This window comes from Syzygium oleosum, unplaced genomic scaffold, assembly GCF_021117445.2.
Source record: "Syzygium oleosum isolate NSW1041296 unplaced genomic scaffold, Sole_v2.1 Sole_v2.09, whole genome shotgun sequence".
NCBI lineage: Eukaryota > Viridiplantae > Streptophyta > Magnoliopsida > Myrtales > Myrtaceae > Syzygium > Syzygium oleosum.
Window position 1 is genome coordinate 3740670 of NW_026607493.1, and position 127820 is coordinate 3868489.

At 40.8% G+C, this 127820-nt stretch overlaps 10 protein-coding genes across 17 annotated transcripts; 6 read left to right on the forward strand and 4 right to left on the reverse strand.

The window, feature by feature from the left end:
* The first annotated feature begins 14417 nt into the window (after positions 1-14417).
* On the forward strand, positions 14418-16584 carry LOC115673556 (uncharacterized). Its single transcript, XM_030595769.2, has 3 exons — positions 14418-15050; positions 15166-15419; positions 16114-16584. Exons 1-3 carry the CDS (start codon positions 14565-14567, stop codon positions 16367-16369), a joined length of 996 nt encoding a protein of 331 aa, XP_030451629.2. The 5' UTR covers positions 14418-14564; the 3' UTR covers positions 16370-16584.
* Positions 16585-23519: 6935 nt separating this feature from the next.
* LOC115673558 (uncharacterized) lies at positions 23520-36708 on the forward strand. Of its 2 annotated transcripts, XM_030595770.2 has the most exons (6): positions 23520-24044; positions 24305-24558; positions 25733-25940; positions 33894-34370; positions 35642-35883; positions 36239-36708. In XM_030595770.2, exons 1-6 carry the CDS (start codon positions 23559-23561, stop codon positions 36483-36485), a joined length of 1914 nt encoding a protein of 637 aa, XP_030451630.2. In that variant the 5' UTR covers positions 23520-23558; the 3' UTR covers positions 36486-36708. The 2 variants fall into 2 exon arrangements, with proteins under 2 accessions (XP_030451630.2, XP_056170858.1); XM_056314883.1 differs by lacking the exons at positions 23520-24044; positions 24305-24558; positions 25733-25940; positions 36239-36708 and having other exon boundaries at positions 33745-34370; positions 35624-35830.
* Positions 36709-38064: 1356 nt separating this feature from the next.
* Positions 38065-38969, forward strand: LOC130138974 (uncharacterized). Its single transcript, XM_056314794.1, has one exon. The coding sequence runs from the start codon at positions 38194-38196 to the stop codon at positions 38878-38880; it is 687 nt and encodes a 228-aa protein (XP_056170769.1). The 5' UTR covers positions 38065-38193; the 3' UTR covers positions 38881-38969.
* Positions 38970-38998: 29 nt separating this feature from the next.
* On the reverse strand, positions 38999-39706 carry LOC115673581 (protein SENESCENCE-ASSOCIATED GENE 21, mitochondrial-like). The gene is made up of 2 exons (XM_030595792.2): positions 39517-39706; positions 38999-39418 (listed from the first exon to the last, which is right to left on the reverse strand). Exons 1-2 carry the CDS (start codon positions 39588-39590, stop codon positions 39181-39183), a joined length of 312 nt encoding a protein of 103 aa, XP_030451652.1. The 5' UTR covers positions 39591-39706; the 3' UTR covers positions 38999-39180.
* A 4861-nt stretch (positions 39707-44567) lies between these two features.
* On the forward strand, positions 44568-48714 carry LOC115673545 (U1 small nuclear ribonucleoprotein A). The gene is made up of 5 exons (XM_030595753.2): positions 44568-44827; positions 44942-45114; positions 46872-46965; positions 47141-47229; positions 48178-48714. The coding sequence occupies exons 1-5, from the start codon at positions 44743-44745 to the stop codon at positions 48463-48465; spliced, it is 729 nt and encodes a 242-aa protein (XP_030451613.1). The 5' UTR covers positions 44568-44742; the 3' UTR covers positions 48466-48714.
* An 847-nt stretch (positions 48715-49561) lies between these two features.
* On the forward strand, positions 49562-55010 carry LOC115673540 (uncharacterized protein C57A7.06). Its single transcript, XM_030595745.2, has 11 exons — positions 49562-50010; positions 50367-50514; positions 50735-51216; positions 51894-52115; positions 52213-52539; positions 52842-53195; positions 53279-53359; positions 53447-53530; positions 53623-53994; positions 54211-54342; positions 54595-55010. The coding sequence occupies exons 1-11, from the start codon at positions 49654-49656 to the stop codon at positions 54748-54750; spliced, it is 2715 nt and encodes a 904-aa protein (XP_030451605.2). The 5' UTR covers positions 49562-49653; the 3' UTR covers positions 54751-55010.
* A 1229-nt stretch (positions 55011-56239) lies between these two features.
* LOC115673541 (gamma-tubulin complex component 4) lies at positions 56240-64283 on the forward strand. Of its 3 annotated transcripts, none has more exons than XR_008817165.1 (17): positions 56240-56591; positions 57077-57368; positions 57474-57610; positions 57978-58076; positions 58445-58565; positions 59059-59331; positions 59459-59539; positions 59608-59691; positions 59874-59960; positions 60055-60110; positions 60218-60397; positions 60531-60756; positions 61142-61230; positions 62643-62796; positions 63314-63436; positions 63518-63728; positions 63891-64283. XR_008817165.1 is itself a non-coding variant. In XM_030595747.2 (16 exons), exons 1-16 carry the CDS (start codon positions 56422-56424, stop codon positions 63584-63586), a joined length of 2241 nt encoding a protein of 746 aa, XP_030451607.1. In that variant the 5' UTR covers positions 56240-56421; the 3' UTR covers positions 63587-64283. The 3 variants fall into 3 exon arrangements, 1 of the variants encoding a protein (XP_030451607.1); XR_008817166.1 differs by having other exon boundaries at positions 63518-63693; XM_030595747.2 differs by having other exon boundaries at positions 63518-64283.
* On the reverse strand, positions 63366-72298 carry LOC115673543 (magnesium/proton exchanger). Of its 4 annotated transcripts, none has more exons than XR_008817168.1 (10): positions 71125-72298; positions 69644-69819; positions 69238-69356; positions 68952-69112; positions 68145-68245; positions 66553-66769; positions 66303-66432; positions 65318-65630; positions 65067-65183; positions 63366-63940 (listed from the first exon to the last, which is right to left on the reverse strand). XR_008817168.1 is itself a non-coding variant. In XM_056314396.1 (9 exons), exons 1-8 carry the CDS (start codon positions 71516-71518, stop codon positions 65333-65335), a joined length of 1596 nt encoding a protein of 531 aa, XP_056170371.1. In that variant the 5' UTR covers positions 71519-72298; the 3' UTR covers positions 64838-65183; positions 65318-65332. The 4 variants fall into 4 exon arrangements, 2 of the variants coding, with proteins under 2 accessions (XP_056170371.1, XP_030451610.2); XR_008817167.1 differs by having other exon boundaries at positions 65067-65201; XM_056314396.1 differs by lacking the exon at positions 63366-63940 and having other exon boundaries at positions 64838-65183.
* A 4349-nt stretch (positions 72299-76647) lies between these two features.
* LOC115673542 (pentatricopeptide repeat-containing protein At3g62890) lies at positions 76648-79178 on the reverse strand. 2 transcript variants are annotated; one of them, XM_030595749.2, is made up of 2 exons: positions 77074-79178; positions 76648-76887 (listed from the first exon to the last, which is right to left on the reverse strand). In XM_030595749.2, exon 1 carries the CDS (start codon positions 79068-79070, stop codon positions 77334-77336), a length of 1737 nt encoding a protein of 578 aa, XP_030451609.2. In that variant the 5' UTR covers positions 79071-79178; the 3' UTR covers positions 76648-76887; positions 77074-77333. The 2 variants fall into 2 exon arrangements, with proteins under 2 accessions (XP_030451609.2, XP_030451608.2); XM_030595748.2 differs by having other exon boundaries at positions 77055-79178.
* Positions 79179-80820: 1642 nt separating this feature from the next.
* Positions 80821-101012, reverse strand: LOC115673424 (DExH-box ATP-dependent RNA helicase DExH8-like). Its single transcript, XM_056314395.1, has 14 exons — positions 100705-101012; positions 99380-99557; positions 98149-98322; positions 97598-97745; positions 87847-88158; positions 86917-87054; positions 86665-86845; positions 85354-85631; positions 85137-85259; positions 84924-85065; positions 84540-84820; positions 84268-84462; positions 81674-82210; positions 80821-81330 (listed from the first exon to the last, which is right to left on the reverse strand). The coding sequence occupies exons 1-14, from the start codon at positions 100874-100876 to the stop codon at positions 81115-81117; spliced, it is 3075 nt and encodes a 1024-aa protein (XP_056170370.1). The 5' UTR covers positions 100877-101012; the 3' UTR covers positions 80821-81114.
* Positions 101013-127820: the final 26808 nt, after the last annotated feature.

Sequence of the window (127820 nt, forward strand, 5' to 3'; positions counted from 1 at the left end):
AAATAAAACAAGTAAAAGGCTAAAGACAAAATTCAATTATCATTTTTCACTAAATATTACTCTTAGTGAAATTCTTGAATATTAACCAAGAAGTAGGGGTATAAAAAAAGCCCGCCGGCCCAGCCCGACCAGCGTTGGCCCAGCCAGCCCTAAAATTTGGTGTATTTTAGGGTTGGGCCTTAGTCTTTTTCGAATAGGGCTTTTAGACGTGGGTTTTATTAGCGTTGGGGTTGGGTCGGGCCTGACCCACTGACACCTTGAGACTACCCACAAATCTCCCCCCCTCTATCTCCCCTTCTCTCTCCTCTCTCTCTGCGTGACCGAACCCTAGATCTAAGGTAACAGCAGCACCGTTCTTTAGCTGTCTGGAGCACAAGCGCCCCTTTTCTGGTGATGCCCATATTGTCCTCACGCTGCTTGCCCTGTTCCTGTTCCCTCCTCCGTCGCTGCTGCCGACTTCAACCTTTCTGTTCACCGGTCTTCTTCTTCTTCTTCTTCTTCTTCTTCTTCTCTCTCTCTCTCTCTCTCTCTCTCTCTCTCTCTCTCTCTCTCTCGTACCTCCTGACCTGCTCGTTACAACCAGAAGGGCAAATCCGTCAGAAAGTTCCAATCTCGCCTCCTCCGCCGGCTTGACGGCGTCGGCGGTGGCGCAATTGTACGAGGCAGGTGGTGTTTGGTGGATTCAACGACGATTACTATGCTAGCTTAGCTTTTTTTTTCTAGCTATCTTTCAATGCCCGAAATGCCCTCAAGAACCTCCTCCTCCTCCTCTTCTTTTTTGGTTTCCTTGTTGGATATGCTGTGGTGCGGTTATCGTGGCCGGTTACGATGTACTTACTCTTCCCCTCTCTCTCTCTCCTTCTTCTTTCGCTCCCCATCACCCAATCACCATTGCCAGAAAAGCAACCTCCCATCCCAGGAGCTTGCGATTGCCTCCACGCTTCCAAGGTGGTTCTTGTCCCCGGAGCTTTCGGGCCCGAGACCCTCGCCTTCAACCCAAGCGGCAGGGGCCCATACACCGATGTCGCCGACGGCCAAGTCCTGAAGTGGGAGGGCAACGATTGTGGGTGGGTCGACTTTGCTGATCAATTGAACTCAACAAGAGATATATCTTTCGGCTGAAAATGAAGAAGAGAGCGACGAAACCGAGAGAGACAAAGACAGCTCTCTCTCTCTCTCTCTCGCGCTGAAAAATAAAAGGGGAAATTTCAATTAAGAGGGGAAATTTCAATTAAGGACCTAAATGGGTCTCTTTTCTCAAAAAATGATTTCAAGTGGACAATGTCTCAATTAAGAACTCAAAGTGCCAAAATCAGTCTCAAATAAAGACCCCATGTCGCCCGCCGGCGAGCGTGAGACATTTCCAATGCCGGAATAGGGGCAATTTTGTCTTTTTTCTTTTCTTTTCCTTTCTTTTTTCTCTCTTTCTTCTTGTGGCCATCGCCGGCAACGTCTGCTGGCCTCATTCGAGGGCCGCCTTCGCCGGCGTCGGGCGAGACACTTCGCTTGGGCTGGCGAGGGCCGCCCTCGGCCTTGCCGGCGTCGGGCGAGTGTCGCCCTCGCCTAGGCGGGCAAGGGCGTTCCTCGCCAGATCCGACGAGGGCAAGGGTGGCTCTCGCCAGCCTAGGCGAAGGCGGCCGTCGCCCGACGCTGGCGAACGTCACCGGCGATGGCCACAAGAGGGAAGAGAGAAAAAGAAAAAAGGAAAAAAAGAAAGGAAGAGAAAAGAAAAAGACAAAATTGCCCCTATTCTGGCGCCAGAAATGTTTCACGCTCACCGACCGGCGAACATTTGGCTGGCCAGCGAGATGGGGTTCCTATTTGAGACTGGTTTGGACACTTTGGATTCTTAATTGAGACATTATCCACTTGGGATCCTTTTTTTTAGAAAAGAGACCCACTTTAGGTCCTTAATTGAAATTTTCCCAAAAATAAATAAAACCTGGCCCGACCTGACTCGACCCTCTCTTGGGGGTATATGCTGAACAGGGTCTCGGGGCGGGTCAAGCACAACCCTATAAATTTCTGGTCGAGTAGGATATCATGAAAGTTCGACCCGACCCGACCTTTAGTCATGGGGGAGGGTTTGAACTAGTCTCACCCTCCCCTCTCTCCCTCTTATTGATTTTGTTTGTGTTTTTTTGTTCTTTTCTTGTTTCTTCATTTCTCCCAATTTAGTTTAGATTTGAGAGTTTGAACTCTTCATATCTAATTCTATATTTGGGAGCTATCATCTCTCAATATGCTTTTAATTCTGAAAGTTATCCTCTCCCGATCTAAATCTGGGGCATTCATAAATACGTTTTCCAGTATTGGATGCCCCAGTGCTTTGTTCGTGTACAAGTATTCAGCCTCTAACTTCAATAGTGATCAAAGGAGCTTTGGTCTTGCTGAACCACAAAATTTTGCTCTCCGAAATGTTATATCTGCGTTCATTTAATCTGTTTTAGTTGTCTTCATGCGGTGATGGTGCAGAGGAAGTCTAATCTAGGTGCGCACCGCCATATGACAACGTTGTAGTTTCTGGAGAATGAATTTTCAGCATATATTCATCATTGACGAAGATATGAGATCCAGTGATCTTCCACCAACTATTTTACTTGACAGATCCATTTTTGTGGAACAAGCGATGCTATGTTATTCCTCCTTGTTTTCTAAATTTGTCTTTATTTTGTAGAATTTTGGACTTTGCTCTGCTTGGATTTATTTTGCTATGTGAGCAATTAATACAATTTTCTTTCGACCAAAAAAAATTCTATAATTGTCACAAAATCAACTTTATCCTTTCTCTATTTTTCCCTAAGTTTTGAATAAGTGTTTGTTTTTAGTTGTTGAAAGAAAAGGGAGATATTCATTGACTGTCTGCATTCTAGGAAAAAGTCCGTACATTGATTAAAATAATGTTAAATATTTTGCTTCTCCATACAATTAAAATCATTAATTCATCATGATGTTGCACGAAGAATGGAACATAGTCCCGCACGCACGCGTGTTGCTGCATGATAATTTGTTTTCATAGGACGATCTCAGAAATTCTTTCATTCTGCTAAAGTCTCACGTTTTCTTTTTTAAAATCCCACGTCATATGTACTCAACATTTGTTATGGAGACACAAACACATGCACATCGTTTTTGTAACGAGCATGACCTTATTTATATCCTAATCCTACCTCGACAAAATCATCAAGTTTTGAAGGGACAAACTAGCATTTTGATAGTATCGATGTAAAGTAATAAAAAATTTGAAGACAAAGTTTGGATGTTCACATGATTTTGTCTTCATGCCCCTAGGCATCAAGAATAATCACAGGTCGCATCTCCAATTAAATAATGAGTTGTGCACAGACTTCGGCCAAAAAGAAAATCAGTGCACTTCTTCCCAGAAAATTAAAATTTTGAAGACAAAGTTAATAGTTCGCATCGATTTCTGCCGATGGAAAACAAGTACGGAGATTCGTGGCCTCTCAGCTTAGTATAGTACTAGGATAATGCGATTCGCGGACTGGCTGAACACTTAAAAAATAACGTAATCATTGTTAGAGGTAATTAGGATATTTTCTTTAATTATCTAGTTTTGATACCAAGATAAGAGATAATGTAGATGAGGGAATTATGTAATTTCTGTATAAATCTATGTATCTGATAATTAAGAGTGCATATAGACTTTAATTAGAAGAGTTAACAGAATAATCCATTAGAATTAATCAATAAAAAATATGCATAATCACAATAGATATGGAGAATCTCCTAAATATATGCATAATCGTGAAAGTTATACAAAATTAAGGGAAGTATCGTAATAATCTTTAATAATGATCTTATTATTATCACAAAATATAGAAGAGAAAATGTAAGAATCATCTCAAAGGTAAAAAAAAAAAAAAGATGATAAATCACCAAAACTCATTATGTTTTTTTTAATTTTTTACTGTAACTATACCAAGATGGATCGTCCATCTACCTGTCATTGTCATTATTATTCCTATTATTAGTGCTGCGATAAAGTTGAATTTGTGTGTGAGAAAAAGAGAGTGAGCGCGATGGAAAAGAGGAAAAAGAAAAAAAAGAAAAAAGGGAATAAATTTGAGCCATTCAATGGGTGTTGACACCTAAATTTTGTCTATTCATTTAGGGTTTTATCGCATAAAAATTAGGGTTTAATTTTTTAACCCCTAAACCAAAAATATTTTCTTTAAATTGTATGGCATGTAGACATTAGGTGCATTTGCATTAATAGATTTAGTAAAACATATTTTCTCTTTATTTTACTTCTTTTTTATTTTTATTTATTTAAAAAAAATTAAAAAATTTAAAAAAATATTTTAAAAAAAAAAGAAAAAAAGAAAAGAGAGAGAAGACAAAGGGGAGCTCTTCCCTGTGACTCTCCCTCTGACACTGCGAAAAAGAAGAAAAAGGGGGAAGAGGACGAAAAAGAGGGGTTCTGCACAAACCAAAAAAGGAACGAGAATAGAGAAAAAAAAAAAAAGAAGCCAGAGGAGAACGAAGGGAGGAGGAAGGAAAAGATAAAAAGGAAGAGACAAGAGGGAGAGCTCTTCCAGGGACTGAGGGGCGCGCCTTTCTTACCATCTCTCTGCTCTCCGTCGACATTCACACGAAAAAGGAAAACCTGCAATCTGTACGCGCAGAGGAGAGCTTAAAGAGAGCGAGAGAACACAGAGGCATGGAGGGGGGAGAGTTCCGAGGGAGAGAGGGAGAGTTCCAGAGGGAGAAGAGGAGAAACGGGGAGGAAACAGAGAGGAGAAAGGAGGAAAAAGAGAGAGTTTGAAGAGAGAAAGAGGAGACCGTGAGCGAGCTGAGGGGAGTCGGGGAGACCCGAGTCTCGCCCGCTCGCCGGAGGGCCGCCTGAGCCGTTGCCGAACTCCCCCGGTCGTCGCGCCTTGCTCCGGTTGGCCTTGAACCAGGTGGGTCTCTCTTTTTCATCCCCCGTTTCGCTTCCCCCTCCCCTGCCTCTCGGGTGCCGGGCACACCGAGCCTATTCGGTGGTCGCCCAGCACCGCAAGACGAGGAAAATGCTTCTTTTCACCTTCAGGACGTGTTCTTGAGCGATTTCTATCAAGAAAAACCTTTGAATCCCGCTGAAATCCACTTAGAAACCCTTAGTTTTAGGCACATTCCACTTGTTCGATGAAATGCCCGAATGAAAACCTAAACCGCAGTCACCACGTTGACCCGTAAAAATCTTAGATTCACGTTTGTTTATTCTGATATTAGTGTTTGGTGATTGATTCTGTGTTGTTTTGTTGTGATGGCATATTGGTCGTGTGTCCGAGTGGGCCTTTGATGAAGCCTTTGCCAGAGTTGCCATTCTTGTCGCCGGATCCACGCATGCAGTTGGAGGCCGTCGTAGTTCTTTTCCCAACCTTGCATCATGTGTTTTATGTGAGTATATGTTTAGGGTTTTAGATCTGGTTGAGATGTGGAGTTATAAAAAAAATAGAAGTCGAGATCGGTGTTTGGTCGGCGGTGTCGTCTCGTGCTCGGTACTAGCTGTCGGTTCGGCGGATGTGGATGTCGGTGGTGAGAGTGGGAGCCCGGTGTCGGTCGTCGGCGTTCGCGACGCGCGTCGTCGGTCGGAGGCCGAGCGGCGTGCCCGGCGTGGTGTGTTGAAGAGCTCTCGGTGAAGAACAGGGGAGAAGTTCTGGAAAAGCACGTAGGGGATGAAGAATAGAAAAGAAATAATAGAAAAAGAAAAAGAAACAAAAAAAAGAGAAAAGAAAAGGAAAAGAGGGGAAAATAAATAAAAAATAGAAAGGAGCAGGGAATGGGGATCCCGGGTCATGTGTCGGGCGGATCGGGTCAGGGGACCCGGTCCGGAATTATTATATTAAAACATTAAAAAATACTAAATAATTCAAAAAAATATTAAAATATTAAAAATTCCAAAAAATTCGAAAATATTTAAAAATCCAAAAAAATATTAAAAGTCTGAAAAACATTAAAAAAATCAGAAAATTAAAAAATATTAAAAAATTCAGAAAAATTCAAAAAAAAATAAGAAAATTAGGAGATGTTCAGAAATCAGTTTGGGCTTAATTTCACTAGATTTTAGGTTAAAAACTCAAAACAAAAAAAATGAAAAGAATGAGAAAAAACCCTATAAAAAATTCCCAAAAATCGGATAAGCCATGAGGGCTTTACTTTAGGGCTTTTGATTGCCTTTTTCTTTTTTAGAGATGATCTTAGAGTCATTTGGTTGCTTGTTTTCCTTGTGATTATTTGGTTGCGCGTCTTTAAATTATTGGTTGGTATTTTCTATTTTTAGCATGGTTAGACGGAATTTTAGCTTTTTCGATAATGCCCCTAGTACGTTAATTTGCAAGTAATCAAGTTTAGGTACCGAAAGGGCACTAGTAGATCGCTAGTGTAATCAAGTCTCCGTACCCATTGAATCTCTGGTTCGTAGAAGTGAAGCATTCCTCCCGTGTTTCATTTGGGTGTCTAATCGGCCCACCAAAATCGATTAGTGGCGACTCCTAGATAAAATTGATTTGCATGTTAACAACTTAAACTTAAGTCGCGAATTGGTATGGGCTTGGGAGAGCTCGAGCTAGGTTTAACTTAGTAATCCATTAGCCAAACCACCTTAGGCGGCGGGGCCGGTTCGGGGAGGTCGCGACAGCTTGGCGACTCCGCTGGGGACTTGAGGACTTAGGCCTAGTATAGCTTGATTGCTTGTTAACTAATGTGGTCTTATGGCAGCGCATCGTGAAGGCTAAGATAAGTCCGCTAACAAAGTGTTAAATGGTTTTGTAGGTTGGGAGTTATAAGGGGTGGAGTAATTGTTGACTCTTTGTTTTGCAGGTTTGGAGTTTGGGAATGAATGTTTATTTTTTCAGATGCTTGAAGCATTGTTTGCTTATAAACTGTTGTGAATGCTTTAAATGTTTTAGCACTACACTGTTGCACACACAACCATGTTGCCGGACCTGGGCTGCACTAGGAATGGTTAGGATGGTATTGAGTTGGATACGACTTCGACCGCGAGGCCGCGTAGTAGAGGTTGCCCAACTCAATCCCGAAAACTTCTTTCTTGGTGTCAAGGATGCTTATTTTTGCTCGCGAGGCCGCGTCGCATTGGGGTATCATTCTTGACTGAGCCGGAGTTACGAGGACTTGGCTTAGTACGCGAGGCCACAACTAGTCATCCCACCCTCGTAACTCCAATTTGTTGAGCCATCTAGAGTAGAAATCGAGCCGCACGTTACATTCGCATGTTTATGTGATTAAAAGTTTGTCATCCAATGTAAGTATGGTTTCTCTCTTTACTTGTTCACTTTTGGTTCAAACTTTCATTCTTGAAATTTGTGGAAATCAATCGAATGCCCTAGGTGATCTAAGCTTATAATTGAAAATTTCAGGCAATCACTCTTGACAATGAACCTTGAGCATAAATCTCAAACACCTTTGATTTGGCCCTACCAAAACAGATGGTTTTGTCTAAACTTTCAGTTATAGGCTTAAAATCACATTTTTTGTTCAAAAATTCTTTCAAGTGAAGATTGTATTTTGGGGCATAAAATTGAAATCACATTTTCAATAAAATTCTTTCTTGTTCACATTTCGGAATCAAAATTCAAATCACTTTTTGTGTATTAATTTTTTAAAATAGGAATCACCTCATTTTTGCAAAAATGAAATCGCAAATCAGTCTTTCAAATTTGATATGCCGCATTTTGCGATGAAACTTTTGGAATAAAAAGGGCGCTTGATTGATAGCCGCAATTTGATCTTTTAATGATGTCTTTACTTACGATGAAATCTTGGTGAAATACTAAATGCCCACAAATAGGAACCATGGGGGCATGTATTGTTGCCTCGCTTTCGTCATAAGAGGCGGCATCAGCGAAAGACCACTTTTTCATTCGCATACTAACGTTGTCTTCCTTTCGCAGGTTATGCGTAACAGTCATCCCTTGGAATTCTCTTGCTTAATCATGCAAGGAAGTGTACTTTAGAGTTAGAACGAGAATTGTTTGTTTGCACTCCTCTATTCAAGAGTTTTTCAACTTTATCCTTATTTTTATTCTTATTGGGAACCAATGTTTTCTGATTTGGGTTTTAATTGTGAACCCAATCGATATTTTTGTAATCACGCAACTCACGTCTTTGAGTAATGAGGTTCTAATTTAGATCATTGTCCTTTGAAAGTAATTGCAGTATTTCCAATTGAGTCATCGAGTTAGGCTTTTATGCTTTACCTTCAAAATGTTTTGAAATTGAATTTCAAGAATGACTTGCATAAAATTGTATCTCTTCACCTGGCCAATTTTGCAGGTTGATTTGCAAAAGGACATCGTGAGATGGTAACTCTGTAATCGTTCCAATAAGAACTCTTTGTACAACAACTGACTTGTTCATTCATTTTTGTCAAAATAGGTAAAGGGGCGAAGGGTGAAGGCCGTTTGGGAACGAGTTGAAAACGTGCCACCGAGTCCCTCAAAATAGGGAGTCTCCACTTGTGTACTCACTTGTACAAAAGATGATTTACGAGGCATACGCAAATCGGAACAAAATAACGATGTCAGATGATCACCCACTTGACAAAAAGAACGATTCAAGAATAGCCGACTCTCAAATAAGAGTAAGAGGGGCACTGTTGTATCCGCGGAGGATGAAGATGAGGATCGCACAACAGACCCATTGGAGCACCAAGAGATGCGTAATCGAGAGACAAACTGGGGGCATGGAATGTCAAAGCCGTCCAATTCAATGAAAAAGGGTGTATTTTGTTCTCAAAGTTCATTTACTTTAATATAGAAATGATACTTCCTTTTCTTTTTTACCTAGGGTGGATTTGAATGAAAGACCCGACAAGAGCATGGCGAAGCAACGTACATTAAAATTATCTGACTAAAGCACGAAGTGCATGTGATCAAGAAGCCAACATCCCCACTAATGACGCACAGGAAAACATTTGATTCAGCATGGAGCGCGATGAACTCCCCCTCATCCCCGCCAAGGAAGCATTAGAGACAAAATTATCAACTTCGTCATGAAAGGGTGTATACCGTTCCTAAATTCAGCCCAATTGAGAATGAGAATAATATGTTTTATCTCATTTCCGCAGATGACGAATGAGGCAAGTTACCCAAGGAGTAATCATTGCCTATGAAGTATAATAAAATGGAGTCGACTGGTTCAACACAAAATAAAGAAATGTGTTTGACCATAGCAATAATGCTTCCAACTAGGAAGACATGACGAGGCCAAACCGTCCATCCCATTGTGACAAATGAAAGGTTGCGTCATGACGGGGCAAAATAGTGCATTTGAAGAACTTCTGTCCATCAAACTAGGGACATGCGAAAATTTGTCGGGGGCACGAGTAGTCAAGATGATCAAAGGTGGAAGACCCGAGCAAAGGACAATGAAAATTAAACAAGTGTCTGTAAGAAGGCATGAAGGAGTATTGAACATACTGAAGTCTCCGGAAGAGAAAGCATCTGACTGGGGCGAGTGTCATCCAGCTGGGGCAAGTAGCTTTAGTATAATCAGGCCTGTGAGTAAGTTCCTTCTCCTATAACAAGTGAATGGATGCAAAAGAGACATATGCCAGACAGATAAATGCAGGGCAGATCATGTTGTGGGCGGTGCCTCCAAACACTTAAGAGGGAATATCAAGCAACTTTGAGGAAGGAGTTGCAAAGGAAAAGCTCAAGCGATGAGATTGCACGAAGAGGACAACTTAGTCCAGAATTGAGCTATCCCCAAAACAAAAGGGTGTATATCGTTCCCGAATTATTCCAACTGAGAATGGAAACGACTCGCCCCATCTCTCATTTAGCAGACAAAACAATGTGTTTGATCAAGGTGACAACACCTTCTTCCAAGAAAGCACGATGAAGACAAATCATCCATTTTGCTACAATGAAAAGGGAAGGCACCCATGGGACAATGCCCTCAAACGTTGAAATAAGAAGTGCCAAAAAGTCAAAGGCGGACGAAAGCGGATGAAGGGTAATCTTGTATCGATTCCAATTTACCCTTTGTATTCTTTTCCTAACATGTTCCATTTTTATCCTTGATAGGAGTCGTCAAATACCCGGGAAGGAAAATTCAAATGAGAGCAAATGGTATCGTTTCCAATTGTCCATTTTAATACCATTTTTGACATGATTCTCTTTTCCTTTGATAGGAAGCATTAAAGACCTGAAGGACAAATGCAAACGAGGGGTAATGTTGTATCGTTTCCAATTTTCCAATCCCAAAAGGGTCTTTAACTAACACATTCTTTCTTATTCTTTACAGGGTTACCAGATCGCCATACCGCAGGTAAGTACCCTTCCTCCAAAATTCGAATGAAAATCAAATGAAAATTTTCTTCACGAAAAAATAGGGGAATTTCTGATGTATTTGAGAAAAGAGCACAAAAGTAGAACTGCGAAAGCAAACTTTTCACAAAATTTTTGAATATCATCTTTATCCAAAAATTGCCTTGGTGCTTGGCGGATCATTCATTTTGAATCAAAATTCCCTGTGGAGATTAATCAATCCATGATGATCTCAACAAAATGAAAGGGAGATGTTAATCATGCCAAGTGAGAAATACTTAGAATGAGGAAAGGCAAGCCATTCCCAAACACATCCCATAAAAACTTTGAGAGTTGAGCAGAATAGAAAACCCGTGTTGATTGATGATAGAGGATTCATTCGCGAGTAGTACATGGATCAAGGTGAAAAGAGGCATTTCTTTTATATATCTTATACATTACAGGTGACCATAGTCAAGCCCCTTTGAGCCTTTACATGTGGAGAATTTCTACAAAATACCCCTGTCAAGAACCACCCTACAATGGGGCAAATTTGGAGGTTTTGGTTGACGTTCTTTGGAGGAAAAGATGAGAAAGACTTCTTTGCCCTTACTTGTATTAATCTTTTTGTGATAACTTCAGGTGAGTCCTTATGGAAGCTTGAAACATCCCAAAATAAAGAGGAGCATTTCTTTCTCTATCCAAACACTCATACCCTTTGTTCGCCAAGTTGAGCCCGAATATTCATTTCTAAAGCCCGAATGGTGATTATCTCCCTACACCTTGGGGCAAAGCACGTGATTTATCAAGACAATTGGTACTCATGAGACAGTGTGAAAAACATCTCAAAAGTTTTAAAAGCTCAAAAAATGAAAAGAGCAAAAGTCAAATGAAAACTAGGGGGCATGAAAAAGCAGTGTGCCTGGTAAAAGCAAGGCCAATGCCCATTGTAAAAAAAAAAAGAGCAAAAAAACAAAAATAAGTTGCATCAAGAGAAAATTCTCATGAAAAAAAAAGGGGAATGTCAAAAGCAAAATGCTTGCAAAAAAAAATCATTGCAAATGCAAAAGTCATTAGAGAAAAGAGCAAAGCTCTTACATTAAAATGATTAGTCAATGGACTTTCGAGACAAGTTGGATTTCAAAAGTCGAGTGCCTTCAAAAAGATTGGATGATATGGTAATGATGCCATGATAATCACCAACTCCTAAATCCCATTTGAGAATTTTCGAGCCTTTCGAGACTTTCGCCGAACCAATATTACAACCATTTCCCAAAGTCTCTTCGATTGGGATGATTCAAGTGAAAATAAGGACTTTACAAAGAAGCTGTCGCTTGAAGAAGTGGAGGCAAGGTTGTCTTATCTTATCTAAAGGTTTCTTGACTTGTAAACCTGGCGACATTCACACGAAAAAGGAAAACCTGCAATCTGTACGCGCAGAGGAGAGCTTAAAGAGAGCGAGAGAACACAGAGGCATGGAGGGGGGAGAGTTCCGAGGGAGAGAGGGAGAGTTCCAGAGGGAGAAGAGGAGAAACGGGAGGAAACAGAGAGGAGAAAGGAGGAAAAAGAGAGAGTTTGAAGAGAGAAAGAGGAGACCGTGAGCGAGCCGAGGGAGTCGGGAGACCCGAGTCTCGCCCGCTCGCCGGAGGGCCGCCTGAGCCGTTGCCGAACTCCCCCGGTCGTCGCGCCTTGCTCCGGTTGGCCTTGAACCAGGTGGGTCTCTCTTTTTCATCCCCCGTTTCGCTTCCCCCTCCCCTGCCTCTCGGGTGCCGGGCACACCGAGCCTATTCGGTGGTCGCCCAGCACCGCAAGACGAGGAAAATGCTTCTTTTCACCTTCAGGACGTGTTCTTGAGCGATTTCTATCAAGAAAAACCTTTGAATCCCGCTGAAATCCACTTAGAAACCCTTAGTTTTAGGCACATTCCACTTGTTCGATGAAATGCCCGAATGAAAACCTAAACCGCAGTCACCACGTTGACCCGTAAAAATCTTAGATTCACGTTTGTTTATTCTGATATTAGTGTTTGGTGATTGATTCTGTGTTGTTTTGTTGTGATGGCATATTGGTCGTGTGTCCGAGTGGGCCTTTGATGAAGCCTTTGCCAGAGTTGCCATTCTTGTCGCCGGATCCACGCATGCAGTTGGAGGCCGTCGTAGTTCTTTTCCCAACCTTGCATCATGTGTTTTATGTGAGTATATGTTTAGGGTTTTAGATCTGGTTGAGATGTGGAGTTATAAAAAAAATAGAAGTCGAGATCGGTGTTTGGTCGGCGGTGTCGTCTCGTGCTCGGTACTAGCTGTCGGTTCGGCGGATGTGGATGTCGGTGGTGAGAGTGGGAGCCCGGTGTCGGTCGTCGGCGTTCGCGACGCGCGTCGTCGGTCGGAGGCCGAGCGGCGTGCCCGGCGTGGTGTGTTGAAGAGCTCTCGGTGAAGAACAGAGGAGAAGTTCTGGAAAAGCACGTAGGGGATGAAGAATAGAAAAGAAATAATAGAAAAAGAAAAAGAAACAAAAAAAAGAGAAAAGAAAAGGAAAAGAGGGGAAAATAAATAAAAAATAGAAAGGAGCAGGGAATGGGGATCCCGGGTCATGTGTCGGGCGGATCGGGTCAGGGGACCCGGTCCGGAATTATTATATTAAAACATTAAAAAATACTAAATAATTCAAAAAAATATTAAAATATTAAAAATTCCAAAAAATTCGAAAATATTTAAAAACCCAAAAAAATATTAAAAGTCTGAAAAACATTAAAAAATCAGAAAATTAAAAAATATTAAAAAATTCAGAAAAATTCAAAAAAAAATCAGAAAATTAGGAGATGTTCAGAAATCAGTTTGGGCTTAATTTCACTAGATTTTAGGTTAAAAACTCAAAACAAAAAAATGAAAAGAATGAGAAAAAACCCTATAAAAAATTCCCAAAAATCGGATAAGCCATGAGGGCTTTACTTTAGGGCTTTTGATTGCCTTTTCTTTTTTAGAGACGATGCTAGGTCACTGGTTGCTTGTTTTCCTTGTGATTATTTGGTTGCGCGTCTTTAAATTATTGGTTGGTATTTTCTATTTTTAGCATGGTTAGACGGAATTTTAGCTTTTTCGATAGGCTACCTAGTACGTTAATTTGCAAGTAATCAAGTTTAGGTACCGAAAGGGCACTAGTAGATCGCTAGTGTAATCAAGTCTCCGTACCCATTGAATCTCTGGTTCGTAGAAGTGAAGCATTCCTCCCGTGTTTCATTTGGGTGTCTAATCGGCCCACCAAAATCGATTAGTGGCGACTCCTAGATAAAATTGATTTGCATGTTAACAACTTAAACTTAAGTCGCGAATTGGTATGGGCTTGGGAGAGCTCGAGCTAGGTTTAACTTAGTAATCCATTAGCCAAACCACCTTAGGCGGCGGGGCCGGTTCGGGGAGGTCGCGACAATGGGCACAATGAATATTAACCTAAAAGGGTACATTTAAGACAGTAATTTGTTCCATAACCTCGCAAGATGGAAATCCTACACAAGTCATGTTTTTCTTCATTCCTTATTAATTTTTTTTTTATCGAGTTACAAACATGGACATCATCCGCTATTAAAGTGTGTTTGGGAGCAAAACTAGGAGCCGGAGAAAATTCAGGTAAAGATAATTGAAGTGAAGAAAAAGGAGTTACTCACTGTTTGGAGTGTTGAAAGTGAAGGTGAAAAAAAGATAAAGAATTGAAATTTAATTTGTTTGGAAATTGTGACCAAATTGAAATGAGAAAGTATTGGACGGTGAAAACAACATTCTTGTCCAGTGCAAACAACGTTCTTGTCCAGTGCAAACAAAGAATTGGCTTTTGGCCCACCCATTTCTTTCCATACCAATTCCTCATCCGAATTTTCCAAACAAAGACTTAATTTCAGTTAAACTTTCATGTGGGATATGTACATTACAGCCTACTAATTAGAGGCATGATTGGAGTAAAAAATTGCCCGTATGAAATACCATGTAGGCATGTACGTGACAGCCTTTGTACACTTCTGATTTATAAAGCGATGAGTTCTAAACATACGTTCCAACACATAATACAAATCCGTCAATTCCGATCTTGTACAGGTGAACGGCGACAAAAGGGAAAAAAATTGCCCTTTCTTAAGGAAAATATGACTTAATTCTCCTTGTTTTAGTAGGAAACGTCATTCTGTCTTCTTTCTCCAAACTCTCCATTGATTATATACTCTCGTTTCGTCTGTCCTTCTCCTTCGATACACTCACAAAACTCGTTCAGCAGAGAACTGAAACGAAACAGGAAAACGTCGAAAAAATGGAGAAGATCGAGCACGCAACTGTTCGAACCAACGGCATAAACATGCACGTGGCGTCCGTCGGCGACGGCCCCGACACGGTCCTCTTCATCCACGGCTTCCCGGAGCTGTGGTACTCGTGGCGCCACCAGATGGTGTCCCTTGCGGCCCTTGGCTACCGTGCCGTGGCGCCTGACCTCCGGGGCTACGGCGGCACCGACGCACCGCCGTGCGTGGGGTCCTACTCGGCGTTCCACGTGGTGGGGGACCTTGTGGGGATGCTGGATGCGCTGGGAATCGGGCAGGTGTTCGTGGTGGGGCACGACTGGGGGGCGCTCATCGCGTGGTACCTGTGCCTCTTCAGACCCGACCGAGTGAGGGCGCTGGTCAACACGAGCGTCCCGTGGTGCCCTGGCCGCATGTGGTTCCCAAGTGATCCGGAGAGGAAGCCCCTGGAGTCGGTGAGGGCGATGTACGGAGATGATTACTACGTTTGCAGGTTTCAGGTGAGGGTCAGCGTTGTAAAGTCGAGATCTGACTTGCCTTGAGCTTCATCTTTTAAAGATTTGGAACTTTATAGTTACCTTCCTGACTATGCATGTAATCTTTTATACTTGATAGGAACCTGGAGAGATGGAAGAAGACCTTGCAAAAGCTGATACTGCCAAAATCTTTCAGCTCTTCCTCACGAGCCGTAATCCAGGCCCACTGATCGTGCCTAAAGACCTAGGATTCTCAGGAATGACCAAACTATTCCAGGACCGCCCGGTTGACTTGCCCTCTTGGCTGACCGACGATGACATCAACTACTACGCCGCCGAATTCAGCCGGACTGGCTTCACCGGAGGATTAAACTATTATCGTTGTTTGGACCTGTACGTTTCTCTCTCTCTAAGCTCATGCTCTCTTACAGGTCGAATGTTGGAGATGGTACCAATAAATATTTGAATAACACTTCTCGGGGTTGTGTGATCTGGCTTGAGTCACGGTGAAAATTGATGGGGTAGAAATCTGAGTGATATACGAAAATGATCTGTCATGTATGGGTGGACAGCGCCAGTTCATGACATGTCAATACATTCTAACTAAGTTGGTGCCATCCAAAAATGCTTTTCAACGGGATTACAAAAGGCATTTATTACTCGTGAAAACCTGCTGATTGATGTTGGTTTCGAGCTAATTGCTCGAGTGTGACGGATTTTGATTTCTCTCGATAAATTCCTATCTTGTTCGAGTCGTGTTCCTCTGTTGTGCCTAAAATTGCCCCCTCCGGATACGTTGACATTCCCCCAATGTTCAAGCAGATGGAATTATGAGGAGGAAAACGCCAGAAGGTTAGGCTAAATAATTCTCAGACCACAGGAGCTATTTTATCTAATCTAATGTCTAAGATTGTATAATAAATGTGACTTAAATGTATTCAATTTAATTAAAACGATTGTTTTCTTTTCTGAATAAAAAGTAGCCTCTTAAATCTTCTCCTTCTTTTTCAATCTTTCTTTTGGCGTTGCAATCAAAATGATATCTCAAGTCCATTCCGACCGACAATAACCTCCTTTACGAACGCAGAAATTGGGAGCTATCGGCGCCGTGGACCGGAGCGCGAATCGAAGTGCCGGTGAAGTTCGTGGTGGGGGACCTGGACCTCATCTATCACATCCCCGGCGTGAAGGAGTACATCCACGGCGGCGGGTTCAAGCAGGTTGCGCCCAACTTGGAAGAAGTGGTGGTGATGGAGGGAGTGGCTCATTTCCTCCAGCAAGAGAAGCCTGAGGAGGTCACTGCACACATTCATGACTTCATCAAGAAATTCTCATCCCCATGATCTAGTGCTCTCTGCAAAACAATTAAGGATGAAGCTGCTCAATAATAAAGGACGAAACTATTGCCTTTCTTGAACTGTCTTCTTTTCATATTTTTCTGTCGTTTGGTATTTCAATGGTAACGATATATGAAGTGATCTAACACAATATGATTTAGTATTTAAACAGACAAATATTCGACACTTGATAAAAATCTGTATTACTGGTTTTACATCCATTTTGTGTACGAATTTCATTGACTTGGCATTTCTCTTTAGGATAATACAGTTGTCGCCTTTCAAGGTGTAACAGAAAAAGGTAATTTGTTTTTATCTTTGGGAGAATTATAGAAGACTCCTAACACTTGTGATGATAATGCTAAAACTTTTTACTTTATGCCTTTGAATCCTAAGACTTGTCACGCTAGTCCACGGTTATCATTCCGTCAACTCTGTCGGCTTTCCTTAGAAGGAACGTCAATGTGTCGTTTTTATTAAAGTTCCCTTTGCATTTTGCACAAGTGACATTGCTATGGCGCCAAATGTGCATCACATCATAAAAGACTGAAAATTTAAAAAAAAAAAAAGACCTAAAAAAAAGTATATAATAAAAAAAAATGGAGATTGGAGGGGTGAGGAACCATATAGAGGGTGGTGCCTTTGCCCCTTTTGTAATTAGAAAGTTTTGAAAATAGAATTTGAATTTTGGGCCTCCAACATGCCTATTGTCACTGCAATAGCATTCCGAAGTGAAGAAAAAGTCTCAGGTCATATATCTTGAATGTAGAATCCTTTGGGTAAGGAAAATGTTCGTCCAAAGGTTAACTAAGTATTTTGATTGAAATTTCAATCGAAGTTTTCTCTATCCTTTTTTCAATAATAAGAGAAGTTTAGGATCTAGATTTGACGTTGCCCGAGGTTGCGACCTTAAATCTCACGTCGCGAGCGTAAATTCTAGAGGGGAGAAAGAGAGAGAGGGTGGCTGGAAAAGAGGAAAAACGAAAAGAATAAGGGAATAAATCTGCGCCGTCCAATTGGGGATGGAAAAGAGCAAAAGAGAAAAAGGAAATAAATCTAAGCCACACGAGGACTAACCTAGGATACATTTAACATGTTAATTTACTCCACAACTTTACAGGATCGAAATAATAACTATAGAATAACTAGTCTTTTCTGTTTGTATCAAATGAGTCACATTTCCCTCCCTTCCTTATTAAGAAGCAATTTCCGTAAATTCATGCCTTCGATTGTTCTGACAAATATGGACATCATCCACTTTTGCATATGTTTGGAAGCAAAAAACAGGTAATGGAGAAAATGTAGGCAAAGAAAATTGAAGTGAAGAAGTAATATCTTCCCCAAATTAGCGAGATTTCTTCTCATCTTTAACGGCGACCAAATAGAATAATTAAACTTATGGAAAATTTAATTTTATTCTCTCTTTTTTTTTTAAAGGGGAATGTCTTTTTGTCTTCTTCTACTCCAGCATCTGCTTGTGGTGGTTCCACGGAAGAGACGAAACTCTCCGTTCATTATGAGGAAAATTTCAAATAAAAACTTATCTTAAATAAGAGCTTTGAAGGGGCAAGCAAGTCTCAAACAAGGTTTCGGCCACCCGAAGAAGGGGCATTTTTGTCCAAAAAATTCTAGGTAAAATTTTTTTCTCTTTTCTTTTTGGTATTACGATGATTTGGCTCTCCAAAGCAACACAAGCAAAACGAGGAAGAAATTTCTTGAATCCTCCCTCTCTAGTAGAATAGGCACAAGAGGAAGCCATCAATCATCACTGGCCTTTTCGCCACCGGCACACCGAAAATGTGGTCCCTAAATATGATAATCCTTTCAATTAAACAAAAATAATAATTATCTATGCTATTTGATGACGTGGTTTACTATATTTTGATTTGAGTTGAATATCTCGCGTGAAAAATCCATGTGCAACGTTTTTATTTTTTTTCCCACTGTTCAGACTTACTAAATTGGAAGCCAAACCAGCAAATCTCGTCATTTTCAATTAATGGAAGAATAACATTGGATGTTGACATATAGTTTAGAGATTAGATCGAACATTTACTAAAAATTTAGGAACTACATTGAACAAATAAAAAGTTCAGGGATGATATTGTAAATTGCGCTAAAGTTAATGGACTACATTAAATAAATTAAAAGTTTGTGATAATATTAGACATTAAACTAAAGTTCAAGAATGATTCTTGTAATTATCTTTTTTCTTTTCTAATAACACCACCATATGTACTGACCAATGATGGAGCGCATGCATATAATTTTGTAATGAGTTTGACCTTATCCAGATCCAACCTCGATAGAATCAACAAGTTCTAAGAGATAAACTAGCATTTTGATAATGATATAAAGTAATTAAAAATTCGACTTCAAAGCTTGGATGTTGATATGATTTTGTCTTTATACCTCTCGGTATAACGAATAATCACAGCTCGCATCCGATGATCAATAATGAATGGTGCATAGACGTCGGCCAAAGAGGAAAATAATGCACTAAGGAAAGGAAAAAAGGGATTGCATCGATTAGTTTACTCGATTTCTTGCAATTAAAAATTAGTGCAGAAATTCATGGCCCCTCAGCTTTTTATAATAATGCGATGCACATATAGATTGAACATTTAAAAATTGCATAACGATTTTTTTGACATTGCAAAAAATACAAAAGAAAGATCGTAAAAGTTATCTCGGCAATTAAAAAGAAGGACGACAAATCATCAAACCCCGTTACATCTTTCTATTGTTACTAAAACTTTATCATGATAGATGATCTATCTATCATCATCATTGTCATTGTTATTACTATGATAAAATTGGATTTATTTTCTACAATGTGATTGGAAAGAACTACATAATAATATGACATTTTTGTTCGCACCATAACTACTTCCTCCCCCGCGTTAACATAATTACAATAAACTGATGATATCTCTTATGTAAGTTTCAAATTGAAAAAAATTAAAAAAAAATCCATAATGCTAGGGAAACCACATCATCCAGACACCAATGCCTCACATCTCATTGCAATACCAATATATATAGATTTGTAAATTTTTTTGATATATCTCCAGATAATCATTTAAATACAGTAAAAAGTAATCATAATATAAATTGAGCAAAGCGTGAAATGTAAAACATAAACATTGAAAAATATGCAAGAAGACACATAACTTCGTAGTTATTAAGGGTGCGCATGGCAACGATTCTATGCACGAGAATTGATTCTGCTCATAAATAATTCTTTTTTATTCTGTACCCGAAAACAATTTCTAAGCATTTGAAAGCGTTTGGTAACTGCACAAAATTTCTATTCTTAAAATAAAAAAAGAACATAAATGCGTTTAGTAACTATACAAAATTTCTTTTTATTAATAATATTTTGAATTTTTTAATATTTCTTTCTCTTTTTTTCCTTTTTTTTCCTTCCCTTCCTTGGCTATGACCAGTCGTCGGCGTCGGCGACCGGCCACAGGCCAGGGCTAGCGAGGGAGTTGCGACCCTCGCCGCCGCCCTCACCATGGCTAGGCGAGGCCTCGCTGTCGCAGTCGCGAGTCACCCTCGCTGACGCTGGCGTGTGGCCGGCGGCAAACTGGGAAGAAGAAGAGGAACAAACCAAAAAGGAAGAAGAAAACCAAGAAAAATCATAAATGGAAAAATTGTTCCAGAATTAAGAGGCTACTTTTTTTTGCTTATTGATTTTGTTCCAAAACTGATTCTGGGAATAATTTTTTGCAAATTTATGTCCGGGCACAAAAATTTTAACAAATGGATTTCTGTTCCCAAACTGATTCTAAGAACAAAATAACAGAAATTTTCATTATTTGACAACTTGTCAAACGCCCCCTAAATGTCATTTTGTGGGATATATATCCATTTTCTTTTAATAATTGTTTTTTTTTTCAAAATGGTACTACTAAATTAGGCGAAAAAGTAAGAATAGTAATAGAATGAAGAGAGAGAGAGTAGAGAAAAAAATATAAAAAATATATGTAAAGATTATGCCGTAGTTATTTGTTTTCTGACCGTTGAGGTGTTAATTGTTAGGGGTGTCAATGGGTCGGGTCGAGTCGGGCTTTCTTGATACCCTATCCGACCGGAAACGTATAGGGTCGCGCTTGAACCGCCCCGCCCCTACCCAAGACCCTATTCAGCATTTACTTCAAGAGATGGGTCGGGTCGGGTAGGGTAGGATCGGGTCAGTGCCGGTGCCACAACGCCAAAATCTCACTAGAGGTGGATAAATCGTCCTCCTGCTCAGTCTTTCTCAAGCAAGAGACAGGAGCGCAGTGGCCATGGAGCGTGCGATTATTTGTAGAACCAAGAAAAAGAAAAATCACATCCAATTCAGACCAGTCAAAGAAAGCTAACGTGGGGGCGGGTAGCGATGAAGGAGAGACTTGCGATCTGGACTGCGAGCGCAGGCGAACCGAGACGAGAGCCTAAGCGACAGCAACAGCGACGGAGACGGAGACGGCGACGGCCACGGCCACGGCCACGGCAGTGGCCGTTAAGCCCCGCGCAGCGATGGATAGAAGAGACAAGGGCTTCGCGCACAACTCTAAATGGCTGAAGCGAGTCCCATGGCATTTGAAGAGGCCGTCGTCAGAGCTTCAATTGGGAGAAGGTGAAGAAGACTGGGAGTCCATTCTTATCCATAGAATTTGGCAGAGGAGCAACGGGAGATGCTAAAATATCTTTGCTGCTGTGGGTATTGGGTAAGTGGGTACTGGTGTCAAAAAAGCCCGACCCAGCCCAACTCTAACAATACCCACACTTAAAAACCCTATTCTAAAGAAGACTAAGCCCGACCCCAAAATATCCGAAATTTTAGGGTAGGGTCGGGCCGGGTCGGGTTGACGTGGGCTTTTTTGACACCCCTATCTGGCATATCCATGTTTAAAAAGGGAAAATGGCACAAACAGTTCCTGAATTTTGACTCGATTTGCAATATGATCCCTAAACTTTAATTCAATATGTAATATGATCCCTGAATGTTTTATTTGCTCAATATCGTCCATAAAATTTTGGTACAACTATATAAAAATGTTCAATGTAATCTTTCCATTAATTCAAGTTCAGGGACTACGTTGAACATATACCAAAAGTCTAGAGATTATAATGAACAAATTAAAAATTCGGGGATTATATTGAATATTAAGCTAAAGTTCATAGACTACATTGAATAAATTAAAAATTTAGAGATCACACTGCACATTGGATCGAAATTCAGGAACTGTTGGTATTATTATCCTGGCTATCCACAAGTGTAACGTCACCCTGTTGACCGGTCAAAGAAGGGCGGAGGTAACTATCGCATCGTCATGGGAGTAGTTGCCACTTGGTCGTACATTTGACAATTTATTGCCAGGTGTGTCTCCTTCCTCTCCAGCTGTTTGTGGTGGGTTCCACGAAAACGACCTAACTCACTCTCGATTAGGGGTGTCAAAAAAACCCGTCCAAACACGACCCGACCCGATCCAAACAGGAAATTTTCGTATTTGGTCTGGTTGGGTCTTAATTTGTTTGGGTAACAAGAAAAATAATTGGGTCATGTTTTGAATTTATTTGGTTCGGGTACCCAAGCCCAACCCAAACAAGAAAAACCCAAATAAGGAAACCCTAGATCTTGGGGTCTTTCGGCCAGATAGCGCTTCCGAACCATCCATGCCGGCCACTTCGTAGTTTCTTCGCCAATTTCGCGAAGAACAAAGGCTTCTCAGCTCTTCCGTCCTCTTTCTTGGTCTCCCCTGACAGCTTCAGATCATCCCACACGCCTACACATCGCTCATGCACAGGGATCTTTTACCGAACAGAAGCGGATCTTCTTCTCGGGTTTTGTCTGGGAGGGCCATGAATTGACAGAGCGCGATGGCGTTCGCGATCATCTCCACCGGGTCGGGTGTTGGGGTCGCGTCAGCTTCTTCTCTGCTTCCTCTCTGCCAAGCAGCCGTGGCGCAATGGGTACTCGAGTTGTTGCCGCGGCCTGTCGCCCACCGCAGAGCGGTCTTTACCAGATACAGAGCGAAACAGAGACCAACATTCGCCGCAGAAGCTGTAGGCGAACCAGTCGGCGATCGGTGAGTGGACCATCAGCGCATGCGCGACACCGTTCTCTGCTGCATCGAGCGAGCCCTCACTACTTGCTAGGTTCGCTCAACTCAGTCCAGTCAGAGTGGGACAGAGTCGCTCGTCGCCGTTGTCGAATGTCTCAAATCGCCATCCATTTCGTCGAGCTAAATGTGGTCAGCTTTCAACAAGAGTCGGATCGGATCATGCGGCAAGAAACTGCCCATCGAAGCTCCCTCATCTTCCAGACTAGCCTCGGAACTTACGGTGGGGGAGTAAAAACAGAGACAGCGGAGCATTCGGTCTATACCAGGTCTTCAGTGAGCTTCAAATTCTTCTCCGGAGAACCTCACGCGCCACCGTGTCTCCCAAGTCGTTTCTTTCCGGTCTGTAAAATTGGTTTTGATTCATTCTAGATTTGTCCACTGATTTCTGCTCTGTTTCGTTTTATTGTCGTGCATGGGGTCGCGGCATCAAGCCCTTTACGAGTCATCGCACCATACCCTCGGACTGGCGCCTAATTGTATTGGACTTCACGTCGCCGCCACGGTCGCGCACCTCGTGACCTCGCACCTCGCTTTTCTGTTTAGAATTGACTCCGCACCTCGCGGCTCCTCGGGAGGCTCAGGCTTCACCGGCGAGGCCGCGCCGGAAGGGGCATCTTCGGCGTGCTGCAACGGAGGAGACGGGGCGGCGCGGAAAGATAGAAACTCAGGAAGCAGAAGGGAGTGTTGGCATAGGCGCGAGTGGAGAGCGTGGAAATCAGAAATTCATTTTTGGGCGTGGAATGAATTTGGCAGGTTTTTGAGGTGATGAGAAAGCAAGAATAAAATCGTTTGGTTGAGTTTGAAACACGGAACCCGGCCCGACCCGACCCGAACCGACCCGTCCCGATCACTTGGTTATATCATGTTCGGGTCTTGTTTTGGGTCGGGCCGAGCACACATGTCCATTATTTCGGGTCGGGTCGGGTATCATGAAAATCCGGCCCGACCCGACCCATTGACACCCCTCCTCTCGATTCATTGCATACTGTCATTTCATCTCATCTTCCTCTTCTTTGCTACACTGGCAAAACTCGTTCAACAGAGAACGGAAGAAACACAGGAAAACATCGGAAAAAAAAATGGAGAAGATCGAGCACGCGACGGTCCGCACCAATGGCATAAACATGCACGTGGCGTCCGTCGGCGACGGCCCTGACACGATCCTCTTCCTCCACGGCTTCCCGGAGCTCTGGTACTCGTGGCGCCACCAGATGGTGTCCCTCTCGGCCCTTGGCTACCGTGCCGTCGCGCCCGACCTCCGGGGCTACGGCGGCACCGACGCACCGCCGTGCGTGGAGTCGTACACGGCGTTCCACGTGGTGGGGGACCTGGTGGGGATGCTGGACGCGCTGGGGATCGGGCGGGTGTTCGTGGTGGGGCACGACTGGGGAGCGATCATCGCGTGGTGCCTGTGCCTGTTCAGGCCCGACCGAGTTAGGGCTTTGGTCAACACGAGCGTCACGTGGTTCCAAAGGCTCATGTGGTTCCCGAGCGATCCGGAGGGGAAGCCCGTTGAGTCGACGAGGGCGATGTATGGAGATGATTACTACGTTTGCAGGTTTCAGGTGAGGACAGATGTTAAATAGTCGAGATCCGACTCGACTCAAGCTTGATTTCTTACAAATTTGGAACTTTCAGCCGTGGCGGCTAGCAGAATGTAGGTCACAGATCACGCCAACTTGAGTAGAATCGGAGTTTAACTGCTAATTCGATCTTAATTCTCGAGCAGCATCCTAGTAACTCGACTCGTTTATGCTCTTTAGCAGTCAACTGTTGTTGTCGATCTTAAGTTACTTTCCTGAGATGGTAATCTGTAACTTGGTAGAAACCTGGAGAGATGGAAGACGACTTTGCAAAAGTCGATAATGCCAAGCTCATGAAGCTAATCCTCACAAGCCGTGATCCAGGCCCACATCGCATGCCTAAAGATAAAGGATTCTCGGAATTGACCAAACAATTCGAGCAGCACCAGATTGAGTTGCCCTCTTGGCTGACCGAGGACGACATCAACTACTTCACCGCCGAATTCAGCCGGACCGGCTTCACCGGAGCTTTGAACTATTACCGTTGCTTGGACTTGTAAGTTTCTCTCTAATCTCGTGCTCTCTTATCGTTCGAACGCTGATAGAAAATTTGAATCACGTTGCCTACATGGTGCGATATAGCTTGAGTTGTGGTGAAAGTTCATAGGCTAGAAATATGAATGATATATAATGATGATAGTTGCATATGGTTACATGGTGTCGATACATCTTTACCAATCGTTGCTGCCATCACTAAATTGTTTTTCGATGGGATTACAAGGCATTTTTTTTTTTTGGTGAAAACTTGCCGAGTCATGTTGGTTTCATGCAATTACTGGGGTTTGCCCCAGTAGTCATCCTTCCTACTTGAAAAGGGGGAAGCGGGGAGTTCGAATCCTCACTTTCTGGGGAGATTAGGGATGGGGACGTGTAGTTTCGGATATGGGTTTCAACTCTCACACCTTGCAAGAGGCAAAGCAAAAGACTGAGAGTGAGGTGAGAGTTAGAGTAAGATGGACAAAAAAAAAATTTGTTGGTTTCACGCGTTCATTATGTAAGTTACTACGGATTTGGATTTCTCTGATAAGTTCATTTTAGTAGCGGGTCCGGGGAAAGAATACGTTGACATTTCTCCGATGTTCGAGCAGATGCATTGATGAGGAGGAAAATGCTAGAATAGTAGAATGTTTAGCGTAAACAGTGCTCGTAACAAAAGACGCTAGCTAATTCATCTCATCTATTATCTAATATATATTATAGTAAAAGTGACTTTCAAACATTAAATGCATTCGATTTTAAGATTTTTTATTGACAAGTAAAAGTTCAAAGAAAACCTCTTAAAAACTCAATCTGAACATAATTATAACAGTATGATCAGATAGCTTTCAAACAATATTAAATTTTCATATAAGATGTATGCGAAAAAGTAGAGAATGAGTTTTAGTAAACATAAATTTTTCAACAAATTCTGAAATATAGAATCCATTCGAAGCATGACAACCACACTAGCTAGTTTGTATTTGTGATGGCTTGTTTCTGTCACACCCTTTTCAACATCTAAGTAGCTGTGTTCTCAAAGTGATACAAACCAATGTTGTTCCGTCGGAACGAAGATGGGCGCAAAGTAAATTACATGTTGCTACTTCAATCTTTTCCTTTTCTGAGGCATTGCAATCGAAAGTGATATCTTGAATCAATTTCGATCATTAGGATCTTCTTTATGTACGCAGAAGCAGCGAGCTATCGGCGCCATGGGACGGAGTGCCGATCAACGTGCCGACGAAGTTCATAGTGGGGGACCTGGACCTCACCTATCACATCCCTGGCGTGAAGGAGCACATCCACGGCGGCGGGTTCAAGCGGGCGGTGCCCAACTTGGAAGAAGTGGTGGTGATGGAGGGAGTGGCTCATTTCCTCCAGCAAGAGAAGCCTCAGGAGGTCACCGCTCACATTCATGACTTCTTCAAGAAATTCTCATCCCCATGATCTATATTACTCTCTCTCCAAAAAATAAAGGAAGAAGCTGTTGTTTTTCCCCATTAATAAAGGAACAAGCTGTTACTTTTTTGAATTGTCTTGTTTTTAAAATTTTTCTGTCGTTGGGTATCACAATGGAACGATATATTAAGTGATCTAACATACTAAAACCTGAGTATTCAAACAAATAAAGGAAAAATTACCAAAACAGTCATAAATCTATTATTATCGCAATTGTGCCAATTGAGTCCTAAACATTTTATATTTGTGCCAATTCAGTCTATTCGCCCAGTTTTTGGCCGTTAGCATTGACATGGGTGCCGGCCGTCCTACGTGACGTGGCTGGCACTAATGCGGATAATTTTTAATAATTTTTCAAATTTTTATACTTATTTTTCCCTTTCTTTTGTTTTCCTCCCCTTATCTTGAACCTCTAGCTGGTCGCCGATAAGAAAATAAAAAAAATAATTCGAAAAACTATTAAAATTTTATTAAAAACTGTTCACTTTAGCGTCACTCGCACCACGTAGGATAGCTAGCATCTATATTAGCGCAAACCGGCCAAAATTGACCAGATTGACTAAATTGACACAAAAACAAAAACTTTATGACTCAATTGACACAAAAAAAGGATTACGGACTGAATTGACACAATTACAATATGTTTCAGACTGTTTTGGTAATTTTCCCAACAAATAAATATTTGACACTTGATGAAAATATGTTACATTACTAAATATGTTGATTTTGTATTCTAGTTTTGTTGACTTGCCATTCCTCTTTGGGCGCTCCTAATAACCATTTTGTTTCTCCATTTTCCTATTTTTCTTTTTTCGGGAACAGATTTAGAGCAGAAATCTATTTGGTAGCGCAATTTCATTTTTATATTTTTTGAACAAATTTTTAGTCCAGAAATAGATTTGGAACATAAATGAGAAGTAAAAATGTTATACTTTTCTATTTCTGGAGCAAAAGGAGAAAAAAATTCTTCTTATTGCTCGCCCTCGCCTTCTGTCGCACATAGCCGCCGCTCGCTGCCTTCCACCACCGGCCATTTGCTGGCCATCGTGGCCCACCACCCCTCGCCGGGCGCCGACCATCGATGAATGGAAAAGAGTATAAGAGGGAAAAATTTTGTGTCGTTATTAAATAAATTTCTATTCTAGAAAGAGAAATTTTGTGTCGTTATCAAATGCGTACTTCTATTTAGAAACTCGTCCAGGGAATAAATTTTTCTTTTTCTGGCCAAAAATCTATTCCAGTTGCCACAATAATCCTAAAACTGTTTGCTTTGTACTTTTAAATTCTAAGGCTTGTCATAGTCGATCACGATAGTTATTCTGTTAACTCTATCGCCTTTTCTTAGATCGAAAGTTTATAGCGCAACTTTTAGTATATTTCCCTTTACTATTTGCGCAGGTGGCCCTGATGTAGCGCTGAATGGGCGTCGCATCAATAAAAAGACAGAAAATTAGAAGGAAAAGAAAATCTAAGTAAAAGAAAGAGTAGAGTCAAAAAGTTTATGAAAAAGTTGGTGTTGCCAACGCAAGCTGCCCTCGCTGATGACAGCCGTCCTCTCTCTCTTTCTCTCTGTCAAGTGTAATCCCCCTTTTTTTTAAAGAAAAAATATATATTCTTTTGTAAATAGAAAATTATAAATAGTTTTGGCGTGAAAAAATAAAGAGAGAATTTTAATTTTGGGCTTCCAACGTGCCTATTGTCACTGCTGTAAGTTCAATGTTATGGCATTCCAAAGTAAAGAAAAAGTTTCAGGCTGTATATCTTGAGTCTAGAACCTTAGGTAAATATATTCCAGTTGACCAGTCATTGAAGGTAAAGTGAATGAAAGATAGGGAAAATGTTCGTCCAAAGGTTAACTAAGGATTTTGGTTGAAATTTTAATCGAAGTTTTCTTTATCATTTTTTCGGTGATAAGAGAATTGTGGGTCCTAGATTGGGCTTGCCCGAGGTGGTGACCTTAAATCTCACGTTGCGAGCCTAGATTCAAGAGAGAGGGAGTGTGCGTAGTGACCTGATTTGACGAGGATGAGAAGTGATCGCTGGGGCAAGAGAGTTAAGACAAATAGCGACCCTCTACAGACAATTAAGATGGCAAAGGGAGCAAAAATGAAACAAATTACCACTTAGCATGGAGAGAGTTTTCCTAAATTATGTGGAACTAAAATTAAATCACAAGATGTTCCTTTTGATGTAAGTACTTGAACTTCAATATCAAATGCGTGCGAGAGCATTACTGGGATGGGTAAAAATGCCTACCTATACATCGAAAGACATGGATAATACATTGAGTAAGCATTACCGGGGCATGGCAACCCCCGCTTGCCGCCCCCCCCCCCCCTCGCCAGCCCCTCTCGGCGATGGTGGGACGGCAGGGGGGGAGGGGGGGAGGTTAAGCCCTCCCTCCCTGCCTATCCTCCTCCTCCTTTTTTTTTAAACTTATTTTTAAATTTTAATTTAAATAAAATCAGTATTAAAATAATAACAAAAAACCATGCCATCGCTACATAGGATAGAAAAATATAATAAAAAGGGGGAGGTTAAGCCCTCTCTCCCCGCTTATCCTCCCCCTCCTTTTTTTAAACTTATTTTTAAATTTTAATTTAAATAAAATCAGTATTAAAATAATAACAAAAAAATCATGCCATCGCTACATAGGATAGAACAATATAATAAAAAGTCACGTTAGTATTTTTCGTTAGCCAAATTGGACAGTGTTAATTTTAGGACTCGATTGAACCAGTTCGATAAGTTTTAGGATTTGATTGTAATTTTTGTTAGTTTTAGGACTCAATTGCGTTTTTGTGACAAATTTTTGAACTTTTAATGAATATATCCAAAAAAAAAAGTTACAAATCTGAGCATTCAATGGGGGATGGAATTAGACAAAAAAAATGGGGATGGAAAAGATGAAAAGAAAAGAGAAAAAAGGAAAATCTAAGCCACAAGATGACAAATCTTAGATACATTTGAGATGCGTTTGTTTCAAGGGAAGTATTTTATAGGAATCCGTTTGCCGGACTTTCACCCGTCTGGTTCGCCGAAAATGATTAGTAAATTGAAAACACTTTTCAATCAAGAAAAATATTCATGTATAAAATTAGGAAAGTGAATTCTCTAATCTAAGAAGGTGAAAATAATTTCTGGAATTGCTTCCCTTTAATTTTTTAATTTTTTATTCTTTTCTTTCTTTTTTTCTTATTATTTTTTATTTTTAAAAATAAAAATATTTTAAAATGCGAATTTTTTTTTTTGCCTGAGATAAAATCATGGGATTAAAATTATTTTCTAAATGAGATCCAAATACCAGAAAATGTTTTCGATCACATATCACCAAACAAAAGAAAACTAACTATTTTCCTAGAAAATGATTTTCCGGAAAATATTTTCCAAAAACGTTATATTTTCCGTAAAACAAACACACCCTTCATATGCTAAACTTCATAACTTTGCGATCGAAATCCAAACTACAATAGCTAGTCTATTCTATTTGTATCAAATGTGTGACATTCCGAATTTTGGCCCATTTTTGGGATTTATAGAACGAGTATTTCGTCAGTGCGCTTATAGTAAAAATCTCACCCGGGAACTGATCACTCCCGGTTATTATTTTTAAATCTTGAGATTTCGCTAGAATCGCATTCGATCGAATTTGGCCGTTATTTAGACCCTGACCTTGGCAGTCGATTTTCGAGAGTTTCGGGACGAAATAAATTGGACGGTGTCAATATTATTGTGGCCAGCGTCGAGGTGATTAGGAATAGTGAGAAAGTGGATTTTTGGACCGGGTGCGAATTTGGACTGGTAGACCTCCCTCATAGTGAGTCTTGAGTTATTTTATTTTGGCCCGTTGTCTTATATTATTGTTTGGGATTTTTCGGGGACAGTTAGATCTTTTCCCGGATTTGAATCGCGATAATTAGAATAATATTTAGTTTGAACCGTGTCCGTTGATTCGCGCTCGAGGATAAATATTAACTTTTTCTCTCTCTTTCTCTCTCCTCTCTCCTCTGCCGCGCCGCCCGTCCCCTCCCCCGCGCACGTCTCTCTCTCTCTCTCTCTCTCTCTCTCTCTCTCCTTTCTTTTTCTTCTGGCCGCACGTCTCCTCTGCATGCGTCCCGTCCCGTCCACGCCCATTCCCCAAGCAGACCAACCCCTTTCCCCCCCTTCTGACACTCTCTCTCTCCTCTCTCCTCTTCCTTTCTCTTCTTCTTCTTCTTCTTCTTCTTCTTCTTCTTCGGGCCCGACTGTCTCCGTCCGTTCCGGTTCTGCTCGCCGAGCCGTCGCGTCGTGCCGCCCTGCCACCGTCGCCCGCAAGCTCCGCCGCCGTCGCGCCGTTCGCCAGCCGCCCCGATCGCCCCTCGCCGGCTTGCCCGCGGGGCGCGCGCAGCAGCGCAGCGAGCTTGCCGCCGCTACTCGTCACCCCCGGCGCCTGCCCAGCTCGCCGGCGCGTCGCCCAGCCACCGCCTCCGCCCCGTCGACGCCGCGAGACCAGCCGCCAACCCCCTTGCCTCTCCCCTCCCCCGGTCTCCTCCCTGTCCGGTTCTGCCCGAGCCGAGCCAGCTCGCTGCGCCGCGTCGCCAGCTCGCCGCCGCCGCTCCGCCGTGCAGCTAGCCGACCGTCGCCGCCGCCGCCGGTCCGCTGCCTCCCCCTCAGCCTCTGTCTCCCTCTCCTCCTCTTCCTTTCTCTCCCTCTCGTTCTCTGTCTCTCTTTCTCTCACCCGACTGGCCTCTCCTCCCAGCACGCTGCCGCCACGCCTGGCCGTCGCCACCACGTCACCGCCGCCGCTGGTCGCCGCCCCGACCAGCCAGCTAGCCCCGGCCGACCAGCTCGGACCGTGACCAAGCCGCGTGCCCACGCCCGCGCCCGTTGCCCACGCCCGCGCCCGCTGCCGCGCCCGCTGCCGCGCCCGTTGCCCGCGCCCGCGCCCGTGACCGAGCCCGTGACCGAGCCTTGTGCCCGTGGCCGAGGGCTGTGCCCATGGCCGAGCGCCATGGCCGAGCCCCGCGCCGAGTGAGACACTGTTCACTCGGGCCATTTTAGGCCCGAGCCGACTTTTTCCGGGCCAAAATCTAGTAAGTGGCTTCCTAAACCCTACCTAGTATTTTGGGTACTTTATTGACTTGTCTCGGGTTAGAACGGCTAGGGCGTGTTTTAATTTAATTATATTATGTTACAATTGCGCTATTTAAATTGGATTAAATGATATGCTTGACTCGGGTAATGGTGCGTGGCCGACTTGAACGTCGGGTTTGTAGACTAAGGTGGCGAATTGTGAATTGGACTGAGTTGTGAGTATGGGTTGTTTGATGCAATTGGCGTGAAATTGATTTAATTGATTGGCGTGTGCTTGCCTGTCGATTTTAAGCCCGGATTGATCGGAGGGCTACGGACTTGGGACGTGTTGACGGCGGTCCGTGTGAAGGCATGAATGGCCGATGTGCCAAATGGATTCGGGCTTGAGACGTGTTGACGGTGGCCCGTTAAAGGTGTGTTGGACCGGGACGTGTTTACGTCGGTCATTGGAATTTGAGCCCGGATTGATCGGAGGGCTACGGACTTGGGACGTGTTGACGGCGGTCCGTGAAAGGAAAGTGTGGCTTGGGACGTGTTGACGGCGGCCACTGGAATTGATTGAATGGTATGGCTTGGGACGTGTTGACGGCGGCCATTGGAATTGATCGAATTGTGAGGCTTGTGTGCCTCGTGAGAATGAATTTGAGGCGCAAGTGGCGCGAGTTGTGAGAAAGATGTTCGGACACGCATGTGATTTGAGTGTGATTGAATTGGTGGTTGAGCGTGTGATCGAATTGACCTGGTTGAGCGTGTGGACTGATTTGGGTTGGTTGAGCGTGTGATTTAATTGACCAGTTGAACGTGTGGTTGCTTGGCTGGGCTGGTTGAATGCGAGTGAGATTGCGTGTGCCGGGTGACCGTGATATGATGATGAACTATTCTTGCATTATCTTGTTTGGACTAATATGCAGGGTTGACTCGTGATTCGAGGGCAAGGTAAGTGTAATGATGTGAACTCTATATGTTATGGGGTAGTTTGCATGTACGACTTGTCTGGGTACGCATTGGCCTACGTGGGGTATAGGGGGTTGCTTATTGAGACTCGTTCTCACGGTTATTATATAACCATTTCAGATCCGCGACCGTGAGTGATGAGAGACGCTGCAAGGGTATCTCGGAGATCGAGGACGGGTCGAGTGTCCCGTATTTTGAGTTTCCCCTTTTGTAGAGGAGTTAAGTTCGTGAACCATTGTCCCTTTTGATGAGCATTGTATGTATTTGCTAAGTGTAGGAATTACAGTTATTGTTTTGTGCTATTGTTACCCCTTGTCATTATTAATTGTCCGGGTTGTTTCTATTTGCTTCCGCGCGTGCCTAATCTCTGATGTTTGGGTTGGGTCGGCGACGCGTCTTGGGACGTCGCGTTCAATGATCGACCATCGCGGGATAATCGCGCGCTCGTAGGGTGCGGGGCGTGACAAAATGAGTCATATTTTCCGTCATTCCTTATTGAAAAAGAAATTTCTTTATTATGTCTTTGGTTGTCGACTCATAAATATGGACTCCATCTACTTTTACAATGTGTTTGGAAGCAAAAATAGGAACCGGAGAAAATGCAGGCAAAGAAAATCGAAGTGAAGAAAGTGAAGGTGAAGTAAATTACAATGCAGCCAAATAAGTGTAATAATTTGTTCCCTAAATTCCCAGGTGATCCTAAGTGGATTGCATCATTTGCAGGTTTCAGGTGAGGACTAATGTTGAATAGTCGAGATCTGACTTGACTCGGGCTTTATCTTTTAAAATATTGGAACTTTAATTTGTCGCCCGCAGTAAAACTCATATCAAAGACCATGCTAGCTCGAGTTGAAGCTCGAAATTGAATTCTACGAGTCCAACGAAAATTTGAGAATAATACCGTATGAATGTTTTTGTAGAGACATAGTTTAGATGTAAGAAAATTTTCAATTATTAGGCTCATATTCCTTAGGTAACGTCAAGAGAAAGAACAAATATGATGATTTAAACCGATACGTTTAATTGCTGAATAAATGACACTATTGGAACAACTCATGGATTAGAACGTTTAGTTGTCAGTAAGATCATATTAATGTGTAACACAAGACATATAATTTATACGATTGAGAAAAATATTTTATCGAGTCAATAGCAATCAGTGAGTTGCGATCGCTCGTTTGATTTGCAAAACAACTAAGAATGGATAAAATCCCCACAATTCTCCAAATCTCATTATAGCAGTTAATTTCTTTCTAATTTTTTCCATTGTAGAAATAAAATTTCCTAATTTTCCTCTCCTCTTGTTCTTGCTATGTTCAACCCTTCAACTTTCTTTTTAGGTTTCAACCCCCACTCCCCAACCCAAAAAAAAAAAAAGGAAAAAAGAAAATATACTTCCTTTCCTTTGTGGGGCCGGCCGCCAACCCAAATACATAACTTTTTTCCATGTCATCATGCAAGACAATTAAGTCAATAAATCAAACAATTTTTTGAACACTTCACACAGCTTTCTATCGCCTAACTTTTTTTTTTTGGTCGAATTCTATTGCCTAACTTCAATCGTGAGAAAAGAGTTTAATTTCCTTCGGCGGCTTTTGAAGAATTCAATCCCGTGTAGTGTTTGCGAACGACTGACTGAACTTACGAGTAAAAAGCTTCTCTGTTGCTATTCGCTCGTTCCCAGCAACGGGACAAAGCGAAACGACAACTTTTCTTGTTCCGCCGTCTTCTTCCTTCCTTCCTCCTCCTTCTGATAAAGACTGAAAAATTTTGTTTCGGTAGATTGATCAATCCAACGACGACCCTCCATTTTCTGGCTCGAACCCAAGCTCGCTCAGGCGGAGAAGGACGCAAGGGCACCACCAGAACTCCGTGGAGATGGAGAAGATAGAGCACGCGACGGTCCGCACCAACGGCATCGACATGCACGTCGCGTCGGTCGGCGACGGCCCCGTGGTCCTGTTCCTCCACGGCTTCCCCGACCTCTGGTACACGTGGCGCCACCAGATGCTGTCCCTCGCCTCCCTCGGGTACCGGGCCGTCGCCCCCGACCTCCGCGGCTACGGCGACACCGACGCGCCACCGTCCGCGGCGTCGTACACGGCGTTCCACATCGTGGGCGACCTGGTGGGGCTCCTGGACGCGCTCGGCGTCGAGCGCGTGTTCCTGGTGGGGCACGACTGGGGGGCGGCCATGGCGTGGTACTTTTGCCTGCTCAGGCCCGACAGGGTGAAGGCGCTGGTGAACACGAGCATCGTGTTTCACCCGAGGAATCCGGAGAGGAAGCCTATCGATTCGTTCAGGGCGTTGTTTGGCGATGATTACTACATCTGTCGGTTTCAGGTGAGTGAAAATTGGATTTGTGGTTGTGGGTTGGTTCTGTTTTGTTGACTTGATTGATTGATTGTGTTTATGTGGTGATTTTTGTGGGTTTTGGAATGTTTTAGCGATTCTGTTCTTTGCCTAATTGAGGCTGTGGATCAATGAAGCTGACTATCTTTGAACAGTGACCTGATAGCGAGGGAGTTGATGGCTCTGCTGTTTGTGGCTTCTGATAAATCTGGGATAGACAACTTTTCCTGTTATTGGAAGTGGTTGTCTTAAGAACAGAATTTTCTCTTAAATGGGGTCACCTTGAGTTTGCTGCGGCACCATTTGAGTTGATTTATAGGTGATACTACAAGAAATCCTTTCATTTGTTGTTTCTGCGTTTATAGTAAGTGGATCCTTCATAATACTGGCTAAAGCTGCTCTGTTGCTTTGATCTTATTTGTTACTGCTTTGATGTTTTGATTTTACTTCTTGTTTCTGGTTTAGATGCTTTGAATTTAATGTCCTGCCCATGAATCAGACATGAGAGATTTCCCTTTCTATCAGCTTAACCAACTGTGTTTTATGTGTTAAGTGCACGTGTGAGATGTGAATGCAGAGAACAATTTCGCATAAGATGCTTGGAGTGAAAAGGAGCAATATGATGCTCCCAGTTTAAGCTTTTTGACCTTCTTGGAACTCCCCATTATCCAAGTGTTGGACTTCGCTTACCCCAGGATGAGCACTCCGGCCATAAAACTTGAGTTTTTCACCAATTTACAGTTATAGAACCAGAGCAAACATTGTTCTGAGCAAGTGATGTTGACTTCTGTTTTCGCTATTTAGTAACTTAAATTGAGTTTTGGATAGAACGCTGGAAGAAAGTGATCCGGCTGACGAAGTTGGATGTCCTCAGAACTCCTAGCAATGTAACTTACTAGACTATCCTGGGCTAAAAGGATCTGTGTTCTAGAACTGTACATGCAGTTAAGTGCTCCTTGGAAACTTTGCTTAGTGCAGAGAGAGGACATGGAATATCATTTTTAATAAGATCCTTCCCAGATCTTCTGTGGCGAGAAGGGTCTCCACTACAATACAAGTACACATCTTGAGCATGTTTTGCAAGTATCATATTCATGTTCTAACCGAACAACCTTAACTGTTGATTCGATTAGATTTTACATTTTACCTTTTTATTGCCCAAGTGCCACTTTAATCCTTTCAGGTGCTTCCTTAATCTCTCCCTTTATATGATTTGACCATTATATTTTCCATGCTCCTGAAAGGACTTACGATCTGTCTAGGAACCTGGAGAAGCTGAAGAAGACTTTGCACGAGCTGACATCACAAAACTTATGAAGCTATTTCTCACAAGCCGTAATCCAAAACCGCCTTGTGTTCCAAAAGAAATAGGGTTTTCAGGTTTGGCCAGCTCTCGAGATAAATTGCCCCCCTGGTTGTCAGAGGAAGACATCAATTATTATGCCAGCAAATTCAGTCAGAAAGGCTTCACGGGAGGATTGAACTATTATCGAGCATTGAACTTGTAAGTTTCACCCTATTCAATTGGATTGGAGGCAGTTGTCTGTCAGATTGATAATCGCAATATTATGAAAGAAGGGTAAGTATCTTCCCGACTTGGGCTAGAAGGTTTGCCTGATAGATAGTATAATTTATAAAGGCAGGGCTGAAGTCTAGTTTTAACCCTTAATCAACAGTCCTGTTGAACACTGTCCTCTCTTTTGCGTAATTTGGATCCAACGTTGCATTGTTCTCTTTGGAGCCTCTTCACGAGTTGAGATATATCATCCTATGTGGTTTGCTGTAGAACTTGAGTTTAGACCTAGTGAAAAGTGATTTGCTAGGTAACTAGCGAAGAGATGATACCTTTCTTGTTGCAGAACCTGGGAGCTGGCCGCGCCATGGACTGGAGTGCAAATTAAAGTGCCAGTTAAATTTATTGTTGGGGACCTCGACGCTACCTATCATATACCCGGTGTTAAAGAGTACATTCACAATGGCGGGCTCAAGAAACTTGTGCCGTTCTTGCAAGAAGTAGTCGTGATGGAAGGAGTGGCTCATTTTCTCCAGCAAGAAAAGCCAGAGGAAGTTAGCAATCACATTTATGACTTCATCAAGAAATTTTGAGTTTTACGCCTTGGAGAGTTTTCTTTGAGGAAGGAGAAGTGAATAGTTTCATCTCAGTCTCCACAAAATAACTAGAACGTTTGCTGAGGATGGGCGTTGGTGTTTCAGTTGCTGCTTATTTTAGCCTGGTTCAGAGTTAATGTATTTTTCTCACTTGTATAATGTCGTTCTTGTTACGAGGACAAGAGAAGTGAAATGATAGGATCTGCACTTTGTCAAGCTACTTATTATGAACACCCCGTAAGTAGAGATGGTCAAGAATTAAACTCCTTGATTCCATACACGAACTCACACGGTTTCATCTTTTCATGCTTCGCACTAAATGCACGCCCCGATCACATTAAGTTGGGCATAAGGATATTACTAGAGTCCAGTGCTATAATTTTCTTGAGCGCCATAACATTTTTTTTTTCGATCACTTGAGGTCCATTAATTTTAGAAAATGTTCACCACAAATGCTATGCCATGTCAGATTGGTGGCATTTCATGTCGCACAAGTAATCGAAAAAAATTTATCGCACTAAAATGAATGTTTTTTAGAAGCCATGGTATTAAAATGATTGAAAAAAAAAATTATGACACTTAAGGTGAGCTCCGTACAAAAGTTACGATACTTGTGTAATGTCTTTTTCCCCCGTTAAGTTGCTAGGACAGTGGGAGGTGGTGTTATTTTGAGGCATGATGGTCCCTTGATTCTTATTTTGTGGTTCGAGGCAGCCTTTGTTGTATATTAACTTCATATGTTAGGGGCAAATGAGCAGCTTTCCAAAATATTCAGGAAGCAAACCGATGTTAAAACAAAGAGGTGTGGAATCTGTCTCCGTGTAATAAGTTAATTGGGAGTTGTTCTTGTAAATTTTGTCTCCTCAATTTTTCAGACCGATTGTGATTGTTAGTAGAATGGCATGTGCTCGCTGGACGACGAAGATTTGGTAGGGTATATTATGAGATAAAGTTGCTCGCTTCATGGCCTTATACGAGATAAGATCTACCCTAGGCGCTTTCTTAAGAAAACAGTCTAACCTGTATGTTTTTTCTGGCCATCTTATCCTTTTTTTTTTCCTCATTCTTCTCTTCTATGTACATGTGTGTGCAGTACTGACAGGGATCGAACTCCAGACTTGGTATTCTCCGGTCCCGCCCCCTAATCCCTTTACTAGTAGGGCCGCATGCTTGTTGGCAGCCATCTTGTCCCCGAATGAACCTCTAATGATCGATGTTTAAAGTCAAGAGTGCGTCTGAGAAAGAAAGGTCATTCCAACGTGCGCGTATATGTAGGGGGAATGAGGTGGGCTTCTTCATTGGGCCTCAAGCTGCGAGCAATCTAGCAAAGCCGGTCGGTGAGCCTTGGACCTTAAGTCTGCATTTTGGGCTTTCTATTGGACATTGCGAGGCCCCTTTATAATAGAGATTAATTACGTCTCCGTATATGGCAAGTGTTAGTATACGACATCTATCTACTCAAGATCAAGAAGATGACATGAACCCTCATGTTCATGCATTCCTCTGGCAACTGGCAAGAATAGGTGGATAATCGCCGCATGCAAGTGTCAAAGCGATCTCAGACGTGGCACGAGCATGTGTGCTCTGAGGAAATTTTGCCAAAAAACGAATCTGCGACTCGACTGCTCTGCCTCAGATCATACTGTCCAAAACGATCAAGAGTACTGTGATGCAGTCGATGACAATTGTGTGATCCGTGAAGCGAATGAAACGAAAATCTCCACGCCCTCTCCATCGCATTTCCCGGTCATCGAACTTCCATAAGCCTTCCTCGTCGATTCTTTCCAAGCCAAGAATCGTCAATCTTCGGCCATCGGAATGCATGTCTCGGACCGAGTCTCTTTGCGCGACCTTCTTCTTCTTTTTCTGGGTTGCCATCCTCTCGGCACCGGTCGCCTCCTCCAATGGCAAGGAGCGTTCGCCGTCAGCGTACGAGGTGCTCCAGTCGTACGGGTTCCCGGTCGGCCTCCTCCCGAAGGGCATAACGGGGTACGAGCTGGACAAGGCCACGGGCGAGTTCACGGCGAGCCTGAACGGCACGTGCAGCTTCACGCTCGAGAACTCGTACCAGCTCAAGTACGAGCGGACGATCGAGGGGGTGATCGAGAGGGAGATGCTGAGAGGGCTGAAGGGGGTGAGCGTGAAGGTGACGGTGGTGTGGCTGAGCATCGTGGAGGTGGTGCGGCAGGGGGGCAAGCTGGAGTTCTCCATCGGGGTTGCGTCGGCGGGATTCCCGGTGGAGAACTTCGCCGAGTGCCCGCGGTGTGGGTGCGGGCTGGCCTGTGATGCCACGGCGAGTTCCGGGCTTCCTCTTCTTCTTCTTTGTCGTCTTCGTAGGTGTGTTCGTGGTTTGAGTCTGGAAGCAAACGATGGATGCACGTGCCGTCGTTGAAGTCTCTCTTGTAATTTCGTTGCATCAACTTGTACGGTTTTGTGATATGTGCGCTGTGACTGAACGAGCTAATGGTGCGTATTCAGAGAAGTAGCATTTGAAGCCCATAAACAGAGGATTTCTAGTAATATAACCATTAATCAATTGAATCATGGCGTACGTCCGATGTTCTGTATTACTCTAGGAAGGATCGAACAAAAATTCATCGCCAACAACTAGTGAGCGCGACTCTTTCTTCATGCGAACGAAACGATAACGGAGCCTCATTCACACATATCTGCCAAACCCCACTCGTAAAAATCATTCCTTCTGCCTCAAGAGCTCTGCTCGCAGCTCAGCCACGTCGATCTCCTCGATGCTGTTCTCGGGTCTGTAATGCCCTGTTCTCGGGTCGGGTGCCCAGGAAACCTGCCCGTCCGACCTCGCCATCTTCTCCTCCTCCCCTGTGTTCTTCACCGCCGCAGCACCGCTCCTCGTGGCGCCACCGGCTTTTGCCACTTGGGCCGTCGCACCTCGTGCCGCCGCCGAATACCCGCGCCTGTAATTTCGAGAACATTAAGCACGGATCGGGTCAGTGACTGGAATGGGGTTTGTTCGGGAGATGGAAGGGGGACGCATGGGAAGCGCGCGGTTTACCTGGCAACGGTGTTCGAGATTGCGTCGGCGGCGAAAGCGGAGAGAAGCTTGGCGCTCGAGAAAGATCGAGCCATGACAGGGCAAAGATTCTGAAAATCCTAAAGAAACCTTCGCTTATTCGATGAAAATCTTTCCTCTCTCGATCCCTTCTTCTTCTTCTTCTTCTTCTTCTTTCTGTGACGATGACAAAAGGACGTGCGTGGGAGATTTTTTTATAGAGCCGAGACAGACGAGAGAAACGAATCTGCTGCTTCTTCTTCGTCCACGAGGATTGATGGAGATCAAAAGGGACCAGGTCAAAAGCAGGCCTTTGCGGCGAACCATCTGTGTCTACAAAACAAAGCTCATCGTGCGTTTATGCGTCAACGACGCTCTTCCGGAGCATTTGTTCTTGGCTGGTCAAGCGACTTTCTTCCCAGGGTCTCTCGGACAGAGGATCAGTCATATGGGCAAATCCATGAATGATTACGATCTAATTCGAAACTGAATTGCTCCCGGCATATGAACTAACTAACCTTTGATTACTTCCAAAAAAGGTATTTGTGTTTTCAATATACAATCATAAGGATTTTGTAGTACCTACAACATTTATATCTAACATTTTACGGACTACCCACTTATAGTGAGTTTGGTAATCATTTTGTTTCCGAAAACAATTTCTGCTCAGAAATGATTGTTTTTTATTTTGTTCCCGAAAATAATTTCTAAGCATTTGAAGGCGTTTGGTAACGGCCCAAAATTCCCATTCTTGGATAGAAAAAGAACATAAATGCGCCGCATAAAATTTCTTTTTATTAATAATATTTTAATAATTTTAATATTTCTTTCTTTTTTCTTTTTTTCTTCTTCTCCTTCTTGGCCATGGCCGGTGAGGGCGTCGTGGCCCTAGCCTGTCGTTGACTAGGAAAGAAGAAGAACGGAAAAGAAGAAAAAGAAAAAAAAATCTCTTATATTTCTGATTCTTGTTCCCAGAATTAAGTATCAACTTTTTTTTATTCTTGATTCTATTTCAAAACTGATTTTGGAAACAAATTTGTGTCTGGGAACAAAAAATTTACCAAACAGATTTCTATTCTTTTTTTGCTCCCGGGAACAAAATAGAATCAGTCAATATACCAAACACACCCTTAGTGACCCTTCCCCAAGAATTCAGCTAGAAGCAATTCTAATTTAAGCCACACCACATAGGGATGTCAAGAACCGAACCAAAACCCGAACCGAAACCAAAACCGAAAATTCTGAATTTTTCGGTTCAACTTTATTTCAGTTCAGGTTATGGGAAAATAAACTGTTTTTTTTTTCGAGTCAATTCAGATCGGATTGATTCGGTTCAGGTAACCAATATAAATTTGGTTTTTTATAATGTCTGTCTCTCTTCTTCCTCATCTCCAATTCTAGCTTTTGTCTCTTTTAGGCTCATCTCTTGTCTTCCTTTTCCCTTGGTTTTTGTTTCCAGAGTTCAAGTTTGTCCCGAGACATTCCTTTGAGCAATTATGCCTGAAGCAGTGCCTAGAGGATGAAGCAGGATAGCGACCTTGAACTCAGGAACATAGCCTCCATGACCCATCGAGCATCCAGATCTGGAGGCGACTCCACCAAATCGAAGGAGATGACGACATGTCGAGGTCTTGTGTAGCGGGCGGCCGAGAGGTGGTGCTATTGTGGCGTTGAGTTTTCGTGTGTTGTGGGTGGCTGAGAGAGGGGACTCCGTTGTTGTGGTGGCGGCGGGAGCAAGAGTGGCGTGGCGGAGCTCAACAGTGAGACGATTGCCGGAGGTGATGGGTCAAATTTGTCTGTAGTGGTGGTGGTGGTCAGGACTCAGGAGAGGATTGCTTGACGCCTCCATGATTCCGTCAATGGGGACGAAGGGGAAGCAGTCGAAGGAAAAACCCTATTTCGTCCCGCTCGCCAAAAAAGAGAGAGAAAACCGAAATCTGATCTGATTTGAGCCGAATCGAACCGAACCGAACCAAACTGAATTTTTTGGTTCGACCATATTCGGTTTGCAACTCGGTTCGGATCAAAATATAAACACATTCTGAACTGCGGTGTTCGGTTCGGATTTTCAGAAAATCCGAACCGAACCGAACCAATTCTAATTTAAGCCACACCACACCCCCCGGAAATGTTTAGTTCGGTGGAAGTTTATGATTCTGACATGGTCTGGTGATCTAAACTTTTTGAGTACCGATAGAGTTACAATGAACACAACCGCAAATGATTTGAAAACTTCAAAAATCACAAGATCAAGCGTTTAAATCAAAAGCGATCAAGCGTTTATCTTAAAAAGAGCCGAACGTTTCTCCAAGTACAAAAATTTTCAGCTCAAGTATCAGGTAAAAAAAAAATAAAGTTCCTTGGAGGGATTCTAGATAATTATGATATGCATTCAAAGTATAATTTTCCTATCTTTTCTCCAGACACCAACGAAATGTATTTTAATACGAATGAGTTCCTCCGTACCTTTCATTTTGGCGTGCCTTGGGATTCTATATCGCCTCATCTCTGTCCCTCAAGCTAGTGAGCTAGTCTCCCTGACTCTAGGATGGATTTATATAAAAAAAAATCATTGATAACTAATTGAGAGTAAATTTAATAAAGTGATGTGAAAATAATTTTGATTTTGAATTTCGAAAAATTAAACTTTTTTAGGCTGTCTTTGCTAATTCGGAATTGAGTCTAGATAAGATAACAAATTATCATATATGATATTTGGCGTCATCCTCCGGATTGTACAAACAAGAATATGCTTGGATAAAATGCTTGGTAAGAAATTCGGAAAGATGGTGAGATAAATCCAAATTGGATAAAAAAAATTAAGAGAACTTAACACTACTATCTTCCCATGATAGAGCAATGGAGTAATGCATTTCGATATTGTTTCGCCAACCATTGCACGAGAACCACTACCACGACAGCCGATCGTCGTTACTTTTGACCACCACCCGATTGTCGTCACCTTCGTTCGTGTTTTGGTGACGAAGGGTGAAAAGGTGTCCGCACCAGAATCGAAAACCGTGCATGCATAGTGGACTTGTTGGGTAGATTTGGATCCCTTGTCGAAGCCTTTCAGTTTATATCTTATAGATTCAATGCCTTTTAGGGGTGATACACTAGTCTAGCGTACAGTTCTTTGAGCTTGCCGATGGTCTAGCGTACAATTCTTTGAGCTTGCCGAGTTCACGGCAATGTTGAACTTGCAAAGCAAGTTGCTGCTTATATTTTGCTATCAAATATGTATGCCTCGGCAGGTCTATGATAAGTGTAGCAGCAATCAGAAAGAAGATGAAACTGAAAAATCTTACGAAAGAAATTGGTTGTAGCAAGATTCCAAGTGAAAAATATAGTTCATAAGCTCAATGTGGGTGACATTTCACTCCCAAAGGCACCAAAGATCCATGACGAACTGAACCAATTGGCTCGGCGAACAAAGGAACTGGTGTATGTTCTAAATACTGAATTTGTTCTTTAGGATGCGGAGGAGGTACAAAAGGAAAAATGTTTGCTTAAGTTACCGTTATTTCTAGCCTTACAGCACCTCCATTCTGACATTTATTAAAATTTGACCAACGACATAGACAAGGGATCCACATGAGGTTTCCCTAGACAATAGCGACCATGAGAAAGTCAATTGAGAGGGTAATGGATAGGACATCAAACTCAGGGCACTACGGGAAGTATTGGATGTGGCGGGTGGTGGCCGAAGCAGTAAGGAATTTCTAATCCTACCTTATCTTACTGTATCCCAATCTGAATTCGGATTTGGTACATTAGATATAAATCTGGATAGGATAATTTATATTATATCCGGTGTTTGGGGGAACACACAAATCGGATATACCTGGATAAAAAAATCTAATCTAGAGGGTGGAATATACCTAGATAAGATAAGAATTCAACGTAGAGAAAATCATGTACAAGTTTTCACCTCGAAGACTATCGAAAACCAGTGCACAACCTCAAATCTGAGGTTACCGGCCTCAGGGGACTAGATTTAGGATCACCTGAGGCTGGCCCTTGACCTTGATGTCGGTTGCGGCCTCTATTGTCATGGCCAACGTTGAAGGACATGATCGCAAGCTCACATTGTATCCTTCAAAATTGGGGTTGCCAATGGGGACTAATAGCTGCGAGCTGGCATGAGATCCTTTTATTTGGGTGATTGGCGAATGACCATTCCCGGTCCAAGCTTATGGCAAACTGGGCAACGCGAGGTTATGATTCATGGCCATGTTTGTTGGGTGTTGGTCCGGTGAGAGAGAGATTGATGAATGACGGTATAAGAAGATGAAGGTAGATGAGGATGGAGGTGCGCGTGACTTTATGGGCTGTTTGGTGTTGAGTTGACAAACCTTGGCATTGTCGATAAAGATCAGTAAGAAAAGTGGGTGAAAGGGAATCTGATGGCGTTGTAATGATGACAAGAAGATAAGGCTCACTGGAATTTGAAGTTGCAGGACATACGACAATGGTAGATTGAGGGAGAAAAACCGAGCCACCCTCCCTTGTATGATCCCTTTTTGATTTTCTTTTTCGTTTTTTCCTCTCACGTATGCATATTGAAGTCCTTGGAGAACTTTCGAGAAACTTGTGAGGCCCCCGATTTGGATGATGCCGTCATTGTGCGGCATGAAGAAGATGGTGTAGTTGACAGTGGTTAAAAGCGACAAATTTTTTCGAGGCAGTTCTTTCAGTATTCATATTGTATTCGGACATTTATCAAGCACTGAACATCATATTATAAATCCCATCGGTATCCTATTCGAACTTTATCCTGTCCTACCTTATTCTATTCGAAAAAAAATAAAATCCTAATGATCAAACGTAGTCTAAAGGTCTGGGGTGGGACCACCCGGACAAGAAAATACCAGTAATTTACCAAAGACGGTCTTTTGATTGGACGGGCTTCTCATTTGGGCAATGAACTGGGTTCTAAATTAGCGAAGGCCCATTGGACGAGGGCTGGGGGGGGTTCGAGGCCCATATCTACGGCCCAAATCGAAACCTCTGGTTTCGTCTCGTCGACATCGCTCCTCAGACCAATACCCACCGGGCGAGAACCATAAACCCTCGACAATTCTGAAGGTCAGGTCAGTGTGGCTTCCCACTGCTGTGACTGATCTCTCTCTTCGCTCCTCGGTCCGAGCTCGAAAATCCGACACAGGTTCGCCTCCGACATCCCTCTCCGCCAGAGTTCGGAACCGGAGCCAGCGAGGGAAGAGCACGATGGCGGAGGCCAACAGCAACAGCGAAGTCTCTCCCAACATGACCATTTACATCAACAACCTCAACGAGAAAATCAAAATCGACGGTACGTGCGGGCGAACGCAAGCCCTGGGAGGGGCTAGCTCGCGCCCTTTGTTTATTCGGCATCCCGCTGTGTTGAATTTGAGCGATCTTGTCTCTTCGTGGGTTCTTTTTGCAGAGCTGAAGAAGTCGCTGAGGGCGGTGTTCTCGCAATTCGGGGAGATATTGGAGGTTCTGGCGTTCAAGACCCTGAAGCACAAGGGTCAAGCTTGGGTTATCTTCAAGGAAGTCCAATCCGCCACCAGTGCCCTAAGGCAAATGCAGGACTTCCCCTTTTATGATAAGCCCATGGTAAGCCTTTGCCCTTTGCTTTTGAGGAGAGGCTCTTCACGAAGATCTGATCCTCTTGTTTTATGGCGCGATATGCTGTTTTATTTTTGTGCTTGCTGCTACTATGAGGAGTAGCAAATTTGTTTTGATTTGCGGGGGAAACATATTATACAATTGCTTCTTTGATCTTTGCTTGATCGAATCAGAATCTCTGAGGGCTTATTTGAATCCGGGACGTTGTCGCCAAAGATGATGGGTATGTCAATGCTGAGAAAGTAGTGGGATCGGCATCGTCTCTTTGGTTTGATATCCTACTCATGTTTTGTCATCCAAAGGAACTCCATGTCTCTGTCTAGAAATCCTACTAAGTAACTCTGGATGAGTCTAATTCCCTTTTTCCCTGACAAAGAAGTTACACACTGGAACATGTTCAGCGGCAGAGGCAGTTGCTATTGGTCATAATCACAAACACTCATGGGAGCTTATTGTTTTGCTGCTTGCATGCATGAAACAGGCAACTAAACTACAACATGAGGGCTATCTGACATGATATTGGATAAATAGACACATAGGGCCTAATTGCGATTATTTAGTTGCAATTCTCTGAACTGTCTTGCCCCATGGATGGATCAGATGACAGTTGCAAATCCTAAATGCTGGTTTTCCTTTGAAATTTGGTGTGATTTTCAACAGTCAGTTTTGCTGTTTATCCCCTTTGTTGCAGTTGCTGCACTAGTAGCAACTTGCTGTCTATGCTTCTTCGTTTACAAGGACATCCAAGTCTTTTACCGGTGGATTCCGTTTTACTTATCTTATAGAAAATATAAACAAGAAGAAAAAGTTGGCTTTATGTGCAGAAGTTATTACTAGCTGCCATTGCAGAACTCTAATTTGCCGCTGTAACTTTCATATGGTGCTGTTCTTATGGCATGTGAACCTTATTGAATTTCAAGAATGCTGAAATATGATTGATGACTAGTACTATGCCATCTTCTCTCTTATACTTTTCTGCGATAGTGCAACTGTAGCTTCATACTATAATTAAGCACAACAGGGGAGAGGAAAAAAGCAAACTTCATTTCTTGATCAGATACAAAAACTGATAGCTTTGACCCTTTAATTTGGCTATTGATTATATTTTCACCCAGAGAGATTTTACATGTATCTTCAGTTTTTTAGAGAGCCATCTAGTTATTTAAGGGCGTGGTTAGATAGGCTTATATTTTTACCATTTGCTTAATCTAAATCTTGCGGCGGACACAGTTTAACTTTATCTTGGCTCAAAGCTTGAAACTTTTGCAATATACAAATGCTGACACATACATTTATTTATAATTGTTTATAATTTCTTTAAAATTTGTGTAGTATTTACATTTTTGCTTGAAAATGAAAAGTTGCTACTTACTTTTAAAAAAACATAAACAAATAGGCCCTAAGTCTAAAGATCATTCTTTCCAGTGATTATTGTTATTAATGAGCTATATACTTATCCCTTTTCATATACTATCCGGTTTCTTTGTGCAAATATTTTTATTTCTTCCCCCCTTTTGGACATTACTGGCAATCATTATGATGCTAATCATGTTGCTCTTGTGGAAAACCACTGACAGTGGTCACTGTTTGGTTTTCTGGTTTCCTATCATTCTGTTCCGGTCCTGTACTTTCAGTTTTGAGTTTGTCGAGATTAGTTGCCTGTTTGATATTGAAGTTGTCTTTATATTTGGGACTTCTATGTGCTTGTTTAAGTCTACAGTGATAGATATATTTTAATTGAACAGAGAATACAATATGCAAAGACGAAATCAGACATAATTGCAAAGGCTGATGGTACTTTTGTTCCTCGTGAAAAACGAAAGAGACACGAGGAGAAAGGTACGCAACTTTTTCATGCATGCATGATGTGATTATTTGAAGGTAGCCTTTGGCAATTAAGATTTCGGAGTCCAGCTTACCGTGCCTTTTTGTTGCTACCTGTATGGTGCATGCTAAATTTTATGTTTGTAATTTGATTTCTTTCTTGTGACCTGAAACTTCGGTTTTGATACAGGTAAAAAACGAAAGGATCAACATGATGCTAATCAAGCTGGAGTTGGTGTGAATCCTGCTTATCCTGGTGCTTATGGTGCTATGCCTCCTGTAAGCATTTTTTCTATTTCATGAGGATCTTATGCTGCTTTTTCTGTGAAATTTGTTTGAGTAAGATGATTAACACTGTGAAGTGCCCAGCTTTTTTCCCTGTTCATTGTACATAAATTTTAAAACCAGAACAGGATGAGCTATAGGAGGAAGTTGGGAATTCTGCTGCTTGTCTAACCTCTAGCCAGCTGAGATGATGTTGGCCCTCTTTTAGTTGATTTTGTTCTAGTTGATCATCATAAGTGCATATCCAATTTAACTTTTTGGAAAATCAGTGAAAACCTTTTGCTTCTGCTTAATCCTCTATTATAGGAAACTCTAATGGTCGCACTATCCTTAATTTCTCAAGCTCTGTGTACATGTTTTCCTTTATAAATTTCTCAATTGCAGACATGAAATGAAAATCTAGTTTAGAAATTATCACATGCATCTTCCACTCAGTGGGTGTGACATCCTTCCCCTTCAAGTTCTGTACTATCCAATTGAGCTCATGGTTCTACTTGTAGTCTTTATGCTAATTTTTGGATTATGCTTTGTTTATGGCTGTAATACTTCTCCGGGATGACTGAAGAGTATTTGAGCCCTGTTCGGCACATTACTTTGGCTCAAAATGCTTTCTTAAAGCTATTTTCTTTACCGTGCATGAACAACTAAATGGCCAGTCATCATAAACCTGCCGAGTAGTGGCAGGACAATAGCAATTTTTTATTTTCTTTTTATTGGTAAAATGCTGAACCTTTGGAAGCAAAATCCCACTTCCTTAATTATTTAGAAATGAGCTAAAAGTCAACTTTAATTAGATTTGTTAATATTTCAGCTGTTTGGATTTTCATTTAGTGATCAATTTTAATTAATGGAACTTGTCTTGAAAGCTAAATACAGTTACCTACCATTCAGTTGCTTATCCTCCAGTTCGTAACCGACAATTCTATCTCTTGAATGATGCAGCTATCACAAGTACCGTATCCAGGAGGTGCAAAAGTTCCAGAAGCTCCAGCTCCGCCAAATAACATACTTTTTGTTCAGAATCTTCCTCATGAGACGACTCCAATGATGTTGCAAATGCTCTTTCTTCAATACCCTGGTTTTAAGGAAGTAAGGATGGTGGAAACGAAGCCGGGGATCGCATTTGTTGAGTACGGTGACGAGATGCAATCGACGGTCGCAATGCAGGCGCTTCAAGGTTTCAAGTTAACCTCGCAAAACCCAATGTTGATCACTTATGCAAAGAAATAGAGGGCCGACTTCTCACTGCTTCTTTCTGCGATAATGCATCTTGTAAGAAGAACTCTTAATGTAGTTCGGCTAATCTATCTTTAGGGTTTGTGAAATACTGTCTGATAGGATGTCTAGCATTCTTGTATTACTGTAGATTTTCTCTTTCTGATGTTCTCTTCATTTATGCAATATCATTTTGAGGGAACTGATTCAAGTTATTCGGATCAATGGTTTTGAGCTATCAACCGTCTAGGAACTCTTATACAATGGACCTGCTCTTATTTATCTAGATTGCATTTGCAGTATATCAAGTTGCCATGCTACCTTTCTTTGTCTTCGTGGAAGATCAAGAAGGCATTTTGTGCACCAGAAAAGATCATAGGCAGGTCACCTTCGTCTGCCAAAGCCTTTTTTTGTGCTTCATGTTCCTAAATGTAAGAGCCCCACGAGCATTTAGACACATGAAACGGTACATGTATTCAGGGTCTGGGCTGATTGCACAACTTCACCGGGACGAGAAAAATTGTGGAAGGCTCGTGATTTTGGGCGCTTCTACAGTGCAAGTTGATCTTTGGGATGCGCCCGCAGTTGCCCTTTCTCGATTCTCCCCTGCTGTCGGGATTTAGGAATTTTGCGCACATGCCTAGGACGGAAAAATATGGATAACTGCTTAAATTTGAGGATTGCGGTGTGCGACTGAGTGAGGGTTCCAACTGGGCGCGAAGATGATTATTATATGTGATGTCGCGTGATGTTGATTGTGCTATACTGCTATGTGACTAATTCGTAATGGGGATATGCATTACCTAATGTTCTTGCTAGAAAGAAACTCAGTGAGAAAAAAGCACAATCTTGTTAACGAGTATTTTAGGTGTTAATTTTTTTAAAATTGAAAAGAGATGGTTAATCTAACTAACTTATAATTAGTCCATTGAAAATCAAATCATTTTCTATAGCACCCTTTTATTAATTGCGAATTGCTATTAGGTTCCCTAAACAAGAGTCCTCTATGTGGAGGCCCGGCCCGAGCAATTCAGGCTCGACCGGTTCAACTCGCTCGCCTCGAGTCGGTCCGAAGCATAATTAAACCGACCCACCGGTCCAGTAAATCTGTATTCTGTAAGGGAGGGAGACGCCAATTCGCCGCCAAATCACTCGCACAGAGCAGGGCCGCCCCCCTTTCCGCCGCTCCGAAGCCTCTCCATCATGGTGGAGAAGAAGATGAAGAGCCGCGGCTCGGAGAGACCGAACAAGAAGCGCAAGCAGCAATCCATGTCCAAAACCCTGCCTAAGGACAAGAACCACAAGAAGAAGCAGCACATGGACAATAGGAAGAGGACCGGACCTCGCTTGCCGAACGCACTGAGGAAGGAGCTCGAGCGGCTGAACCCTAGCCGTCCGTCGGACAGCGAAGGCGAGGAGATCGATTCCGACGAGGCGGAGTTGGGCAACGGCCGCGACGTGTACGAGTACGAGGAGGAGGCGCCCCAGGAAGAGTCCGGGAGGAACCGCAGGTTCGATCCGGTGGACAATCTGGAGTACGAGTTGCCTGACGAGTTCGAGGTGATTGAAATTTGTTCGCTCTCGGTTTTCTTAGGAAGGAAGCGAATTGGCCATCCTTGAGTTGATGCAGTTCCTGCTTAGCTTTGTTGGTGCTGGGGTCAACTTGTTCTCCGTGATATGAACTGTTAGGGGTTCTGTTAGTTTGGAAATAAATTGGTCGTTCCTTTTGCTTTTTGTTGGTTTAGAAGCGAATTTAGTTGGCAATGCTTGGACCTTTGAGGAGTTTAGGGTTTACCTGAGGTTTTGGTTTGCTCTAGAACGTGATTTATTTGAGAGCTGACGTTGAAACTGTGCCGTCAGGTGTTTTGGTCATTGCTAAAGTAGGATTTCTCTCTTCAAACTTTTTCCTCCTGCAGGACGAGAATATTTCATCTGATGATGACGAGGATGTTGGCCGCAGTGATGGGGCAGATCCGTCCAATGCCGAGGCTGAAGATGAAGATGAAGGAAGGCACATCAGAATGTTGCAGGAGATCACTGGAATGCCAAGTGAGACATTTCAGGGTAATGGCTTTCCCTCTTCCTCTTACTTATTGGCAGTGAAGTGGATCTCCCATGACTGAAAATTTAAACGTCCATGGCCACGTGATTAGATGGTTACAATTATGGCATTTTCATGGCTTAGTCAATATGCTTGTACATTGTATACTCTTCAGTGTTGGATCTTCATTACTTAAAAGTTTAGCGACAATGGAGTTGATGTGCGGTGAATGTTATTTCTCAGGCAAGAAGAGGAAAAAGGGTGATCTTGTTGTGTCAGAGGCATATCCGGAGTCCGAGTTCAATCCTAGCCATGATGTGGGGGATGGTGATGGCCGCATTACCATTCAAGATCTTCTTGACCCTCTTCATGGAAAAGCTGGTTATAGCAAGCTTAGAAAGAGGACATCTCAGATGGAAAAAAAACCCATGTCTATTCAAGCTCCACTTCCCAAGCCATATAGAGAGAAGTTAGAGAGGAAGGTTGCATACGAACAGTCAAAGAAAGACATAACAAAGTGGGAACCTTTGGTAAAGAGGAACAGGGAGGCACCCACTGTATATTTTGATCAGGACGTAGACTTGGGGTTTTCAACTGTTGGGGCAATAGCTTCTGAATTTGAACCAAGAACTGAGTTTGAGAAAAAAATCGCTTCATTAGTTCATGACGACAAGGTTAAAGAAGCACACGAAAAAGATGGTGCCAGGCTTCTTGAATTAAACAAGGTATTGTTTTTATTAAGGTTTCCTATTTTGTTGTAATCTTGATTTTTAATTACTTTTGTCCCGCAGTTTGATTCCTGCAGTCCTTCCTATGATACATAATTTTCCACTGTATTTACAAGTCTTGGACTTGTGTGTTTTCTTCCAGAATGGCTGTTTGTTTGGCAAGTTGATGCCATCAAGGATCATTATGTAGTCTTCCGAAGGAGGCTTCTTGGGTAGCTAATCCCAATTTTTAATAAATGTAGACATTATTGGTAAATACTAGTTTTCTCCCAAACTAAGCTCCTAAAGAAACCATCATTAGATTCAGGAGAAAGGGGTGATAAGTTGTGGAAAGTTTCTGTATGCACTGTTCATTAGTAAACAATTCGGTTGTTAAAATGTTGTGGTGGTGGCGTTCCCCTCACCTAGAACTGAATAGATTGCTTCTATAACAGACTTATTTTTAGATGTAATTTTCCAGTCAGTAGGATGTCTGTGATTTGGTTTATGTATGTGCTTTCATATACCAATGGTCATGCTTGTAGGTATGCAGTTGCAGGATATGACAAACTCTCTATGCTTTCGATCTTTTACTTCTTAGATTGACTTTATTAGTTGCTTTCAAGTAGTGATTTATTCATTTGGTAAACATTGCATTGAATTGAAATTCTCTCTCCCAAAATATTGTTTTCCAGACATCAATTGAAGATGAAAAGGAACGAAGGGATCGTATCGCTAAAATGCGCAGCCTTCTTTTTCGCCATGAGATAAAGCAAAAGCATATAAAGAAGATTAAATCGAAAACTTATCATCGATTAATGAAGAAGGATAGACTGAAAGCTACTTCTTCACAAATTGAAATGGATCCAGAAGCTGCTAAAGAGCAGGCAATGAAGCAAGAGTTCAAACGGGCAGAGGTAATTTAATCACAAAACAAGCACAAAGAGATTCTTCCAAGTAAATTACAGAACTATCTGACTCATATGAGCTGCGACATCTGCTAATTTGGTACAGGAACGTATGACTTTAAAGCACAAAAACAGCTCAAAGTGGGCAAAGCGCATTTTGCAGCGTGGTTTGACTACCCAAGACGACGGTACTCGTGCAGCAATTGCAGAACAGCTTCACCAACATGCCTTGTTGACCAGGAAAATGAACTCCATGAAGGACAGTAGCAGTAGTGAGGAGAGTAGTGATGAGGACGATGATGATGAAAATTCTGCGGGCTCAGACCAAGATAAAGACTCCAATTTGTTGGCCAAAGCAAAGGAGAAGACACTCAAAGTATTCGAGGAAGATGACGAAATTCCCAACACTGGAGTCCTTTCTTTACCTTTTATGGTAATATCTTTGATTCAATCTTTTTTCTATTTGAAGAATAAGAAGCATGAACCTTTTCAGTTGCATGCAGAGAAGAGAAATCTAATAAATAGGTTATTTTTCTTAATGTCTCTTGAAGCGTGCAATTGTTATTAGCTTTCCATGCTAATACAAGATGCTGAGAGGAGTCTGATGCCCCTTTACATTATGGTTTCATGGTTTCAATGTGGAAATAGTTTTTCCCCAAATACCCAAGAGTGAAGCTCTTTGGATGTATGTTCTTGAGAGTAGTCTGATGCTCTTGAATAATCTTCATTGTTTAGGCACGCGGACTGAAGAAAAAAAGAGATGCAGCTGTAGAAGAAGCTAGACTTGCTCTTCAAGAGTATGAATCATCATCAAAGCAGATGGAGGATTCACAGGGAGTAGAAGATACTAAAGCAAATTCTGTGAAAGGTAGAATGGTATTTGGTGCAGTTAAGCAGCAGGCCCCCGGAGCAAACAAGGTTAGCAAATCAGAAAGAACTTATGATGATGGTGATAGCGAAGACGACATGGAGACCAGAGAACATATTGACGGTGGGAGCCACTCTGGGAATGACATGCAGAACGAAGTTCAAAATGGTTCTACTGTACTTCACCCTGATTCCGATACACATGATCATTCTGTCTTCAAGGTGGATTTGAACTTCTTTTTTTCTGCTTAAAGGTGCTCCTCTTTTCTGTATATCTGATGTGCTCCACAAATTCATATTTTCAGAGCTTTGATGATATTGTAAAGAACCCTGGTGCCAAGACAACATATGAAGTTGCTATATTTGCATCAGATGGATGGAGAAAGGTTATGTAGTAGTTGAAAAAATTTCAGTGAGCTATTCTTTGGAGTGGACCAAATTTCATGCTAACCCTTTTGGCGTGATACGTGCAGATGAAAGGCAGCAATAAAGTAGACTCTGCTATGGAAAAGAAGCAAGATTTATTGGAACCTGCTTCACAGAAGAAAGATTTGGAGGTTTGTGGAAGGGCCCTCACCCCCTCTCTACCTGCTCTCTCTCTCTCTCTCTCTCAAGACTAATGAATGAGCTTATGTAACTCTCTGTACAGGAAGCGAGTGGGGATAGTGATACTGAGAGTGAAGGACAGATGGTAGATGGAATATTATCTTCTGGCCCAACGCAATCGTATGAACTTCCTTCACAAGCGGAGCTTATTCGCCGTGCTTTTGCCGGGGATGATGTGGAAGAAGATTTTGAGAAAGACAAAATGGAGATTCTGAACGAGGAAAATCCTGAACCCGAGAAACCCATTTTACTTCCAGGTTGGGGCCAGTGGACCCATATCCAGCAAAAGAAAGGGTTGCCTTCTTGGATGTTGAGAGAACATGAAAATGCCAAGAAGAAGAGGGAAGATGCCCTTAAAAAGAGAAAGGATGCACATCTCAAGAACGTTATTATATCTGAAAAAGTAGATAAAAAGGTTAGTTTCTTTAGTGTTTGCCTCGTACTCATTTGTTTACTTCCAGATCATTTTCTTGTTTGCTATTACAACCAGCAGGCAGCAGCAGAATATGTGGCTTCATGTCAGAGGCATAGAATCTAACGGATGTATATAGTGTTATTATCTGGTTTTGAAATTCAGGGGTGCTTCATGTCAGACTCATGTAAGCGGATGTGTTCTTTGCTTGTTTGGCAGGCTGAGAAGCTACACACAAAATCATTGCCTTTTCCTTTCACCTCTAAGGACGTTTTTGAACAGAGTATTCGCATGCCCATCGGCCCTGAATTTAACCCAGCAACAACAATTGGAGCTCTGAATCGCCCTGAGGTATGTGTCCAGCTACCCCTCCCATACAGTTTATTTTCTTCGGAGAACTTTTCCTCTCTGTAACTGAGCAGTCGAGTTTAAGCCGAGTGAAAAGAGGACCGAATTTAATACGTAGTGTCGCAAGAAGGTTGACGTGCTCATTTAGTGGAATGGACTGGTTTCTCCTTATTTCCCACTGTGAACACACGCATGTAATGGGAACGTGCTTTTTTCTTTCCCTCTCACACAGTCAGTCGTTGACTGCATGTGCAGGTGGTGAAGAAATCAGGGACAATCATAAAGCCCATCAAGTTTGAGGAGGTGAATCCTCATGAAAAGGCAGAGTATGGGAATGAACAGAGGCATTCGAGCAAGAGGAAAAAAGCTGGCAAGAGCAATAACAAGAACATAGCTAAGGCAAAAAATTGATAGGAAATGCAGTTTAGTTTCTTCCTTAATGATTTTGATGATTATTTATTCACCCATTCTTGATGTAATTCCAGTTTTGAAAGCAGGAGAGGCTCAATGAAGCCTTTCCCAAGGGAAAGCTAAGTTTAGTTTTCCACTGAGAAGCGATAGTGACATTTTTTTTTATAGCCCTTGGGCATCCCCGTTTGTTCTGTATCTTATGATTTCTTACGTGGGCATAACGGCGAGCATCTTTTAAATTCTGCACTTCTATTTCGTTAGCAGGTATCTTCTAAAAGTGTCGCCATTAAATCCACTGTCCTCATGAGTAGAGATTGCGAGGTGTGGATGAAATTCATTTTTTAGCCAATTTTAATTAGACAAAGCAAAGAATAAATTCGGCAATAGAAAAAGAAAAGGCGCATATTGCTGGGGTCGGCAGAGGGAGGCTATCGCGATGGTGGTTGCTGCTGTTGGCGAGCCCTCTCCTCTCTAACTCCTTGTGATCTGTAGTTCTCCCTTCTTCGCTTTCTCTCTCTCTATGACCGTCTTGTGGTGGTCGTGGTCCTCTACACTCTAGCAAAGGTACAGCGACCATCTCTACACGGTCGGAGTGGCCGCAACCGCTAGTTAGTCCTCGACTAGCTTGGCATATCTTCACATTCCATTCTTACATCTGTTTACCCTTACGTTTTGTAAGTCTACAATTAACATCCCAACTTTGCATTTAACATTCTGTACCATTTAGGAATTTACTCAACTCCTCCTTTCTCGGCACCACATGTCGTGCCGTGGCCATAGTTGAGCTGCGGCCTATCGAGCTCTGCTGGCGTTGAACTCGAATTAGATCAATCAAGTTTGACCCAAAACTAAGTTGAGCTCCCTCAGTGTCAAAGCTGAACTCCAATCTATCGAGTTCAACTCTAAATCTGAGTCAATCTCAACTCGACGCAAACGGAGCTCGATCAAAATTTGGTGCCGGCCATAGTTAAGAAGAGAGAGACGCATACAACATAGTGAGAGAGAGACGTGCACAATGGGGCTCGGTCGGGATCGGTGGCGGCAATACGTTGGCTGGGATTGGTGGAGGGAGCCCGAGAGAGAGAGAGAGGGGAGAGAAAAAGAGAGCAAGGCGAGAGAGAGAGAGAGAGAGGGGGAAAAAGGTGGGAATGATTTGGGGTATGGACGGATTTAAAGATGGATTGGTTTTCTTGAATTTGTGGGTTTTGTTTTGAGATGTAAATTGTAGGTTTTTAAATTTCAGGATACAAATTGATATCGGAATTCGGGACACAAGTTGATATTGAGATAAAAAGTGGAAATAGTTTTTTGAAATTTTTTTTCATTTTTCTTTACGCAGTTTTCTTAATTCAGATTATCTTTTTTACAGTCAATCATCTAAAATCGGCGAGCGGGGCAATTTTTCCCCACTCGCCCTACTCTGCTCTTTGGTTGGGCTTCATGCATTCAAAAACACTGGGCTTCGTCTTCTTCTTCCTTCTGTCTTTTCCTCTCTGTCACTCTCTCTCTCTACACTCTCTCTTGATTCTGGACCGTGAGAAGGGAGCTTCGACGCCATGAGCTTCCGCAATTCTCTCTCATCAGGCAGCTTTCATCAGGCCATCGCTTCCCTCCTTCAACGCTCGCGGTCTCGCGCCGATCGCCGCTGAAGAAGAGAGGCGCGAGTAAACGATGTTGCACGAGCTCCTGCTCGCGCTCCTCGGCTGCACCGGAGATCTCATCGTCGACGAGCGAGAGCACCGGCGGTCCCTCGGGCTCCCTCTCTCTCCAGATGCTCCCATTTCGGACGAGCGCGCCTTCAAGCTCGCGCCCGATGTCTCCTTCATCGAGCCTAGCGAGAGGTACTTTGGCTCTGCTGTCCGTTTTTTGCTTTGAAGGAGCGGGACTGTGTTAGGGCATGCGATTTCTGAACACGAACCTCGCGATGTCTGTTGTGCTCCGCCTTTTAGGTTTCTTGTCTCGGTTTCTATGCGATCGCGTGTTGATTTCGCGGTAATAAGGTGCGAGTTCCTGCTGATGTCTCGCATGGAAAATTTAGGAAATGCTATGGTTTAGTGTGCCCGCGCATGAAAATGTCGTTGTTCAATGGCTATAGCGTTAAGGAATGTGGTCGCGAGTGGAGATTTTAGATTATGTCCCGAGCTGAGAAGGGAAGGTTACGGTGATGTAGACGGAAGGAGAATTTGTGTGATTCTGAAATGCTGCTTATGTACTTGATTTACTTCATGCGTGTCTGTGCTGATTTACTTAATGGAGCTTTGATCTTCATCAGTCCTCGCTAAGAACTGTTATGTCTGTCTTGGCGGCAAAAATTGTGATGTTGCAGGGATCTCATCGAGAGGCTCATCACACTAGGGTTCTATTATCGAGAGTTGGATAGGTTTGCCACGAAATCTCGAAATTTAAGCTGGATAAGGTCTCCAAACTTGTCTCCCTTGGAGAGAATTTCTGAGTTGTCAAAGAAGAAAGAAGAAAAACCGAGCGTTTACCGTAGGGCCATTGCTAATGGCATTGTTGAGATACTGTCAGTCTACAGGTCTGCTGTTCTGCACATTGAGCAGAAGTTATTGTCGGAATCTTTGCCCATTTTGGCCACTGTCACTCAAGGCCTCAACAAGGTTATATTGCTTGCTGAGCTTTGGGTCCGTGATATTAGTTTGTGTGATGCTTAAATCAACAAGAAAACTCTTAAACGTTTTCTGTATAATGGTTTCTCTTCCCAGTTTTATGTTCTCTTGCCACCCCTATACGAGCTCATACTTGAGATTGAACGGAATGATATTCGTGGAGGACAACTTCTAAACCTTTTACATAAGCGATGCCACTGTGGGGTACCTGAACTGCAGACATGCATTCAGAGGTACGTTTTCTGATGACTATGCGATGCATGATTTCTACTTGATATGTTTCTTGGTTGCATTTATATACAGCTTAGTGGATGGCCTTGCGACATTGCTGTAGATTTTTTGAAGGATGATGTGTTCCTTCCATTCTTGGGGAATTATTTGGATAAAAGTATTTGATAGTGGATTTGGTTCAAGGCTTGTAAACTTAATTTAGATATTCCTTAGGAATGCCGATAATGGTTAGGTGCTTGTTATATGACATACTCTATTTGCAATGTAGCAATCTCACCATCTAGTCGCATGGCCTCGTCCGCCGTTAATGAACTAAAGCTAATGGTGGCCTAAAAAGAAACTAAAGCTAATTGGCGCCTTTTGTTACAGGCTTCTGTGGCACGGACACCAAGTCATGTACAACCAACTTGCATCTTGGATGGTCTATGGCATCCTTCAAGACCAGTATGGAGAATTTTTTATCAGAAGGTACATACATGTACTGACTATTAACCGAGTTGCTTGGAAATGAACTTTTTTAGGTGGCCACCATTGTTAATGTTAAAGTTAATGGAAAACAATACTGGCTCAGATGGCCGATGGTTAAAGTGGATTTTTCTTTATATTGCTACCATGTCGTTTTGCCTGACTGACCTATCTAAACTGAATTGTGAGGTTTCGTATTATCATCACAATTTAACCAAGTTTCTGAGGGTACTCTGTTAGGGAAGACGATGTTGACAACTCAAGCGTAACTTGTGGAAGTATGACATAATTGTGCTCGGATATCCATTATGATGTGGAGCTTGTCTTTCATGGAATTCTAATTTATTTATTTATTTTATGTTGAATCACAGGCAGGAAGAGAGGGATGTAGATCATGGCTCAAGCCATGCAAATCTGTCCAGAAGATTGTCTCGTTTGTCAACTGATGATACTTCTTTGACGGATTGGCACCTGGGATTTCATATTTGTTTGGTATAGCATAATGATATTTTAGATGTTTGTATTGGTTGTTGTGGTTTTTATTCCTCATTCTGCTCAATGTAGAGTTTTTGATTTTCTTGAATATTCCTACCCCTTGGTGCTCATCAGTGAATCTCATATTCAAAAAGGGAAAAAAGAATAGAAATTAATATAGCTTTCTTTACTGAAGCGAGGCTTGCAAACTTGGATTGCTTTTTGGCAGATTGTTGTTGCTTTGAAGTTTGACATATGAGAAGCACAATTTTTCATATATAGCATCATGATTGGATTTTTTTCCTGTTAATTTCTAGTATCATCAATATTGTTTACTATTCTGGAGACTTGTTTCTTTCATTTATGCTTGCTTGCATTTTCTTTCCTCAGAGTCTTTGAAGTCGTCTTGCGATTCTCTTACTTTTGCTGTAATGTGACATAAGTTTTATGATTCCAACTTTTGGAACTTTCTGGCTCTGTTTCCTTTAATTTCTTTTATGTTATTTTGTAGGATATGCTTCCTGAGTATATCCATATGCGTGTCGCAGAATCAGTGTTATTTGCTGGTAAAGCAATCAGGGTTCTCCGTAATCCGAGTACATCCTTTCGGTTTCACGATGCTACAAGTCATCAACAAATGCAGAGAGGCCCTCAAAAAATTCAAGGGTCCGTTGGACGATTTCCCTTTCTGAAGGAGCCCCTTGTGGACTCAAAGCTCAGTGGAGAGGAATTATTTCCTCAGTCTGAGGCTGATAAGATTGAAACATTGCTTGGAGACCTAAAGGTCTGTACTGCCCATATTCTTTGTTGCCAAGACTCAAGAACAGCATTGGACTCCATGTTCTCTTATTGTTTAAATACAACTGTAGTATCTAAGCTACATTTACTTTTACTTGGATTGATGTTTATAGGAGTCATCTGAGTTTCACAAGAGATCATTTGAATGTGCCGTTGACTCCATTCGAGCAATTGCTGCCAGTCATCTTTGGCAGGTGATGGATGCTTATATCTTTACCCTGTATTTTTTCAAATTTCATTTCTCATTCTTCTTTTTCTTCAGCTCGTGGTCATTCGTGCTGACTTGAACGGCCATCTTAAGGCTTTAAAAGACTATTTTCTTTTAGCAAAGGGAGATTTCTTCCAGGTATGGAATAGGGGTAACTTATATATTTGTGGATATTTTCTCTGATGTTGAACTGAATCTATATGTTTGTTCTGTGGAGTCATTTGTAGTTAAGTTAAACTTGCAGTTATACTTTTCTTACACTGTGTGGAGTCCTTTGGCCATTGAGTTGTTTGATTAAGTAGCTGATAACTTTTTTCCAGTGTTTTCTTGAGGAAAGTCGGCAACTGATGCGCTTGCCACCACGTCAGTCAACTGCTGAAGCTGATCTTATGGTTCCCTTCCAGCTGGTAAGCTGTAGCTTTCACATATTCTGAATTTATGTCATTTTGTAATAGAATTTTTAGGCACGACAGTTTATTTGTCTCCAATTTCCTCCTTCAGGCTGCGCTAAAGACGATCGGTGAGGAAGACAAGTACTACTCTAGAGTGACCTTGCGGTTGGTGCTTATGTTGACTTTCTGCATGGTTACATTTGAGACTGAATCTGTAAATTTACCTTTTAAGGCATGTTGGTAATGGCACACTAAATTTTGTGATGTGTTAGGATGCCTTCATTTGGGATTCCAGTCAAATCTTCCCAAGTAGATTTAATGAAGGGAAAACTTAATGCTGCTCCTCCAAATGTGTCCTCAGAGATGTCCCTTGATGGATGGGATGGTATTTACCTTGATTATTCTGTTGATTGGCCCCTCGAATTGTTCTTTACTCAAGAAGTTCTCTCTAAGTAAGATTCCTTTCCAGTAGTTCTTTATGTTGATTTACTGGGAGAAGGGCACTCTGAACAAGAGTAGCACCTTTTTGGAAAGGAATTAGCATGCTAAACAATTGACTGTGTTTTGACATCAAGAATTTTCCAGGTACTGCAAGGTCTTCCAGTATTTGCTACGGCTAAAGCGAACGCAAATGGAGTTGGATAAATCATGGGCATCTATGATGCATCAAGATCATGTAGAATTTTCCAAACATGCTAATGATAGTGTAAACAGCTCAATGCCTCAGAAACGACGTCAATACCTCAAACCTGCCTGGCGGGTTAGAGAGCACATGGCATTCTTGACCAGGAATCTTCAGTTTTATATCCAGGTTTGTAAGTTTCCTACCATATTCTATTGGAAGAAAAGCAGCACGGAGTGCTGTGTCCACTGAAAGAAAGATGGAAGAAAATAGGGGGGGAAATCATGAAAAGATAGGGCAGCTTAAGTAAGGGAGAAGAAGAAACAATGGGGGAAGTTTTGTAAAAGTTGGGCTATTGAAGGTCTAAAGCATGGATTGGACCTATTTATTAATTGCATTCAGTAATCAGTATAAGCTTCGGAAGGTTGGAGTATAGACTTTAAAGTAATCTCCGTAGTTTCATCCGAACATGTGTATCTTTACCATATCTTTCTGTACTGTAGAAGTCAACAGATCTTTTTACTTGTCTTCATCCGTAAAGTACGCTACTCTTAACGTATGAATCTCCTTGCAGGTGGATGTGATAGAATCTCAGTGGAATGTCTTACAAGCACGCATCCAAAATTCTAATGACTTCACTGAACTTGTAGGGTACCATCAAGAGTAAGTAAAATAATTTTATTGGCTTATGATTTATTGATTGCTTAAAGATAATACGCAAAACATGAGTTGAATGATTTTTGGATTATAAAAGTTTTAATAGCATAATGGTAGCATGTATAACATCAACAACTATATGGAAAATTTGTGATTGAATTATATGTTGTTTCGATACATATGCGAACAAAATATTATCTCCAGGATGCACCATCTGGTATCTTCAAAGTCAAGGCACGAGACGAAAAATGAAATTACCTGTCATTTTGATATATAAACTTGCATAACGAGTGTGGAGAAATGCAATATCCAACGAACTCCCCCTTTCTGGGGAGCCAACTTTGTGGATGGATTATAGAGATGGCTGTGGAAGAATATAATGGCGGTGTCCATTCTTGGGATCTTTTATTGATGGCAGAAATTATCTTATGAGGGCTACCAGAATAAACTATTTCACCACAGGATACGCTCTTTCACTAGTGATCTGCGGTTCCAAATGCATATTCCAGTCATATGTTCTTTCACATGATATATTCTTCATGTTATATTTTGTAGTAGAAAATCTTCTTAAACACAAGTAAATTTGTTTTGACATGCTACTTTGTGTCTTGGCTATGTTTTAAGCATAATGAACTATCTACCTAATCTCAAATGATCATGTCTTATTGGTACTGCATGCTCGAAAGAATCTTCCTCTATCCTACCACATTTTGATAGGGGAAGTTTCTCGTTTCCCCTTTTGTTCCACATACCGAAGCTTACCACGCTCGATGTACTGAAATGTTCTGGGGATAATGTTTTGCTGTGGTATGACCAGTTTCAATTATGGGGAAAGTATGTGATTAGGGAAGCTTTATTTTTACTTGTCTTGTTAGATGCTGATCTGTATGAATGTTCAACTTAAGAAAAGCATAAAAAAGAGTAAACTCATTTTGATATGAAGTAAACTCTCTCCGACATTAAATATAAGCGGGCTCCATTTCTGATTCTTAAAAACCATGGATTAATTTTTTATGCAATTCATCTCATACAACTGCCTTTCTTCTGAAGTTTGGTGGGAGGATTCCTGTGGAATAACTATTTTCTCCGAGCATCATCTCATCATTTGACATTTATAGCTAATCTTTCCTTGATGCATTCCTTTTCGGAGTAGCTTGGATTGGCTTCATTCAATTCATTCCACACAATTGCCTCTCTGCTTAGTTCAAGTTTCTAGTTGGACAATTATGGTTCCTAACCATCAATGTTGCACTTCAGACGTTCATGTTGTTGCGCTGCAGACATTCTTGTCTTTGCGCACTTCCTTGTCAGATCGCACTCCCTTAGCCCTTAGTTCTCATGTTTTGTAGTGGATCATTGTTGCTCTGATTGTTTATGCTTGCATCATGAGGCTTACATCTCCGTTCCATCACACGCAGGTACTTATCAGCCTTGATTTCTCAGTCTTTCTTAGATATTGGTTCAGTGTCAAGGATACTGGATAGCATAATGAAACTTTGCCTACAGTTTTGCTGGACCGTCGAGAATCAAGAGGGTTTTGCAAATACAGCCGAACTGGAACAAATTACAGAGGTATTTTATAAGTTCATTTTCATTAGTTAGGTCCGTGTTTGTCCACGATCTAGATGATGGACTTTTTTTTTTTTTGGTCAGAAAGATGATTGACTTACAGCTTCACAATCGAGTGACAAAATGATCAATAGTCCAACCTTTGACTGCTCTGTCAAAGATCTGTTTCATGCATTGAGAATCGTTACTTGTTAAAGCCATAATGTATTATAACAGAAATAGATCGGGGCCTTGATATAACTTTATTCTCATCTTGGCAGAGGAGACTGAACCTTAATGGCGACAATATTAGGAGTAGCACATCAATGAAGAAAATACTGCATGTTGAGTCTAGCATTCTATTGTCGTTCTTTTCGTCAGCAACGTGTGAAAGTTCTAGCCTTGCTATGCTTTCCTCTGGACTAGCTGTGTAACATGTATTGGCCAATATACCTTTTAACAAGCATAAAAAATATCATTGTGGCTGGTCTCTTTAAGCACTCATCCTCTATTATAACCTCACCTCTTTTATGTGTTCCAGGAATTTAACAAGAAATCCAACTCCTTGTATACTATATTGCGTAGCAGTAGGCTTGCTGGAAGTCAACGGGCTCCATTTCTCAGGCGTTTTCTTTTACGGCTGAATTTCAATTCCTTCTTTGAGGTAATATTTTCATGAGAAACACCCAATAGTTTTGGGCCTAGGATGTTCACAGGAGCTATAACTACTTCCCTTCATTGACAGGCGACTGCAAAAGGTGTGCTGAATATAGTCAGATCGCATCCCGCCCTTCCTGTTCTGAACCAACCGTAGATCTCGGTTGGCTTTAAGCTCAGGCTTCTACTCCGGTTATCCTCCAGCCTTGATTTTGTTTTTCCCGAGACGTTTTGCTTCATATTATCTCAAGTGATGCTGAGGCAGTGAGTGAATTCCAGTCGCTGCTCTCTCAACTCAAGTACGAACTGGATGCCTTAGTTTGCTAACTGGACAACGCTTGTTGGATGGGGAATGCCCGATATGTCCCACGAGCAATCCCAGTTAAATGTGGCATTTGTAGATTGGCTGGAGATCATGAAATGTCTGCAACTACTGACGGCCTTGGATCATCCTTTTACAGGTCAATCTGGAGTCGCTTCTTTCTTTCTCTGTGGGTGCACAAACTCACAGCTGCACGGATGAATGCGCTTCATGGTTAAGTCTGGTTGTTGACTCGAATCTGCTTTTCACCCTATCATCGCCGCTAAATGATTCAGAGCATGGGCAATGAGATCGACAGGGTTTTTCGAGGTCACTTGGATCTGTAATGCTCTGTTTCTAGGTAATGAAATAGTGGTTTTGCCTGTAATTTATTTGCATATCTGGGTTTGTGAAGCTTGGATTTATGGTGTGTAAAGTAATGTAGGGGAATTTTTTGAAGGATGCTTTGCGATGAGTTCAAAAGGGTCTTATAGTTTCTCGGAAACATGATATGATAAATCTGTGGCCTGAGCGATTTTGGCTTTGTCCATTTTTTCTTGTGTATATATTACAAATTTTGTGTGCATGATGTGGCTTTGTGATTAGACTTGTCAAAATGGGTCATAAACTCATTTCTTAATCCATATTTGCCATATTTGACAGGCTGAGTCGTTATATGAGTTAATTATATTCAGTAAATGGGTTTAAAATGATAAAATCTAAAATAATATGGATTTTAAATAAATTCATAACTTACTTAAACACAACCTATCTCTATGACTTTTTCTTTACTTTCTCGTTCTTACTTGATTTCGCACTTGTTCACTCCACACTCTCACCTCAATTTTAGTGCAAGTTTTCCTATATTTGGTTAAATATAAAATTATTATGGTAATATAAGTTAGGTTGGGTATGAGTTATTAGATTTGTATTACATAAAAATGAATCAAAACGAGTTAATTAGGTTAAAGTGGGTTGAACCATTTTCAACTCGACCTAAATCACAAAGAAAGTGCGCGTGTTTAAATGTGCAAGTGTTATACCATTAATCTCACAATATACATTTTTTTTTTAGGCTAGGAGCAATTAAAAAGTATGCTGATGACATTATGTACTCAAGACTTTGTATTCAACGAGCATTGGATTCTCTCGATACATGAAATTTCGGAAAAAAAAGAAGAAAAAGTTGAATGTGTCTGTGCTCTTAATGCTCGGTCATGTAAAGATATTTCTAATAAATCTATCAGCATATGCTTCTTCTCCATCAAATGTAGCTCACTCCATGCCTATTCGGTACATCTCTATATAAGAAATCTGACTTGAGCACCGAGAGTACCTGCGATAGGAGAAGGCTTTTGAGGATCTGCCTCAACAATGGAAGCGTCCATGTCCGAGGCCCGGGGCAAACCACCTGATGGTAAGGGGTTATGAGGGCCAGAATGAAATCCAAGGTCTATGCTCCAACAAATACCTTCCAAAGTGGGTATATGAAGTTGTCCAAAAAAAAAAAAGAGGGTATAAGAAGCAAAAAAAAAGAATAAAGAAGGAAAAAAAAAACAAAGAGTGATGATAATATAGGAAACCAACCGGAATAAATCCTTCCTATATGATGCCAGAAACTTTGAGAGAGGAAAGCACCACAAAGATGACCCAGAGCAACATGAAGTAAATACTGGTTAGCCAAGCCCAAGGCTTTGGCCCTCCCAATTCCGCACCCAACGTGAGACGCCGAAGCACGAGAACTGATATACACCCCACAGACGTACAAAAGAACACGAGCAATGAGAAGCTAAGTCCGGCTGCATTCTGGATTCTCAAAGGTTCCCGATACACGATGAAGTTGTATGCGGTGTCAATTAGCCATGGGACGCCTATGCCCACATATATGTTCACTGAATTACTACAAAACACAGCAAGAAAAAGAAAATGGTCAGTTCAAAGTTTTCAGTAAACTCGTGGTAGTGCTGTATCATTTCTTTTAAAAAACCAGATGAACTACGTGGATATGGTGCTGCAAGCTCAATAAAGAAGCCACAAAACATGGCCTTAACACATCAGACAAGGCTGACACCAGATGAAGAGTATTAATTGTTCAGTGCTCCTTGTTGAATAATCTTTCATTTCATGAGTAGCTATGAGAGAGACAGTCAAAGAAAGTGTAACTAAACTTGTTTGCATATTTCCAAGTAAAATTTTCACATGGAAACTAGAGAAAAGAAGTAAGGACTAAGGAAAGAAGTGCCCCTGTATTTAAAGGAAATGTTTTGTTAGCAATGATATTATGGATTTAATAATCAGATCAGGTGAGTTTCTTCCAATCAGCAGAATTGCAGCTTCTACACGCAGCACTGTCTCACAAATACCCCAAAATTACTGGTTGCTAACCATACGAAATGAATATTTCAGTTGCGATTGGCTACAGGAAATTTTCCAAATCCCAATCTCACAGGCGGCAGAGGGACGGCTTTCAGATAAAAGTCAAACTGACAACTATATGGTTCGAGAAAAACAACATTTATAATCGTGCACACGGGTGAATGCGAATGAGGCAACGTTATTTAATTAAGTAAACCTGCAAGTGATGTTTGCAATGGCAGAATCAGCTGTTGTCTGCCTTTCAGCAGCAATCTTACTAGCAACTAAGTCTGGCCATGACGTTCCAGTAGCCAGCGCTGTAAATGCTATGACATAAGCATTTATCCCTGCACAAACACTAAGAATGTAAATGACTACCTTAGACAATTTGTGGCTGACCTCAAATTGCCACCCTTTTTAAATCGAAACAAAGATTGGTAACACTAACAGTAGCAAAATTTAGGTACCTGTCACGCAGCTAATTAGATCTGTGAGTTTGGTCACCACATAAGCTATTCCACTGATAAAGGTTAAAGAGCAAATGAAAGCAATCCAGCCATGAGCAATTTGGCAAGGAGGAACTAAAGCAAACATGAGCCTCCAAGGTGCAAGAAGTGACTGCCACAACATTCGCAAAGCCCGCACATATATGCTGTCAGACTTCTTCGTCTCAGCGCTCTCCAACTGTTTAAAAAACGAGGGAGACTCAAAAAATAAAAACGCAGGAGATCGAAAAAGGACGAGGATATCATTGTCAGACAATGTTAATATAAATCATGAAGTTCCTCCAACACTGAATCATTTAATTTCATTGCTGATTACAACTAAATTATACAAACTGCATAAAAATTTGTGAAGCTTTAGTGCATCTTTTCATGGAGACATCAAGCCTGGCCAAGAGAAGACAAAAGAAAAAAATTGAAAGATAGATGACAACCAAGAACTTATGTTCGGGACCTAGCATGTAAACGAAATAATAATGACTCCCACTTTTTGTCATGTTTGCATGCCTAAAACAAAAAGAGAATAGGCATTCCCCGCAAATCAAAGGAACTGGGCCAATGCCCATTACAATAAGGTTCTTCTTCATTTACTTTAAATAGGAAAAACTACAGAACCATCCTCAAGTTTCCCCAGTTACACTTTGCATCCCCCAGTTTCAAAACCAATACTAAACACCCTCAAGTTTCAAAATCCAACTTTTTGCACCCTGAAATTTTGAAAGGACCACACTTTGCGCCGTTCATTTTCAATGGTTTAACTCCAAGGTAAAAAGGATTCATTTTTCAAAACCTTAGGGAGTGAAGTGTACATTCTAATGCACGCTGTAGAACAAGAAAATGTTGGGATAGTTTATGTTATTTTCACTGAGCATGCAACCTGTAGCATAAGAGAAATTGAGATTGCTTATGTAATTTTCCTTCAAGGATAATTTTGACTCTCTACTAGAGTTTGAATAGCCGAACCAAAATTAAAGATGCTATCTCTACGCGGAAAAGAGGAAAGTTGTGTGCAATTCACTCATTCTATTTTGACTTGATTGTAATCCTTCGTACTACTTTCCTTCAACGAGAATGCCATCAACTGATACCCATGTTACGCCATTTCATAAGTTCAAATAGATGTAGTTCTAACCACAAGAAAGCAGAGGATAGATCAAGCGAACCATATTAGGGAGCCAAAAAGTAAAACAACTCAAAAAAGTGTCTGCCATATCAAATGAATGATTGATCTTGCAAGTTGCAAGAACAGAAACACAATATGTACATGAAGAAGCATGCATATGAAATTCGAAATGAATAAAAACAAAGAAAGAAAAAGGAAAGATGGGTGACGTTATTAACCCTCCAAGTAATGACTTTTTCCTTGAAAGTCGGACTTTTTAAAACAAGCAGTTCCTCAACATGATCAGTGGCGTCATTCGCGCTTTAAAGAGAGACATACAAAGCTGAGCATTCCATTAAAATGTTGTCATCCAATTAGATGAGAAAAATTTGAAGGTTGCCCTTCATTTCTAGGTGGGTAGTCCAAAAGAACTAATTTAGATAGCATAACTTACCATCAGCGCATCAACAAACTGTTCCTTCCAAAGTGAAAGCACATGATGTTCATCAGAGGTTTCGGCTAAATCACTGCCAGGTACATGGTGATAAATTGGACCTAAAAGAATGATCCTCCTTAAATTAAAAGGTTCATGTAAAATCAGAGTAGAAGCTGAACAAGTGGAATAAAGAAGCCTACCAAAAGCATGCGGAACTACCAGAACTCATATAAATAATGTTACTCTAAGCATACAAATATTTGTTTTTTTTTTTTTTTTTTTTTTTTTTTTTTTTGTAAGGTATATATTACTTTCAAATCACCAAATACAAAGGAAAGCAAGAGACTAACCAAGTTCCAAAGGGACTATACAAATCCAAGGGACTATACAAATATTTGTTACTTGGTGTAAAAACTTATAAACATTATTTGTGGCAAGCCAGGTCATTTACCACATGCACAGTATAAATGTGACACGCACCTATTAGATCCCATGCGCTAAATGTAAATGTAACTAAGAGCAGCTGGACAGAGAATAAAATCTAAAAGGGAAAAATATGGTGCTGCCGACCAGAAAATAGATGTCAACTATTTACACAACACAACGAATCAAATTAACAATAGCTACAGCATGTCACATTTTTGCTCACATGGACATGGAAGCAGTGTCTATACGTCTGTGCCACTAGCAAAAGAACTTATCAGCCAAGCAGGGAGAAACAGTAAGTGAAGAATGTGGTTGTTTAGCATGTCATGTGCTGCATAACTACCAATAAAGCAAATAAGTGCAGGAAAGATCTGCACAACAGCAACTTCAGAGATTGACCTGTTCCACTTCCAGAATGGATGGAAAAGATGTCCACAATACTCCTTTCATTATTTTCACCAATTAGAATTATCTCGGAGTGCTCATCATCAACATTGTCCGCATGTTTATTTGAAGTAGCCTCTTCTGGCACCCAGTCCTCTGGCCTCTCGCCCCTTGCTCTTTGGACAGGGAGAAAAGGCATTGTCAATATGAAACATTATGAGACGGTCAACTCAATTAACAGATATAATCTGATGAATCCTTAGTTCAAACAAAAGGTATCAGGGAGATTATATAGACATACAAAGGAAGATATAAGTAGGACCAGCGCTTGTCTTGAGCATATGCATGTACCAGTAGTAACCCGAACTGCAGCACAGTCAAAAGTGCCTCCCAAAGTGTGACAATGTCAGGAGTCCAAACCTGCATCGATGTCAAACATCCCTGAGTAACAGGTTTGGCAGCTAATGGCTCCTTTAACAAGTTAAAGCAATTTCTCTGATAACTGCATCAGATTACAAAGCTCGATGATCTTATTAGTCAATATAACCATCTATGGCCGGAATTTTTCACTAGTTTCTTTGAAAAAACAGAATGTCACTTGGAAACACTTTATCACATCTGTAAAAGAAAGAAGCAAGTCGAGAGAAACTCTAATGTTATCGCGTCCTGTCAGAAAGCTCAATCATTTAAGTTTTCAGCAATATTACCTTCAAAATTATGTACAGCCAAAAATAAGCCCAGAAAGACCAAAAGAGCTCCACTACCCAAACGCCAAGATCTGATATCTTCTTCAATTCACCAGCTTTAGGAACCAAGACACAGACAGCATGAATAGGAAATAGGTCAAATGCAGCAGAGCCTACAAGCGTTCCAGGACCCAAATCTAGGATAAAAAGATTCTGCAAAACGTTAGCAAAGCAAAATTTATCTGTTTGCTCGCACAAAATTAAGCATGAACCAATGTAAACTATAGATCAAGCATTGAGGCTGGGAAGATTATAGCAGAAGCTATAAAAATCAGATCAGTATAATGTCCACAAGAGTTGAAGGAGAGGGAAGAGTTCCAGGACCATGTTCAAAATGAGCATAAAACAGTATATCTTTGTGGAGTGTGTCATTTACTGTAAATAAATATATAATTCGACAAAGATATCACAAGGAGCAACACTTAGATTGAAATTCTAAAACAAAATCATCCACCGTCTTCAGAAAATAGGCCAAATAACAAAGAAAAGCACAGCCTTTTATTACTATGACATGTTTAACATGGCCTTTCAAACTTACCAAAAAAAATGCACAATATCTGGTCTATTTGACAAAAATAGCAGATGTTACTATTCCATCCATAGCCAAATGGTTTGGATCTTTATCTGAAAGGTCCTACTCTGAAGAAAATACTGGATATCTTTTTAGAGAGAGAGAGAGAGAGAGAGAGAGAGAGAGAGAGAGAGAGAGAATTTTTTTACACTTGTTTAGAGAAAATAATGTGATTTCACTGTTGAGGAGACGCCATGAAATCAATATTAAGATGAAAGTGAACTGCATTTAGGGGTTTGCGAATGTATTGCTACTAGCCATTACTAGTTGTCAACGCAGTAATAGTTAGGTGAACTGACATGAGCACAAGATAACACCTAGAATGGATGGAATACTTGTCACAATAGTAAAAGGTTATGTATTTTTTCGGTACATTTGAGAGGCCGTGTTAATTTGTAGCGCATATGCTTTGCTTTTTATACCTTTGAGAGGTCGAGTTAAATTTATCACAGTGGTGAAAGGCTGTCTTTTTTGTGGTATTTGGCCCAGAAAAGATCACAGAGTCTTCTACACAATAACCAGCATTTTTGGGTCAACATTTCTTCAATAAAACTTCCCAAACCATTTTAGAGATAGATCGATTCCCTAAATCCAAAAAAACTAGAATATATTAAAGCTAGCCGCACTCGGTTTTGTTTGAGCAAAGAGTATCTCGCAAAATTACAAGGAATTTAACACAAAAAGTCGCAGCCTTGAGCATAAATGATATTGGCAAAGTAAGATTTCATTACTACAGAATGACAAATCAGAGATGCTTTTGTTAATAAACTTGCTTCCATTTCCCGTGATAATGATACAATCAGTAAATTTTAGAAGTTGTCCAGGTAAATGACACTCTTAGACATAACAAGTACGGGAGTCCAAGGCTTACCTCCAGCATAGACGTCCCCCAGGTTTCTTAGAGCATCAATAGTAGCTAAAGATATTTGAGGGAAGCTAGTTCCAAAAGCCAGTAGAGTAATGTCTGCAATAGTGTAATTCCACACCTTTTCTTGTCTAACCACCTTTGAATTCGTATGGGGATCTATCTCTACCACCTCACGTGTCTGCTTCACAACATTCTCCATAGAACGGAAAAACCTTGCGGTGATAGCTGATAATCCAATAAAGCAGTAAGCAAGACCGAGGAAATAGATGAAGGCTCGGAAGGCATCTCCAAGGGCTGTTTCACCAGGAAAAAGCAAGTAGCTCTCACATACTTCCTGGCCCAAAATGCCGGAAACGCGGAGTGTGCTATCACTCGGTGGCTTATGAACTGAGGTCATATTTATCAAGCCCAAGGCACAGTTCAACAATGTGGATGCATATGTCAAAGTTCACATTACCTGCATCACCGTTGATCAACATAAACCCAACTGCACTAGGCATCGGAGCAAAAGAGCGCAAGCTTAAAAACCAGTTTTAACAAAGCATATCCCACTCAAATAGAAAGAGGACAATCATATGTATATTCAGCTATATATTCCTATTAAAACCTCAGCCTTACGTGCACAGTGAACAATCTAATTCCCTCGGTCTAATCGACAAATTCAATTCACGATAACCGCAGATAAAGCATAACAATGAATTTATTAAGGGGATCCTAATATCTGTAATTTGATATACTTCTAGGAACATTTAAAGACAAGGGATGCCCTCAATTCCATTAGAAAGAGGATAGTTCCACCACTGCAGTTATTTCCATCACCTACTCTGCGTCTCATCGAAATGAGAGAGAGAGAGAGAGAGAGAGAGAGAGAGAGAGAGGGGGGGCGAGATAGATTTGAATCTCGTCATGATTCTCGCTCGCACACCTCCCAAGTTCACACGGTCGACCCTACTTCTTCCGCCAACAAGCTCCCCCAAACTTAAACTATCGTACGCAGAGCATGAGACTAAGCTCCCAGAGAACGCAACTCCGAGCGTATGATCGATCGCTACTAGCCATTGACAGTGCACAGATAGGCCGGCCCCACGGCAATTTGACCGCAAGGTAACTATCGCACGTCGCCATAACAGAGAACGAAAAGCGGCGGATGTTCAAAAGCAGGAGATCGCATTGCGACGACCGGTTACCAAATCGGGGATTGACCGAGGCAAAAGGAAAATCCAAATACAACGACCGCGAACCGAAAGGAGCAACGGATAGAGGAATGCGACGACGTCCGAATCGAACGCCCCGAAACCTCTCGGCGTCGAACACACACAAAAAAAAACAAAACACCGATCGACGCGCGAACGCTCGCATACGACGGCGACGACGCGGATGCGAACCGCAAGGAGAAGAGAAGAGAAGTGATCGGTGGATGCACGAGCGATGAGCCGAACTTACACGAGGGAAATCTCCGCCGGGTGAACCGCCGTGAGAGGAGGCGGCGACGAGACCCTGCGGCGAAACGTAAGACGGTGGGGGACGTGCGCATGGAGGAGGCGAGCATACGTGGCTCCGGCGTGAATGGTGATTAGTAGATTACTGGCAACTGGCAAGGGGCGCCATTTCCCCCTTTTTTTCTTTTTTATTTAATTATGTTTGTTTTTGCTGCCTCGATTTAATTTGGAAAACTCTGACCGCCAACAATTAAGTTTAAAAAGAGTGGGGTCCACACATATGACCGGAACTCGAGCACGTTTTGCATCTTTTTCAGGTCGCTCACGACCCGAACCCCTCCACCGTCGCCCGTTCCGTGTTGGCAGCTGTTATAGCCGAGAAGACGTTCCAGTGGCGCCAGGTCAGGAGCCGACGTGTTCCTTCCGTCCATTTATAAGCTGACACGTGGCTATGGCGTGGAATTAAAATATGATGTGGAAATCGAGTGACATTAGAGCGCCGGATTTGGGACGTGAAAAAAAGAGAGGATTTCTCTAGGTATTATAAATGGTCCATTAATTTTGGTTCAATATATAATATCATCTCTAAATTTTTAATTTGTATAGTGTGGTCTCCAAATTTTGGCCCAATATGCAATATCGTCCCTAGACTTTTAATATGTTCGATGTAATCCTTGAACTATTGGTAAATATTCAATGCAATCTCTAAGTAAAATAAAAGTTCAGGGATGATATTACATATTTGGTCAATTTTCAAAGATCATATTGAACAAATTAAAAGTTTATGAACGACATTATATATTAGACCAAAGTTCAGAAATTATTTGTCATTTTCCAATTTTCTTCCTCAGTATCTCCAAGGACAAATCATCAACGATAGGACAAAATGATATCGAAGGCAAGCTCATAAACACAATAATACAAATGGTGTAATAGTCATTATATGGGGCTCCCACATTACCGACACGCGATACCATTATAAATTTATCAAAAATGAAGAGGACACGACACAATCATGGAAAATATACAAAAACGAAACGCCAGCCCACGCCACGAAGACAGAGACAGGAACGATAAAACAAATGGGAAGCAAGGAACATGTGGTGATGCGCTGGCTATAAGATAGAAAGTTAGGTTTACTGTCTTATTCATATGGTTTCACGTGGAGATACGGAATGCCTCTTTCTGGGCAAACAGGAAGACAAATTCCAATATTTTTGTCCAACAAAAATAAAATAAAAAGTTCAAATTCTTTTTTCTATTTTAATAAACATGTTTCTATTTTTTCAAACATATCTTAAAAAATTGATCTTCTTTAAATATTTATGATTTTCGAATTCTCTTTATTTTTATTTTCATCAAGACAAGAAATTTTATGAACTTGGTTATCAGTAAATTGAATTTTATTTAATCGAAATCGGTAAATTGAATTAAATAAGCAAATATTATCTGGATTCATTGTCGAGGAGAGTTCGATAGTAATATTGTATGATAATACAAAGTAATTACAATCATGTGATAGTATGTATTGAATCAAATTGAGATGGGACTTGTCGGGCATCTAGTGGAAATACCTATGGGAAAAGTGCCAAAAAAGTCCTAAACTTTTTGCATTGGTGCCAATTTAGTCCTAAACCTTTTTTTGGTGCCAATTCAGTCCTAAACCTTTTGCATTGGTGCCAATTTAGTCCTCAACCTTTTTTTGGTGTCAATTAAGTCTCAAACCTTTTTGCATTTGTGCCAATTCAGTCCTAAACCTTTTTATCTTTGTGCCAATTCAGTCATTCCGGTCAATTTTAGTCGGATTTTACTGACATGGACGCCGATCGGCCGGCGGCTGGTCACCGGCGCTGACGTGGCGTCGTGGACAACTTTAATAATATTTTATTTGAATTTTTTTGAATTTTTTTCTTTTCTTTTTGTTTTTCTCTCCCCTCCCTCCAGCCGGTGGCCTCTGGCCAGAGGTTGACGCCAGCGAGGCTTGCCCACACCGGCCACTGGCGAGGGCGGCCTCACGCTGGGCAAGGCCCGACCTCGCCAGATTCGGTGAGGTCGTGCCTCGCCCAGCCGCTGGTGAGGCTCGACCTCACTAGATCCGGCGAGGTCGGGCCTCGCCCAGCCATGACGAGGCTCAAGCCCTCGCCAGCGGCCTCTGGCGGCGAGGCTCGACCTCACTAGATCCGGCGAGGTCGGGCCTCGCCCAGCCATGACGAGGCTCGAGCCCTCGCCAGCGGCCTCTGGCGAGGGCTCGAGCCTCGCCAGTGGCCGGCGTGGGCGAGCCTCGCCGGTGCCGGCCTCTGGCCTCTAGCCACCGACCGGTCGCCGGTCCGGTGACCGGCTGGAGGGAGGGGAGAGAAAAAAAAAAAAGAAAAGAAAAAAAGAAAAAAATTAATAAAAATTCAAAAAAAATATTAAAGTTGTCCACGTCAGCGCCGGTGACCGGCTGCCGGCCGGTCGGCGTCCACGTCAGCAAAATCCGGCCAAAATTTACCGGAAGGACTAAATTGGTACAAAGACAAAAGGTTTAGGATTGAATTGGCACAAATACAAAAGGTTTAGGACTCAATTGACATCAAAAAAAGGTTATGATTAAATTGGCACCAATGCAAAAGGTTTAGAACTGAATTGGCACCAAAAAAAGGTTTAGAACTAAATTGGCACAAATACAAAAGGTTTAAGACTTTTTTGGCACTTTTCCCCAATACCTCTTAGTGCTCATATGTGCGGCTTTGGTTTACTAGTGCTCCATTTCCGATGGAAATTTTCTTCTACAACAATAATAGATTCCGGAATTCAAAATTTCTCCGAGGAATAACACATGTTTATCAAGTCCTATTGGGTGCATTCCAGGAGCACAATCTTTAATGCACCAAATCAATGGGGGGAATTTTCCCTCAAGAGAGCCCAGGACTTCGATTTGTTGAAGTGCTCCGAAGCTAACTCGGGCACCATCTGACCACTAGATAAATTGAAAAAAAGAAGAAGCAAGAGATAAAGCACACATTATCCTTAATGCATTTGCCATTGTAGATTTTTTGCTTTCGACCGTTTCCCACAGCTTGATTTGATTACGAAATAGTTTCAAGATGTGGAAGTGACGAAGATGCTATTGGCCCGTTCATAATTGATCGATCAATCCATGACCACGAGATTAACATGCAACTACACTAGCCAGCCGGACTTGAAGAAATGACATTGTACCTTGTTGCAAGGCGAGCAACTGCTTGGAGGAGAAAAACAGCTACTATCAGTATAACATGCATTATATAATTGACGGAGCAATCGATTAAAGAGGTAATGACACTAATAATGCTTGAAGTTTTGCTCCATAATGTCATCCCTTGATTTTGTTTGTTTGTTTGCTTGTTTTTTTTTTTTTGTTCAATGTTGTCCTGGAACTTTATAAAGTAGTTCAATGTGGTCTTTTCGTTAAAATTATTGACGAAATCTTCTACGTGGGTGGAATACTTTTGTTCAATTTCGTCCCAATACTTTGCTAAGTTTGCGCCAGAACTGTTCTTTTATTCTCTCTCAATTGCATTATGTCATTATCCCAACACAAGATATTCATTAATTATTCTATAACATTAAATCCCAAACACAACACGTTAATAAATGGATTATACAAATAAAACCTTTAACATATGAATTCTTATACATAAAAACGTTTACTTGCATTTACATGTTGTAAGAATTTCTAAATATAAATCAGCATGTCGTGTTAAGACGAGGAACATTTTAAGTTTCTTACCTAGACGAGTCCAAGCACGTCGTAAACAAGTAAAAGTATCAATTTATACTTGATATGGTTTTACTATTCCTTACGATTAAGCTTATATGAACACACTAATTCGTGTAGTCCGTATGTCTTGTCAGTGGCTTGTGTAAAAAAAGAAGAAGTTTAAAGACGAAATTGAACTAATAAATGAAGTTCAAGTACAAAATTGAACTAAACAAAATAACAAGTTAGTAACTTTAATCGCTACTTCAGCAAATTTCGTTAAATCTTTAACGAACCATGTTGAACAAATATAAGAAGTTCAGGAACGACATCGCACAAAAAATATTAAAAGATGGTATTGAATAATGAGGAAAAATTCAAGGACTACTAATATTATTACCCATGATTAGAAAACGTCAGAAAATTTAATAGGTACCGTCCACAACAGGAAAGTATACAAATTATAAACAGAGCCATCAACAGGTACTGTCACCAACTATAAACAGCCAGATGCCTTCAACAGATACCTGTTACCAACTATAAACAGCCACAGTTCAGCCAAGGGCGATGCTTCTTCCCACCTCAAGGAAGGTCTTCATATATAACCTGCACAGAGATCCAAAGTCTGATAATTTCTGTAGTAATTATGAGTGTTAGAGCTTGGAACCATAAACATCATCATCATGTCAATTCTCCGTGCAGTCATTCACTGTAATTGTGAAGGCGAAAAAAATTTCATGATAACAATATTCGGAAGAATATTATAAACTTACAATTTCCCACAGGCCTTACAGGATTTTTCAAGTCGATGTCCTCTTGGTATATGACTATACTCCCAGGGCTCGTGGTTCAGACCACTCGATATAATGCAAAGCTCAAACTGCATCTTAACAACCCGACACCTGCCTTTCGAGGGTATTTGACTGCCAGAATTTGTGTGGATGAATTATTGTTTCAGTCAGTGTCATGTCCAAATTTCTGCGGCCACACGGACCTATGAAAATCGACAGGACCCTCCGAGTTTCATAAAATTAACCCAGAAAATTTTTAATCTACCAGAAATCTTTGCAAGAGCAAACTCCTTCATTGAAGTGGTGAAACCGATTGCAGTCCCTGATCACGATCTCGCGCCTGTAGACTTTGGATATCATCTTTATGGCAACGTGACAATCACCGCATATTCTAAGGTTCTTAATGATTCGTACGGGAGTACCGGCACTAGTTTTTAAAAAGCAAAATGCTATAGCCAGTCTTTCACAATGAAGGGATAGAGCAAGCTCTTTTGCTTCCTCATCCAAATCAAGCAATACTTCTTTTGTGTTTCCCACATACCCTGCCTTCTTCAGTTTCGTCATGATCTCATCAAGCATCATATAAATCTCCTTAGTTTCCGGATGGGAATCATCTCCCACAAAAAACTCATGAAGTATCCCATCAAGCTCTACTAAGCTACACCCAGGGACTTTATAAATGCCCTTTGCTTCCATTAGATTTCTGACTTGCCTCACTTCATTCCATCTACCCAATTTCGCATAAACATTTGATAGAAGCACATAGGCACCACTATTGCCAGGATCCAGCTGGATTAGCTTTCTGAGCGCAATCTCACATGTTTCAATGTCACCATGTGTCCTGGATCCACTCAGTAGAGCACCCCATATGAGCAAATCAGGCTCCATAGGCATCGATTTCACCACGGTCCATGCTTCCTTTAGTAGACCTGCTCTCCCAAAAAGATCCACAAGACAACCGTAGTGTTGAATCATCGGAGTTATTCCATGCACCTCGCTCATTTTCCTGAAAAATTCCTTCCCTTGACTCACCAAACGTCCATGAACACAAGCACAAAGAATACCCAAGTATGTCACACTGTTAGGTTTCACACCTTGCTGTCTCATGTCCGAGAACAAGTCGAGACATTCCCCAGCATGACCATGCATTGCCAAGCCCGATATCATAGCACTCCAAGCCATCACATCCTTGTTAGGACCCAAATTGCCGAAAACCAACCTCGCCCTCTCAATACTCCCGCATTTAGCATACATGTCTATAAGACAAGTCCCCAACACAACATCAACTTCTATCGCACATTTGTCAATATAAGCATGAGCCCACTTCCCATGTTCCAGCGCACCCAACCGCCCACACGCTGAAAGCACTCCGGACATGGTAAACTCATTAGGCCTAACCAAAGTACCTTCCGCGAGTTGCATCTCCCTGAACAAAGTCAGCGCTTCCTTAAACTCCCCACACCGAACGTACCCATTAATCATGCAACTCCAAGATATCACGTTCCTCTCAGGCATTTCGTCGAACAGCGCACGGGCAGCATCGCTCCGGCCCACTTTCAAGCACGCGTTGACGATCGAATTCCAAGACGGCAAATCCGGTTCGGCGATCTCGTCGAACACCCGGCGCGCGAGCCCCGCGTCGCCGCAAGAAGAGTACATGTTGATGAGACAAGTCCGGACGAAGGCGTCGCGGTCGAGCCCAAAGGCGAAAACTTGAGCGTGGATCTGCCGACCCGATTGGAGATGGGGAGCGGAATCGAAGGACTGGAGGAGGAAAGGGAAGGTGTGGAAGTCGGGTTCGACGCCGTGGGAGCGCATGCGAGCGAAGACCGACAGCGGAGGTCGGAGGGAGACGGTGGACTGGGCATGGGCTCGAATGATGTTGTTCCAGACGAAGGATTCGAAGGTGCGGTGAGCGAAGTTGAGGGTCGGGTGCGTTAAGGAAACGAGCTTCGTGCTTGCGGAAGGTCGCATCTGGTGAAGCTTAGCGGGACGCATGGAATTTCGCCAAGGGGCGAGTTCTCTCCATTATAGCAGAGCAGGGGAGAGCTACAAAAGCTTTGTGTAGCAATGACATGCACGTAGACAAGATCAGAACTGAAAAGCCATCACCATAACCTCGGGTTCTAAATAAATAGATCTATAGCCTTTAATTTGGCCTGAAAAGAAAAATGCAAAAAACAATTTTAAATTTTTTTTTCTAAAATTCAAAAATAGTTTTTAAATTTTAAAAACTAATGAAAATAAGGAAACTTTTGTACGATGCTCGTTTAAGCGCGAATGATAACCATTCTGTTTTAAAAATAAATTTTTCTATTTTTTTTCCCTGGACGCAGACATGGCCACGGTTCGGAACCGGCCGGTAAAAATTAAAAAAATAAATTATGAAATAAAAAAATAATGAATTATCAAATTATGAAATAATGAATTATTCAATATAAAATGTAATCAAAATGTACATTGTAATCAAATTTGGAGAAAAAAAGAGTTTCTCCACTTATTTGTAGTTTTTTTTTGTTGGAACTGGAACCGGGCCCGTAGGCCACAGGCGGTTCCTACATTCACTTGGGTTGACCCCACTGGGTCCTAACCTAGATCTCCTGAACTCGGAAACTTTGACCCGGGTCGAAACCGTCCTTGTGGCCATGTCTACCCGGATGAGTTTCTGAACAAAAATACGCGTTTAATTTCATAAAAACCAACCTCTATGCTCATGACAATTCATAATTTCATACAAAATGCAAATCTAAGCTACTTCACATTTAAAAAAAGAGACTATTTCCACGTATAAACGATAAATATAATCAAAAAATTTGTAGATCGCATAATACGTTTTCGCAGTTTGGTTTGGTTTCGAAAAATTGAAACCAAATCAAACCACAGAAAATGGTTTTGTTCGATTTGTTAACCGGTTTTTCTCAAGAAAGTACTCAAACCACGGATTTAAACCTTTTTTTGGCACACCCCTAGTTAGAATTATACATTTTTTTTCCTAGGGATGTGAAATTTTTAGGCAGTCTACTTCCATAAAAGGAAATAAGCATCCCGTCAAACCAAATTGAAAATATTTAATTTGTAGTTGCGTTTGAACTCTTTGGCTAAATTCAAAGCCAACTATATTCTAAATTATACGGGTCTCAATAGAGCCATTTTACATATAATCCCTCACGGATTTATCTGCACTGCGCAATAATAAATATCCTTTATTAGGTGGTCTACTAGTCGTTGCTCAATCGATTTATGCTAGCAGCCGTAGTAATACGCAGTAATACAGAGGATGCAAGCGTCATATAAATCGTACCGCTGAATCAGAAAACCTCCTTGCCATCCCTGCAGCCCTATCTCCCTTATTACTGAGCGATCATTTAGGGGCTTTAACTGATGATTCAGGCCGTCTCATATTCGCTTGGACTTTGCTCCTAGAAATATAGCCATCCCTACCCACTCACGTCAATCCCACGAATCTCTTATCCATTTCCTTGAATTCACAAAACTTTTGTCGCTCCGTCACCGCAGGGGTAGAGCATTTAGTATTTTGTCCTCTAAAATTCTATTAGGACCTCTTTTAGAAAACGAATTTAGTATGTTCAAATTTTTTGATTCAAGGCATCAACGTTATGATGCGAACATGCTACTTTTTCTCTCAATTCACTCCACATTTAGATTGTCCATGGCAACTTCAATCTCAAACATCTTAAACAAGACTCTCCTGAGCGTTGGCTTTATTTTGCTAAGTGGGAAAGAGGGGTCAAACTCAAAAGGACTGAATTGAAGAAGAGCTTCCAATGGCCCAGAAGACCTCGACATGTTTGCGTTACTCGAGTATTCTGCATCAACCTACACACTTTGCAAAGAAGCAATGTCGCAACGGGCGAGGGCTTTCGATAGTTCAACTACATACAATACAATAAACATCCTGTCATCTGTCCAACGTAACACGGCGATGCCTAAGCGCATTCACGGAAGAACCTCACAAAAGGAAGAATCCTCGAAACTTCATATGAACAATCGATGACCTTTTGATCCCATGCGCCACTGAAAGTTACTCAACATCATGCAGACATTTCCGTATCGCAGCTTGGAAATCATCGGGCTCGATGTCTGCGGGAGGGTACATGCGAAAAACATACGAGATGGGCTTGGATACCTCCATCGGTTTCTTGGTGGGTATAACATCCGATAGTTCCCCGTAGCTCTGCTCGGCGAAAGGAAATGACTTGGTGAGAAAGAAGAAGCTGCTCCTTCCCAGCTTCTCCACCTGGAACAATAATCACAAAGGTGTCAAAACAACACTCGGGGCTAACGACGGATATCTACAAAAGATGTCTTGAACACACTATTATGAACTTTAGCAATAGAGTTTAAAGATGCTACTTAAAACCGAGCTGAAAGATTCATCAGTGTAACTACCAATTAGCAAAGATACCCTCGTGAACAAAAATAAAAATCTAGCTTACTGCCCATGCACGGAAATAGCGAGCTCTCTGCCGAGCACATGCAATTGTCTGATCAGTCGATCACCTATTCCTTACAGATCCCATGAGCAAGCAAACGCAGCAATGACAAAAAAATCGTTACCATCTTTCAGATACAGTAATTACCTGCAGTTCTGAAAACCTAAGGTTATTCATGGTAAGAACAACCGGCACTTCACATAAAGCGTCAGCAAGTAGCCGAATTGCCAGATACTCAAAGAAATTCTTCATTAACCTTCTCTGTCCCTCCAAATTTTTTCCATATCCGCAAATTTCAAAATCAGGAAACCACAAGACGCATTTCACTGACATCCACAGAACTTGACTCTCCGCAGATTTCCCTATGATGGTTTGGTATGGGTGATGGAGTCCCCACATAATCTTGACATCAGTCAATGACGGGTCAGATATGGGGGATTCCAGAAGATGTGTGGTGGCAACCATTCTAAAAGGATCATAACTCCGAGCAATGTTGGAGGTAAAATGGAAGTTGGTGTCATCCAAGATGAGAATCTTCCCATAATCCGCAACAGGAAATAACCGAATAAGTAGTGCCGGGTCACCATCGTCATTTTCTGGGATGCATGAACTTGGCTTAGTGACTGATGAAAATGATGTGCCCAGATCATGAGAGAAGGAACATGAATCACCGTTTCGACAACCCTGCAAGTCCAATTACCCAATCAATTAATGAATTACTTTCACTTTGTATGGGGGAATAAAGTAGCAGCAGAGATAAAAACATGACTTAAGAGCATATGAGGAAAGTGGCATGACTTGGACATAATCAGCTACAGGCTCATGTACACGAGCAATCTCAATACCAGCCTTTTGAAACTCTTGCTTCAGACAAGGAGCGACCTATTTAAGCTCAGAAGCCTCTTAATCTCTTAGGAGGACTATGTGCAAGCAATCCCAATACCAGCTTTTGGAACTCCTGCTTGTGACAAGGAGTGGCCAATTTAAGCTCAGAAGCCTCGGAGGACTATAAACGCAAAATCCAGAAGTTTATTTGCTTCTATGACCTTTTCAACATCCATGAAGCATCAACGAAATTCTTTTGTGAAGTACCTATCAAGGTTTATTTAGCTTTGCAGTAACTTCTGCTATGACCTTTAGGGCCCGGTTGGTTCAACTTTCCAACTGCTACTTAGGGGAATGCAAATACCTTTAGGTTAAAGCTCATTGGGAAAATACAAATGGCGTTTGGTAAAAAATCCTTTATAAAACTATTTGGCCCAAGTAGTGTTTGGCAAATTTTTTTTCGCAAAAGGGCTTTGGGAATTATCTTTTTTATTAAAAAAAAAAACTTACCCTACCCTTCGCTGTAGCCGGCGAAGGCCTACGGTCGCCGGCGAGCTAGATCTAATGCTGGCGAGCCAGATTTTCCGGCGGCAGCCGTCGCCTTAGGCCAAACGACCCTCGGCAAGGGTCGCGTGACCTAGGCAGCCGGCGCTAGGGTCGCGCAACCCAGGCGACGGCCACCTAAGGTCGAGTGACCCAGGTGCCGACCGCCTATGGTCGCGCGACCCAGGCGGCAGACGACCTCGTGCGACCCAGGCCAGCAGCGCCTGGGCGGTTGCGCGGCCTCAGGCGGCCGTCGCCTGGGTCATGCGACCTCGCCGGCCTCTCGCCGGCCCGATCCAGTGTCGGCCGCCCTCGCCAGCCTCCCTCGCCGGTCGCCTCACGAAAAAGATGAACAATAACAAGAGGAACAAAACCAGAATAAGCCAAAATAAGTGAGGGTAGTTTGGGGACAAAAAATTTGGATTCGGCATTCCAAATGCTAGGCCGAGAGATGAACCAAACGGTTCAGCATTTTGGGAAGGGCTTTTGGCCAAAAGCTGAACCAAATGAGGCCTTAATGCTGTAGCCTGTAGTTGTGTTATAGCTGTGGCTTCAAAATGAGCATAATGGAGCGTGTTCTAGAAGTGCTATAGACCTTCAAATATAAAGTAATAATACAAACTCTCCAGATCAGAGCAACTTCTCCAGAAGCTGCTCACCAGCTTTGGAGTGCTTGCAAGCATCTAAGAAGAATCGGAGCACTCCGAAAAAACTAGAGCAGGTGCCAAGCAGTGCTCCTAGGCGCATGTTCCAAGGCGACTTTCAATATGAGGCCTCCAAGTGACAGAATCATGAGAATTGGAATTCTTGAGAAAAAGAAAAAATTCACTCAAACAATTCAAGAACATCAGGAGCTGGAGAAGGTGTTCGTGGTGGTCTTAGTTTGATTAAATTAAATACATAACTAGATACGAAGAAACTTAGTGAAGCATGTACCACTGAGCATGAACAACAAAGCAATGAAATCTGATATGCTGACAACTAAGCACGAGCAGATCAATTTACAATTATATATGGAGGGGTTTCACTGCCCTATGGATCAACACGACCATTCCTTTAAAAATGGGGAAGAATCTCAAGTATGTGTCATGCATTCTGTGAACGGAGTCTTGTGAATTGCAGTAGTAGGCAATTTACGAAGTTAACCATAAGATATAAAGCATGCCACGAACTTGTCAATGTTATCTACTGCTTTATTTGCTTCAATCAAGCGGTGAAAGAATTCTTCAATCACATTCACGATAAAGCATAACACGTCACCAAACATTCACATGGTAAGTGGGTACAAACTCTGAGAAAGGAAATTTATATGCTGATAACACGTGCATGCATATTATGTACGGTGAAAATAAAAGTCAAAGTGAAGTATAAACCTGTAAAGAGGAGAAGAATTTGCACATAGGTCGTTTTGCTTGGAATGAATGAGAAAACGAGCAATTACTGCCCCTGTTGCAGGATCCTTTTAGAAAATGTCTACATAATTTACCCCACTTGTTAACAGAGAAACGACTCTCGGAAGAACTCTTGGGCTGATCACCGGGTGCCAATCCAAAGTAATGAGCTTTTATCTATAAAAACATTACAGACGAAGGAAACTAAATTCAATAGGTATCTGCAAAAGGGCACGTAAAGTATGATAAAGTACCTCTTTGACAACAACTGTCAATTTGTCAGCCACATTTTTTGTCTGGAAGTCATTTGGGGTAACAAATGGCGTAGCAACACATTCCCTGGTGTCGGCAGATGATTCAAGTTCTTCGTCATCTAGGCCAGCTGCATCTTCATCTTCATCTTCATCTTCATTTGGCCGACACTCAAGGAGGCATTTGTGTTGGAAGTCACAAGGATAGTAATAAGAAGGAAAACCTTTAGATGTACCAACGAAGTTGGGCCGAAATCGATGCAATGAACTCAGGACATCTTCATCTGAGGAAAAGCAAATTCAAAATCAAAAGTCCAACCAATTGAAGAAAGAAAAGGGGAAGAGAGGTGACAAGAGAGAACTCAAAGGACGAAGTTGCAACTGTACATATTTTAGCGACATGATTAAGTGATGGCTGTCTAAGATTATGAAAGAAGCACCATTCTTCTTCAGTCTCCAGCACCATCTCTGTAGCTTTCATGTCATCAAATTGTAGAACTTGATTTAAATGCTTAGTGCGATACTTGTCCTTCAGAAGAATACAACATACATATGAGAATGAATAACTTAAAGATCTTCAAGAATAAATCATGGGAATACCTTGAAAATGCGCTGCCAAAACTTAAAGGCACACAAGTTCGCCATTAAGATCACCTCCTTTAGAGGACCGATTGTGGGCTTGTTAGTATCTCTGCTAAAGTAGCTGTCGAGGTACTTTGCGAACTGGAAAAAAAAAGGGGAATAGCCAATGAGAGTACCGTCTTTCACCTGTAGATGGATCTTAAAAAGAAATTGGCATTTGCTTGATAGGAGGTACCAAATCACCCTCCCCAAAAAAATGGATGATGGGTAGAGGTTGCGTATCCATCAATACAGCAAGAAGAATGCCCTCATGCAGCAATCCAACCTCCCCAAACTTAATCATGAGCAGAGATGCATCAAAAGACAGAGAAAAACTGGCAAGCAGACGTCCGTAGAACGTTGGCTCAAGCCTCCCTCTATGAGATATCTGGAGTAAACCCATATGAACTAACAAATCTAATGCATTTTGAACAACATCAGGATCAGGAGGGTCTAAAGCCTTCTGCAACAACACTGACAATATTTTTCAAGGATTAGCATTTCTATTAATTAAAAGATACTGAATATATGAATGCAGAATAGCAGGGAATGCTAAAAACATAATAATGGAAATGTGTGTCATGTATCTTAGAGTTCTGGAATAGATGCCAGTTCCCCTTTAAAATCATCCAATGTCAATTTTTGCGCAATCAAATAGTGATAAATGCAGAGGGGACGTGTTGGTAATATGGCTTCAGAATAATTTCTGCATGAAGTTTTTCCAATAGTCCTAGCTAAGCACAAAAAGGAAAAGATCCAAAGACCATACTTCTTAATTTAGATCAGTACTGTCGATCCCCCTTTTTGGTATCTTCTGAATAGCTTTAAAACAGCATGACTTTCCATTCATTTCAAGACTTTCATAGTTTCTTCACAAACTATATGGACACGAAAGTGTATTAAGGTATTTATTTCTTGATTAGTCAATTGAAGGGTGACAAAGGACAGTTAAATCCCATAACGCTTTGTGAATATTGAAAATGGGATGTCTCGTGGTGTTCCTTGAGCTGAAGAATTTCCACCTTGTTGAAGAGATTTGCTTCCTCGTCACTTCATGTTAGCTGCATCGGGTTCCAATATGGAGGGAGTTGATCGAACAAGAAAAAATTTGCAAGGCAGAATGTCCTGACCAATGTACTCATTGATCTTAAAAACACAACACAAAATGGGAACAGATGCTCTATGGGCAAGTCCACTGGGATAAAACGGAGGTCATCAGTTTTGGATTTTAGTGACAGTGGAAGGGAGGCCCTTAATGCTCTAGAAAGGTAAGGCTATGCTTAAAGAGGGAGGAAAGAAAAGGACTTCTCAGTTTTGATTTTGCCACATTTGTTTGTATCCCATCCTTTTGCGTGATTTTTTACGCATAGGTTGGAGTCCCATTTTGCACTTCCAGTTCTAAGAGAAGATTGATGCATCTGGGCAAGCTTGTAGATGACAAAGGTAAAACAGGAAGAGAGGACATTTCAACAGCACACTTATCGTTTTATAGACAGAAGGAACATACCTCTGGGATCATTGATGGCCTCTAGTTCAGCGCAACAGATTAGAAGTATTTGCTGTTGCAGTAATAATCTCAGCATAGTTGGACACTCGTAATCCTCTAGATCACTGAAAAATGATCGAGTTACCAATCTATAAATCTCTCCATCACAGGTCCGACCGGTTTTTCCTCTTCGTTGCTCAGCCTACATGTAACTCTGAATCTCATGAACATAACACAGAAACTAAGACTAAGTTGCTGAGCTTTATATGATACCTGAGATTTGGATACCCACATGAACCCTGATAATTCGCATTTCCTATTACTGTCCCAGTAAACTTGTGATGAGCGACACGAATCAATTATAAAGGCTACTTCTGGAATTGTCACTGATGACTCGGCAGCTAATATTATCTGGTTAAAGAGACTTTTCAAATCAGAAGGAGCTCAAATATGTGATATGTTTCTCTAACTGGCTAACGAAAAGAGATCCAACTTAATCATAAATCCATATCATTAGGGGAAAAGTTGTACTTGTCTCACTTTTTTGACATTCCAACATCACCCTTACTCTAACTACGTTCATTTCATCAAGTAACCACCCATTTCATACGTGTCTCCACTAACACCATACCCACCCCATTAAATAATCACCCAGCTCCTCTCCATTTTTTTTTTCTTTTTCTCGTTCATAACCTCCCACAGTCATGCACACGCTTCAACACTAACAACGGCATAAGAAAAGGTACAGTCCCACAGCAAATACTATATTGGTCTCGTGCTAATTTCACATTGATTACACATAATTTCTTAACCGTTCCTAACAAAAGCAGAGGCAAACTAATCCATAGTCTTCTTGAAGAACGCAACATGAGGAGAAGCACATGGAGAAAAATGCCTACAAGATCTGCACCTATGCAATGATATCAATAGGGTAAGTAAGATCCTCGGCTTACCTTTTCTGCATCAGTTTATTGACATAAATGCTGCCAAAGATTCAGAAGTCAATACAAGCAAGCTAAACAACATTTCATTTTAACCCCAAAAAAATGACAGACAAAATGATATGATGTCTTTAGATGGAGCACATTAATCTTGATTTAGTTACCGATATTCTTATCATGCAAGAAGCTAACATGCAAATTAAGAGAACTCCAATGCCGAAACATGAGAAGTTTATTTGAGCTTCCCAAAAGCATATCTTACCTTACGGTGGGACTTCCAGATCTTCATATCCAACAAAGCTTGTTCTATGTATTTACCGTTATGCAAAATGACTTTGAACAACGAACTTGAGGACTTCAAAAGACGCCATTGCTCCTCCCATGAACGGATTGTTGGCAGAAAAATTAATATGCTCTTTTCAATGTCTGGCTCATTTTCATGTATATGCATTACCAAATCATGAATGAGTCTGTGGACTTCAGGTTCAATATCTGCATTGGCTGTTGAAGGGCTTTCCCCATTGCAATATTCCACTGACAATGACTCTGAACTAGTTCCAAGCAATTTGGTTACCTGTTCAGCAAATTTAATAAATAACAGTATGCCTCTCAAGCTATATTCGGAAAAACCTCGAAGATACTCATCTCTTCATGAGAAACATAGTAACTAATCTTTCTATAGAAAAGAGAAAAAACAACTGTGGGGAATTACCATGCTTCATCCATGGCTTTTGCTTGTGTAAAACGTTGATCTTAAAGATTCAGTGTCACTCACATTATCAATTATGCCATCGCAAGAAAAAAAAAAAGTACCATGATTTTGCCATCTCTTTTTCCCACATTTTTTGACAAACATGAGGATTTCATCTTTTGAATTAACTGTTGGGAAAAATGTACACGTGGATAAGAAAATTGAATCAGACTTTGAGGCGTGATAACACTATCTTTAAGGAATTATTTGCCTCACAACGTTGCTAATAGTTACGGGACAAAATCCTCTAGGATACAACAAAGTCCCGAATGAGAATATCAGATAGCAATTCTGGTATTTCTTTAGGGTCTCTCAAGGGAAACAATTGGAAAAGATGACTGTATTGTTTTAAGAAAGAAGTATTTAAGTTGGAGAAAAAAGACTTGAAAAATATGAATATATACTTCACTCTTTCTTGAACCGAATGCAACCTTTCTGGAAAAGTTGCATTAAGTTGCATTGTGAAAAGATGCTTCTCAAAAGACATATTCAAAAATTCGGATTAAAATAATAATAAAATAAAAGAATAATATTTTTTTAATTATTATTATTTTTAATCATTTTTTCTTAATCCGAATTTTATAAATTCTGAAAAAATAATCTTTGCATAAATATAACCTTTCAACGTTGAAGGAGTTATATCCGAAAAAACATAATCTTCCAAAGGTGAAGTAGTTATGTCCGAAAGGATAATTCTTCCAAAGGTTATAAGAACGCCTAATAACCGTTAGGCAAAATAATAAATTTCGAAATTAATTAATAAAAAAATAACCGCAACTCTATTGCCAATATTCACACTTTTTCATTAGGATAAAACTGTTATTTTATAATAATAAATTCGAAATTTAATAAATAAAAAATAATAAACGAGGATTAGTGCTAACTATCATCCGCGAGTGCTAAGTGCGCGAATAGCGTCAAAATCATGCACTCCCACGCGGGTATTGTGAGATCTAGCCCACAATGCATCATCTTCATTTGAACAAATTAAAAGACATCTCCACTAATATAGTGGCCCACACAATCAGAACTTCCTTATGTGGGACAAGGAAAAGTACTATTTTATTTGTTTTAACGGGGTTGAGGGAATAGGGGCCTGGACCTGGGCCTGATATCGGATTGAATATGACTAGACGCATTTATTGACACAGGACTACTACATCTGGACATGAGCAGGAAAATCACTGACACGGAACTTCATACGCCATGGTCATAAAAAGGACAGCCTTAATGTAGCATATTTAATGAATTTGGTGCAATATGTGTAAGACATATTTAGGAAAATGCACATGGAGTATGATGTCAGGAGGTATTGAACGTATACTGAGATAAGATATGCCACTTGTCAAGCTAGGGGGCAAATGGATATGCGGGCCTTACTTTGTTAGTAGCCTTGGGTTATGGTGCACTTTGAAGCCCTGAACCATCTATTATCTAGTGCATGAACGAAATAGGTTTAAAGTACTCGAGTTCTTCCCACAAGCGGGTACGCAAATGAAGGTCCAATTGCATCTGTTTTCATATGTTTACATGAAGTCCGTTGAGGGAGGGTGTTGCTTTAATGTTTTTTGTGGGTGTTATCATTACAACATGCATTTTTGCTAGAGAGATTCTAATGTGTAGCAGAGGTAATAAAAATAATTTTATTGAATCATAAAAATGGAGACATCCAAACGCAAATCTCCAATTTTTTCATTCTAGCTTAAATTCTTAGGCATCCAGATTAGTGTTTTTGCTATGACCAAAAGAAAATATTAGTGTTTTTGCAAGGGGTGAGCACGGGACCAGTTCAACATGAGAAACGAATCAAACTAGCCTTACATGACCGGTTCACACGGGACCGAGTAGATTCCTAGGTAAAAAAAATTAGGGAACGGGCATTGACCGATTCCTTTTAAAACAGGCTCAGTTCTTGAGTTGACCGTTGAACTGACGGTTCAGTTCCATGCCGGTTTCTAAGGGAACCAGTTCCAACAACCGGAAACCAACTATGATAGGATACATTGGAACCAACTATCCCTAATTTTTGTAGAATTAAAGGTTACTGTCATAATTTTTCCTCCATAGAAAGATCAAATTAGAGATTGTATTGTTTCTTATGATTTTTTTTTTAACAAACAAAATCTGAAAAACAAGTTAAACAACTTAGATTCCAGAATCAAATCAAAGTAGAAACAACCCAGCATCGAATCTGCCCTGAACGGTTGTTATCGAAATCTTTCTAATTTGGCTTCGGTTTAGCCCTAGATGTGTGGATCAATAAACTTATAACGACGCGGATGAGCAGTGGGATCGTGGTTGCGTTTATGGTGTTGATCAGCGGAAACGTGGTGGTGATGACTGTGGCCATTGGTGGGAGGAGGAATTCAAGAAGGAAGTGGGAATTCCCACTCTCTATGGAGATTCCTGAGAATCAGAGGGTAAAACTAGTGAGGCAAAAATTCAAAGGGCAAAGCTTACTCTTGGTGGGAAAAACTGGAGGAGGAGCGTCAGTTGGAAGGAAAAACACTAGTTACAACATGGTCAAAGATGCAAACGCTCTTAAAGAGGCGATTTTTGCCTAGGGATAATGAAAATTATTTATTTGATCGTCACAATCAAATAGAGGTGAACGGTTTCAGGTTCCATACAGATTCCACCTGAAACCCAGAACCTACCCGTAGGAACAGGTTCCTCATTTTTTAGAATATGAAACCTACCATGCATACCTTATAACCTACGGGTTCCAGGTCTTCTCAAGTTCTACCTATATTATTAATTAAACGATTACAGTGAATCATCACCTTTAATAACCACAACTTGCTACTACAATCTACTGACCATAACTTATATATTTAGACACACAGAATATGAAACATTAACAAAGTAGAAGTCTCAATCATAAATGTAAGCTCAGACTAGTAGTTCCAGATTATATATTCATCATGGGACGCCAGGATTGCGCAAAGACATAAACAAAAAAAAAAAATACAAAAACTTGTTTCATGTTCAAGTTTCACCTACTTGGAACCTACCCGTCGAAACAGATTTCTCAATTTTTAGAACTTGAAACCTACCTTGCATACCCTACAACCTAGAACTGACAGGTGCCTCCAGGTTCTACTTCGGAACCATGCTCACCTCTAAAATCAAACATTTATGCAAGGCACCTAGGCCTCTTCCCTACATGCTACAACAATGGCTGCTGCTCCCAAATGTTCATTTCCCTCAAATCTCAAAGCGGCTAAATTTGTCACTTCAAAGCCAAATTAGTTGAAAGTCAAGATATTCAAGGATTTCTTTTTGGGAATGCATCTGTGATATGAGCATCAGCACTCTTGCACATCGAATCACTTCCAATTACTCATATTGGTAGTGGTCTTATTGGAAATGCACCAAGCACTCTCGCACAACGAAACATTTTGGTGGTTACCCAAATAAGAAGAGACTTCTCTCTGTTTCTCAACTCAGGCAAAATTATCCTTCTTATTTTGAGTTTAATGGATCTAGTTTTTGTATCGGGAACTCAAAGAAACATCAAGTCTAGATACCGGGCGGTAATCATCGCTGATTTGTGTGCCGTCAGAGATCCACAGAATTCAGAATTTTTCTCTTAGAGGCAAGAGTCAGCAAACGAGAAAGTATGGCATCAAACTTTCTGACACCCAAATAGTCAAATTTTGCAATATTTGAGAAGGAATAATTTTATTTCTGTCAGTAAACCAACTAGTGGACTTTGCACTAGTTGTTGAATTAATAAAAGTGCTAAATTACCGTTTCTTCATTACCACAGTTTCGGTACTATGTGGTGTTTATTGATGATTTTTCACGATATTGCATATCCATTGAAGAGGAAATCTGAATTTTCTAGTCTTTGTTTACATGATCATTTTAATCAAAGTCCAATTCAACACCAAGTCAAATGTCCTCATACACCATAATAGAATGTGTTTGGAAAACTTCTATGACATTTTGAAATTGACAAAACCATCTATTTCTTATTATTATTCAGTAAAGGCAGATGTTGTCTTATTTCAGGTAATGAAATAAGACAACATTGATAAGATAAACATTGACGGAATTGACAAAACAAATCCAGAAGAACAGAATCCGAAGTATAAAGTGAAAAGATCTGGATGGACCTTGATATAGGGTAAACAAATCCGGAAGAACAGGAAATTCGTGAAGGTTTGGAAATACCGTGATAAGATAAACTGAGTAAAGTCTAAAACACTAATGTACTCGGGAAGACCAATGGATGGCAATATATGTAAGTCAACTACCGGTCGGCTTGGATAGACTCACTGGATTGTTGAGAAAACCTCTATGATATTTTGAAATTGACAAAACCATCTATTTGTCATTATTATTCAATAAAAGCAAATGTTGTCCTATTTCAGGCAATATTGATATAAAGGACACGTTATTGACATCGACGGAATCTGAAGTACAAAGTGAAATAGATTGATAAAGGCTAAATAAACCTTGATAAATGGTGAACAAATGCGGAAGAATAGGAAGTTCATGAAGGTTTGGAAATACTGTGATAAGATGAATACTAAGTAAAGTCTTCAACACTAATGTACTCAGGAAGACCAACGGATGGCAATATACGTAAGTCAACTACCCCGGGAAGCTTGGATAGACTCATTGGATTGTTGATATGAGCAAGTACCTATATCAACTATGATGATCGCATTAATCATATGATTACGTGATCTAAATAAGAAGACTCGTATATTCTTTTGACTAATCTTGCGAGTCAAAAGGATTTTACAACTAACCTAAGGCTTGGAATTCTGGAAAGAACAATTGAAGCTAATCTAATTGATTGTTATCGATTTGGTGGAATGGACCAAGAACAGCTAACTCTATTTGGAGAAGCCTCACAATTATTGGGACCATTTGATTATATGGGCAATCAGATCTTCGGTGATTGTGTCCATCATTTCCAACGACAAATTGAATCCTGAATATTATCCAACGGCTAGTCAAAAGATGAAAACTATATAAGAAGATCAACACACGCCAAAGGAATGATGACAGAAAATTGACAAAGCTACAAACACTGACATTGTCATATTCTTACTATGTTATGAGCACGATTTTACTCACTTGTTGAGAGTTGTTATTACTCACTTTAGTCTATAGTTTAAGGAGTGTACACATGTGAGAGTAGTACTTGTTTATTGATAGTTAAATCTATCAACTTCAGGTAGAAGGACCTCGTGCTACATGCAACTACTCACGAGACTGCTAATATATTGTAGCGCATTGATGATCTTGGGATAAGAACACTAGGAGTGCCATAACTTTTATACGATGCTCACTTGAGTGCCATAACTTTTTTTTCGCTCACTTGAATGCCAAAAATTTGAAAAATGGATCACTTGAGTACCATCGGCGATTTGCCTCGCCTGAAAATCCGATGTGGATGCCAGTCGTCCTACGTGGCTTCGCAAGAGCTGAAGTAGACAATTTTTTAATATTTTTTATTTTTTGCAAATTTTTTTTTCAATGCCGGCGAAGGTCACCGGTGACCCTTGCCAGCTGTGAAGGCCTCGCCAAGATTGGGCTAGGGCCGCCTTGCCCTTGGCCGCAAAGGCCCTGGGCTAGGCCGCGAAGGTCGTCGCCAGATCTAGGCGGCCGCGGGCGAGGCTGCCTCGCCAGATTTGGCGAGAGCTTTCGCCGCCTCACCCGTGACCGGTGAAGCCGCAATGGCCTCGCCAAGGGCTTTCGCGGCCGTGGGCGATGTAGGCTAGCTAGATCTAGCGAGAGCCTTCGCTGCCTCGCTCACGGCCGGCGAGGCCGCTATGGCCTCGCCATGGGCCTTCGCGGCCATACCGGCCAATGGCGAGGCGGCCCTCACCCAGTTTGGCCAAGGGCAAGGCCTCTGGCAAGGGTCGCCGGCGACCCTTGCCAACCTTGAAAAAATGAAGGAAAAATAAAAAAGATAGAGAAAAATAAAAAAGATAAAGAAAAAAATTCAATAAAATCAATAAAATAAAATAACATTTAAAAATTCATGTCGGATGGAAAATTAATTAAAAAATCCACGTAGGATGATTTGCCGGAACTGACACTCAAATGATTCATTTTACTCCAATGTAGCACTCAAGTGAGCGAAAAATAAGTTATGACATTCAAGTGAGCGCCGTACGAAAATTATAGCACTTCTAGTGTCCTTATCCCGATGATCTTTAATATGAGAGAGTAGCGTGGACTCAGACAATATCAAGTTAAATCAAATAGATTTAAAAAGTGCATTTCTTTAAGGTCATCAAAACAATTTTTGCCTGTTTTGTTCAAGCAACAAGAGAAACAGATTGCTGACAGAGGCAACAGACTAAAGCTCCATTCGTTTGGCGAAAAATATTCTCCCGGAAAATATTTTCCGAATTTTCCGGTGTTCGGGGGGTGGAAAACGTTTTCCGTGGACAAATATTTTCCTTCCCTCCCTCACAAAATAGCCTAAATCTATAGAAAATGATTTCCGCTTTTTCAAAAGCGAAAATCATTTTCCGGAGCTTCTTCTTCTTCTTCTTCTTCTTCGCAAGGTCGCCGGTCGCCGTGCCGCCGCCACCGCCGCCGGCCGCCCGCCGACGCCGCCCGCCGCCGCTTTATTGCCCGCCGCTGCCCGAACGCCGAACGTTGGCCGCGGTCGCCCGCCCACAAGCCCGGTCGCTCGCCACAGCCCGGTCGCTCCGCGCTGCCGGGCAGCCGCCGGACGTTCGCCGTCCGCCCCGCCGCCGATCGCCGTCCGCCGCGCCGCTGGCACAATGCCGCTGCCGCCCTGTTGCGGCGCGGCCGCGAAAAATATTTTCCAAAACTTTTTCATATTGGTCGCCGAACACCAGAAAATTATATTCCGGGAAAACATTTTCCAGGAAAATGACTTCCGGGAAAATATTTTCCAAAAGGAGAATATTTTCCGCCAAATGAACGGAGCCTTAGAGAACCTTACTTTTGCCAGGAAAATCAGGTTGCGCGAGCAGTCAGACTTCCAGCGATGGTGTCTCTCAACTACTATGGCGCTTTAACTTTCTTGAAGACTCCGACGTCTAAATTAGAGACTCGAGTTCTACATAAGAGATTAAAAATCAAGCTGAAAGGGTTGGCAGAAAATTAAGAAAGTTGTATCTCTGATATTATCTTGTTCTCTATCTGTTTCCAATCGTGCTACTGCTTCTCTGTGATTTTCTATTAAGAGTTCTCGTTGCTTGTAATATGTCAATAGAGATACAATGGTAATAGTAGTGCTTTGTTTATTTGATAGTAGGTTCCGCCCTGGTGATTCCAGCCATAGGCTTCAACACAATCCACATCCCCGTCTCAGCTGAAGCCGTGATCTCCGTGCTGATTTCCGAAATCACCTCCCAGCTCATCCCAACCCGAATTATTCCTCTAGGTAGGCCAATCATAACGATTGTTCCGTACCACCACACTCTTTTGAGCGGTTGGCCATGAGGATTATTCGTCCACCCTTTCCGGGTTTTCCCCCGGACCAAGCCACTCCAACAACGGGAAAAATTGTCCAAAAAGTCATAAACCTATTGCATTTTTGCCAATTCAGTCTTAAACTTTTTATTTTTGCCAATTGAATCCCAAGCCTTTTCACTTCTTGTCAATTGAGTCAATCCGACTAATTTTGACCGGAAATCGCTAACGTGAACGCTGGGTAACTTATGTGGCGCTAATGTGAACTCTGACCGGTCTACGTGGCGCTAACGTGGATAATTTTTATTAATATTTTAATATTTTTTTGAAAATTTCAATTTTTTTATTTTTCTTTTCTATTCTTTTTCCTTTTTTCTTTTTCTTTTTTTTTTCCCTCCAAGATTGTCCACATCAGCTCTTCGTAGGCCAGCCAGCGTCCTCATCAGAGATTTCCGATCAAAATTAGCCAAATGGACTCAATTGACAAGAAGTGAAAAAGTTTATGACTCAATTAATAAAAAAAAAATTGGCAAAATTAAAATGTTTAGAACTGAATTAGTAAAAGTGCAATAGATTTATGACTTTTTGGATAATTTTTCCCCACTAATGCATCTAGAGTTAATTGAAGATTCTGCTCCATGGCCCGATGAGATGCCTTGAGACGACGAGTAGCCGTCCACAAGACCTACGCCCCCTGATCTTTGTCAGTGAGACGGTTGCTTCCATTGCCATCGTTACCACACATGGCTCCGCTCACCGACAATTTCACCGTCTCCGATACCAATTGACGCAGCAGAGGATAAACACAGATAAATAAATCCGCAAAACACATAAAAGGCGCAACCCGCTCACATATGAGCTACTTTACGTCAAAATAAAGCGCATATTCATGAAAACCCAAACTAGGTAAAAGAAAATTAAAAAATAAACTAGGAAAATGTGACCAATTGAAAATTAATGCCTTGTACGAATAAAATCAACTAAGATTATTCTACGGATAAAGAAATAGAAGAAAAATCCTATTCACATTCTAATTAAAAAATCATCAACCATTAGGGTAATAATCCGCAACACATCTCGACATTATCTTGATGGACCCCCGCGTCACGATTTCAAGAGTAGAAACAAGCTTTGGAAGTATTCTCCAACAGTTACAATTAAAAGTTTGAACGACCACAGCTGCAAAATCAGCCCTGGATTGCTTCTCGAAAATCTGCTTTCAAACCGTTTCAAGCAGACTTCTAAAAGCAGAAGCAAGTACTCGCAAGCATTGCCCCGAAGGCATTATGCTTCGCCACTAAGAATTGCCACACAAGAACTACTTCCTTCTAACTTTTCTAGCATTTGATAAGTGCAAAAACAGGGGTGGCTCGAATAAGTCAAAAGGCAGTAGGAGATTCCGGTCTTCTTTTACTACATGATAATTTCGAGGACAAAGTTCAGTTCAGGATCTGTTTGTTTTGACTTCTTAAACTACCTATGACTTTGACCAAAAAAAAAACTACTTACGACTTTTCCGTCCAAAAAAAAAAAGCTACTTATGACTTCACCGCAAATAAAAATATATGTATGACTTTCCCACCAAATATTCAAAAATAATTATTTTGAAAATTAAAAAATCAGGAAAAAAAGTTTACATGTCTTTTCAATGACTCAAATTGCTAATATTTACATGCTTTAAAAAATTCAAGGAGTTACGCATTAAATAAAAGTCAAATCTAAATACTAAAAGCAGAAATAAAGTCTATTTTTAAAGGCAAAAATTACACCAGCACGCCTTGAAATTCCATGTGAAACAAGAATGCCAAATGATCAACCATTGAGCGGGTAATAACCGAGCTTTTACCTGCTCAAGATATAAGACTCTTCTTTGATAAATGGTTTGCTGGTTGGAGTTAGGAATGGCAACCACCTCTACTCTTTCATTCCTAGCAATATCTCCAAAGTAGTCCCTGTATTTTGCAATATCGGCTGTTGCAGACATTAACACCACCCTGTAAATTATCAAACAGGAACTAAGTTTCTAAGGCCACAAAGCAACCGCTATCCATGAAACATCAAATCAAAGATATGGTTTTCTGTATATATTGCCGGTGTAATTGATTCTTTCCACTTCGTTATTAAATCAAAAGCATTCACATTCTATTTGCTCTACTACCTGATACAAGCAATGTTATTTATAAACTGCCTGTTGAGATTTTCATTTTCACAAGTGATGCATATTATAAAATGCCTGAAGATAAAGAAAAAAGATTTCACTGCATCATAACCACATACTCCCCATGCATCACCAGCAATGATTATCAATGAAAAAGCTTATATGACACCATCACCTCGTGCAGACTAAGTAATAAACTTCGAATGACATCAAATACAGGTAGAAATTTATAGCCTGACCTGAGGTTGTTGTTCTCTAGGAGAAACTGCTTCACGTAGATCAGAAGAAGATCAGAGTCTACAGATCTTTCATGCACTTCATCTAGTATGATAGCCTTGCAATCAAGCGCATTCAGACCCTTGTCACGTATTTCATCTAACAAAACTCCCGCAGTTTTGAAAGCAATCTTTGGGCTGTAAAAGAAGACAGGTAGAAAGGAATAAGGACTTTAGTTTAAAATACACACAACACAGATGCCTAAAGGCACTTCCAAATGGTTAATCAATGTAAAATTAGCATGAGCCACTGAAAAAACAATGTCTTAACCAATATATACATAGATAATAAATCAATGGAAGTGACTTGAATTTACGTGTTTAGCCATTTAAGATACAGTGTTTTACTTTCTGAACATGCAGTAATGACATAGACATGAATAAAAAAACTTTACCATATGAAATCGAAGAAAACATAATGATTAATGAAATCTTAGATCACATTTGTGCGGAAAAATTCATTTACAAGGTTGAATATGTACCTATTTGGTCCAACTTATTATATAGGATTGTACATTTCGATATTTGTATATTTTGAAATGTTTCAAGTGTTTCACATTAAATAATAATTCAGACCCTATAACTATTTTACATACGAAAGCTTGACAAATAACATAGTACATTTCACATGTTGTAACTATTTGATACTAATATAGTAATGACAGAAAGGTTCATCAGTTGTGTGGATGTTGAAGTCACCTCGCTCATGGACATTTTTCTCATGACTTAAGATGATCATAGAATTTGGAAACTCTTCACACATAAAATATAGATGGGAAAAGAGTTCATATTTCTGTAATGGTATGGCTGAATATGTTGGGCCAACTTAACATAAAAGACTGTCCACCTGTATTATTTATTAGTTCAGTAGAGTGGAAAACAATACGTATCTGCAAATAAGTTCACTAAAGATTAGCTCAAAAGTAATGGAGGACAGATAAAGAAGGCAAAAAATCCAAACCTGCGGAAGGAAATAAGACAGTAGTTAGTAAAAACAATGCGTGACTATTGGTAGTGCCAGCCAACAGCTCCAGAAGCCCAAAGAAATAGACAGCATATCAAACATCATGGACCATCTAATTCTCGATATTAAGGACATGGTGATAATAGACGCATGTGTTTCTTTCTTTTAACCTTTTTGCTGAGCGCACGTGCGTGGGAGAGAGAGAGAGAGAGAGAGAGCATGCATCGCTACCTGGAAGATATCTTCTTTAAATGACCAACGTGATATCCAACTTCCTCTCCCAACTCACAATTACGGGCTTTTGCAACCATTTTTGCCATGGCTACTACTGCATATCTGCTAGGCTGTGTACATATTACGGGATAGATGTTTCTCTCTAGCAGAAACTGAGGCACTTGAGAGCTCTTCCCTGATATTTAGAATAAATAATCAGATCCCAAGCAGCAAACTGTGGAGAACTAACAAAAACAGGTCAGAGCATCAATCAGACGCAGAGAAGTAGATAACACAGGTTCCAATGAAATTTAATTCCCAATCCACATTTATAACTTCAGGGCAAGCACAAATATAATCATCCCAGTATTGGATTACATAGTTAAATCGGTTTACAATCAACATTCAGCCGACAAAAACTTCCAATGATACAGATCTTGAAGGCCCCATCTTTAGTTTCTATTGAAAGCTTCCTTTAAATTGAAGGAAAATCAAATATAGAACTAGAAAAACCAAACTATTTGGAACCTGTATAATCTTTTTCACTCCTCTTAAAAGCTAGATAATGGAAGACTGTATTCAGCTTTAAAATAATGATAACAAAAACAACAACAATAAACCAATTACATCCTGACATCAAGCCAAATCTCCATATTCCAGATGTGACTCATGAAGAATCAGCTGGCTTCCTTCTCCAATATGTTTTTAGCAATCGGAATCAGTGAACACGAAGTGCTTAGCTGAATAAAACATGGTCCATAAAACAAAAAACTGAGACTAAGAATTCTTTAGACAGACATTTCATGCGTTGGCGCTATTACAGAGATTAACTAACAAACTGAGTACGAAATTTTCATTCACTTGAATAAAACAAAAATCGTTGACGCAACCACGCTGCCACAGTTTTGTGACCATCAGTACATGCTGCAAGAGACCAAACAATACAGAGCTACACTAAAGTGACCTCTTTATCATTCATGAACACCTTAGGTTCCTTCGGTATAGTTTCTGAAACCGCGAAACACCATGAAATACAATAACATAGTCGACGAACTAGCGAAGAAAGGCGAGGCGACGTGCTGGATGATCGGAAACCAAAAGGCTAGCGAGAGAATAAAGGAATCTCATGCACTCGATTCGCATCATACGAGTTCGAAAGCCTCAGCAGGAGAAACGAAGGACTCCTTCACATAAAATCTCCCAATAACGACCCCGATCATCCAAAATCGCAGCGCCAAATTCAGCGTCTCAAATTCATCGTTCCCACGTCAAACTTAACGGAACCACAGTGCAATGCAGCAGAGCACTCTACAGAGAGAGAGAGAGAGAGAGGGAGAGAGTACCGCATCCGGTTTCGCCGACGATGAGGGTGACACGATTCTCGAGGATCTTCTCGACGATCTTCTCGCGGAGGGCCATGATGGGGAGTGGAGGGGACCCGGAGGAAGAAGGCAACTGAGACGAAAACGAGGAGCTACACGACGGCGTCGTCGGAGAAGAAGGCCTCGCCGCCATTGTCGAAGTCCTTCGAGCGCTTCTTCTCCTTCTCTCTCTCTCTCTCTCTCTCTCTCCTGATCGCAACGGAATCGCTCGCGGTAGCTGCTAGCGCGAGCGAAATGAAAGTGGAAGCAAAGCGTGCTCGCAAAAGTCTCTGAAGGACGAAGGAGGAGGTTTGCTCCCGCGCAGTCCTTGATCCCCTGCTCGGCGTCGCATTTTGGGAACTACACGTGTCGGCCTACGGATGGGCTCTGCGGGAGGACCTCTGACTTTGACTTCGACTGTCGTCGGTTGACTTGTACGGGGGGAGTGGCGTGCGCTGGTCGCGGGAGCAGGGGATCAATGGCCGGTTACCTTCTCCCCGAAGGTCGAAATGGAAGGGGGAACCCGATGTTATTCTGTTCGCTTTTAGTCGCGGACGTGGAAAGAAATTGACCATGATTAAATGATTAAATGGGCGAATAATAATTATTCTGTTTTAAAAATTAATTTTTTATCAGAAATGAATTTTTTCATTTTTGTTCCATGAACGAGTTTTTAAATCAACCACCGCCCGCAGCGGCTGCGTTGGCTTCGGGCTCTCTTCCCCTCACAAAGGAAAGGAGTTCGAATCCCAGCGCTGTCGTTAGGGATTCTTAAGCGTGACGTCACGGTGGTGGGTCCTACACTAGCGTCACCCCGAATTTACCCCTCCGGCTGTAGGCCGTGCGGGGGGTTCTCGGGTTACAAAAAAAAAACGAGTTTTTAAATCAAAATATGCATTTGATAACAACACAAAATTTTTGTTTTTGAAATAAAAATTCGTTTGATAATTATACAAAATTTCTCTCTCCTGAGTGACAAAGGGCAGGAGGCGATAGACAATGGGCGGCGACAGGAGGGGGACGACAACGGGAGGCGACGGGCAGCAATAGACAATGGGAGGGCGACTGCGGGAGGCAGCCGATGACGGGAGGTGGGTGGCAGTGAAGGACAAAGATAGGAGGTGGCCATTGGCGAAGGACAAAGACGGGAGGCGGCTAGCATGCGGGCAGCGGAGGACGGCAGGAGGTGGCCGGCAAGTAGCAGCGGTCGACACTGAGAGACAACCAACATTGGGCGTTTGAGGAAGGTAGACAACGGGTGGCAGGAGATGGCTGGCGGGAGGCAGCCAGCGGCAATGGGAGGCAACTGGCGACGGCGACTGGCAGCGGGTGAGCGGCCAGCTAGTAGTGAGAGCAAGCGATGAGAAGAGTTTTTATTTTTCATTTCTGTTTCACAAACAGAAAAGTAAAAAAAATTTACTTCTGGATTCTGTTCCAAACCTATTCTTGGAGTAGAAATTTGTTTTAGAAATAGAAAAATGAAATTGCGTTACCAAACTAATTTTCTGTTTCAAACCTGTTCTCGGGAACAGAAAAATAGAATGGTTATTGAGACTAGAGACGACTCGTTTACGTCGGGCTTGATTACGCGAGATCAACGGTCACGATCTCCCTAGACCAGACGGATGAGCTCACGTCAACCATGGTCATGGATGCGTGCCGGCCTTAGTATGTATTTAGGCCCGTAAAAAGGGAGGTTAGATCGAAAATAATCCGATTTAATTTGACTTATTTAATACATATTAATCTACTTTCATGTTATACAATTTTAGCAACCCAATTCCGACATTAAACCATACTTGACCTAACTTGAGTTCCATTCTTAGCAATTTTTCTCTTTAAATTTTTTCCTTCAAAGAATTGGCGACTCCATGATTCAGCTCAACAAGTTAGGAAGGGAGCTCAGGGATCGGTTTATGGATGGGGGCATGAAGCTGGCACTGCAAGTGAGGCGGAGGGTGGTGGAAGATGTTCATAATTACAAAAACCTAAAGAAATTGGGAATGATTTTGATGCTCGCATTATCTGCTCACTGCACAGCTCTTTCTCATATGAGCAAGTAAGGAGACTCGTGATTTATCTAATATGAAATCTTTTTGTTCAACTTGCGCATCGTACATATTAAATTTAAAAAAAAAACACGAGACATTGGACTTGTTCCCTTTTTTCAGCATTTCAAGAGGTCAAAAGGTCATATAGCTCGTGGTATTTATCTAAGTAGGGAACCACATGAAGATGAGACCTTCCTTCGATGAAGATGAAGAGGACACAGTCGAATGCATTTTGCCTTTGCCTGAAAATTATCGTGACCAGCTTGTGAAAACAAGAAAAGATTTATAGGCTTTGCGAGGCCATTTAATTAGTAGAGCCTTTCGATCAAAAAATAAATAAATTAGTAGAGCCTGATAAATTTCGACTCCTAGATAAGATACTCAAGCCTAGTAAAAAATTGGTCAAGATCGCGTCGGAGAAATTATGTATGGAATTTTTTTTATCTTGTATCCCACTTTAGATTTCGTTTGTTTTGCGAAAAATGAATAGTTTGGAAAGCATTTTCCCAAAATTAATTATTTATATTATTTGAAATAATTAGTTAATGAAAAATATTTTCATAGTAATGAAAAAAATTGTACACGGATCTCCATGCCACGTCGGTATAGATGCATTTTAAGAGTTTTGAGCATTTTGCATTAAAGCGTCAAAATGCGCCACAAGATTTAAAAAAAAAAAAAGGAAAAATGTAAGAATCACTCCCATTGAATAAATTTATGAAGAATGGCACGGAATTTCTATTGGATGGTTAAATATGCCAATAAATTTATGAGGTATGGCGTGAAATTTTTCTTGCACTTTTAATTTGTCTCCCATTACCTAGCTGGTTGTCCAATCCTCCGGAAGGCAAATATTACATGGTTTAGTCCTAAAGTACACAGGATCATAGACTTAGTTGTTTGCTGGGTCAGCTTGAGCCAATAAGACCAATGCATAAATCGAATGAGCTTGTACAAGTAATTCCTGCTTAAGTGCAAACCGGCTCATGTACGTCTATTTGGCACACTTGTGCTTACTATTTTACATAAGAATCTCTTGCTATATACACTGTGCCGAGTTTAATCGTCAAGACAAGGAATGGGATTGAAATGGAATAGGTGTGTTTGATAGCCCGATTATCCTATTTGACTTTTGGCGACACATGTCGGATAGGTTAAATCCGGATATATCCGGATAAAAGACTGCATAAGTTATTCGAATCTTATGGGAATATAAATTTGAACACGCCCGAGCAAAAAATTAAAAAGATATAAAGAGATAGAGAGTGCGATTGCGATTGCGCCACTGTCGATTACCGCTCGATGTTTGCAACTCTTAGGCAACCACCACACGGTAATTGCCCGAGAGGTTTTCTCTCTCTATTGCGCATGGCCAGATCTAGGCAAATCCAACCACTACAAACTACATCGGGTGGTCGCCGATATGCCGCAGCAATTGACTTCACCCGGGTACAGCAGCGAGCCAACACATTCCATGTTGCCTTGCTAACCACCACGAGTGGCTGTCCTATGAGCATAGTAGCTTAGGGTTTTTCCTTTTGTTTTAGGGTTGCTCTATTTTCACCATCCACATGACTAAATCCATCCCATTTACACTAAAAAGACTAAATTACCCTTAATCATTTAATTGTAATTTAGAGTGATCACCTTATTCCTTCTTTTTCCTATTTTTCCTATCTTAATTAAAGTTCTAGTTGCCATAATTACCCATTTCACATGTTTTGTTTTTTTTAGTGTATTGAAGAATTTTTTTAATGCGTTCTTAGATATTACTATAACGTTTCACGTGTTCCGTGTAAAAGCTACTAGCAAAGAAAAAAAGACAAATTCTTTGATATAGTAAAAAACTTGAAAGTCTCTTCTTCATCATTGCTAATATAAAAACTTATTTATTCTTTCTCCCTCTTATCTCAAAAGCTCACTTTCTTACTGAATTTTTAATTTTTTAATTTTACTAGTCTAACATATATATCGAGTCAATTTATTTACTATATTAGGGGAGTTATCTTTTTCCCTTATTATTGGCGAGATGCTTTTACACAAATGTAAGGCGTTATGGAATATCTAGGGACATATTGAAAACATTATGCACAATGAGGCATCTTGATATTTTTACGTACACACTTTGTGAATGATATTAATTTTTATCAATTCAAGAATGAGATTTCACCAGCAATTTTAACAATTTTCTTATTTTATGCAAAATTTTCATTTAATTAAATTTCATCTTTTAAAATTTTTTGTTGGAGAATGTTATTGTAATTTTATTTTTTTGGAAAATCTTCAAAGAGGGTTTTTTTTGCTATATCTAATCATCCCATTATATATATATATATATATATATATATATATATATATATGTATGTATGTATGTATACGTGTGTGTTTACATATATAGCTTAATCTTTGCTTAATCTTTTCTTATAAAATTTTTTATTAAAATTTTTTCTAGTTTAGCATTCAGGTAAGCATCTTCCTACGCATTTAGGTTTGGAATATTCAGAAAGTTTAAAAGAGGAATCATATTGTGCACAAAAGTCTCCTAATCCTTTATTATAAGTTTTTTGTTCCTTTTTTACCTGTTTTTGAAGACGTATATTAGTACACAGTTGTGTTCCAATTTTATAAACATAAGAGGTTAATTCGTCATAAGAAAGATGGTTATATGGAATATGTTCTCCATATTCTTCTCTTATCTTATTACGAACTTGTTCTCCTATGAGTTTAGGTAATCCAGCAAGGAATTTTTCTTTCCAAACAAGCTGGTTACAATCTCTTCTTTGGAAAACTCTTCGCAAGAATATTTTTTTGTATTCTCTAAATTCTCCTAAAGATTTACACTTCATATTGGATAAGAGATATTGATTCTTATCACGAATATGATATGAATCTCCTATAAAATGTTGAGATATAGAAAATATAAGAGTGTTAACAGCATCTTGGATGGGTTGATCTTCTTCATCAACAATTCTTTGACCATAATCATCTAACTTATAAGCATTTAGAATTTGATTTCTCCGTTCATCAGTTAGGTGATTATCCCACCATTCCTTTAGTTGACCTGTGAAACCTGCTATTAAAAGATATGCCACAGAATAATATGTAGTATCTGGGACGGTTTTATAAGTATTAGCAAGCATGACCATTTGGGTAACGATATTTATAAGATTTTATTCAGAAATGCCATCTATGTTCCATTCATTTATTGTATTAGACTAATACTTGTTCTGTAGTTTTGAAGATGATTCTTCCATGATTATATCAAGAGTTGTTGCTCTAGAAAAATATAATTTTTGAGGATCTCTCCATGTAATCCTATTTATTTCAGGAACTTATTTAGTATCAAATTTGTCTAAAACATTAATCTGATCAGGGGTATTTTTACAACAAAATTCCCTATTTTTGGAGTATCCAAAGTTATTGAAGATTCTTCTTTAAAAATTGCTTTACCTTTAAGAATCCTTTTCCTTTCATCTAAGGCTTAAGCAAATTCTGTGCTAAGATTTTTAGGGAGTTCAAATTTTTTAAAAAGAGGTGTTTTTAAATTTTTTGATTAAAAAATGATTTTTGAGGAATTGTGTTGGACTGAAGATTTTATATCCAATTGTTTTCCTATGGTATGAAGGTGTTGATTAGAATAATTATTCTGTTTAACTATATTTTTTAAACCTATGCTTTCCATTTCTGAAGATGTTTTAAAAAGGGAAGAAACGATTTCTGTTTCTCGGTGTTGTAATTTTATCTTTCTAAGTGGGGGATGATTATATTCAATGATTTGGCCATTGTTTAATTTCCACTTATGAAACTGGTCTAGAACACATATCTGTTTTTCTTTTAAAAATTCATCTTTGAACCAATCAAAAAAGAACAATTGAATTTCATGGCTGTGCATGTACTCATCGTAGTCTTTTTTTTATTTGCCTAGCCTAGTCTTTGAAGTTGGTAAAGAACCATTCTCTAATTTGGTCGGGATGCCCCGGGAGTGTTCGGGAGGATGAAGTAATGAACCTAATCGTAAGAGCATAAATGTTTTATATCATGCTTGCGTTTGAGTGAAAATATTATGGTATATTGCATTACTCAGATTTTGCGACACATCCAATCGGAAAAGGTAAAACTTACATGCAAGTTCTATGCATATCGTTTGCTATGCATGCGTGTGTATTTATGCCAGGTGAAGTGGTAAGCTGATTTTCCTAACTTAAAACTAAAGATTTCAGTTACAGGGCTTCGGCTCATTCCATTATTTTTTCAGACATGTAGGATGGATGTTCCACAGCCCCTACGTTTTGGAGTTCCCGTTTATCATGACGCTATTTATGAGGATGTGTTTGTGCCGGAGTCTGACGCCGTATATACTAAGTGTAGCTCTACGATATGGGTTGATGTGGGGCTTCCGGAATGGGTTCCTTATCTTTTTGTTGCTTGGTATTTCAACTTGTAGGGCGAGTTGATTGGCCCGTTGAAGGGCTTCAACCTAGACGATGATGGTTCCGCAGCGGAGAGTGAAGTGATCGACCCGTGACAGCTTTGGACTTTAGGCAGACTTTTGGATGTAGGATCTAGTTGGAGATAGGCAACCCTGACCAACCCATTTTTTTTTTGTCTTTTTTGTACTTATATGATGCTTTGTCTAGGTTGCAAATCTGACAAGGGTTTGTTAATGAGAAGAAAAAGTTTTTTGACTAAATTTGTGTGATATTCATGTTTAGTCATTGTCTTCCGCTGGCCATATTAAAGATAATGCTAAGGGTTTTGTGTCTCGCATGACGTTCTGGGGCGTCATAGCCTGTTTGGTATCAGAGCAGGTTTACCCATGGAGTGACAAGGTGCGCTTAGTGGTTGGAGTAGTAGAATAGATTGCACAAAATACTGAATGCATGTGTTTGCTTTGATTGCTTGTGTGGTACAAGTAACATTTGTTACTAATTAATTAGCTGCTTAGTTATATAATACTGTAGGCCTTGTAAGACAAGATGAGCTCAAGTGATAATTCGGGGCAAGATCCTCGGATGGAAAATATTCTTCTGGCACTCGCAAATGTCGGAACTTTGATAGAAAAACAAGCACAATAACAAGCTGCCTCTAGTTCGGGGAATGGTGGCCGTTTGCATGGCTTGGTCGAGCAATTCTTGAAACTAAAACCACCAAGATTTGCTGGAATAGGAAATCCTGAAGCGGCAGAATCGTGGGTTGATGAAATGGAGAAGATATTTGCATTACTAGATTGCAATGATATTGACAAGGTGGCCCTAGCCGAATACCAACTCCAAGGAAATGCCAGACACTGGTGGAGGGCGTCTAAGGAAATGGTATTCCCAACTGGTGCTACTGTGACTTGGGGTAACTTTGTCAAGGCATTTTTCGTGAAGTATTTTTCGGATTGTGCTCGAGATAAGAAAATGATAGAATTCATGCAGTTGAAGGAAAATGATATGACGGTGGATCAATATGAAGCAAAATTTGCAGAATTGTCAAGGTTCGCCCCCAGGATGGTTGAAGACAAGGAAGACAAAGCTAAGAGATTTCGAGATGGCTTGAGACCAGATATCAGGAGTAAGCTAGTGCCCTTGAATTTGATGGATTATAATGAGTTGTACGAACACACACAACTTGTGGAAAAGGATTTGGCGGAGTTAGCGGAGACAACATTGACTTTCCAGGCACGACCCAATCGCCAAACTTTCCAACCTAATTTTCATTGTGACAAAAGGACCATGCAAACTGGAAAACGGCCATTTGTTCCAAATAAAAGGAACAATGTTAGAGGTTTTGGATTCACACGGAACAACCGACCGGTGATGCATATGCAATCTCCTAATAATATATGTCGCACTTGTGGCAAGCAACATAAAGGTACACCATGCCCAACTTTAAGGGAGTGTTATTGGTGTGGATAGCGAGGTCACATATTAAGAGATTGTCCAGTGATGAAGCAACAACGTATCACGCCTCCACGACAACTACAACAGTCATCCCAAAACAAGATCTCGCAACAAGGAAAATCCCAAAGGCCACCAGCTCAAGGTCGAGTTTATGCAGTCACACAGGAGGAAGCTGAAGCCTCCAAGACAGTTATATCAGGTATTATCTCTGTGTGCAACAAGAATGCTTATGCATTATTTAATACGGGTGCCACGCATTCATTCATATCTGCACGATTCGTGGACTTGATTGGATTAAGTCCTAGACCACTCGAAATATCCTTTTGTGTTTCTACACTGCTAAGAGATACAATTATGTCCACATTGATATGTAAAGACTGTAAGATTACTATAAGTGGACATGATCAAATAGTAGATTTGATCATATTGACTATGTATGACTTCGATGTTATTCTGGGGATGGATTGGCTTCGTAAGCAACGAGCTAACATGGACTGCTATCGGAAGATAATCCAATTTAATCCCCCTAATTGTCCTAGTTTCGAATTCTTTGGAAATGAAGCAAATCCTTCAATGCCACTTATCTCCGCGCTCGAGGCACATCGTCTTCTTGACAATGGTTGTCAAGGATACTTGGCGTTTGTAGGGGATCAGTCAAGGGAAGAAATGAAACTTGAAGAAATCCCCGTAGTTTAAGAATTTCCTGAAGTATTCCCGGAAGAATTACCAGGGTTACCACCAGAGCATGAAATCGAATATGTCATCAAATTAGCTCCGGGAACAGATCCTATTTCCAAAGCTCCATATCGGATGGCATTAGCGGAGCTAAAGGAATTAAAAGTGCAACTACAAGAATTACTTGACAAATGTTTTATTCGACCTAGTACATTACCTTGGGGTGCACCGGTATTGTCTGTAAAGAAGAAAGATGGATCAATGCGCCTTTGCATTGATTATCGACAATTAAACCAAGTCACGATCAAGAATAAGTATCCGCTACTGAGGATCGATGACTTATCTGATCAGCTACAAGGGGCATCAGTATTCTCCAAGTTCGATTTAAGGTCGGGGTATCATCAATTGTGGATTAAGAAGGAAGATATTCCTAAGACGGCTTTTCAAATTCGATATGGACATTACGAATTCTTAGTTATGCATTTTGATTTAACTAATGCACCAGCAGCATTCATGGATTTAATGAATAGAGTATTTAAGCCGTTTTTGGATCAATTCGTAATAGTGTTCATCGATGATAGCCTTATATACTCAAAGGAACAAGAAGAGCATGAGCAACATCTGAGACTTGTGCTTCAAACACTTCGTGAACACAAGTTATATGCAAAATTTAGCAAGTGTGAATTCTGGTTGAATCGTGTGGTATTTCTGGGTCATGTAGTAACCGGTGAAGGAATATCGGTGGACCCATCAAAGGTTGAGTCGGTAATAAATTGGTCAAGACCGACAACGATAACGGAGATTCGAAGTTTCTTGGGTCTAGTCGGATATTATCGAAGATTTGTTGAAGGATTTTCTCGCCTTGCGGCTCCATTGACTAAATTGACAAGGAAGGAAGTGAAGTTCGAATGGTCAGAAGAATGTGATCAAAGTTTTCAAGAACTTAAAAGAAGATTGACTATGGCTCCAATATTGATGATACCGGCAGGATCTGGAGGTTTTGTAGTTTATAGTGACGCATCCCATAAGAGGCTTGGTTGTGTTTTAATGCAACATGGAAGGGTTGTTGCTTATGCGTCGAGACAGCTAAAGTCATATGAATTGAACTATCCGACTCATGATTTAGAACTTGCAGCAATTGTGTTTGCATTAAAAATATGGAGGCACCACTTGTATGGAGAAAAATTTGAAATCTACACCGACCATAAGAGCTTGAAGTACTTGTTCTTCAAAAAAGAATTAAATATGAGGCAGAGGCGTTGGATGGAGTTATTGAAAGACTATGACTGTGAGATTTTGTATCATCCCGGAAAGGCAAACAAAGTTGCGGATGCTCTCAGTCGGAAGTCGACACAAGTAATTGCACATATGATGGTCAAAGGATGGACCTTACTTGAAGAGGCTTGAGATTCTGACTTCAGATTTGCTATGAGTAGTCTTTCAAGTATAATCGCTACTCTTAGAATTGCACTTGAGATTATGCAAAGAATCAAGATCCTACAACAAACAGATCTTGAGATTTCAAAAGTCAGGGAGGAGACTTTAGAAGGAAAAAGGCCAGACTTTCAGGTATCAGAAGATGGAGTTTTAAAATTTCATGGACAACTTTGTGTACCTAATGACATTGATTTAAGGAATGAAATTTTGTCGGAAGCTCATCGAAGTAATTATAGTGTTCATCCAGGAAGTACGAAAATGTATCAGAACCTTCGTCGGCACTATTGGTGGAATGGTATGAAAGTTGATATTGCCAAACATGTCTCGAGATGTTTGACGTGTCAACAAGTGAAAGCTGAGCATCGTAAGCCGGGTGGAATGTTAAAACCGTTAGAAATACCTGAGTGGAAATGGGAGCACGTGACAGTGGACTTTGTTCAAGGTTTGCCAAGGACATCAAAAGGTCACAACTCCATTTGGGTAATAGTGGATTGTCTGACTAAGTCTGCTCATTTCATTGCGGTGTGAATAGACTACGCGTTGGAAAAGTATGCAGAATTATATGTCCAACAAATAGTTCGTTTACATGGAGTACCTGTGACTATCACATCTGATCGAGACCCTAGGTTCACTACAAATTTTTGGCGAAGTCTTCAAGCTGCATTGGGAACTAAACTTCAACTCAGCACCGCTTTTCACCCCCAAATAGATGGACAATCAGAAAGAACCATACAGACATTGGAGGATATGTTGCGAGCATGCATAATCGACTTTAAAGGTAGTTGGGATGAGTACTTACATTTGGTGGAATTTGCTTACAATAACAATTTTTAGCAAAGTATTGGCATGGCTCCCTTTGAAGCATTGTACGGGAGAGCCTGTAGAACTCCTATTTGCTGGAACGAAGTGGGAGAAAGAAAACTTATAGACCCGAATTAGTACGAATCACTTCGGATGCAATAATAGTGATTCGGGATCGACTTAAAATTGCACAAAGTCGACAGAAGAGTTATGCAGATAAGCGTCGAAGACCACTGGAGTTTAACGTTGGTGATCATGTATTCTTAAAGGTGTCGCCGATGAAAGGTGTATCACGATTTGGAAAGAAAGGCAAGTTAAGTCCGAGATTTATTGGACCTTTTGAAATCCTCTAGAAAATTGGTGACTTGGCCTATAGATTGGCATTGCCACCCAGACTCTCCAATATTTACAATGTTTTCCATGTGTCTATGTTGAGGAAATATGAGCCAAATCCTACTCATGTATTGGATTTTGAGACGATCGAGGTAGACGAAAGAATAACTTATGTGGAGAAACCAGTACGAATCTTGGATAGAAGGGAACAAGTTTTGAGAAACAAGACCATTCCGTTGGTCAAGGTCTTGTGGCAATATCATGACATGGAAGAAGCAACGTGGGAAAATGAGGAGGATATGAGATGCAAATATCCACATCTTTTTGAATGTTCAGGTAATTCTGAATTTTGAGGACGAAATTTCTTAAGGGGGGAAGAGTTGTGACATCCGGAAATTTCGTAATAATATGTTTGTGACGTTAGAAATTTTCTATGTTTGAAAATGATACTTAGATATAACACTAAGTATTATTTAAGTTAGTATTCGTGCGAACGCGTAGAAATTTTCGTTGGATCGTATTTCGCAAAGCGCGGATTCGAAAACGTAATCGTACCGAGTTCGACGTGTTTAATATTTAGACATTGTCGTGTACGTTAATCGTAGTGCGGTATTAATTAAATTATCGTTGTCTTGGTAACTATTGGGTATTATTATTATTGATTAATGTTGGTTAAGTAATGTTAGCCTTTTTATTTTTTTTAAATTGCCATTAAGGGAAAAGGGGAAAGATATCCTCTCAAAATATCCCTCTGGACTCTTCTTTTCTCACGTGTCTATTGAATGAAAGATTGACCGGATGCCATTTGTCCCCTTGAGCTAGACACCTAAGCCTTGGGTAATCATTTTCCTTGGCCAATACTCTTACGATTAAGCCACTGATTTCTTCCACCTGGCCCTGATGAAGAGATAAGGTGCCACATGTGAATACAATGAATTTACCCACCCCTTCGTATACTTCTCAGTTTTCATCTTCGTCTAGGTAATTACCGAAGACAATTTTGCCCAAACCGACACTCTCTCCTTCATTTTCTACTCTCACCAGCACCGATCCAAAAATCTGTGGAAGAGTTTTAACCTTTGGAGTGTTCAGATTCTGTACAAGGTAAGTGAAAACTCTAGGTTTAAGCTAAGTAAATCTACTTGTCACTTTTAACTTGGTTGCTTGAGAAAGGTTATTTTGATGTGCAATAATGAGGTTGTGATGATAGTTGAATCTGTTTTGCTAGTTCTTGAGAAAGGTTATTTTGATGTGCAATAGTGAGGTTGTGATGATTGTTGAATCTGTTTTGCTAGTTCTGTGCATGTTCAAATGGATATGATTTGTTTCTTTACAAGTATAGTGAAAATCTACAAGAGGAATGATTAAACTTGAACGTGTAAGTGTTATCCTTGAGGTAATCGTTGAACTCTTCTTATTGGTTTATGTATGTTTAAACATAATAGAAAATCGTTTTACTCAAAGTGATGATTATGTTTATTTCTGAAATTGGGCAGATTTTAATTTCAAAATTCTAGTTCTGAATACCTTTGAAAAATGTTCGGGCTTTACTTCTAAAATTGATTCGGACTTTACTGCACATACCTTATTTTCTGAATTTGAACTTCCTTCTTAGTCTAAACTTGCTTCTGATGACCGAACCGATTTTGCTTCTGATGACCCGAACTTGCTTCTGATGACTCGAATTTGTTTCTGAACTTGAATTTGCTTATGAACTGAGTTTGTTTCTGAGTCTGAAATGTATTGCTTCATATTTAATTGCTCGATAATGCATTTCATGATTTTAAAGTACAAAACCGTGATGGCTTGGTATGGGACAGACCAAAGCGGATTTTTGCATGTAAATACTTGGTTGTCATGACTTGCATGAGAATAATAATAAGCTTGTCGTCCATTTAGTGGTGTGTGACGATGCCCTGCATGTCGGGATGCCCCGGGGAGTGTTTCGGGATGCCTCGGGAGTCGAGATGCCCCGGGTGTGTGCCGAGATGCCTCGGAGTTGAGATGCCCCGTTGGTCGGGATGCCCCGGGAGTGTTTGGGAGGATGAAGTAATAAACCTAATCGTAAGAGCATAAATGTTTTATATCATGCTTGCGTTTGAGTGAAAATATTATGGTATATTGCATTATTCAGATTTTGTGGCACATCCAATCGAAAAAGGTAAAACTTACATGCAAGTTTTATGCATATCGTTTGCTATGCATGCGTGTGTGTTTATGCCAGGTGAAGTGGTAAGCTGATTTTCCTAACTTAAAACTAGAGATTTCAGTTACTGGCTTCGGCTCATTCCATTATTTTTTCAGACATGTAGGATGGATGTTCCACAGCCCCTACGTTTTGGAGTTCCCGTTTATCATGACGTTGTTTATGAGGATGTGTTTGTGCCGGAGTCTGACGCCGTATATATTCAGTGTAGCTCTACGATATGGGTTGATGTGGGGCTTCCGGAATGGGTTCCTTATCTCTTTGTTGCTTGGTATTTCAACTTGGAGGGCGAGTTGATTGACCCGTTGAGGGGCTTCAACCTAGACGATGATGGTTCTGCAGCGGAGGGTGAAGTGATCGACCTGTGACAGCTTCGGACTTTAGGCAAACTTTTGGATGTAGGATCTAGTTAGAGATAGGCAACCCTGACCTACCCAGTTTTTATTTTTTATTTGTTTTTGTCTTTTTTGTACTTATATGATGCTTTGTCTGGATTGTAAATCTGACAAGGGTTTGTTAATGAGAACAAAAAGTTTTTTGACTAAATTTGTGTGATATTCATGTTTAGTCATTGTCTTCCGCTAGCCATATTAAAGATAATGCTAAGGGTTTTGTGTCGCGCATGACATTCTGGGGCGTCACACCACATCTACCACAAAGATCTATAGAAAGATTTCCACGAAGGAAATTGTCTTAACTGCAGAATGAGCTTAAAAAAGAGTATCTACATCTACCCCCTTGGCTCTGATACCATAAGGATGTCCTAGGGTCTGGGGATTATAGAGAGGATTAATGATGATAAAGGTGAGGATTATTTAATAAATCGTATCTTAAAAACTCAAGATAATGTATAAAATCAAGAATATGTTCTATGTCAAGAAATAAATATTCAATGGTTAGAAACAATATGAAACTAAATAAAAGAATGAGCATTTAGAAAAAAGGGTCAAACGATAAGAAAAAGTAATTTTTTTTGGTAAAGAATAAGAAAAAGTAATGATATATAATAAAGGCAGAAAATTACGTCAAAATTTAAATAATGAGCAGACCAACCACAGGTGGTGAAACCTGCCGATTGTGAGGTATGTAAATTAAAATACTATGATATAAATTGCAATTAAGAAAAGATTAAGCAAAGATTAAGATAATTACTGACATCTAAACAATATCAAAAGATTACAAGTGGAGATATCAAAAGTACAAGTGCAAATTATAGAAAATAAAAGCCTTTGTATCCTCAAATCATGAACAAGATTTGGAACATAAAGGTGTTTCAGGGATGATATATGGATATGAAACTTACTGGATTTTGGATTCCAAGAAAAGGAGTGAAGATATTCAAGAAGTAGGATCAGGGTATGGGATGTGGAAAGTTTTGATAGTATTCTCTTATTTTTCCTGAAGAGATGAGAGAGATAGAGACTCTGCAGATATATGAAAATTTGATCTGAAGAATGATAAGTGCCCTTTCGGATGGAAGAGGTCCGTTTTTAAAGGCATCTAGGTTACTGTAGAAAAGGTTCACGGGGTCTTACTATAGTAAATAGTAATAGGTGAATAGTGAAATTTGTACAGTGATCAGTGCATGCTTTTATAAAAGCTAACATACATAATTATGAAAGTTGATAGACACAAGTATCTTTCAGCTCCTTTGCTATCTTTTCAAAATTTGGACAATGATTATGGAGAATCCTCTTTTTTGTCTTCTTCTTCGTCCTTTACATCTCCCCATTGGATACCTGATATTCCTGATATACCATAACAGTCATCTTCATTAGAGTTTCCGCTATGATGAGAATGGGAAGAACTCGAATCTTCTAATTGAGAAAGGGCATGTTTTAGCATCCCTGCCAGTTGCTGATGGGATTTTGTAACATCCTGAATTTGACCCACTTCCGGGATTAATGATATGGATGTTTATTTCTCATTTCATTTTAGTAAGTCTCGCTCGGAATTGATCATTATCGGGATACTGACCAATAGGGAAGGGATAAATAGGAAAACGGTACGTGGACCCAAGAACTCGACCGTGAATCGAGTTCGATTTCGAGGAACGACGAGAGAATATTTTGTGCCAATGTGGGCCGATCCAAGGAGAGTGACGGATTTGATTTGGCCAACGAAGTACGATCAGATCGCGGGTGATTCCGCACGACTGAGAGTACGCGTGGCGAACAATCCCGAATTTATTCCGAACGATCGCGACCCCCGGAACTAGCGATAAATTCTCGCGTTCTCTTGGAAATTGAGACCGTCACGACTTGAGTAATCCTAGGTCGATACGCGTAACCCCTAAACAGCCGCCCGTTAGTAAGAGACACTAAAATCGCATTTGAGCGAAATTGGTCGTTGAATTTAATCCGGACTTAGGCGTCGAATTTCACGGGCGTACGCGACTATTTTGCAAAGACGACGTTGTATTAGTGTGGCCAATCATGTTTGGGATCGGTATGATCGAAAAATGAAATTTCGGCACAAGACCGGAAAATTAGCAAATTGCCCTTATGCCCCAAGCCTTGGATCCGAATTTTAGAGGAATTATTGGAGGGTAAAATGGACATTTTCAGCCCCCCCTTGTGGCCGAAAATTTTGGACCAATATGCCCCTTGGAGATAGTGGGGTTGACCTTTTTAAGCCATTGGATGAGTTTGATGATCAAATGTGGGCCATTGGATCATGTTGTGAGTGGAAAGGACAAGATGGAAATTTTTGGAAGGTTGTTCAACCACCCCCACTCAACACTAGCCTATACACTCTCATCTCTCACTCTCTCTCCCTCATTTTCGCTCACCATCATCTCCGGCCACTCCCCCTCTCCTCTCTCCCTTGTCAATCTCCCCCTCTTCCTTGCTCGGCCGTGAGCCGCCGCCGCTGGAGGAGCCGCCGCCGCACGCCACCGCCGTCCGCCGTCTCGCCTCACCACCAAGCCACCCTCATTTCTCCCTCTCTCTCTTTCCCGTCCGCCACCATCACCATCACCGACGCCCCTTCGCCGCCTTGCTAGGCCGGGTCACCACCAAGCCGTCGCCGTCGCCGCGGGAGCCACCGTCCGCCGCCGTGAACCGGCAATCAGCCGGCCCGTTTTCCCCCTTCCGGCCAGCTTGATTGGAGCTTAGGAGCCTAAGTGAGTATTAACCCTAAACCCTAATTAGGCTAATTAGCATTTCTAGATAGGTTTAGGTTAATTTAGGGGTTAATTAGGGTAAATTTTGGGGTAATTAGTGGCTGGTTGTTGTGGCTGATGTTGTGGTGATTTGGTTGACCCAATGTGATTATTTGGAGGTGGATTAGTGCCCTAGAGTGGGCTGAGTTGTGACCGGTAAATGTGGATTCAATTAGGCAAGATTTGGCTAAGTTGTGAGATTTATCGTGAAATTGCCGTTCGAGTCTTGGGTGTCCTTGTATTGGCTGAATTGTGATTGGTTCTTTTGAATGTTGTGACGCCTTGTAGTGTGTCCCTAGAGTGGCCGAGATTGGAGTAGCGTGGCGGGCCTCGAGTGTGCATAATTATACTGTACTAGTCGCATGAATTATGTGTCGTGCTTGAATTGGATTAAATCGATTAATTGAGCATGTTAAATTGTGGCTTTGGGCATGTTGTGATTAAGTGAGCATGTTATGGCATGAATTGGGTACGTCGTGTCTAGCGAGCATGTTAAGGCACAAATTGAGTATGTTGTAGCATCACTTGATTATGCGACTATGCTTGGAATTTGAATGCTCATTGTGAATCATATGGTTGCCCGAGTACCGGAATTGCATGGACACGCCTTTCGTATGCTGAGCATTGGCATGATACAAGAATTGTGCGAGTATGCATGCCCGACATGAGCATGTGATCACCTAATCGCCTTGATGCGTTTTACACGGGTTCAGATAAAAATTTGATGTGTGTACGTGTGATCACATAAAGCCATGATGCGTGTTACGCGAGGTATTGAACCTGTCCTGATGCGTTTTACATGGGACGATGCCCGGATTGCCGAAAGACGGCCAACCTGATGCGTTTTACGCGGGTTCGGTCCGTATATGGAGATCGGTGTTGCGCCTGATGCGTGTTACGCGGACCAGGAAGTGTTGGATATTGTCAGACCTGATGCGTGTTACGCGGGTCAATTAATAAATGAGAATTGGCAGTGTGCAAGTGTGCATTATTGAGCCGGATCATGAGCACGAACATATTGATGGCATATGTGTGCAAGAGTGCATTGGCAGGTGTGTAAGCATGTGCATAGCGTACGTGTGGCTAAGTATGATCGCGTGTGCACCATGTGTGGGTTCTGCACTACTACTGCTATTATGAACTGTCTAACCTGCAAGGTCGTTTATATGATCGATCCGGGCCCGAGGGCCTAGGTCAATTGATTGTTATATTGGTCTGTTCGTGTGATTGTTTACCTGTCAGGAGGTGCATGTTAGCCTAGTTTAGGTTTAGGGGATTTACTCGCTAAGATTCGTTCTCACAGTTGTTAAAACCCACATTTTCAGACCCCCGGCCCTGAGGATGTCACAAGTTCCAATCCGTTTTGGGATCCCGTCCCGGATAGACCGGGAGGTGATCGAGTACCCCGTAGGGAATGGGGATACGTATATTAGGCATTTTACTGCAGTATGGGTTGACGTGGGCGAGTAGCACTTTCAGGCCCACGAGTACATAGGTTGGTGCTTCAGAGACTACTCTAAGACTTTCGGACCTCTTAGGACCTTTGATGTCCCGTTCAATGGGCTAGGTGATATAGATCCCCAGTGTACCAATGGAGATCTGGCGAGCCTCGAGGCCTCATTCGGAGAGGATTCTGACGACGGACACGGACTCGTCATCTAGGAGGTCGACGAGCCAGACCCGATGGATGAGGAGCCAGTGGATTGGGATTTCGACCTGGAGCCTATGGAGTCGGATGGCGAGCCGGAGCCAATGGAGCAGGACCCCGAGCCGGAGGGCGAGCCAGAGGAGGGCGATTCTGAGGACGAGTCGGCAGAAGCCTAGTCCGAGCTGGATTCCATGGACTCTGAGGTCGAGTGGTCTGACAGTTCTTCCGAATCCTCGGGATTTGACCCGGACTGGGTACCTTAGGGTTTAGCTGTATCCCTAGTTAGGTTGGGCCGATACCTTTTTGATCGGAGCCCTTCCTTAGATTAGTGTTTAGACTGACCGCTCGGGCCACCTACCCCTTTTTGTCAGTAGTGGCCGTTGACCCGCTTTTGGTTTATCATGTATTTTACGCAATGGATATTGCATATGTTTCCCTGATGTTAATGCAAGTGTATATTTATAATGTTGTTTGTGGTTTGTGCTATCCTTGGGCATGTGTTTTAAATTGTACGGGTGTTTATGTTGCTTCCGCATGTGTCTTGATCTCTGTGTTGGGTGTTGGGTCGGCGACGCGGGACGTCGCACAAATTCGATCTCGGTTGGGATGCTCGCGCACCGTAGGGTTCGGGACGTGACAGATTTAGCAGATGCTAGTTTTGATAAAATGAACCCTTTATCATGGAGGAAAGGAGTGATATTATCTGAATTAATTGGGTTAGAGCTTTTGTTATTCAACCAATCTATAACTGCTTGTCCAGTAACTCTATCCCAAAATTTAAAACCATCCCACCATTTGACCTTAAATTTTCTGATGAGGACAATGGTGTTTAGATCGACAAATTTTCTATAATCAAAATCCCATGCCATGACCCATGATACTCCGAAGTATAGAAAAAAGAGCATCAGTTGAGGGAATCTGATTTCATATGAAAGTGGTGTGAATTGGCTAGAGAATATCTTGTGGCTGGGTTACACCCATGGGTGTAGAATTTCAACAATGGGACCAAAATGTTTCCACCATCTAATAAACCAGAAAGGCACTTGGCGAATATCAAACTTTTCAAAGAAAAATAGCTAGGTATGAGTATTATTGGCATCTTTCCTGAAGAAAGTGTTCCAACAAACTTGTTGGTAATCAAAATATGAATATAAAGATCTGTGTGGAAGTGGTTCAGTGATTTTGACATCAAATTTCACCATGGTTGGAGGATGGAGTTTCCATTGGGAATGATGAATGATTTTATGGATCCTTGCCATAAAATAATTGATGTGGGTTTCATCAGAGAAATGTTTGATGGTGGCAGATTTTGTTTATGTCAAGATTCTCTCATAAAACTCATTTGTTTTGTAAAAATCATGAGGAACATAATTAATTTTTTTAGAAAACATATTTTTTGCAAACATGTATGGGTTTTCAAAGAAAAATCCATTTTCAACTGTACTCATATTTTGAAATACAGTTTTTGGAATGAAAACAGATTTTTGTTTTTGAGGGGCTGCCTTGATTGGCCGAATGACCACCGCACTAAAAATTATTTTCCCTATTGCCTTTTGATCGGCTAGAGGAGATGGATTTGCACTTACCACCGATTGTTTTGGTGGCTGGCTATTTAAAGCTGCTTCAAGAAGTCTTAGTGCTTCTTTGTGAGATAGTTTATTAATATCAAAAGAAGTATTTGTAGATGGAGAGGTGGGTTCCATTTTGTCAACCTGGTTGGAAATGGTGATAATATTCAAAGGTGGTTCAGTAGATTGAACTGCTTGAAACCAGGTCCTAATATTGGTTAAGCCCTTGGATTTTTGTTATGAGGATTCAGCAATTTCTTTGCCTTTGTCTCTTCGAGTGGATTTATTGAGAGGCATTTTACATGTAAAAATTCTTTTGTGAGAAAATCAGGTAAAGAATTTAAAACACCATTTATGAATTCGATATCAAAATCAAAAATGAATAATATAGCTAGTCATCTGGGAAAAATCTGTTTTGAGACAATATTTTGAACATCTTTTTGCAAAACATCTTTGGCAGACTTACAATCAATTCTTAATAAAAAATTTTGGTTTAAAAGATCTCCCTAAAATTTGGATATAGATAAAACAATACCAAGAATTTCCTTTTTGATGGTGGAATAATTCTTTTGACAGTCATTTTAATATTTGGAGACAAACCGAACAACTTGTTTTTTGTTATCTCTTGACTGCTTTAGAATTCCTCCATATCCAATTTCTGAAGCATCTGTTTCTACGATTTTGAAAGCAGAGGAGCAATAAGATGTAAGCAAGGAATTTCTTTGATACTATGTTTGATTTTTTTCACAATATAAGTATGAGCTCAAGTCCAAGGTGGAAGAGCTTTTTTAAGTCTCTAATGAAGAGGTTTGCAAATTATATTGATATAAGGAAAGAAATCTATAACATAATTCAAACTTTCAAGAAATCTCTGCAATTGATTTTTATGTCGAATTTCATCAGGAAATTTTTTTGAAAATGCTATTGATCTTTTAATAGGTATAATAGTTCCTAAATGGATATAATGTCCTAGGAACCTAACCTTTGTTTTAAAAAATATATATTTTAGTTGGTGAAACTACTAAACCATTCCTTTTTACAACATTAATGAAATGACCAATGTGCTTAAAATGCTGATCTATATTTGTGGAGAATATTAAAACATCATCTATATAAATTATGATATAGTCAGAATACGGATTAAATATGTCATTTATAATTCTTTTTATATAAGAAAACCAATAAGATGGGGTTTGAAGGTAATATGCACAACAAAAGTGAAAATTTGTAAACAAGTGATTGTGTTAAAAAATTGTCTATATAAATTTCTTTTTCTAAATTCTACTAGACAATTTATCCTTAGATTTGCTCGACAACGTAGAAAAGAACTAGGTTTCTTGGAAATTTCTTTTTCCACAAAACTAATTTTTATGGAAGTAAAATCTAAAGATGAAAAAAAAACATAGTGCCCCGGAAACCTACAATAAAGAAAACTAAACATGTGAAATTCTTAATTATGATAACTAGATCCTACATAGAAATAGAAAAACTAAGAAAAAAAAAGGAAAGTTAATAAATTTGGGATCACCGCTTAAATTGCAATTGAATGATTGAGGGAAATTTTGTCTTTTTGATGAAACTTGTGTTGATTTAGTTATATAGAAGGTGAAAATAGCGCCGTCCTTGTTTTAGAGTCATTTATATAATTTTTTGTTATTTATTTAATCTTAAGTGTACTTATATTTTTCCATCTACCAAACAAGAAATAGAATATGACAAATTTTCCGCATGTTCCATCTTATTGATCGCCTTGTCCAATTAGCCCTAAAAACCCTGGAAAAACCCTAACCTGGTAAAAAGCCGCGGTCCACTGACCGGTTCTTCCCTCAAACTTGCCTGCAATCCGCTTTTTGTTCTCCTTTCGTCTTTGCACTGGAACCAGCGTTTACACCCTCCTGCTACCATCGTCGCATCTCTCTCACGCACATATCAAGCGCAAAGGTAACCTCTCTCTCCGTGAGACATGGCTTTGTGCTTGTGCTTTTGAAGCTCGGGTTCTGAATGGAGTTGTTTGGCTAATATTATCGCTTGAAGGGATCATTTAATCTAGTATTTTACTGGCCTTGTTCTATACATCTTTGACATTTCTGTTTTTTGCTCGGCTTACTAGTGCGCGCAGTTGGGAACTCGAATTCTTGTGGAGCATAGATTGGGACGCCGGGTTCTTGCTGAATGATATCTGAAGGCCAGCACCTAGGTGAAGTGTATTAGTATGAAAGTGTTCGATCGTCTTTTGGTTTCATTTTTTGGCTGATCATATGCACAATGCGGGGTCCAGATTTATGGTTAGCTGGGAACTTTGCTTTGTGTTTTAAGTATGTTGTTTTGAGTATTTAGCTTTTCTCTCTTATAGGAACTGTCCGATGATATGTCATGACGTGCATCATGAATGCGTATCAGCTTAAGCTGGAAGCCATAACGTTACAGTATGCGCTTCGGGAAAAAAAAAAGAAAAGGAAAAGAAAGTAATTCGGAAGACATGATAATACTGTTGAAAAAAAATAGAAGAAGAATAAGTAACATTGTTTGTTGTAACAAAAAAAACAATAAATCCGAGAAAGCGATAACAAAATAAAACAGGAGGTGAGGTACGGATAACCAAATTTCCTTAACACGTTTAGTTCCTGCCAACGGTGCTAAGCAGCTTCACGAACTATACCTCCCAAGATAGAATATATCGAACCTGTTTGTATCAGCACTATACAAACAGGACTCTGTCGAATACTTCTCAAAACCGGCACACTTAGAGAAATATTATTGAAGAGAAAACTCAAGAGACGCTCTAGGAGTACTTCGAGGAGTTCTTTCTCCATCTCTCGTTTGAACTAAGAAGACACGTTTATTTATAGACAAGGAAAATAACTACATAAAACTGAAGGGACATGAACTCGTCGGTTATGCTCACATTAGTAAAGCCATTAATCCACAATTAATAGTTATATTAAATGCTCACATTAGTAGAGCCATTAATCCACAATAATTGCAACAATTAGGACATAACGGCTATACGAGCACTAATGTTGAGCCATTAATCCACAATTAACACTTATAATTACAACAATCCCACACATAATGGCTCAACAAAACTTTGACTGACTCGAAGAATTCCAAGTGTGCCTATGGAGATAAACTGCATTAAGATAGATAGCTTTCGCTTTAAACCTTCTTTAGTGAAAGTCTATCGGACATACTTAACCAGTTGGTGGACTAGGCCTTGAATCGCCAGTTGTTGGTGTAAGCCCAGACAATATCTTGGTTATGAGCATTGGAATGCTCTTTTGAGAGTGTTGGGTTATTTGCAAAGAACCAAAGACTATATTCTGCAATATGGCAAATATCCTGCTATCTTAGAAGGCTATTGTGATGCCAATTGGATTTCGGTTATTAGTATACTAGCTCAGTTTTCCTACTGAGTGCGCAATATTTGGTCTAATGCAGTTTATGATGTACATGATGCTGCCGATCATTTGAGAGTACTCTAGCTGCCTGATACTGTTTCCAATATTCTTTCTTAAAGTTAGGTGTGGAAGAAAAGGATTATTCGCATTTTTAATGCCGCACCCTTTAAACCTCTCAATTACCTTTTCAATGTAATGAGATTGTGTTAAACCTAGACAAGCATAATTCCTTAGAATTTTGATGCCGAGTATAACATCCGCAACACCTAAATCTTTAATCTCAAAGTTCTTCTTGAGAACCCTCTTGGTGATTTTGATAACCTCGGCGTTATCTCCAAAAATCAACAAGTCATCGACATATAGACAAATAAGTACACATCCAACGGTTGTGGATTTAGTGTATACACATTTGTCATACTCATTGATTTTATATCCATTTTGGATCATCACACGATCAAACTTCTCATGCCATTGTTTAGGAGCTTGTTTCAGTTCATACAATGATTTGACAAGTTTACACACTTTGTATTCTTATCCTTTGACCTTGAATCTCTCAGGTTGTTCCATATAGATCTCCTCGTCGAGATCACCATTCAAGAATATCGTCTTCACATCCATTTGATGTACCTGCAAATTGTATAGCTAAGCTATAGCAATCAACATCCTAACAAATGTTATTCTTGTTACAGGTAAATAAGTATCAAAGTAGTCTAGACCCCCTCTTTGTCTAAACCATTTGGCAACAAGTCTTGCTATGTACTTATCTATGGAACCATCAGCTTAACGCTTCTTTTTTAAGATCCATCTACATCCAATTGATTTATTTCCTTATCGAAGATCAACCAATTCCCAAGTGTGATTACTTAGGATAGAATCAATTTCAATGTCAACAGCTTCTTTCCAGTAAGGAGCATCTGGAATTGACATTACCTCTTGAAACGTTTGAGACTTACCTTCTAACATGTATGTCAGAAAATCAGGTTTGAAAGATTTTTCAATCCGCGACCTCTTGCTCCTTCAAAGTTCAGCTTCTTTAGCCTCAACTTCCTCATTCTCAGATTCTGAATTTTTAATTCTCTTCCAAGAAAGTTCACCCTGATTTCTTTTCGCAGAATATATGTCCTCAAAGAATTCAGCATCCCTTGATTCTAGGGTATTATTGGCATGGATTTTTACATTTTCATATTTATGAACCAAACGCTTCTATTTTGAGCACAAACGATGAATATGCAATCCACCATTTTAGGTCTCAACTGAGTTTGTTTAGGAGGAGGAATTGCCACCTTGACTAAGCACCTTCACACTTAAAAAAAAATTGTAGGATGGCAACCTTCCATTCCATAATTCGTATGGAGTTTTACCTATCTTCTTGCGGGGCACTTTATTTAAAATGTAGTTTGCAGTTAAAATTGCTTCCTCCCACGAGTTTTGAGGTAAACCCGAACTTAAGAGCATGGCGTTAGCCATCTCCTTTAGAGTTCTATTCTTCCGTTCAGCAACTCCATTTTGGTGCGGAGTATAAGGTGCAGTTGTTTGTAGAATTATCCCCAAACTAGCACGCAACTCGTTTAAATTGGAAGAATTGTATTCTCCTTCTCTGTCAGACTTAAGCGCTTTGATTCGTCTATCAATTTGGTTCTCGACCTCATTTTTATACTTGATAAACATGCCCGTAGCCTCATCTTTGCTAGTTAATAAATAAACATAGCAAAATTGAGTACAATTATCTATAAAAGTGATGAAGTACTTCTTTCCACATCTACTTTCTACAAACTTTAAATCACATAGATCACTATGGATTAATTGTATAGGTTCACTCGTTCTTTCAATCGATTTGAAAGATTTCTTAGCAAACTTAGCCTCACACAAGTCTCACACTTGTAACGGGCATCCAACTCAAACCTTGGAATTAGCCCCAAGTTTGCTAATTTCTTCATTGTACCATAATTAACATGTCATAATCTACCATGCGATAGATAAGGAGCCACAACAGTGTTAACTGAAGACTTCTCTTTATTAATAGTCTTTGGGTACAAGAATTTACAGTTTATATTAATGATAGCCACATTAGCTTTCAACATGTCATTATAAAAGGACCTTTTCCCCACATATATCCCCCATTTGGAAAATACAAACTTGTCAAATTCAAATACAATTTTGAAGCCCTTCTTGACAAGTATGGGACCAGAAATGAGATTCTTCTGGATCTCCGGTACATGTAGCACATTTTGCAGGATGATCTCCTTGCCGGAGGTGAACTTCAGGATCACTTTTCATCTCCCAACAACTTTTGCTGATGTAGAGTTAGCCATATAAATCATCTCATCTTCCTTAGCCTTCTCGTAAGACGAGAACATGTATTTATCCACACAAATGTAATTTGTGGCACCTGTGTCCAATCAACAATCGGTATTGTTCGACACCAAAGATGCCTCGGACACCACCACAGCAATAAGTCTTTCATTATCTTCCTGCTATGTTGGATTCAACTGTTTTGTTGTACCACCGCATTTGCCTTTGCTTGGGCGCTTCTTGCAATCCTTAGCCCGATGGCCAGGCTTACTGCAAACAAAACACGTCCCTTGGAATTTATGGGACTGTTTCTTCTGCTTGCCTTTCCCTTGAAATGACTTCTTCCTCTTCCTATCTTGCTTGGAATTGGAAAATTTCACAGCGTTGGCCTTCGGTTCCATAGGAGGTTTGCATTTCTCCTATTGTCCTCCTCGATTCTGAGGTGCAAAATGGGATCTTCAAGGCTCATCTCTTTCTGTATGTGCCTCAAATAATTTTTGAAGTCTGACCAGCACGGAGGCAGCTTCTCTATAATAGCTACCACTTGGAATGATTCACTAAGTATCATTCCCTCAGCAAAGATGTCGTTCAGAATTATTTACAATTGCTGGACCTGATTCATGACAAATTTAGAATCCACCATCTTGAAATCCAAGAATTTGGCAACCACGAATTTCTTGGTGCTCGCATCCTCAATTTTGTATTTCTTTTCTAAGGACTCCCATAACTGTTTAGCAGTTTCAATATTACAATAAACATTGTATAGAGAATTTACCAAACACTTAACGATATAGTTTCGGCATAGGAAGTCCTCATGCTTCCAAGCCTCCAACGCCCCGAGTGTGGTGACATCTTGCTCATATGGACTAATTATCGGGCACACCCCTGATAGGTACTTGACCAGATTCAGCGTGGTCAAATAGAAGAACATCTTCCGTTACCACTGCTTAAAGCCCGCACCAATGAATTTCTCCGGTTTCTCATTCGGTGTCACTGGAGGTGATACCATCAAACTAGGCAAAGCCTGTTGAACCATCCCTCAAGAAAATAAACCATATGCCATTTGGCCTGTATTGTTTGGAAAACAGTCCTGGGTATGTCAGTCAAACGACTTGCACTTGTACCACCATAGATGGTTTCAGCCTGAAGGCCCGCAGCATTTGCTGCCACAACACCAGGCCACGAGGTTTGAACCTCACCAATCGAAACAACCATAAGAACATCTCCAGAAACATTTTGGACATCATTGAATACTCCATTATTATCATCCATCATGAATTTATGATAGAAGAATAAACAGTAAGTTAATCGCCTTAAGATTGTTGGAAAAAATAGAAGAAGAATACGTAACACTGTTTGTGTCAACACTATACGAACAGGACTCTGTCGAACACTTCTCGAAACCGGCACACTTAGAGGAATATTGTTGAAGAGAAAACTCAAGAGACGCTCTAGGAGTACTTCGAGGAGTTCTTTCTCTATCTCTCGTTTGAACTAAGAAGTCACGTTTATCTATAGACGAGGGAAAATAACTGTAGAAAACTGAAGGGACATGAACTCATCGGTTATGCTCACATTAGTAGAGCCATTAATCCGCAATTAACAGCTATATTAAATGCTCACATTAGTAGAGCCATTAAT

Excerpts from the sequence above, each read along its gene's own strand:
- LOC115673556 (XM_030595769.2), top strand. The coding sequence starts at position 14,565 with ATGGAGAAGATCGAGCACGCAACTGTTCGAACCAACGGCATAAACATG. Across the intron at positions 15,051-15,165 it reads ACTACGTTTGCAGGTTTCAG|GAACCTGGAGAGATGGAAGA; the intron begins GTGAGGGTCAGC and ends TATACTTGATAG. Across the intron at positions 15,420-16,113 it reads TATTATCGTTGTTTGGACCT|AAATTGGGAGCTATCGGCGC; the intron begins GTACGTTTCTCT and ends TTACGAACGCAG.
- LOC115673558 (XM_030595770.2), top strand. The coding sequence starts at position 23,559 with ATGGAGAAGATCGAGCACGCGACGGTCCGCACCAATGGCATAAACATG. Across the intron at positions 24,045-24,304 it reads ACTACGTTTGCAGGTTTCAG|AAACCTGGAGAGATGGAAGA; the intron begins GTGAGGACAGAT and ends GTAACTTGGTAG. Across the intron at positions 34,371-35,641 it reads ACTACATCTGTCGGTTTCAG|GAACCTGGAGAAGCTGAAGA; the intron begins GTGAGTGAAAAT and ends CGATCTGTCTAG.
- LOC130138974 (XM_056314794.1), top strand. The coding sequence starts at position 38,194 with ATGAAACGAAAATCTCCACGCCCTCTCCATCGCATTTCCCGGTCATCG.
- LOC115673581 (XM_030595792.2), bottom strand. The coding sequence starts at position 39,590 with ATGGCTCGATCTTTCTCGAGCGCCAAGCTTCTCTCCGCTTTCGCCGCC. Across the intron at positions 39,419-39,516 it reads ATCTCGAACACCGTTGCCAG|GCGCGGGTATTCGGCGGCGG; the intron begins GTAAACCGCGCG and ends TCGAAATTACAG.
- LOC115673545 (XM_030595753.2), top strand. The coding sequence starts at position 44,743 with ATGGCGGAGGCCAACAGCAACAGCGAAGTCTCTCCCAACATGACCATT. Across the intron at positions 44,828-44,941 it reads CGAGAAAATCAAAATCGACG|AGCTGAAGAAGTCGCTGAGG; the intron begins GTACGTGCGGGC and ends TTCTTTTTGCAG. Across the intron at positions 46,966-47,140 it reads AAAGAGACACGAGGAGAAAG|GTAAAAAACGAAAGGATCAA; the intron begins GTACGCAACTTT and ends GTTTTGATACAG.
- LOC115673540 (XM_030595745.2), top strand. The coding sequence starts at position 49,654 with ATGGTGGAGAAGAAGATGAAGAGCCGCGGCTCGGAGAGACCGAACAAG. Across the intron at positions 52,540-52,841 it reads TCCTTTCTTTACCTTTTATG|GCACGCGGACTGAAGAAAAA; the intron begins GTAATATCTTTG and ends TTCATTGTTTAG. Across the intron at positions 54,343-54,594 it reads GAGCTCTGAATCGCCCTGAG|GTGGTGAAGAAATCAGGGAC; the intron begins GTATGTGTCCAG and ends CTGCATGTGCAG.
- LOC115673541 (XM_030595747.2), top strand. The coding sequence starts at position 56,422 with ATGTTGCACGAGCTCCTGCTCGCGCTCCTCGGCTGCACCGGAGATCTC. Across the intron at positions 59,540-59,607 it reads CTGCCAGTCATCTTTGGCAG|CTCGTGGTCATTCGTGCTGA; the intron begins GTGATGGATGCT and ends CTTTTTCTTCAG. Across the intron at positions 61,231-62,642 it reads CTTGTAGGGTACCATCAAGA|GTACTTATCAGCCTTGATTT; the intron begins GTAAGTAAAATA and ends CATCACACGCAG.
- LOC115673543 (XM_056314396.1), bottom strand. The coding sequence starts at position 71,518 with ATGACCTCAGTTCATAAGCCACCGAGTGATAGCACACTCCGCGTTTCC. Across the intron at positions 68,246-68,951 it reads CCATTCTGGAAGTGGAACAG|GTCCAATTTATCACCATGTA; the intron begins GTCAATCTCTGA and ends TCATTCTTTTAG. Across the intron at positions 65,631-66,302 it reads ATTGCAAACATCACTTGCAG|TAATTCAGTGAACATATATG; the intron begins GTTTACTTAATT and ends TGTGTTTTGTAG.
- LOC115673542 (XM_030595749.2), bottom strand. The coding sequence starts at position 79,070 with ATGCGTCCCGCTAAGCTTCACCAGATGCGACCTTCCGCAAGCACGAAG.
- LOC115673424 (XM_056314395.1), bottom strand. The coding sequence starts at position 100,876 with ATGGCGGCGAGGCCTTCTTCTCCGACGACGCCGTCGTGTAGCTCCTCG. Across the intron at positions 85,066-85,136 it reads TTTGGCAGCGCATTTTCAAG|GACAAGTATCGCACTAAGCA; the intron begins GTATTCCCATGA and ends ATTCTTCTGAAG. Across the intron at positions 81,331-81,673 it reads TTAGGTTTTCAGAACTGCAG|GTGGAGAAGCTGGGAAGGAG; the intron begins GTAATTACTGTA and ends TTATTGTTCCAG.